The sequence below is a fragment of the Opisthocomus hoazin genome, chromosome 14 (genome assembly GCF_030867145.1).
Source record: "Opisthocomus hoazin isolate bOpiHoa1 chromosome 14, bOpiHoa1.hap1, whole genome shotgun sequence".
In the NCBI taxonomy this organism is placed as follows: domain Eukaryota; kingdom Metazoa; phylum Chordata; class Aves; order Opisthocomiformes; family Opisthocomidae; genus Opisthocomus; species Opisthocomus hoazin.
Genome location: NC_134427.1, coordinates 14,356,577 through 14,500,755, shown reverse-complemented (window position 1 = coordinate 14,500,755; position 144,179 = coordinate 14,356,577). Strand labels below are relative to the sequence as shown.

General features: G+C 40.1%; 2 protein-coding genes across 5 annotated transcripts; both read right to left on the bottom strand.

The window, feature by feature from the left end:
• Positions 1-56,311: 56,311 nt before the first annotated feature.
• LOC142363112 (fmr1 neighbor protein-like) lies at positions 56,312-70,246 on the bottom strand. 2 transcript variants are annotated; one of them, XM_075435510.1, is made up of 7 exons: positions 69,967-70,246; positions 68,818-68,889; positions 66,635-66,748; positions 64,942-65,079; positions 60,958-61,054; positions 57,611-57,753; positions 56,312-56,922 (listed from the first exon to the last, which is right to left on the bottom strand). In XM_075435510.1, exons 2-6 carry the CDS (start codon positions 68,885-68,887, stop codon positions 57,651-57,653), a joined length of 522 nt encoding a protein of 173 aa, XP_075291625.1. In that variant the 5' UTR covers positions 68,888-68,889; positions 69,967-70,246; the 3' UTR covers positions 56,312-56,922; positions 57,611-57,650. The 2 variants fall into 2 exon arrangements, with proteins under 2 accessions (XP_075291625.1, XP_075291624.1); XM_075435509.1 differs by having other exon boundaries at positions 56,313-56,922; positions 69,979-70,245.
• A 2,730-nt stretch (positions 70,247-72,976) lies between these two features.
• Positions 72,977-107,558, bottom strand: FMR1 (fragile X messenger ribonucleoprotein 1). Of its 3 annotated transcripts, none has more exons than XM_075435375.1 (15): positions 107,283-107,558; positions 98,893-98,945; positions 97,801-97,894; positions 96,718-96,789; positions 96,298-96,446; positions 95,084-95,177; positions 94,876-94,992; positions 90,259-90,429; positions 90,099-90,177; positions 87,216-87,325; positions 83,717-83,803; positions 80,408-80,603; positions 78,546-78,725; positions 77,139-77,221; positions 72,977-75,372 (listed from the first exon to the last, which is right to left on the bottom strand). In XM_075435375.1, exons 1-15 carry the CDS (start codon positions 107,331-107,333, stop codon positions 75,211-75,213), a joined length of 1,698 nt encoding a protein of 565 aa, XP_075291490.1. In that variant the 5' UTR covers positions 107,334-107,558; the 3' UTR covers positions 72,977-75,210. The 3 variants fall into 3 exon arrangements, with proteins under 3 accessions (XP_075291490.1, XP_075291487.1, XP_075291489.1); XM_075435372.1 differs by having other exon boundaries at positions 72,977-75,321; positions 107,283-107,431; XM_075435374.1 differs by having other exon boundaries at positions 75,284-75,367; positions 107,283-107,431.
• Between the last annotated feature and the right edge of the window lie 36,621 nt (positions 107,559-144,179).

Sequence of the window (144,179 nt, the reverse complement as noted above, 5' to 3'; positions counted from 1 at the left end):
GGCTCTTTTTGAAGATTTCAGTGCCCAGTGGAATACAGATACCATGGAAAATTATGACTATAGAGGAATAAACAGGCAGTCTTTCAGTCTACTCAGCGTTACTTACTTGTAAGACTAAACTAATTTGTCCTCTGTATCAACAAAGATGCAGTGAAAGGAGCACATGAAATTTGCTGGAATTCATTCAAGACATGCAGTTCCATTTCTAGGCCATATGCCCTGAAAATCACTTAGGTATTTTTCTCATATGTAAAAATCGTTGAATTAAACCTATCTTTCCCCCAAAGACATTGTGAGGTTAAACACAGTATTATTTTCATTTTAAAAATACATCATACATTGAGAAAATACTATACTTTTCCTGCAAAACATTGCATTTCTAATGTGACTAGGAGTCCCAGAAAAAAGGAAGAGCGCAGCAGGAATAATCTTCTATTGATAGTTGTGCTTATCCCATAAAATTTCATGAGTAACACTTTTCTCCTTGATTAATATAGCCCCAAAGGCCTTTGTTTCAAATACTATTCCTAATTATTCATGGTTTGTAAATGCAATCACAAATAAAGATGACAGAAAAGCAGGCTTACTGTTTAATGAATTGGATGGAAACATTGAACTTCAAACATGTAAAGAAATGGATGTGAACACTCATATCTCCAGTCTAAAAATTAGATTTTGTCAGAGGTAGGATTTTCTTTTGCTAAGTAATAAACTTGTGTAAATAGCTTTACACACATTGAGCAGAATACAAGATAAAAAAGAAAAATGCGGTGACAAATAGAAGTGAAGGTGTTTAGTTTTTATTGACTTTTCTTATTAACTCTGTACAGGATGAGCGCTCACCAGCAACCCCACTGAGATCTCCAAGGATGAAATCCAGGCTAGGTCTTGGATTACAACTACTATTGGGTATTTGCACCATCAGCAGAGCAGGTCCATCTTCCCTCTATGTGAAGAATTAAAGGCTAAATTCCTGGCCTTCCTTGTGTATAGATTGAAATGTGCCATTTTGGACATCCTGTGCCCAAATTCCATGATATAAGGAAAAGACAAAGTCAGGACAGAGCAACCTACAGTTGTCAAGATGGAGAAACACCAGATATTAATCACCCAAAACCCAACTGTTGTAAAACACAAAGGGACGGATATCCAAAACTAGGTAGACTCTTAACTCTATTGTTACGGCATCATTTTGCAGATATCTGATCAGGCTTTATAGAGTGAGGTACTCACAAGCAAGATAGTAGAAATTCAATCAACATATGAAAGCATTCACATTCTCACAGCCTGGTGATGTTCTTTATTTTACAGAAAAAATCCTGACACCTGGTGTTAGAGCGCAACACTATATTTCAGGCACAGTCCTCTGGAAGGTTATTGCTAAACCAGAAACATGGTATTGCACTCTAACCCCTGTCTCATTGGAGGATGGAACAGCATGGAGGATTTTCCTTAAGTGCATCCACAAAGCATGACAAAAGGAAAAGTTTGCGTGGAACATTTGTCGAGTTTTGCTGTATTGGAAGATTTAAAAAAATTTAAACATAAAGAAAGAGTTGTCTTCCTAAAAAGTTTGCCTTGGCTGTCCTTAGACTGTCATAAGTGCAATTTTACCAGATCTAGTAACCTTTTCTTTTTGATTATTATTTAATTGATGCAGGAGTGTTACTTTGTTTATAATATGCCCATGTTTCACATGTTCTTTAATGTAGACCAATTTCTGAAAGTATCTGTAATCTAGAACTCCCTGTGCAACTACTGGCTTGTCTGGATTTAGCCACACACTAACATCATCACACTTTACTCAGCTTTCAGTGTGTTGCAAAGAGAAAAACAGATACACAAAGTGAAGGCTTAAGGAAACGCCAGGCAGCCATCGTCATAGATACCGAAGTGAGATATGCTACATTAGGGTCCTGCCAACTGAGCGCTAAAGCAACAGACACATAAATTTACAACATGAAATACATTTCAGTTCTAAAACAGAACTAAAGCCTGAGCTCTTCTGTTACTCCAACAAATTTTACACCAGAGTAACTGCATCTGTTTCTGAATTACCGGCATTTTGTCAGAACATAATCCGGCCCTGAAATGCAGACAGAGGTTAAACAATGCGTGGTGGTAAGGAACACCCAGACGGCCAACACCTCCACAACTGCCTTTGAATACTAAACAATGCACAGCAGAAACTAGAATATTCCGTGTTTGTCTTTAATCACTGAGCACCACACTTTTTAAAATTTAAATTTGTGCCTTTGAGTCAGTTTTTGTTGCCAAAAGCAACAGGTCTTAACAGATATAGTGTGAAACCTATTGTTTAGAACTGGCACTAACTGTTCTTCCTCCCTCTGTAGCGGTAGGGAGTTTTTCCAGGTGTGTGGGAGGCAAGCTGCTTGGAGCCATTATATTGCTTGTTCTCTGCATGATCTCCTTCATTAAATAATCTTTTAATGCAACATTAATAGTAATTGCAAGATTACAGTTCAAAATATTTGATAACATCACACTATGCAGTTGAAAAGCTACCGATCTCCTCTCTAAAGCTGGCTGTGGGGGGCAAGCCTACTGTGAAACATCACCAGTCCCTTGAACTGAAAGCATTGCAATTCCCTTTATTATTTCCATTCCAGGTCTGGATGTATCACAGGTGATAAGCAGTACAACCTAGCAACGGAGGGCAGAAGGAAGGGAAACAACTGGTTAATTTGTTTTTTACTTTGAATTTTTTAAAGGACATGAACGTAGAAGGGTTTTTTAAGTGATTCACAAAGTGGAGGACTGTTGATCACCTATTAGGAGATTATATTTGTGCACCAGTACTTGCATATGCAGTGTTTGAATATCCACAGGTATTTCACAAAAGTAGATTTATTCCATTTTTACTTACGTTGAGCCATCTGCTTCTTCTGCATATTATTCATGTACATTAAAAAATGAGCGTTATGGAGTTTGCAACCTTAGATTCTGTAAAGCATTAATAAAAATGTGCTTAAGCCTACTATCCTGTCCAAGTCTAGCCTTTCTACTGTGATTAGTATTGACTCCTTTTGACTGGCAACTCCTTCAGAAGAAAGGATAAATTGTGAACCATTGCTTACACCAAATATTTAAGTGTAGTTAAACTCTACTCCTCCATTCTCTCCCATCCAAGTATGCATCAGTGTCCTCAAAATTGGTCACCTAAAGGTTAAGAACTGGGGGGGGGGGGGGGGGGGGGAAGTTCTTCTCTTTCTCCTGAATATTAATCTTCAATATGAAGATTTATGTTGATTCTAACTTTGAATATCAGACGTAGTACTGATAACAATAACATTTCCTACCTGCAGAGCTCATCTGGATCAAAGTTAAAATAAAATTACATCAGTTCATTGGTTATGATTTTTGCTGTATACAAATTCCTGAACACTAGACTCTCAACTGTCCTTAAGGTGAAACAATAAAAAATTTTGGACCAAGGAGCATGGCAAGATGGAAGAACACAGGAGGCACACAAAGCAAGCTGCAATTTTCACTCACACAAGGGTGTTGAGAAGGGCTCTTGCAAGAGCTTCACAACAGAGTTAACTGGTACTGAAGAAGGACCTAAAGCCAAGACCTTTTATGACTGATTACTAGGCCAGATGAACTGTTCAAAAGTCACCAGAAACACAGGTTGGGGATTACAGTATATCTTCTCTATAAATGGGCAGAAACATTCAGAAACTCCATAAAAAAACACTGCCTAAATTGGCTTAATTCAGCATAACTAGTTCAGCATAACTAATGCTTAGTTCAGCATAACAAACATATCTAGAATAACCTTTCAAGAGCAGCTTTATTTTGGAGTTAGGTAACCAAGCTCCTAAACTCAGAAGGCAAAAGTGAGGACAAGAACTCTCCAGAGACCATGGCTAAAGATCCGTCCTGGATGGACATCGTTGCTGCCTTCCATTTCTGTGAGGCGTTCAGTCTTAATTCCGAAAAAAATGTTTTTAGAAGCAATTTCACAATAGATTCTATTTGTGATCACTTTCTCTCAGCAGGACAAAGCTTCTGTTTCATCACTAAACCTACCATTTATCTGTAGCAGGCTTTTATAAAAATAGCTGAACTCTGGTTCTGTTTTCTGATTCCCTGTCTTGAAACAAAAACGTGAAAACAGGTCTGTCCCCAGTTTTCAGAAAGGTAGGATTTGGCAGTATAGCCAGACTCTCCTTGTGTCTATATATATATATGTGTGTATATATATATAAACTCAACAGTCATGGTTAGCATAAAGAAACATGCCATCTGCAACATGTGAGAACATACACACAGGGGATGACACTAGAGCTGTGCATGGCATTTTTCAACCAAACAAGCTTTTGGTGTTGGGAAGAATGCACAAAAGCCAAAAACATGGATATGGGTCCAGCATGGAATCATCAATTAAAGTTGTATCAGTGCAAGCTGTTCCATGAACCTAGAGGAAGTGCCATTCGTATTAGGAATCTGCTGATATGGAACAGATTTGTTAACCACAGGACAGAGGCTGCAAAGGAGCCCAACAGCAGTGCAACAAAGACATCTCAGTAAAGATACAGAGGTACAAATTCCAACCTTAGACCCATGCTGAAGCCTAACCCCAGTCAACGCAGCCATGTAAAGTACTTCATCACTCAGACCGTGAAGTGAAAGCCCCCATCACACTCGCTGAGCTATCATTGACCATGCCATGCCTAAGCCACATTTGCCCTACGAGGCCATAAACACCAAACCATTTGTAGGCATGGGCAGGCTGTTAACATTGCGTGGCAGGTGAAGACATTCCAATAATTGGCTTACTGAGTTGCAGGCATAGACAATAAGAATTCTTATCATTCCCATTAATAACAAATTGCTATCAAATGACATAATTTAAATAAAAATTAATTTAAAAATGAAGATCAAGATTCATCACTAAATGAAAAGAAATAATCAAATCTGAAGTACCCAACCACCCATAACCCAGGGAACTTGTAATAACAGTGTTTTCTGCAGGACGTATTATTTAGAAATTCAGAAAAAAAATGTAAAATATTTTATAATTTATATGGTATATACATACCGCTGAGTATTAGGAATTCTTTCTGCATGAAAAGCCAGCAAGTGGCACCTCATTAAAGAGGACCTAGACTTAATCTAACTTGGAACAGATAAAAAAGAAAGGATTCATATGAAGCTATCCTGCCTGGGGGTTTAATCTCAAAGCTTTCGAGTATAATGAATGAATTAAGTAGGGCAAGTGATTAACAACAAAGAAGCGATCACATAATAAAAACAGAAATAGTACTGAATTTAGAGCAAGGTTTCCATTGTTTATGGACAAGACCCTGCTGTGCTATTTTTATTGTTTTAACTCTTAAAGAATAGGTGAACCATATGACAGCACATGCTCTCCAGGTTCAGATGGAAAGATGTGGGAAAAGGCCGCAAGCGGAATACCTAATGGTGCATAAATAATGGACTGTTCGGATATCAATATTTGTATCATTATGAGAATAAAATTCAGTCTGTAGGACTCACCAATGTTTTTAAACATATTTCTCTTAATGATGTAAGCATGGAATAAACACCATCAAAATTATGATTCTTTATATTACTGGCGTGTGCTACAGCTGGTTTGCCCATCAGCTGCAGCGGCATGGGGCACAGTTGGAACGACGCAATGCCACTCTGAGCTCAGTGCCTGAACCTCCAGCGGGCCCCCCATGCTGCCTGTGCAGGCAGAGGGTGGGAGCCAGCGCTGCCTTTCCTTGCAAGCTTCCTGGCTGAACTAGGAACAAGCACATGCTGACAGATCACAGGGATTTGTTTGGGCTTGTGCTTTTATGGTGGCATAACTCAAATTAAGCTGACTGCTAATTAATTCAAACCAATTCCCATCAGGGTAAATATGAGGTGTAGACAGGTACAAAGCAGTGTCCCCCTCCGCTCAGCTACACCCTAAGGTAGATCATGAAACACTATGGAGAGTCCAGGCTGTCAGTCCTAATCATGTTATCTAGATAGCTCCACTCTAGACAGCTTCTTGCATTGCATTCTTCACCCTTACTCTATCATTACTCAGTGCTACTTAAATTGTTTTACTCATGTTAAATGACAAGCTCTAGTTTAGGGAGATCCTGAAGGAAACCCACTGAGCAGAATTCAAGATAGTTCAGGATCAACAGTGAGAAGACTCAGGAGATGCGCTCGTGGCATTGCAAACTCCCAAGTTAGCCTATGCAACATGAAGGGCAAATATCCTATAGACTACTGCAGGCACAGATAATTGCTCCTGAGTGAGCTAGGCAGCACTAAGTCACACTTTGCCACCTGTCTTTACCTACACAGGCTTTTCTTGAAGCAAGAGGGCTCAATAGTTCTTCCTGGGTCATCGGTTATTCTCATAGAGTGTGTTGAGCAATATAATCTCTTCAAGTCTCACACACAACAAAAGGTGACATAAAACAGGTACCACAGTGGCCAGCAGATTGAGGCTTGTGATCTCTTGGATGCCTAAGTGAAAGTATAGAACACATACCAACAAAACAGCGTATTTTCTTCTACTAAATGAAGGTACCAGTCCAAATAATGCTTCAGGATCTAACAGGTATCAAGTGAATTGCACATAATCCTCCTCTCGTGGTATTACATGACAAGAGTATCTTTTTCAGTGTCTTTTAATTTGTTGCCTTCACAAGCAAACCGAATGTATACTGAAGTACGTCTAATAGAGGCATATAAACACAAGCAGCTTGACATTTGAGATTTCAAGACAGAGATCACTCGGGAAAAACCCAGATTTTCTCAAGGCACTTGATTGGCTCATAAATTTTGCTTTCCATTCACTAAAGCTTTCAGGAAAGAGAGGATAAAGGCTGTAATTGATGGGTACAATGCCCACAAGCCTCAACAGATGTGATCCCTCATAATGAAGCATGTGGGCCTAATTTGGCATTACTTACTACCAGGAGGATCTTATGCAGGGTATCTTTCTAAATCTATGTTTGGTTGGCACCTGTGCCTTGTTGAAACTGGCATAGCACCTTCTGAGTGGGCATAATGCCATTCTAGCAGATGGGCATGAGAGCAGATAGGATGCCAGAGATCCAGTATTGCATTTGCAACAAACTTAAATTTGCAGGGTCTGAGGTCTCATCACAGGACAGCTGAGGTGGGAAGACACCTCTGGAGATCAGCCAGTCCCAGCCCCTGCTCAGAGCAGGATCAGGTAGAACAGGCTGCGTCCAGCTGGGTTTTGAGTATCTCCAAGGAAGGAGACTCTACAGCCTCTCTGAACAATCTGTTCTGTGTCTGACCACCCTCACAATAAGAACATTTTTTCGTATGCTTGAATGGAATCTCCTGTATTTCAGTTCACGCCCATTGCCTCATGTCCTCTTACTGGGCACTACTGACAAGAGTCTGGCTCCATCTTCTTTATTCCCCCATCAGGTATTCATACAGACTGTTGAGGTGCTCCTGAGCTTCCTCTTCTCCAAGCTGCAGTCCCAGTTCTCTCGCCCTCTCCTCCTATGACAGATGCTCCAATCCCTTAATCATATTCATGGTCCTTTGCTAGACTCTCTCCAGCAAGGCCATGTCTTGTAGTGGGGAGCCCAGACCTGGACACAGCATACCAGATATCACAGAATCACAGAATCACAGAATAGTAGGGGTTGGAAGGGACCTCTGTGGGTCATCTAGTCCAACCCCCCCGCCGAAGCAGGGTCACCTACAGCAGGCTGCACAGGACCTTGTCCAGGCGGGTCTTGAATATCTCCAGAGAAGGAGACTCCACAACCTCCCTGGGCAGCCTGTTCCAGTGCTCCGTCACCCTCAGAGGGAAGAAGTTCCTCCTCATGTTCAGACGGAACTTCCTGTGCCTCAGTTTGTGCCCATTGCCCCTTGTCCTGTCACTGGGCACTGCTGAAAAGAGCTTGGCCCCATCCTCCTGACACCCACCCTTCAGATATTTGTAGGCATTTATAAGGTCCCCTCGCAGCCTTCTCTTCTTCAGGCTGAACAAGCCCAGTTCCCTCAACCTCTCCTCGTAGTGGAGATGCTCCAGTCCCCTCACCATCCTTGTAGCCCTCCGCTGGACTCTCTCCAGTAGCTCTTCATCCTTCTTGAACTGGGGAGCCCAGAACTGGACACAGTACTCCAGATATGGCCTCACCAGTGCTGAACAGACGGGAAGATCACCTCCCTTGAGTTGCTGACATTGCTCTTCCTTGTGTAGTCCAGGAGACTGTTGGCCGCCTTTGCCGCAAGGGCCTGTTTCTGGGTCATCCCAGAGTAATGAACACAAAGTGCACACCTACGCAATTCTTAGGCCTAAAATAACTCTGAAACTATCTTCTGTGCTTGTAAGATCACTGTCCTACCAGGAGGGGAGATGATCCAGGAAAGAAGGGCAAGCCAGAGACACAGTACACCTAGCACAGTCACCAGAAGGATTTACCAAGAGGTGAGATGACAGAACTTAGCCTGCTTCTCAGCTAAATAATTTTCATATGAAAGCCATGAACTACACCTTGAATTGGGGGTGGGGGTGGGGAAAGCGCTAACTGGAACATTTCTAAACAGTAGAACTGCAACCTATGGATCAGACATCACTGAACAAAAAAATAACTTAGCTGATGCCAATTTACAACAGCTGACAACTAGGCCCAGTGCTTTGAAATAGCCTAATGCTTTCGTCTGGTCCTTCAGACCATTAACTGATTATCTGTCAGGTGCAATGGCATCTCCCTGTAGCGCCCATTAAGGCAATTTTGTCCATTTTGGAAAAGAAAGACCAGATATGAGCTAAATCCTATTTTGTTGGGAAAATTTAACAACTGAATTACTATAAAGTAATTTTTTTTTTTAACTAAAACCAGGACTCCTCGTTTAATTTTAAACTTCTGAATCTATGGGTTATGTATTTCCATGCTACCTATGCACTTGTATCAACTGACAGTAACTTCACTGTGTTAAGTAGAGTGATGCAAGTGACCTAGTCCTCATGCTATATATTACTGCTCAACTTCATGAATATGTGAGTAGAGAGCACTAGATTTTACTCTTTTTCCTTGCATCAGTGTTTGCTTTGGTCACAGTGCACCTGCTGAAGCAAATAGAAGAACACTGGAGCCCATAACTATTATCTTTGGGTTATTTGTTTTGCTTTTCTTTTTTACTAGTCCTTGGTAAAAAAGATGCTCCTCTGATTGATATTCATCACCTGAAAGAGGAAGCAATGCATCCTGGATGACAAAATGGTTTATGAATGGTATTCTAATAAAACACTGCACCAAACTCACAAATCACAGAAACTGCATAGATTGAAGTGACCCTGCATTTTGAAGTGTATGCATAATGAATTGCATGATATTCATTGTGTTAAGGTTGAAAACATTATTAACATCTTTGCTCTAAACCTAACAGACCAATTTATTCTAACTGCCACTAATAAAATGTATCATTAGCAAACAGGGGTCAGTGGAAACCACAGCACAGAAAACATGCAGAAGAATAACATATATTTCAAGAAAAAGGATTAAATCTACTTCAAGCTGGCACTGTACAAGTGGCTCATCAGAACATTATTCTAACAAATGTAATCTACAATATACCAAAAGTGTAGTCATCTATTCAGCTCAGTAGTAAAGCAAAATAGTACTTAAGGAAAGTGATGCAGAACAAAATTATATTAGCTTCTTGGATCATGTTTAACGATACCAAATTTGAAGTATGATATTTATGCACTCATCCTCTTATCTTCTAAAATATTCTTATACCGATTAAACTTCCAAATTTTAAATCTGTATTTTGATTTGCTAGGATTTTTGTATTCAAGATTCCAATTATTATCACTTTTTTTCCAGCATGATAAGCTAATTTTTCTGTCCTTGCCTGTATGTCTTTAGTTATTTGGTTTTAAAACTGACCTGCAATGTTGATAATTCCAGGAAGGTAGAAGCTGCAGTGCATTTTGTTATACTGCAAGCTTGATCTTTCCTGTTGGATTTAAGTCCTCCAGAACTTTCAGTGGTTTTTAAGCCTCTTATTTTTCCATAAAGAAAAATATAAAACATTTCCCAATTAAACACACACACAAAATCACAGAACACAAGGGGATAAAATCAAAGAGAAAATAAAGTCAAATATTCTGCAAGAAGTCCTTGGACAGCTGGGGAGCTGAACCCAAGTTTTTTTGTGTTTCAACACACAGCATCATTTCTTCGTCTAGACCACCATGAACGTCCCTACTCATCTTCCCATTTAACTTCAGTTTTCACATTGCAAAGACACAAATAATCTAAGCTGTCGTGATTTCTAGCCATACACAAAAATTTAAAACTATTTCATACAAAAAAACCCAAACTGTCTCCAAAGATATTATCAGCATTAATTTCATCAAATTAAGGTTTTTGTGTGCAGTATTGGGGAGGAAGCAAAGTTCTCGCAGATGGTATATTGAATAAATGAACATTCAAGCACAATAAAAAACATTGAATGAGCCAGATTTTCCTGTACAGGTGCAGTAGTAAAAAGTTAGATGCTGCTTTTCTCTCTCTAGCTCAAGTGTATTTATTCCATTCTTGCACACTAGTGGACTTCCAGTGTACTAATGTTTTCTACTGAACACAGTCATTAAGAGGGTTTGGTTTAAATACCCAAAACCATGAGATAGCATTTCATACTGATAAGGAAACAAATACAATGAAAACAATATGTAAGAGCTATAAGGCATCAGTAGTTTACAAGATGCACTACAAAACCAGAGAGACAGCAGAATTTTGAAAATAGCACTTCTCCATTAGGATAATCAATTTAAACTCAGTGATAATTGTACAAAATATGGTCATTTTAGTCTTTGTGTGTTTTAAGCACCCTTTTGAATACTATGAAATGGAGAGAAAGTCAGTGACTTAAATCTACTACAAGAAAAATGTTTGCTCTTACAATACTTGGCAAAAATCTGGTACTGGATGAAAGCATGTTAGACTGCAGTTCTGCATGGATAAGGCAGAGGTAATGCTGTTTGGCAGACGAAAGTGTTTGGAAGAATTGGCAAGGTCTAAGAGTACTCCCTTGGCTTAGAGCATCTGCTAACCCATGGTGAAAGCACTTTATAATCTCAGGGTTTCGCTCTTCCTCGCTTCTGGGCTTCAGGTAGCAAAAAGAATCAATCAAACACTGCTATATGTTTCCTTAATCAACAGGTTGTATCTCTGCCCCTCAGATTCAACCTCTGTCCAGTTTATCTGTTGACATTTTTGCCTCAAACTGGACTTCTAACTCTTGGCTATGGTTAAGTCCTAGCGATAGACTTTGGCAAGAGCGGGCTAGCGCTGCTCTCTGGGAGCAAGACAGCCTGCTGAATGCAAAGCTACACCTGCGTTCCCTCCTCCCCAGCCCTGCACCCAGCAAAGCAACATTTACACCACTGTTCACAACTGACAGACAAAAAGCAGAAGGAGCATAATAAAAATAAGCAGCTGCTTAGCATTGGATCCCTTTGCTTGAAGTTTACACCCAGCCATACACAGGCCTGTGGTGGGATGCTCTGGTGCCTGAGGGAGCCTGCTTCCTCTACTCTCTCCCAAATGCTGTTTTTCTCTTCTCAGTCTCCCTCTCACTGACCCACAGATCTGCTCTTTCTCTTTCCGAGAAAGCCTTGGACATAATTGTTTAGATTTTGTCAGGTCCATGCCTTTGAGGAGTAAGTGCTCCCCTTCACCCACTCCCACTGGGCCCCTCACACTCTCAACACACAGTGCAGACTGTGCAGAGGATACCGCATCACAGCAGGTATTTAATGAAAATATAGATATTTTAGGTGAAGTATGCATGCCTCAAATAATTTTGACCTAGATAGAAGCTGCTTTTATTAAGTTGCCACATCTATTACCAAGGAGAAAGAGTCAAGTAGGCTATAGTATTCCATGTGCTTCTTTTCACACGCTATGTGCTTAACGGGGAACTTTTGAAACATTGTTCTCTCTCATCAAAGAAGATGAGAAAAAGAATAGGATTAAGGTGAAAAGAAGGATTTCTTTGAATAGGGAAGATATAATTACACATTTTCCATGACACATGCTGGAAAATGTAATATTGGATAATGCAAGTAACCTCAAATTTTTCATTGTATTTTAATAGAGAGCTCTCTTTTAAGATTTTTATATTATATACTGTATATAGTTATATGTATAGACACTTCTCTCACATAAAAAAGATTGAAAAGGAATCAAACAAGAATAAACTCTTCCTCCCTAACCACTAAGGAAGCATGATAAAGAAGGACAATATCAAATTAGCTACAAATTTTCCATCTCATTGTTTCCTGAAAAATAAAATTTTATAATGAACATACTCCATACAAGCTGTGCAGAGCAAGTATCTCTTCCAAAAATGCACAGAGCAGTAGTAAAAATCAAGCATGGACTCAACGACATCTGTTGTGGCATTGTTATCAAATGCCATCTTTTTTACACAAATCTGTAACAGTCACTACTTTTTTGTGTGGAAATACTAGTTTGTCTGCAGCATCTAAAAGTTGGCACACAAGGACTGACAGATGCTTTGGTTTTACCTCATCTTCAGCTTACTTGGCTTCTCATTACACTAGCTACAGCTCGGCAAATTATTCCTCTGCTTTGGAAAGCCGACAAAATGCCATCTGTCTCTGCATGGTTATCAAAACTAATACTGTAACGTGAAAAAACTATGATCTGAAATTGTACCTGGCAACTACACGGTGTGGTTGAGTACCCTGTTAGATTACTCATATACACAAATTTCAGTTAGCGGACACCCACCTATCCCACTGTGCAGTCAGCCTAAGGAACAGTCAGTCTCTGACCTTTCTTGCACAGAACTGTTTCTCATGCCACTGACATTGACTGACACTAATTATGGTTTAGAATGCAAAATGAGGTAGCTCCTCACCAACTGAGACTCCAAGGTCACTATGATTACAGTATGAATAGCTTTTGGTTTTTCTTACAAAAATGAGAGGCTGAATGCATGGAGAAAAGAGGTGAAAAGGCCAAGAAAAGAGAAGGAACAAGATTACATCAGTGTGATTCAGCACGTAATCAGATTGGTCCAACACCTACAAGATTCATCACTAAGACTTTAGGGAAGAGAAAACATGAACGATGTGTCGTTAGATAAAACCAAAAAGGACAAAAAGGTATGAAAAGACTCTGACAGCCCTACCTTTAATCTGACATAGCAGAAGGTGACATCCTCAGAGCTTCTCTTCCTTTCTAAATACCATGGAAATTTCTCCACCAACTCATGAAGTGCAGCCCAGAATAAATACCTCATACAGACACTTATAACTAAGCTAGCTTTTCTACATTGCAGAAATACTTAAATGCCAACTCCAGAGCTAGCTCCAGCCAAATGCATTTTAGAGATAAAACTGAGGTGATGATCCTATGGTTCAGTGATGGAGAGGTGGTCAAAACCCAGGCTAGTAGACACTTCCCTCTCTTTCATGAAGCTTCCGAGCTGCACGCTGTTAAAAATGAGAGCATAGTGTGTAGTTGTTCATGTCTTTCTCCTAAGCATTCCCTTTTGCTTGTGGTCAGAGATAGGATAAAAGGTAAGCTGGTCTTTGGTCTGAAGCAAAACCATGTTATATTTTACTGCAAAGAAGTAAGCATGGCACAAACAACTCCGCTGCTCTGCGTCTTTATTCAGCAAAATGAGTATCAGATCCTGCCATAAACTAGGACCCACAGACTACACCAAGATACCCTCTGGTTAAGAAAACATCCCTTGGCCAACTTTATTCACAGAACTGAGCAATTAAGCCTATATTGCACACCGCACAGAGCATACAATACTAATTTTTATTTCATGTTTAAAACACTACAGTAAGAGCATCAATCTCCCTCTACCATCTGAGATATATTGAACTGAATATTAATTCTTTCCAAAATTTCATAAGCTTAGTAATATTTAATATGAGAAAGGCTGACCCCAGAATCTCCTGCGCCTGATGTATTTTCAGGCTGAAGTTACTCCTATCTTGCATTGATGTATGATAACAACGAAGTTCCCTGTTGACACAAATGTGAGTTTATTTAAAGCTATCTAAGGTCGGAGAACATTCATATGAGGCAAAAATGCTGTAGCTAAATGGCTTTTTTTTAGCTGTGGAAAGACTTAACAAAATCATCACCTGCCCCTGTGTTTCTACTGTTTACCTCTATTATTTCCATTCCTATTTATCATAATTATTTTTTTATTTCTGAAGAAAAAGTTTGTGTAAAATACATCCCACCTTCCATGCAGTTCTTACAGACATTCATTGTCTACTCTGGTGAGCAGTCCTATGGCATATGCCTTAAGAATGGTGTTACTTCAAGATGTGCTCTGCTACCTCTTTGAACTAGCACCATAACGTAGGACTAAGAAATCGTTGTATCCCACTGGAATCCCTTTCTGCAGAAGAGGCAGCGTGCATTGCCAATCAGTTATACTCACACCTTGACTAAATGAGTAGAAAAGAACAGAAAGACAGAGAAAGCTCAGAGCTTTCTCTCCTCCTTGAAGGCTCCCTTTTTTTGTTCCGTACAACATTCTCCCTTGTGTTCTTGGCTATGCTGTATTATCATGAGCTCCTTGGGAAAAGACTTCTCCCTATCTACAAAGAAATCATTAAAAAACAGCAATGTCTTGGTTTCACTATGTAGTTGGTTTCTCCTTGTATGTTCTTGCTCCCAGCAGTGTTAAGTCCATGTGTAGCTCTTATTCGCAGGAAATCCTTTTAGTCTTACAATGAAGTCTTTGTAGAGAGTCTTTGGTGTTATTCTTCCTTATTTGCAAGGACTCTTGAATACCGGGCTGTCTGGGACACGGTATCTAGGGGAATAACTAATATAGTCTAAACGTAAACAAATTTTGGGGGACAAAAGCAGCCTTCAAGCTATATGCAAAGTTACTACAGGCTGTTTTTTTCAATGAGGGCGAGTGGAAGTGACAATTCCTTTGCACTTAATGAGTCAGAGTAGCAGAGATTAGAGAAACCCTCTAAATTATTTGGCTGTTGAATAAAAATCCAATTTAAATCTTGTGGATAGTAAGAGCTTTCGTTCAGCTGTAGAATCAGGGTGCATAAACAAGGAAAATAAGCAGTCTTTTAGATCCAGTCCCTAAACTAGTAACAGTTTATTTATATAAAAGCCAAGCACAGATAATGAGAAAAAGAATACGTTAAGAATAAAAAAAAAAATAAATCCTTGGGAGACCAAGAGGTTTGCTCAATGTTACCAACTATTCCATGCAAAACAGTAGCCTTTCTAGAGAAACTGATATGCCTTCCTCTTACACTCCTTCGGGCCAGGGCCTCTGAGGAGAGAGCAGTTCACAGTGAAGCCACCATAGCAGCATCAAAAGACACTTCTGCTTACTCGTGTTGCTCAGCAGTGCCCATCATAAATTTTCAAGCACCTAAGAGGTACTCTGTGAGGACTTGGTAAAAAGACCTCACTGCAAGGGAGTGCAACCAGCAGAAGAGCAATAGAAGAGCTAAGAAAAGATTTACAGTATGGAGGACTTCAGTCAAGTATTCCCAGCCTTTTTCATCTTGGAAAGTCCCAATTCTGCACCAGCCAGGAAAAAAAATTTCATTTCTTGTTTTGTTCACAAGCAAAAACTGTAACTTGGCTGTGGTCCATTGCAAACAATAAACACCAGCAGAAATTTGCCAGTTACCACAGTGGTTATACATCTTGGAGCCTATCCTTTCCTCTTTACTTTGGCTGTCTGTCTCTGCAGTCTGCAAGCTATTCAGGTCAAGGATTGTCTACTACTTTGATGACCACCTATGCCACCTCAGTGAAAAGGAATGCAAAGCTGTGTGCACAAATAAATGTTGACTTTTGGCCTTCTTGAAAAGTATGATTCCCTAAATGAAAAACCAGTCTTAAAAAATGAAAATACACAAGTTCACCTCTTAACACAACAAAAATAACACACACACACAATCTTCCCAAATAGTGCTGTAACTGTTAGTTTAGCAGAGCTGACGAAGAATGATCTCCTGTGGATTTGTCATCCTTAGACAGATGTGGATTTTAACTAAAACTGTCTCGTTGAAGAATGGAATGTTCACATCCCTTTTCTTTCTGGAAAAGGTGTCATCAGAAACTCTGAATCCAGATCTTGTTTTAAGTGGGATAATCATCATGGTCTTCCACACCAGGTACTTTCATGAAACTTGTAACTATACCTCATGGAGGTCTTTGCTTTTCTATTCTGTTTTATTAAAATAATCAATACACCCAGCTAATAGGAGGGGGATAGAAGGGGGGTTCTATGACATGGTCACATCACCTCATTTTTAAAACAAATAAGGCTTAAAAATCCTTAAAAAAAACCCAAGATGGTGGTGTTAGTCTACAGCTGATGAGGTTTACCAAGACAGCTAAGCTATTCTAATACCCAGATGAGTCCACAACACCCTCTAGACCATTATTAAATACAAATCTATAGAGCACATCACTGTGTTCAGTCCTCAGAAGGTAAGTCTTTACGGTGACTGTAAAATTCTCATTAGGCTACTGGGATTATCTCTTCCCTTTATCTTATTTGTTTGGCTCTCTATAAATACTGAAGAAAGGACATGATGAATCAATGCGTGATTCAGATTTTGCTTTCAGTCTTTATCATCAAGCATTTATCTACTTTTTGTCTCTGGAGTTTTCTATCCTGCATTAAATTTATTGTAGTGCTTCTGAGTGATTTTTTTCCTTTTCCTTTCCCTCTCTTCCCCCAATACTCTATTGATTTTCTCATTTTTACAAATAAGCATAGCAATAAATAAAATTACAAAAGCTCAGGACAGAATCATAGCTGAATAAATACACTCATCAAGAATAAAAAATTGTTGGCTAGACTGGGGAAGTTACAGCTCCCTCATGTACATTCTTTATTATGAAGTGAAAATGCAATTAGTAAAGCAGAAGAATCTCAGAGTCAAGGCTTCTATTTCCCATTTTGCTACTGATGCACTTTGGTCACAGGTGGTGTATTTTAAAGTAACTGGGCAATATTACCTAAGATGGGGGTGAAATAGAGGTGTTCTAAACCCACTAGTACCACTGCTTGACAAGGAGGTCATTGCATCACCCATCTGTCACACTCACAACTCCATGCAAGATCAGTGTAACAAACAGCCATCTCTGAGGTTCGCTGAGAGATGTATATATGGAAAGTTGGCAAGCTGATTTTTAACTGCTTGGATTGAAAAGCCCAGTTATACAGCACATACAGGAATGATGGATCAATATTCCTCTGAATATTCAACATCCTTTAGGATGCTAAGTTCTTGTTCCAAAGTATTTCAGAATTGTGACCTTAAGCATTGACAAGATTGCAGCATTCTGCTTAGATGTGATGGCAGGACTATTTCACAGGGCAAGAGAAGATCCATCTTAGTAGTTTCTACTGTTATGTTTCTGCTTTCTACTGATAGATTTATATTAGTACAGATAGTCTCCCAATACTTGAAAAAAATAGGGCACCAAATGTATAATAAATGTTTTCTGAAAGCAACTGCTTAGATCCATTTCATTGGCAGTTAGGGTGCTGCATTTTTGGAATATCCCTCTATGCTTAGAAATTTTTTAAGATTTATCCTTTTTGAAAAAAAAAAAAAGCATCTGTGAATTCCTTAAGTCTGATAACTAGTTGTGAGAAATATTTTCAAATAAAACATGTAATACATGACCTGTTCTTTTTCTGCATAAAGAGTCTCTCTAAAGAGATTAAGAAAATACGACAAAGAAGCACGAATACCTTAATATCTGTAGTATCTCAGCTGCACATTTTCTGTGACATGGACTAATTTAACATTACAGTCAGGCAGTACAGCAAGAAACCTCGACTTGTACCCAAAAGAAAGATGTGGTGGCACAGTGACCCACGCACGCTCCCCACGGGTGCCCTGGAGGTACCCAGGGCTGCCCCAGGGCAGGAAGCCCGGTCGTGCTCCCTGGGACCCCGAGAGGCGGGCGCGCCCGCCGCGGGGCCCCGCTTCAGCACCTCGGCCAGCTCCCGCGGAGGGGGCCGGGCTGGGCACACGCGGGTGGGTGGGTGCGTGGGTGGGGTGTGTGTGCGGGGGATACACGGCTGTGTGCCAGTTATCAGCCCGGCGTACCGCCAGGAGCTCGCCAAAAGTCACGCTATGACCGTGACTACCTTGTATGTGTCGTCAGCCTTCCCCCCCCCCCCAAATTTCCCTGCAAGGGGCATGGAGCAAGTAGGGGGAGTGGGAGCAGGCTAGGTAACAATTTTGCTGTGCTCCTGTACATTCAGTGGTTGACGCAGTATCTGCACAGCTGGTTGCAGCTGTGGCCTTGCTCAGAAGACACATTTTTCATTCCTGTCGTGAGACACATTTGAAAAACTAAAATACCAAACAACACAGGTGAAAAATGAACAACAAAGAGAAAGAAACGTCAGGGAGACAAAACTGAAGGAAAACATATAATGAAAGGTGATACTTGCTTTTTTGCTTCTCATTCTGGCACGAGGAACACAGCACATTTTGCTTGTGCCTTTTTTAGAGGGAGGAACAATAGGGCATGGGGACAAACCACAAGACAGCTGGAGGGAAAATACAGTAGTACTTCATAGCAAGATGCACTTGCTGAAAAAAAAAAAATCTATAATCTCAGTTGAAAACAGCGTAGACTGTGGTTGAGAAATTAACTGTGCTGGACAGTAGTGCTAGTAAATGAAAGCTCCATCTGGATCAGGCTGACACTAAAATAAGCTGCAATAAAGCCTGGCAATTTGACTGAGCTAAGAAAAACTCCCAACAAAAAAAAAAAATCTGATAAAAACAAAATAGTAGAAGAATTAGAAAACTTGGAGAAAACACTTGATTTGCATCCCCGGTATAAGAAGCAGTACAGGAATTGCATAGACAGATGAAGATTTCATTGTGCATAAAAGTACCTGAAACCTAAATGTTGACAGAATTCCAAAGGAGATTAATATTGCAGAAGTTGCTCATGCGAAGCTGTGTGGGATGATGATATGAACAACATCATAAGTGACCTCATGTAGCATCAGAGAAGCTGCCTCTGGCATAGGAAATGAAGCAATTGCCTCTGAACACAGGCCTTATTTGGTTTTGATAAATCTTAATGAGATGGACAAAACAGGTGGACTTGCTTACGGGTATTTTCAAATCAGGATACCTACATCCACATCTACATTTCAAGAAAGTTAACAGACTTAGTATTTACTACTATATAAAACAGTCTTGAGTATGCATGGCCAGCAGGTCGAGAGAGGTGATTCTGCCCCTCTACTCTGCTCTGGTGAGACCTCACCTGGAGTACTGCGTTCAGCTCTGGAGCCCTCAGCACAGGAAGGACATGGAACTGTTGGAGCGGGTCCAAAGGAGGGCTACAAAAATGATCCGAGGGCTGGAGCACCTCTCCTATGAGGACAGGCTGAGAGAGTTGGGCTTGTTCAGCCTGGAGAAGAGAAGGCTGCGGGGAGACCTGATTGCAGCCTTTAAGTACTTAAAGGGAGCCTATAGGAAAGATGGGGACAATCTTTTTAGCAGAGACAGCAGTGACAGGACGAGGGGTAACGGTTTTAAACTAAAACAGGGTAGGTTTAGGCTAGATATAAGGAAGAAATTCTTTACAATGAGGGTGGTGAAACACTGGAACGGGTTGCCCAGAGAGGTAGTGGAGGCCCCATCCCTGGAAACATTCAAGATCAGGTTGGACAGGGCTCTGAGCAACCTGATCTAGTTAGCGGTGTCCCTGCTCGCTGCGGGGGGGTTGGACTAGATGACCTCTAGGGGTCCCTTCGGACCCAAAACTTTCTATGATTCTATGCTGCATCTGACAAGAAAACACTACTACTACTAGCGTAGTCATTTGTAGAGTCTAGAGAGCAAATGTTGCTTATTTTCTAAGCATAGAGAAATTTTACTTCTCTGTGATTGTTCATTTGCCAAGGAGGAATTGAACATTACATAACTAATTTCTAAATTCTGTATTTTAATTCAGCGAGGTCTTTAATTTGTTTGACAGACTTCTGTCTTTGCAAAGATGGCCGAGCGTATGTTATGGAAACCTACCACTCTACATCAAGAATTTCCAGGATGCCCCAGAAAAGAACAGTCACAAAAAGTGAGGAGCTAAGGACATTCAGAAGGTTAAAAAGCAAAAAAAAAAAAGTGCCAAGACAGAAGGAAGATGATCCCGCCCAAAGTTGATTAAGCTGTCAGCAAAGACTATTCAGCACATATTCCACCTTCAAGGCAAAAATAAAGTTCTTCACTTCAGTCAGTGATATAGGATAAGCTGAAATAAATTACATTAACTGGATGTATTTGAAGAGGTCATTTAAAAATCACCACAAAGTAGACTGCATCACCTGGGCCTAATCCTGCTTTCATGGAAAGCAATGGTGTTCCTGGTTTTTTTTTGAGTTGCCTCAGGTCTCAAAAAGAAAAAAATGTTTGTAAATAAGAAGCATCACAATATGTACTGACAGGTCAGAGCAGATTGTAACCAGAGATAAGTTTCAACCCCACATTCCGTTTCTGTATGGGGTACTAAATTGTGTTCGACACAGTGGTAGCTGAGAACTGATAAAACAGAGTCCCTTTCTGTGAAAAAATACTTCCAAATCAGCGAGAGTAAAACAGGCTCAGTAATGTCTGAATAATAACCAATCGGCTTCTCTGTATTCCTACAAGAATCTTTTTTGATTTACTTGAACTTCTACATGGGACAAAACTGGTGCACTGGGAGGGAGAGAAATCTCTCATTTTCTAGTAGCTCAAGGGCATGCAAGTGCACAGCAGATTGGGCTGTATCCTCAACATCAAAAAAAAATCATGATGGGGGTAATACACTTACATGTAACATTTGGTTCAGCGTATACAATACTGAACAAGGAACTAGTAAATCTGTAGTTTCCATGTAGGCAGCTCTCCATACTGTCAGGGCACCTGAGTATTTGTCCAGTCAGCTTGCAAGGTGAACTCACGGATTGCAGCTTTTTTGCCCGATCTTCTCTCCCTGGACACCCGTAAACATAAAGACATCTCTTCTTGTGTTCTGTATTTGCTATTGCCTTAAATTATCAATTTCTTTGAGATTGAATAGATAGTTTCTTATTTTCCTCTATAAGAATCCACATGGGCTACATTCCATGTGAAATAACAAACTTACTACTAAGAATAGAAACAGCAGCTTTTCCTGGCAAAATGACTCCTGAAGACGGGACTGTGAGCTAAGTCAGAGCTTGTCACCTCTGTGCCACTACCTCCCTTGTAATCTTTACCAAATCCATTAATGTCTCTAGATTCCCAGTTTCCTTTTTTGCGCAAAGCTTTCTTGTCTCTGGGGGACATTGAGAAGATGAATTCACTGTCCTGGGTTTGGCCAGAACAGGGTTAATTTTCACCGGACTCCAGGAAGGGGCACAGCCGGGGGGTGGGGGGCTGACCCCACCTGGCCATACAGAGCCGGGTATTCCATACCATGTGACGTCACGCTGGGTTCCGGTGGGGGGGAGCGGCGCGGCGGGAAGGCACTCGCGGCTTGGGCGGGCGCAGCGCCGGTCCGGTTTCGGGAGAGCGGCTGTTGTACGGTTCGTGGTTGTGTTTTCTCCTTATTTGTATCGTTGTTGTTCCTGTTTTCCCTCTGTTTGCTGTTCTGTTAAACTGCCCTTATCCCGACCCACCAGTTTCTGCCTCTTTCTTTCCATTCTCCTCCGCACGCCGGCGGGGGGAGGGGCGGCCGCGTGGCGCTTTTGTTGCCGGCGGCAGCCGAAACCAAAACATTTTATTGGCGCCCAGACGTGGAGCGGGGATAACGGCAGGGCTGAGCAGCGGGTGTTAAAACTGCTTTCATAGATTTTGTTAAAATTTATCATACGCATTTACTGTGTTAGTTAAAGTCGCCGGTAAAAATGTTTCTGTCTTTCATCAGATGGTTGTGGTTTTTGAATCCGTACTTGCTGTACTTGTTCCCTGTGGTGCTATTCATCGTCACGGGGAAAAAGATCAGGATGATAATTTTGCTCTACCTTACGATATCGACTTATGATGTGATAACATCACTGTGCATGAAATTAGTCTTGTATTTGCATGCGGCACTGCGGTCATTTCCGTACTTCGGATCCTATGTCTTAGAATTTGTGAATAATCAAACCCAGTCTGTGGGGAAAACCGAAGGGGATACCTCCCCCCACTCTTTCGCCCCCCCTCTCTCCCTCAGGCTGGTCCTAACTGCTTTTGAGAATTTCGAGTACCCGTGGGATGCTCAGGGCAGCACTCTCCTTTTGTTATGCCTCCTGAATGGGTTGCAGGTTTTGTTTAGGGTTAAGCAAGTCGTTAAGAACATCGTGCAGAGACCTGCCCCGGGGCCGGATAGCTGTGAGTGGCTGGGTGTGTGGGACAGCATGGGCAGGTGTCTAGAGCAGTGGGCACCACCGGTGTGTTTTAAACTCACCCCTGAACAAATACAGAAACCGGACAAACTAGTAAAATATCTGAAAAAAGTGTGCTGCCACCCTGGGAACTCCAGAGAGACACAGATCACCACAATGTGCTGGGGTCTGGCCCACGCCTACCGAGCTGCCCTGTTCAACACTGTTCAGAGCCCTAAAGGGGAAAGGGGGGGGAATGAAGCAGCAGGCACTGCAGCTGGCGCTGCCCCCCCAGCCGGCCCTGCAGCACCTCCAGCCCAGCAGGCAGTCACAGCCCCCCCAGCCAGCACCACCGCTGCCACAGCTGCAGGGTCTGCCTCGGTTTCCCCAGCGGGCACAGCAGCTGCTCCAGCCCCAGCTCCAGCCACAGGCACAGTGACTGAGCCCAATGACCAACCTGTGCAGGTAGCAGTCGCCCCCGTAAAACTAAAGAAAGACGCAAAGAGAGCAGATCGCTCTGGGAGGGATGATGATGAGCCAGGGTCATCACGGGAGATAGAGACAGAGATCATCACCCGGTCCCTGTCCCTGGGCGAGCTGCGAGACATGCGGAAAGATTTCAGCCGCCATCCAGGAGAGCACATTGCCACCTGGCTGCTGCGGTGCTGGGATAACGGGGCCAGCAGCTTGGAGTTAGAGGGCAAGGAAGCCAAGCAGCTGGGATCCCTGGCCAGGGATGGGGGCATTGACAAGGCCATTGGGAAAAAGGAACAAGTCCTCAGCCTCTGGAGGAGACTTCTGTCAGGCGTGAGGGAGAGGTACCCCTTCAGTGACGATTTTGTATGCTATCCTGGCAAGTGGACCAATATGGAAAGGGGTATTCAGTACTTGAGGGAATTGGCTGTGCGGGAGCTGGTTTACTGTGACACAGACGATGAGCAGGTACCTACAGACCCAGATGAACTCCAGTGCTCACAATCCATGTGGAGGAAGTTTGTGCGGAGCGCACCCTCCTCATATGCCAACTCACTGGCAGTTGTAAACTGGAAAGGTAAAGACGTACCAACAGTGGACGAGGTGGCTGTCAGACTCCGCCAATATGAGGAAAGTCTCTCTTCCTCCCTTGTCTCAGCTGTGGAGAAACTGGCCCGGGAGGTGCGGCAAATCAAAGAGAACATGTCCTACTCGCCACCTGTACGGGCCAGTGTCTCAGCTATTAGGGGCAAGCGTTTCCCTGCTCAGGAGAGGGAATACAGAGGCTACACACCACGGGGCACCCTGTGGTTTTACCTGCGTGACCACGGAGAGGACATGAGGAAGTGGGATGGAAAACCCACCTCAAGTCTAGAGGCACGAGTACGTGAGTTGCGAGGTAAAACAATCACAAAAGGGGATTCTGTTAGGAAAAGTGCCGCTCCAGTTTCCAAAAGCCAGCTCTCCAGACCAGGTAGACAGTTTGACCTTGATTCCGATCCTCTGGAGGGGACCTCCAAGTCATTTTTACAGCAGGTGAGCAGCAATTTCTCTGACGAGGATTAGAGGGGCCCTGCCTCCAGCCAGGTGGAGGAAAGGGACAACCGTGTCTATTGGACGGTGTGGATTCGGTGGCCTGGCACGTCAGATCCACAAGAGTATAAAGCTCTAGTGGACACTGGTGCACAGTGTACTTTAATGCCATCAGAGTTCAAAGGGTCAGAGTCCATTTGCATTTCGGGAGTGACAGGGGGGTCCCAAGAGCTGAGTCTACTGGAGGCTGAAGTGAGCCTCACTGGGCAGGACTGGCAGAAGCACCCCATTGTAACTGGCCCCGAGGCTCCGTGCATCCTTGGGATAGACTATCTTAGGAGAGGCTATTTCAAGGACCCAAAGGGGTATCGGTGGGCTTTTGGCATAGCTGCTGTGGAGACGGAAGAAATTAAACAGCTGTCCATTTTGCCTGGTCTCTCGGAGGATCCTTCCGTTGTGGGGTTGCTGAGGGTTGAAGAACAACAGGTGCCAATCGCGACCACAACGGTGCACCGGCGACAGTATCGTACCAACCGAGACTCCCTTCTCCCCATTCATCAGCTGATCCGCCAGCTGGAGAGTCAAGGAGTGATCACCAAAACTCGCTCACCCTTTAATAGTCCCATATGGCCAGTGAGAAAATCTACTGGAGAGTGGAGACTGACAATAGACTACCGTGGCCTGAATGAAGTCACACCACCACTGAGTGCTGCCGTGCCAGACATGCTAGAACTTCAATATCAGCTGGAGTCAAAGGCAGCCAAGTGGTATGCTACAATTGACATCGCTAATGCATTCTTCTCCATCCCTTTGGCAGCAGAGTGCAGGCCACAGTTTGCTTTCACCTGGAGGGGCATCCAGTACACCTGGAATCGACTGCCCCAGGGGTGGAAACACAGTCCCACCATTTGCCATGGACTAATCCAGACTTCACTGGAAAAGGGTGAAGCCCCAGAACATCTGCAGTACATCGACGACATCATTATATGGGGCGACACAGCGGAGGAGGTTTTCGAGAAAGGGGAGAAAATAGTTCAAATCCTTCTGAAAGCCGGTTTCGCCATTAAGCGAAGTAAAGTCAAGGGACCTGCGCAAGAGATCCAGTTTTTGGGAATAAAGTGGCAGGATGGGCGCCGTCAAATCCCAATGGATGTTATCAACAAAATAGCAGCTATGTCTCCACCCACCAGCAAAAAGGAAGCACAGGCCTTCCTGGGTGTTGTGGGTTTTTGGAGGATGCACATCCCAAATTACAGCCAGATTGTAAGTCCTCTGTACCACGTGACCCGGAAGAAGAATGATTTTGAATGGGGCCCTGAGCAACGACAGGCATTTGAACAGATTAAACGGGAGATAGTTCATGCCGTAGCCCTTGGTCCAGTCCGGTCAGGGCAAGATGTTAAAAACGTGCTCTACACCGCAGCCGGGGAGAATGGCCCAACCTGGAGTCTCTGGCAGAAAGCACCAGGGGAGACTCGAGGTCGACCCCTGGGGTTCTGGAGCCGGGGATACAAAGGATCCGAGGCCCGCTATACTCCCACTGAAAAAGAGATTCTGGCAGCATATGAAGGCGTTCGAGCTGCTTCAGAAGTGGTCGGCACTGAAGCACAGCTCCTCCTAGCTCCACGATTGCCGGTCCTGGGCTGGATGTTCAAAGAGAGGGTCGCCTCTACGCATCATGCCACCGATGCTACGTGGAGTAAGTGGGTCGCTCTGATCACCCAGCGCGCCCGAATGGGAAACCCCAGTCGCCCAGGAATTCTGGAGGTAATAATGGACTGGCCAGAAGGCAAAGATTTTGGAGCATCGCCAGAGGAGGAGGTGACACGTGCTGAAGAGGCCCCACTGTATAACCAGCTGCCAGAAGATAAGAAACAGTATGCCCTGTTCACGGATGGGTCCTGTCGCATTGTGGGGAAGCAGCGGAGGTGGAAGGCTGCTGTATGGAGCCCTACACGACAAGTCGCGGAAACTGCTGAGGGAGAAGGTGAGTCCAGCCAGTTTGCAGAGGTGAAAGCCATCCAGCTGGCTTTAGACATTGCCAGTCGAGAGAAGTGGCCAGTGCTCTATCTTTACACTGACTCTTGGATGGTGGCCAATGCCTTGTGGGGGTGGCTGCAGCAATGGAAGAAGAACAACTGGCAGCGCAGAGGCAAACCTATCTGGGCTGCCCCGTTGTGGCAAGATATTGCTGCCCGGCTAGAGCAGTTGGCTGTAAAAGTCCGTCACGTGGACGCCCACGTCCCTAAGAGTCGGGCCACTGAAGAACATCAAAACAACCACCAGGTAGATCAGGCTGCTAAGATTGAAGTGGCTCAGGTGGATCTGGACTGGCAACATAAGGGTGAACTCTTTATAGCTCGGTGGGCCCATGACACCTCGGGCCACCAAGGAAGAGACGCGACATACAGATGGGCTCGTGACCGAGGGGTGGACTTGACCATGGACACTATTGCACAGGTTATCCATGAATGTGAAACATGCGCTGCAATCAAGCAAGCCAAGCGGGTAAAGCCTCAGTGGTATGGAGGACGATGGCTAAAATATAAATACGGGGAGGCTTGGCAGATTGACTACATCACACTGCCACAAACCCGCCAAGGCAAGCGCTATGTGCTCACAATGGTGGAGGCCAGCACCGGATGGCTGGAAACCTACCCTGTGCCCCATGCCACTGCCCGGAATACCATCCTGGGCCTGGAAAAACAAGTCCTGTGGCGGCATGGCACTCCCGAAAGAATCGAGTCGGACAACGGGACTCACTTTCGCAACAGCCTCATAGACACCTGGGCCAAAGAACACGGTATTGAGTGGGTGTATCACATCCCCTACCATGCACCAGCCTCTGGAAAGATCGAACGTTACAATGGGCTGCTAAAAACCACTTTGAGGGCAATGGGGGGTGGGACTTTCAAAAATTGGGATACCCATTTAGCAAAGGCCACCTGGTTGGTTAACACCAGAGGGTCCACCAACCGGGCTGGTCCTGCCCAGTCAAAACCTCAGCGCCCAGTAGAAGGGGATAAAGTCCCTGTAGTGCACATGCGGAACATGTTAGGGAAGACAGTTTGGGTCAGTCCTGCCTCGGGCAAAGGCAAGCCCGTCCGCGGGATTGCTTTTGCTCAAGGACCTGGGTGTACCTGGTGGGTAATGCGGAAGGATGGGGAAGTCCGATGTGTACCTCATGGGGATATAATTTTGGGCGAGAATAGTCCATAAATAAATTGTATAAAGTTAGTTGTTAAATAACCCTGTCACTGTCTGTTATCACTGTTATAATTGTTATATTTTGTACCAGTAGTAGCATAGTAAGAATCGTCCAGATTAAAGAAGGATGGACTTTTTCGATGAAAACCTAGCAGAGCACAGCGATGATGGAACTGGACCTGGTTTTCAACAACTAGCATCCAGCAACTTCATCAAGATCAACATCTCCTGCAGACTGTGGGCACGGGCCGCACCAGATACATCAGCCGTAAGCTCCGGATGCAGCAAGTGACCGCCCATCACCACACATCACCTCCCCTGCCACGGAAGACCGTAACGACAGATGGAGCCCGAAGTCATGGATTAAATGAACTCAACGGACACTTTAGAGTGATGATCCATAGACTAAGGGAATGATATCTGGAGACAGGAGAAGTGGTGGTGATCGACCGGACAATGGGGGACCTGGGCATGACGTAGATGGTATGGAATAAGGGGTGGATAATGTCCTGGGTTTGGCCAGAACAGGGTTAATTTTCACCGGACTCCAGGAAGGGGCACAGCCGGGGGGTGGGGGGCTGACCCCACCTGGCCATACAGAGCAGGGTATTCCATACCATGTGACGTCACGCTGGGTTCCGGTGGGGGGGAGCGGCGCGGCGGGAAGGCACTCGCGGCTTGGGCGGGCGCAGCGCCGGTCCGGTTTCGGGAGAGCGGCTGTTGTACGGTTCGTGGTTGTGTTTTCTCCTTATTTGTATCGTTGTTGTTCCTGTTTTCCCTCTGTTTGCTGTTCTGTTAAACTGCCCTTATCCCGACCCACCAGTTTCTGCCTCTTTCTTTCCATTCTCCTCCGCACGCCGGCGGGGGGAGGGGCGGCCGCGTGGCGCTTTTGTTGCCGGCGGCAGCCGAAACCAAAACAATTCACTAATCTCTGTAAAATGCCGAGAGGTCGGCTCACCACTGGTTTCAGAAAAGCATCACCATGAGAGTGGATTGGCTAGAATGGAAAGAGCAAAAACCGTTTTGTTTGGATCCCACATAAGGAATCCGAATTCACAGGACTGATGAAGGATAAACATCTCTGGTGGAACTGGGAAAGCTGCAGGAGGGAAACACCTGCTGAACTGACCCAGAAAGAGTTAAGAGTCTAATGGGAAAATCCCTATGGGTTTGAACTTAATGTGCAGTGACAATGAGGAAATCCATCTGCATGTAAAGCTGCAAGAAATACAAGGCATCAAGAAAGGAGGCATTCATGCCTTTTATGAGTTAGGAGTTATTGTATCCAGCATTTGTCATGATACCTTAGATAACACATAATTGTTCTCCAATGGGTTCTCCATAGAGCACGCATAATGAAGCTGGTTTCAAAAATGTAAGCTTTAATGGGAAGAGAAGAGAGTGCCTCATGGCAAACATGAATGTTCCTTGCATTTCAAAAGGAGCCAGTTTCAGTGATTCAAATAAATTCTTCACACTGGTAACACGCATGTGAACAGCCCAGATTGCATTTAAGGTCAGGAAGATAATCTGAGCTCTTGTTCTGCATGCTTTTAAACCCAGGGTGCTGGTCTGAGACTTGCAGACAACCATTCTCAGCAAGAGCTTCGCAAGGTCAGCCATCGCTCCTTTATAGAAGAGCTAGGACAAGTGAATCAAGAATTCAGAGTAAACTAATAAAACCATTATGGAGTCAGGTCAAGAACAGCAAAGGCAAGAAGGAAGAATTAAAAGTATTTCACCTTACTTGCAAACTTTTTGGGGCAGTTGATTTTGTATCTCTGTGGTTCTGGGGGCAAAAAGGACCATTCCTTCCTTGCTTGCTTCCAGAATGCAGCTGTTTGCACGAAAGGAAATGGGAGCCATCACAGACCTAGCAAAGCACATTACTGTAGAACTGGAAAAAAAGAAATGAGCCCCACCACATAGCATCAGGAAAGTTCAAATGACATTGTTCGTAGGAAATCAAACAGACTATATTTGATTGATATTCATGCTAGGGTGACGCAGATTATGAGGCAAGCTCACAAGACAGTTCTGCCGGACACACCTGAGGACTTTGGCAAGTCATTTAATCAGCATTGTCCTCACCTGTCAAAGGGAAATATCTTTTAGTGTCTCAAAGACACAGCAAACTACCTGACTTCTGTGTTGATACTTGACATGCTCTGAAACTGTATAATGTGCTCATTACCATAACTTTTAAACAGGTATTTTATTAAACATGTTTTGAATAGTGCAGTCTAGAGAGTGGAATTAACAAGTAAATAAAGCAGAAAATCAAAGTCAAAATCACAATGAGCACAACACATTGGTTATTCCTTCAGGCTGCTCATGTTTTAAACACCTCCTCTTAGAGCTGCTCAGTACTTTCTGCTGAACACAACAGTGTCCACTGGTGATTGACACTCAGCCATTACACAGTGCAGTTTTGTCAGCAGGAACTCAACGAAAAAGTGAAGCTGAACACCTTTGGATAAGTGTGCACTCCTGAAAATGGCCATAATTTACTCAAGCCTCTTCCATTGATACTGATAGGAGTAACATTTTAAGATAAGCCTGTAGAAAAAAACTGTAATTTTCTGGTTTTAAAAAAAACTTGTTTCTTTCCCTACTGCTTTTGTGGGAAGAGGAAGCCCCAGGCATCCGACTGCAAGCTCTCAGTCACCCAGTGACTCTGACCTACAGAGCATAATACAGAGCAATCACATATCCATGGGGTAGCTATTCAGAGACATTCGAGCCTATACAGGTGAACTGGGTTCCTTGCTTTTTGGTGTTGGGTTTTTTGTTGTTTTCTTCTCTTTTTATCTCTGAATTCCTCCATGTGGGCCAGATTTTTTCTTCTCTTTATTTTATTTCATTTTTATTATTTCACCTCCTTTTTGCCTTTGGCCCCCTTTCAAAGGTTCATCAATCACCACTACCAGTCTGAGCTGGGAAAGGAAGGCTACTTCAAGGTCATTGTGTAAAAAGCCCTATGCTTTTCAGTGAAAGGGAAGGGAAAAGAGGCCGTAAGTGGCTTCCTGTTTCTATTTATTGTTTAGGGAAACTCCTTAGGAAGGAAGGAGAAAGCATGCATGGGGGGAAGGCTGTATGGCCGGAGGAAGGGCCATACGCAAAAAAGCAGTCCATAAAGATAATATCCCACAAAGAGAAAAAACTTAATGGCATGCTAACAGATGAGCATGAGTTGCAGAGAGATGAAGGAGACTGACATGATTCCCCAGAGACAAGTAGTTCTAGTTCCATTGAGGCCAATCGACCATGAAAGGGGCTGGGCATCTTTGACAAGGATGGATACCACGGCAGGGAAGTGGAGGAACTGCTACAATAAATCTGGCATGTGTTTCTTCCTGGATTTTCTCCATGATGCTGGCGGAGCAGGCTGTATGCCGCAGCTGCTCTTCAGCTCAGCTCTGACATGATGTCTTGAGCTAGCCAGTGCTCAGACTATTCATGGGGGTACACAGGGGTTAAGGAGCCATTGCCATGGAAGCAACTTTGTAACCTGCTTCCCATTCCTCCTCTGCTTTCCTCCAGGCTTGTATGTTAGGGATCTGCAACTGAGATGCTGACACCAAAGGAGCAAAGGCAGCAGAAGAGCTGGCTGCATTCAGTCACTAGGTGCAATATTTGCCTCCTAGTGAAGGCTTAAGAACCAAGTCCACTACCCCACCTCCAAAATGGTTCCTGTTACCCAGCCCACTGACCAGCAATTCCTGCCATTAACCTTGTTTTTATACGTGCTATTTATATTCCATATTTAAAATAAAACTATGCTAAACACAGTTCAATGCTGTTTTACAAGTGAGGAACTATCTTCTTCAGCCTTAACTGAAGGCTGGATGAAGATGTACATGCACAAGTGTAAAGCTAAGTTACCACATACTATTTCTTGTTAGCAGAGTATTTGGTAACACCGGTTCTCCTAGGTTTAGCGTTTTATGTTTTCTTTGACTATGTGGGCACAGGAGAGGCAAGGGAAGTGTTACATTTTTTATTTTTATATTGTTTACAAACTACAGACTTGCAATACAGCCTTTATATATATCATTTTTCAAAACACATTTTGAGTACTGTTGTTGTTGAAATATTAGGTTTCAATACCTATTCACCTACAGTCACTTACAATGACACTATTGTTCTAGGTACCCTACTAGCACAGAATAAAAGGCAATCTCTGTCTTCAAGAGTTTATAATCTACAGATTACACATAAAACTGAGGTGAATCTTTTCAAACAGATATACTTATTTTATTGCTGGAGAATTTAGATATAAATCTTTGTTCCTCAAGTGATATTCCTACAGGCATCTAGAGCACACCAGTGCCATTAAGAGGAAACTGTTAAAAGAATACACTGATTTATTAAAAAAAAAAATGTTCATGCAGAGCCATAGAAAATACAGATTAATTTTGTCACAGAGAGAAACAATGTGAGCGATTAATAATGCGGACATTCTTGAACTTTCATTTCCTCTTGAGTACTGTGATGTTTGCTTTCTGATTATAAAGCATTCCTACATTATGCTACAGCAACAAGCCTCTCATCTTTAGTTATCAATTCCCCCACAAAAACAGAGAGGCAAAACGCATCCGAGCCAAGATACAGAGTCAAACAATGCCCCCCAGCTGCCCTATTGCACTGTATTTCAGGGAGTCTATGGAGAGATTGCAACACAACAAGAGAGCTAAAAAAAGACAACCCTGGAACCTGAGATAAGGAAGCACTGAGAAAAACAGCGACCACAAGTTCTCATGGGATGAGGCTTGGCTGACGATAGAGCAAGAAATACATGAAAGAAACAAGTGAACCGCACCCATGAAGTGACAGCTTCTGTTCAGTGATAAAGACCCAGATAGGCTCCCGCAAGCTGGGTTTCTGCCTTGGTTATTTATATCATTCAAATAGGAAAACCTACTAATATATAAACAAGAAATCTGGAATGAAAGTGGTTGGCGATTACCTATTTAATCCTCTGTATAGATTTTAAAAATAGCATGCCAAGCTCATTCTGTAAGGAAAGTTTAAACTGTGATAAAACCAGTTTCTGACTAAAGGCTAATAAGCCTATTCGTGCAAGACAATGGACACAGTGAAGAGTGCGTAAAATTTTCAGTCTTGGTATCTCTGCCCCATGAGTACTTTTGGTGGTAAGGCAAAAACATCTTGCCATCTCAAGCTTATGTTTGTACACTATCAGTTTAACACAGGCCAAAAAAATAAAGCACAGTACATCCTTGGTGTGTGGCAACAAAGTACAATATGATGGTGGGGTCAAATGACGAATTTTGATCCAGCCTGAAACCAAAGCCTTGTTAGTTGCCTTAACATTTGGGTTTTCTTTTCATTATAGCTGTGCTCCTTCAGAACTTCACTTCATTGCCCCCTTAAAATTAAGCCATTTCCCAACTGTTTTTCCTAAAAGCATACACAAAAATTAAAATCAAAGAATACAATTCAACTTGTCTCTGATCTAGACTATTCCTCTAACTGGTGCACTGGGGTTCTACAGACAACCACTGCATGAACCAAATTCTCATTTCGGATTGATTTCCTTTACCATTTGAACATCACCAAGTACACGAATTAAACACCCCAATCTCCCTTTACCCCACCTGAGTCCTGTAAAGACAACTGTGCACTAGTGCTCGGTGGGCCACGCACACCTTCCATGGCTTTAAGGGCTGTATGATTCCATTTTAATGAAGTTGTCATTATCAGTAAGTTTTTATGCTTAGAAAGATTCCTGTAGACTCACATCAGTCTGTTGATGTCTAGTGAAGTTGAAAGTGAGCTAAACTTTGTTGGAGAGGTCTTAAAAGGCTCTTCAGTGATAAAGGAATTGACTTGGACTAGGCGTTCGGAGCGACGGGTCACACACTTATTTGTTCCTACACTAATGAGTATATACAGTACACACCTACTGTTTCATCTCTCCAGAGACAGGTGTTTGCACTCGAATCAGCTCTGTTCCTACATGCTTTTTTTTGCCTGAACCACCTGACCATCCATATGTAAACCTCTCAGCCATGCACTTATTTCTGTTTTTAACCTTTGTCAGGCATAGGGGAGTAAGGCTCAGCTGTGCTATAGCTTCATTTGATCTCTGCCCTGTGCAAGGAGGAGGTGAGTTAAGCAGAGCCCTGCAGTCCCCAGCCCACCATTTCATTGCAGAGAGCAGGAGAGTTCTTGCCCAGCTGGGACAGAATGACAGCATCCTGGCAAAGGGAACTGCATGGACGTCCAGCCACACAATCATAAGAAAAGTGCAAAAGAGGTGAGAGGCAGTCATAAGACAGCAGGAGCCAAAGAAAAATAAAATTTAAAAAATCTGTTTATATCCAGCTCCAGGCACTGAGGCTTACTGTACAGCATAAACATATCTTTCTTCGGGTATGTCCAGGTAAGATGCTGCTCTTACCTCCAGAAAAACCAAACTCAGGAGTTAACGGTAAATCTCCAGTATCTTTAACAGCCCCATCTGTCTGCTGGATCATGCAGTAAAATTAGAGCCTTGACTATGTTATAGGGTGAAACAAAAACAAAATAGCATTTGAAAACAAGCCCTTCAAGTACAAAAAGAGTAGTGTAATTAGAAGACACTGTACAAAAAATAATGAAAACTGCAAGATGGACAGAATTGTAATGATGACATGATTTAGTATGTAGATTAATGCTTTCTAAACAGGACAGGATTGAAAGTCAATACTTCAGTTTATCGATTTTGGCGATGCTTTGTATTTCTTACATCTTTCAACAGTATGAATGAAACACTGTATGAAGTTACTGATGAAAAACAGGCTTTATGTTTGTAATTTGAAAATTAATAAAAATAATTTAAGCGAACTGAAATGAAGGCAACAATGTAATGCTTTACTCACTGTTCATCAAAGCAAGTTTCAAGCTTAGAAATGAAGGAAAACCATGACCCATAAATACTATTTACAACAGATCTGCTTTTAAACAAGGTAAGGGAAAGACAGATATATGACCTCCAGCAGTCACACATTTAAAATTTAAACTGTAAAGAACACTACCATGTTTTCTTTCATTTTAGGCTATATTCAAAAGTTTCAAATGTTTACTTTTTAAAGACCCAACTGGCAAAAACTAAGCTATTTTTACAAGTACATATGATGTATGCTTAAAAGTTAATCAGTTTAATTCTGCACTATGTATTGCACGTATGGCTCAACCATGGTATTTTCCTCATGCAATGCCCAATATTAATTCTAATCTCAGACTGCTCTCTACTGGTAATAAATTATGTTAAAACTCATTAAATATCTGCAATATCAGAGACATGTAAAGGACTGCAACTGGCATACATCTATCTTCGAATCAGTGCAGGAATGAGAGCCTGAAGAAGGCAATATGAATTTGAAATGAAGAGTAAAATGGAAATGCTTAAGCCAAAAAATCATTTCACTTTATATTGACTCACCATGGCCCTATTCCTGCTCGCACCAAATTGAATACCAAAAAGTGCAGCTGTCCCAGATTACTTGGTAGGGGCCTTGTCTTTTGAACATAAATAATTCTTCCTGCACTCAGCCAGGATGAGACTTGCAAGAACTAAACATGCTGGTTACAGGTGGAGAACATGGACAGTTTGGTCCTTGTGCTACTTCAGCTTTTCTTGACAATCAGAGATGTCTTTGTGAAAGAACTCAAACTTGTTCTTATTTATGATTTTTTTTTTTTTTTAATTACAACTATTGGGTACAACATAATTCATCAGGTTCTTCTCACCATTTCATACCTTAACAAAGTGTTCCATAATACTGAAAAGCACCAGTTTAAGCCTGTAATGTAGGCTAAGTACCACACCCCGTAGCATTGGCGTGTTTCTTTTCTCTACATAAATATGTAGTACATTTGATAATAACAGTAAGAGAGACTGTTCATGATCTGATCTTGCTTCCACTGAAGGTAGTAGTGAAGCTCCTTTTAGGACCACCAGGACGTGTGCATGCTCTGAACCTCAGGGAAAAAAAATTAGACACTGGGTTTTGTTTTTCTCTTTCAGGTGACAGAGTAGTCAAACTTCAGGCCTTGCTGAGGTCCTAGCTTGGAACCTCAGTAGTTCCTGAGGGAAGATCTCTTAGAATAATAGAATCATTAAGATTGGAAAAGACCTCTAAGATCATCAAGTCCAATCATCAACCCATCACCACCATGCCTGCTAAACCATGTCCTGAAGTGCCATATCTACATGTTTTTTGAAGCCCTCCAGGGATGGCGACTCCACCACTTCCCTGGGCAGCCTGTTCCAATGCTTCACAACTCTTTCAGTAAAGAAATTTTTCCTAATATCCAATCTAAACCTCCCCTGGTGCAACTTGAGGCCATTTGTGCCTTGACATAGTCCAGGCACAAATGCCAGCCAATCTGGTTCTCATTTATCTCAGGCTAGCCTTCAAGAACAAAAAAAACCCAAAAAACCCAACCAAAACAAAATCCAACTAATTTTCTGAGACAAGTTGAAGTCCCTTCCCTTTGTCTCCCCTTCCTACTTACTTTAGTGTTCGACCACATCTTCCCATCACTCTTTGAAACATCTATTTCTGTCCTGGCACAGATTTGCACAGGGAGGGAAAGAAGTTAGTGGCAGGGATTATTCACTCTGTCCAGTGCAGCATGTGAGAGTGTTGGCCTGGATACCTCTGTTGTTCCTCTTAGTGTCTTATGCCACCTGTTGCTCATTTTATTTTCCACATGTTCTTCGATAACTGCCCAGACTTAGCTCTACTTCTTGATAGAGTCATAACTCATCTTCTGTATTGCTTCTCCCCACTCACACACTTTTTTTGTTAAGATGTTTAACTGATTTTTAATGCTGGTGCATATACTATATATTGTATTGTTCATCCTTAAAGTCTGAATCTATTGCAGTCATTAAAATAAACTGAAATGTAGGATTGAAGAAAAAAAAAAGAAAAAGAAAAAGCAGAGAAAGCAGGTCACAAAAAGTCCCACAAAATCTGGGTTACAGTAGAAGTACTGGCTGGTTTGTTGCCTCCTCCTGTGTCAAATTAATCCAGTGTGATGATTGTTTGCAAACATATGGATCACATGAAAAAAACTGAAAACTCTTGTAGGTCTGGAGAGTTCAAAAGAATCTCTCGTCATGGGATCTTGCTTCCATTGAATTGAATTGGATTCAATTAATTTCATAGTCTAGTAAGAATTTTAATGAACTAAATCTGAGTTGCTCCATGGTTGTAGAATAATTAGACAGTGTTTGGGACCTTCTTAAGCTGTGAGAGCCTGCTCCCAAACACTATAGCATTGCATGACACAACCCTTTCCAGCAATATTGTTAGAAGCATGATCCCGAAGGTGCCCCCCTATTGCTGACAGTCTCAATAGCTGTGCTAGAGGACCCCTTCTCAGGCAGACTCTTACCCCACAGTGGTACTCTTAGCTGTGCTCAGAGAATCAAAATTAAGGCAAGATCTTATTACAGAATTGAACTGCCCTCCTTAAAAGGGAAATGGCCTGCATCTTTCTGGCCACTGAATTTCAGAGGACTGATATACACCAGCTATCACCCTGTTGAAGCAGCTTGTCCCAAAACACTTCTTTCCTCTAGTGTCAATGTGAGAAATTTATGATTATTTCAAATTTCATAGACAATGCAACACTATATACTGAGCTGTTCGGGAAACATGGCAATGTAGACCACGCAGCTCAGCATTGAGTTACACAGCAGCCCATCACAATACCAATGAAAAAGAACACACTGATGGAAAATTTAAAATGTATATAGAAAAAAAAACCCCTTCAACCCAAAAAACCCCCACAAAACCAGGCATTGTTCCAACCATCAGCCAAACAACTCAGACTGGAGAATTTACTGCCCAGTTATTATGTGACCAGTTATTGGATAGAGTTGACAAATATTTCCTCTGCTTTCCTTTGCTTCAGAGTTGGCACTGCTCTTCTGCCTTTTGGAAGAACTGGAGCTTTTGCCAGACTGCTTGGCACTGCTCTAATTGACAATTTTAGGACAGTAAATTAGCAGGGTTTTTCATGTTGTTTTACTTCTAATTTTAATCAGACATACAGCCACTTGGCACACCAAGCCGCACACTCTTGTGTGCAAGTTCACAGTGCCTCCATAAAAATACCCTCATTGAAATGTAACTTAACTTTAAAAGAGTCACACAAAAGCAATGTGCTGACTAAATGCGCTAGTACGGTGCATTGAGAGACTGTGAATTCCAATTTCAGCCATGCCAGTCATTTGGCATTAAAATATGCACCAGCTGTGAGTGTTTGGATCTTGATAAGTCAGAGTGTGCTGGAAAGCTGACAAGATACTGCTGTGAAAATGTTTCCAGCCCCTAATCTCTGCTGTCTTCTCTTTTTCATATTTCGCTACCCATGTTGGTGTATCATGCTGGGAGAAATAAATGCAAAATCCAGGGAAGATGTGCATGGGGTGGCACCAAGTATTTATAGAACTTGTAAGATAGTGCTGCCACTGACACACCTCTGGACTCTTCTTTGATGAGTTGTCTCGGTCAGCCTTTCTAAACTGCTAATTTCTTTTCCTTACATGAGGAAGAGCTCTGTATTAGTAAAACTGGGGGATGTAACATTGCTGGGAAAGGGAGGAACAGTGGGAGTGAAATCCACAAAGAGCCCTTCAAATTGGGACACTAGCTGCTGTCAAAGGAGCTGAAAAATGAGTCTCGACAAGGAAGTATTTTTGGACTGATTTATCAGTAGAGCATATAATTCTGTAAACTCTGTTTTGAGCAAATATTTCTTTCCCTTCTCTCTATTATTTATTCACATCCACATTAAATCTCCCAAGCCGCCAGATTCTAACCTGCTGAGGAGGGCAAAGCTGTGTGCTTCCCATCTGTTCTACTTACCCAGCAAGATGCTCTGGATCTTATCCTGCCTTTCTAGAAGGAAAATCTTCCTCCCTTATCACAACCGTCTTCCCAGCCACACAACAGGGGCAAGCAAGGGCTGGAAAGGCTGCAACTTCACTTCAGAGCCTGAACCTTTTGTAGAAGAAAGCTTGAAAAAGGACTGCTTTAAAGCAATAAGCCACTGTTTGGTTTGCAGCTCAGCACTCTATAGCGGGTAACCACACCGTTACCCTCCTCACTTCTTTGCCAGTTTCAAGGGGTACAAGAAAGGACAACATGCAGAACCTGAGCAGGCTGGCAGAAGGCAGGAACCCTTCAGCCTACCGCCCAGTTTCCCTCCCCTACTGCTTTGCAAACATCAGGCACAGGGTAAAGGTGAGGGTGGCGAGCAGCAGGACTGGAACAGCGAGCCATGCTCTGGCTGCAGGCGAAAGACAACCCGCAGAAGGGCAGGGGGGCTAATGTAGGTGCTACAGGACTGCTCCACGCCAATGTAACACATTCATACTCTTTACTACCTAGACGAAATTCTCGGAAGCTGGCAGGATTTTAGCTTTAGCTCAAGGATGTTTTAGTAATGTAAAGACCTCATAAACCCTTTGGCCTGGGGAGAATTTCATTGATTAAAGTGAGGCAGAGAAGTATCAGAATCATGCATTTATCCAAAGGTGCAACTACGTCCCACCTCTGGAGCCATCCCCTGCTATTTCCATGAATGCAGCTTCAGCTAGGGAATGCCCTCCACACCCTACATACACATACACTCATGCTATTTAATACCAATTAATATTTTAACACAATTGTAAGTAGAAGGAGGATACTAATTACAGAACTTGGCATTAAAGAGGAACAGCTATACTAGATCCTTTTTCCCCAAATGAGGTCTGCGGGGGAATAATGTAAATTAAGGTATACACACAAAATTCTGAGTCAGCCAAAGCAGCGTTTTGTAACCAAAATACCATTCCACAAATGCAAAGGTCACCTTGTATAAAACTGAGCAAAACAAAAAAGAAGTCATTTGATAAACCAAATACAGAAGCAGATTTTTTTTTTCTCCTTCTTATGGAAATAAAAGAAAAAAAATGCTTTACATCCAATATCTGAAAGTGAAAAAGCAATCAGGTGCAACAGTTAAATCCAGAGGAGTTTCCCATTTCAAGTCAAGCTCACTGCAGGGAAAACGGAGCAAACTAATTATGATGTAAATCCACAATGAATGATGCAGAAATAGTATGCAATGTAAACAATAATTTTGAAATTCCCAGTTTATATCAGCACTGATCTGTTTTATACACATCAGAAGTATAACTCAGAAAAGATATTTTTGTACTAATGAGAGACTTCTACTTTTTAATCAAAGAATAAATTAAAGCTTTTTTAAAAGCACGCCAGCCTCATTAATTAGTTCCATTAAAATGTAAAAGATGAGCACATACATTTGCCTCGCTTTACACTTGCATCTCTTTACCTTAAATATCCTATCATGTATTATTACAGGCATGGCTTGAAAGAACACCTATTATTAATATTCCTTGACACCTCTCATTAGAAGATCCTGCATTCAATTGTTTACAATTTATCTCAATTATAAATATTTGGGCTGATGTTTTCACAGTAGGTATTTTAGAGGATTTCAGCCAAAGCATTACTGCCTTTTCCAAGGATGAGATAAGGGAAAATAAAGTATTTATCTGTGTGAAGGAATTCTAGCAATTGCTTCTTGAACATTAAAAAACCAAATTAATCCATTCCAGAAAACACATTTGGAAAAGGTTTGAAACCTAAGAGAAGGATACTTCATGCTGTCCCTACGAAAATCCATTGGCATTTAAGAAGTTAGAATCCATTCCATTTTTCACCAATCAATTTATTCATCAAAGGCGTACAAAGTCTTTCAGCTTCATTCCTTGATTTCACCAAGCTAAAAGTGAGAAGGAACCAGGATGGGGATACTGTTGACTGTCCCTCCAGGCACAACAACGTCTACTATAGGCTCCCTCTTCCACCAGGTTAGCAGCGCCGTGTGCTTGTGACAAAGCTCATATTTCCCCACGACGTTTCCCCACGCAGAGGGTGATAGAATACCATCTGGGCATCTTCTCTCAGCTGAAGCGAGGCAGATGATTGTGGATTTAGGCACTTCAGTACTTTCAATCAACTGATACCTCCATTACTTATTAGGACAATGCCTCAGGACAGAATTACTACATATTCAGTTCTCTTTTCAAAAGCTAGAAAACCACCAAAATCAAATACCCACACACTATTTTCTGAAATGTCTTTGGATGGCCACACTTACCACTCCAAATTGAGGAAATGCTAAATTTAAGCTTGTCTCTGCAACCATAAGTCATTCCTCTTTTTGTAAGAATTATCCTACTCTTTCTATTTTCTCTACTGGGCCAATTTCATCCAGCGCACAGTGGGAATCACGTTCACTAAATGAGCAATGATTCAATAATTTCTCCTTCTGTCACTGGTCTAGAGCCTTATTTTTCTCATAAGTTCCAAAACCAGCATCGTTTCTGTGTTTGCCAGTGTAGTATCAGACCATTTCCAATACGCTAATTGACTTCTTTTCACAATTTCCGTCTGAGCTAAGGGGGTTTATTATTCTCAGTTAGAAATTACAGACTAAGGCATTGAGTCCTATTGTGTGTGTAGCATAAGCTGAAGGAGAAGTTTTGAAGTAAATGCCAAGATAGTACAGGGGAGAAAAAAAGCCCTATGTGTTTAACTATTGATCACACTCACAAATTGGAGAACTGGATCCGTGTCTAACACTCCATTTCTACGCACAACTAACTGAACCTGCACGGGCTCCACTACCTGCAAACACAAGATGCCAATAACACTTGTGCACCAAGGGTAACAGTCTGGTTTTGCAAAGCTCTACCAGCTAGTGAGGACACATGCTCACTTGTAGCAAGGACATGTATTGATGTTACTAAGGGGCACCATACAGCAAGTTGTACCAGATCTATGACAGCCTGACAAACAGCTGAGCTTCCAACCAAACGGGCACCAGCGTGGTTTGGTCAAAATGCTCAGAAGCTTGCTCTAGTTGTAGATGCTCTAATTCAGGTCATTTCTGATGGCAGCGCTGGCTGCTTAGGAGAGGGCTCGCTGCAGCCCCAGCCCCCCTCGCGGCCCACGCAGCCGCGCGTGCTGCAGGCAGGGCTGGAGCAGCTGTGCTTTCATGAGAAAGGCAATTCCATTAAACTAACAGCTGCGAACGGAGCAAGAATTTACTGTGACTTTATTTTCTGTGATTTTATCTACTTATCTTTACTGAATAAAGCAATTTGAGTCTGATTCTATTGTCTCATCGGTCAGACTAACAGGTGTCCCAGTTGCAAGAGTCACCAGCAGATGCACATTTCCTCTGAAACTGAAGGCACAGCTTCAGACCTTTGGTTCTACATTAAACAAAGGAATTCTTTAGAGAAGAAGAATCAGCAAATGAATGTGTGCTTATTACAGTATTAGCACCAGACATTAATTTGTAAGACTAGCAAACCCAGCCTTTTGTTATTGTAAATGTAGAAAGAGTATAAAATCGAATTTCTCAGCATAAGCGCACAAAACACTCTTCTTGTGATACTAAGCCCTAGTCTGTGTGGGCTGACAGTACCACCACATTTACTGCATGCTGACAGCTGAGTTAAGAAGTGTAACACTATGATACAGAGGTGTCAAGATTGCTGAAATTAATATTGGGATGTGTGGCATTTAGCTTGTTGACTCAGCTGACTTAGGTGTGTTAGAGAAGCAGTATCATATAATAGTAGAGGCACTGCAATTTAGCATAAAGTGAAGCTATTTCTTTTTGGAAAGATTTCTGATGCTTTCTTAGAAAATGTATATTTTATACTAGACTTCTAGCTGAAGATATCAGTTTCCTGCACAGGCATATGTCTGTTATTACAGATGGGGAAAATGTAGCAGAGATGGAGCTACTCTGAAGGAGAGCGGCCAAGTGAATGATTAAGGATTCTGAATTACGATGCTCTACTCCCATCCCCCTCTCTAACCAAGAGGCACCACGCCTTCAAAGACAAAGGCTTTTCACTGTCACAATAAGTGGTATCCTTTCAGAGCTCAGTCGTTGTCGCGGAGCTGAACAACAAGATGACTCAGAACCAGGCTGTAAGGCGGGGGAACCTACTTTATCAAGAGAGCGTATGTCTACTGCTTGCTCAGGGGAGAAGCTGCTCAGCACAAACAGTAGAGGATATGGACTCAGGCTGAGCAGTCCCAACACCATCCAGCAGAAATAACAGTAGCTCTCTGCCATATGTGTTACCAAATCCCTTGCAGTAGCTTACATACTCTATAAAGATCAAGGATGAAAGGACCTTGATACTTCAAGAGAGATTAACAGAATATTTTCTCTTTTTTGCTTTTTATAAATTAGTCTGATGTGGGAGATTACGAGGGTATCCTGAAGTCAGTAAACACACTTTAATAACAAATCTGCTGTTCTGAACCATGTAGTGAAGAGAAAATTTTCTTCTATTGAAATTGCTCCAGCATAGGCAAATCAAAATTTGGCTCTAGAATTTCATATTCTTCTTTTTGAGGTGACAGGATGAGTGGAATCTCCTGTTTTACCCAGAGAACTGCTAAATTCTTTGCATTTGCTTTGCCTCAGGGACCTCTTGAGATCAGCCCAAAGCTTGGGAGGTTAACAGAAAGCCTCAGACATCCATGACAATGAGCATACTGAGCTACTGACACAAATACCACGGCTTCCTACATAGATACCATTTTCTTCACATCCAAGAACACTAAATTCTTACTGACTAAACTTTGGAGAAGGCTACATTTTAACAACACTAGCATGAACACTGACCCTACTGCAAGGAACTCCAGCATTTCCTCATCAAATTGTTAATACAGCTGTGCAGATGACGGATTTCCCCAGAACACCCATGTTTCAGAATAGCCTACTGGGGGCTGAATTACCGCAGACTGAGCAAGAAACTGAATACAAACCTCTCATAGTCTAGGTATGTGCTCCGACCACTGGCTGTTGTGTACAGCTCTCTCCTCAGAACATCTTCTGGATGGATTTTCAAACAGGAGAAGGGGGAAAACAACTTGATGTCAAACTTCACCACTACCCACTGGTCTCCATACAGCTCACTCAAAATTTATGGAGTAAATGGCAGTCTTTCCCCTAGTGCCAGTAGTATTAATTTAGCGACATTAAGTTTTTGCTTGTTCAGTAGGTGTCGTAAGCTCTGCAGCTCATTACCTCTTCAAAACATGGACCTTGTCACCTGATCTTGTATGCACTGGAGCTAATGACAGCACTCCCATTAGCCACTCAAGGACACACTCAGTTATTGTGCAAGTCCTGTATTTAGGATCTCTATGGAATACGATTCAGCTGGAATAACCCACAAAACGTTACACAAGTGCAAGCCGTAAGAGATGTGCCTTGCTACTGTCAACCAGGAGACTGTTGTACCACACTTACTAAACAGAAATCAGAAGAACTTTTGAAAAAGAACTGAAAGAACAGTTTTTGAAAAATTGCCACTCTTGTTTCTTACTCTATGGAGAAAACACATCCCACTGAGAAACTCTTAGAATTGCCTCCAGAAAAATGTACTTCTCTCATTCACATTTCTTAGGATAAGGTTGAATCAAGAATATAACCATCTAAGGAAAAGATAAGTAGGGCTCACTCCTACTAAAATTATGGGGTTATTTAGCCTGACCAGATACATCAGAAATTATAATACAGACTTGTTAAAAAAAAGACACATTAATACAGGACAGTTTTTAAGTTAATCTGATTTGAAGAAAATAAGTGATTAATTTCTTGTTTCTGCTCTATACAGATAAAGACATTCTACCTTTATATCTATCTATGCCCACATCAACAAATCCTTATCTATCTATATTTAGGTTCAGCTGGAATTTTTTTCTCAGTTTAAAAAAAATTTCACTGGGCTACCACTCACAGCAAAAGGAAAATTACCAAAATGTCTCAAACATCCTAGGCAGCCACACGCGTTAGCTGATTATAACATGCATAAGGATATTTATGTTCCAGACTCTACAACAGTCACATTATGGTTTTAAGTGCATATCTCCTACTCAAAAAGAAATCTGAGGTTGTCAGTCATTACATTCATGTTACCTGAACATCTTGCTTTTTACTAAAGTTTCCATGCACAAGCAATATTAACATCTGTTTCAAGGATCTCTGCTGGAAGTGTAGCTTCACACAGCCAAATTGCCTATGCTTCCACCGAGGAAACGGCTATTTATTTTATGCAGCCATCTGGGCTCTAAATAGCATGTTTTGTCATTTGTGGTCTTGTTTTCCAGGGTTTCTTGTACGAAATTTGATTCCTTCATAACTTATTTCTTCTGTAAATGATATTTTTTTTTTTTAGTAATCAAACTTGTGAATGAATGTTTCATAAAAGACTTACAACATCAGTATCAATTTATAAATATTTTGGATCTAGAGCCAAACCCTAATTGCAACAGCTTTGATGGTCTACTTTTTTTCTTTTCCCCCTGTGGAATCTTATGTAAAAATAGTCTTTACGAAACCCTCTCCCAGTTCGATGAATCACATATGTTGTTGTAGAATGTAATATTTCGGGATGATACTGGTCACGATGTTTGCATGGTTTGAACACAGACCCTTGCAGTTTCAGAGTCCAGGCCCCATCTTTTTAAACAAAGGGACCAATGGTAATGACTAACAGCAGAAATAGGTATTTACAAACCTATTTTTGCTTGGATTATGACAAAAATGCAAACACTTCTTCCCTTCCTCATATCATACCTTCTCAGATTTCCCCTTAATTGATTTTAGTCTCAGAGTTACATGTCACAATCCAGAAAGTTCCAGTATCTTGGAAGGCCACTTACAGAAAAGGTAAGAAATATTGAATCACAGATAAGAACAGCTGACTCTCCCAATCCCTGTTTGCTGTAGTCACAAACTGCTTTGTGTTACCCCACAGAGCTCACAAACTGACACAAGGGAACCAAGAACATGACTCTAAGCACCCTCAGATCTGCTCACTGCTCTCTGGATACACAATCAGCATTCCCTGTTTACCCATGAGAAAGAGTGCTCTCTGACATAGACCTAACACTCCACTTTTCCACACACAAGCAAGCCAAGAGATCTCTTCTCCTGGAGATCTGCCCCACACAGGGCCAACACCACGACAGTCTGTCCTCTGCATTTCCTGGCACACCCCTTCCCTGGCCACATCCTCCACCAAGGGGGGTTCTCTCGCTCTTCTTACCAAGGGTTAGTTTTCTTCACACTGTTACTCTCGGGGAGGCCAGCCACACAAACTAGCTAATACTAACCACACTGCCCTTTCCTCTCTGTGAAAGGGTGAAGCAAGTAACAAACTACACCACAACAAAGCACAGAGAGACACTAGGGAAGCATATGGCTAAACTGGGCAATATAAACTCATTCAGTTTACTCTCCTCCTCCTCACAGTCTAACCACCAAGCAGAAGAAACAGCCCTATTCTCTCCCCTCTTCATCAACTATACTACATCGACTCCTACAGACTCTAAACATACATATCAAACTTTAGGAGATACAGAAGAACATATTGCTATCAAGTCTCTAGACCAATTTCTTTTTTTCTCCTTACCTTGACCATCACATTCTATCCCTTGTCTTCCTTCTCAGCTCTACACAATCCATCCTTTTTCCCCTCTCCTACCTTGTTCTTTACCTTCTTTTCACTCAGGTGCTGTGGCCTAATCATCAGGTTCATCATCTTCACCTGGATCAGCCACGAAGTGGTAAATGGCTGCTGGCAAATGTTTTCCATGTAGCAATCTCAATCTCTTCCTCCAAGCTATTTCTTAAAAGTTCTTCTTTCAAGAACACTTTTACATAATCAACTTATCTTCAAAGACAAGGTACCAAGGATTAATACAGAAAACCCAAAGCCTGTTGTATTCAAACAGAATGCAAAAAGGGAGAATATACTGAGTAACCTAAGACTGTACATAGTATCCAGAAATTGCACAAAATTGCATAAAGCCTTAATTCAATACTGGCCTTTTCTGGAGCTGGCATGTGCTTTCTTTTCCTCCAAAGCATCACTCAGTTTCAAACCGTACTCTTCCAATCTATCAAACTGTGACTGGGACAGGAGGAGGCTATCATAGACCCAGAGAAATTTATTAATAGTAGGTTTGCCTGCACTGCTGTCAAGAGGTCCACAGCATTTGTAAGGAGACAAACAAATCTGAAAGGAGACAAAACCCTTTTCAGCTAGTTGCCTGAATGAATCAAGAAATAATTACTCTTTTCTCTGAGGCTAAACTCAGACAGGTTGGCAAAATTCTTCCCTTGCTCAGCAGAAGTAAATATGAGTAAAACAGGTCTAAGCAGCTTTGCCACTTCAGGAGCCGTGGCTGTAGAGGAAGCTCTACCTCTCTCACTTTAACTTGCAACATAAACCACTGGCGTCTTCAGTGCCTGAATATTTTCCTTTAGCTGGAGTCACTGAACTCAGGAAGACAACAGCTAGGAGGAGGCTAACATTCAGTGATCATCTGTGTAGATGATCTAGTTCATGCACCACAATTAACAGCCAGGTGTGGATGTGAAAGGCAATGGTTGGAGGGATGTATGGTGCCTGCCAGCATGCTACCTGGTTCAGGCAAGAGCTGTTGGCATTGACTGGGAATCATGAGCAAATTCTCCCTAAAATAAAGAAGTGGAGGAACAAACAGTGCGACTCTGCAGCTGACTGCATACGTAACTTCAGGCCAGGACTAGCGAACACCTTCCCTATCCTGTAATCACGAATAAAATAGGTTATAGGAGCTTACTAAAGCAGTCTGACCACATGATGTACTAAGAATAATTATGATCTACCCACCTTATTCATAGTAGTCATTAAGTTGCTATATCTGTAACAGGCTTAATAACAATGTGAAGAGTGAACAGGAAAGAAAAAGTCATATACCTGTCTCGTTGGTCATTGTTTCCTGTATGCCTAGGATGTCTGTGTGGGGAGAACAGAATAATGGAGAGAGAATTTAAGCACAGAAGATTATATTCAGAGAAGGGGGGAATCAGGTCTCTCCTTGCACTATACTAAAGCAGTGATCTCCTAAGTGGGGTGAGTGTACTCAAGGGGGTACACAAGACAATTTATTGGAAGGAAGAAAGTGTTTTTCTTACCATTAATAAAATGAAAAATAATTAAAAACCATGTTTATTCCATCTTTATCTCATCCTTTCTTAATTTTTATTTTCATGTATGTTTTATAAAGTACATAAAATATTAGTACAGTAGTAGGTGTACATGCTCAATAATATTTTACTGATAGTGGTATCATAAAGTTGGGGTGATCAAAAAGTTCAGAAACCTAAACATCTGATCTTGCAGGTAGCACCAGGTCAGCTTTAAAACTAGAAGTAGTGATGAAACAGCAAAAGAGCTGGAGCAGGTAAGTGTTAGAGTAGCTATTCCACTCACAAAACAAGTGCTAGGACCTGAACATCATGCCCTGAACACCAGCCCGTGTGGAGATCTCAGTAAAGCAAATGATCCTCTGGATGGTAGGGACAGACCCATAAAACAAGGAAAATTCGGTTACTTGTTATGCCTCTCGCTGCTGTTCCAAATAATTGCACAAATGTGAGATTCATGCTGTAACAACTCTAAGCTGTCAAGATGAGCTACAGATGATGTTTTAAACTTACAATAGTATTTTGTGCAGACTTCGCAAATTCTAAGCATGTCATTCAGGACTGGCTGTATGCTTCTTATTAACGGCATTAAGCTAATAGAAAAGCAATTCTTCTAAGAAAAAAAGTTTGTTGAAGTATGAGAATATGAAAATTGCTGCACCAGATAATAATTCCTTTGGGTTTATCCTCGCATTCTTAACAACATATATGACTTAATTGATAGATCATCACAGTTCTTTTAGAGCTATTAGGTCTATTGCACAAATATGTAGCCAAGAGCTCTTTAATGCACACCACTGTTACTGTAGACCATAACAACTGCTTTGGAGCTGTCAGCCTAGTTTGTCACAATCTATTTTAATCTAAAAAGAATCTCAATTACTTTGCAGTTGCCAAAGCGCAATTGAAGCTGATTGTTTGGTGCCATAGCTGAGCATTGTTTGAGCATAAGAGACGAAATACTAAAGCAACTATGAAGAACAGACATCTCTATCATCAGACAAATCACAGGGGACTCAAATTCAAAGTTAATAACGGAGATGCTTGCCCTGTGTTTACAGAGAACAAACAATAAGAAAAGATAGGATGGGAGACATTATTTCTCTGTTTAACTCTGTACTTGGCTACTTTAAAAACCTATGAGGAACCATTAATGCTATGTTTATAGTTCAAAACCAGTATCTGCTTGCTACTCTCACTTCCCAGCTGAACTGTCTGCTGCCAGCCAGCTGAGAAAGCTCTGCTGGGAAGGGGGTGCAGCCCAGCTCATCCATTGTAGCAAGAAGTTTGGATCTAACCAGCAGATGGAGAGCTTCCAGCACGGGGACTCAATGGAAAGGGTGATGCCACCTTTCCCGTCTTTTGGCCCTTTCGCGCATTACTTCCCCTCTGCTCTGCCCCGTCAGTACACACAAGTGGTTGAGAAGGTCAGATACAGGTGCATAACTTTGCAGGTAAGAAATGTGTGGAGTTCAGGAAGTAGATTTCAGCTGTTAAGTGCAGGCAAAAGCTAATATAAATGCTCCGAAACCCCAGCTGTCTGTCTCTACCAGTCTCTCTGCTCAGGATGTGATTCTCTGTAATCATGTCATTCAAAGAGACTTTTGCTAAGTACTGAGGGAAAAGTGGCTTCCTTTGGTGAGGGGAGGAAAATGCCTGTTGCTGCAAGCTATCCATCATCTTAAAAAAGTCCAAGATGTACTACAGCTCCCTAAATTTTTATTCCCAACAGAGCCAGATAAGACCAATGTTTTCTTGACAGGCATTCCCCTCCCACGTCAGAAATCTACTTCCCAGTACAGTTTTGCAAACATCCACCTGCCTGCTAGGTTAGATAATAAATAAATGCCCATCATGTCTATATTTGAGAAAGATTTTCTTCTTGCTGCTTTTTTCTTTTTCTTTTTTCTTGCACATTCAGGGAAAGATACCCTTCCCCCCGGCCAGGAAATAGCCATTTTGAGGTAAGACCTTAAAACTGATGATTTTGAAAGTTTTCCCTATTGCCATGCTGTTCTGCTCCTGCATTCCTGTGGTGCCAACAGATGAAGTTGTAAGCCTGCTCGCCTCCCTGCATCTAATCCTGATACTACTCAGCAGCAGGGAAGGTGGGCAAATGTTCACTAGCAGTTGTTGGCAAAGAAACACAGCAGGATTTAAACTGGATGACGCCACTGCATGTGTAAAACAACCATTTGAGCAAGTGCTGCTATAGTAGCATCTTTAACCAGTAAACGAGAATTTGCTGTTAATCTTTTGCTTCCTAGCTAGCTGCACTGATGAATTATGCTTAATTGCAGTTATGCTTTTTCTTAAAAAAAAACAAGATTATTGATAAAAAAAATAAGATAAATGCTTGTAGCAGTTCCTGTGACAGACTTTTATATGTGACCATAGTGACAAAAAAAAATTGCAAAAGCTAAATGGGAATAAGATTCTGTTGCATTCTGATAAAATGTTCCATGTCATTTTTCACAAGGTCATTTTTCCCATGGTCTTCCTTCTCCTTTCCAGCTTGCACAACCTGGTCTTTAGTCGATGTGCCCCAAGCCCAGATGTTTCACGGTTTAACCATAGTCATTTTATAGCATTCTAGGACTGCTATGAATGAGGAGGACCAGAACAGTAATTTGCCATGCTTATCCACTGTTCAAAACCTAGATCTCAGTGACCTACTATGTCATCAAAATAACTGGTCAACACCATCCCAATAACGGTTTTTCCCCAGGCTCTCAGGTTTCCTTGCTTCTGATAGTTGTTAGTACAGACCATAAGAGTTCCCTCTCCTTCAAACTGAGCTCCATCACTCTTTAAAGTTATCAGTTTGGTATCTGAGAAATATAATTTGAAATGACTTGAAATATCAGCCAACAACACATTCAGTGTTAGGAATGGGAACGCGCTTTTTCCTGCCCTTCCTTGAAGATGATGGGAAGGGACGCATCACATAGCCAACTACAATTCTTCTATGCTTAATTGAAGAAACTGATTTTCAGTAATGCTGCTGCCTACCTGGTGCATTTAACTGAACCAAGCTCTCCTATTAGTAAATGTATGCAAGAGCATTTTACACATCTATATTATCTCCCTAGTTCTCCTGCCTGTGCAGTGAGTCCTAAGCACAGGATGTTATCTGTCCTTTTAGTTGGCTTAGTTCCTTCATCCCACATTTAGATTGTGCATGTTAGCGCTGGATCAAGTACCTTGAATAGGAAAAAGGTAGAAGCTTGAAGAGTCAATAAAAATCTTAACAAGAGCCTGGGTGAGAGTGCAGTGCTAAATGGTAAGCCAAGCAGATGCATCAGAAAATTCCTTTTCTAAAGGCAAGTTGCTTTAATAATTTCATTTCCACTCTGCCGATGATCTGCACTAGGTGGAATATTGAACAGCTCTAGCCTTAGAGGCTGAAAAATCACATACTTGAAAATCAGGGAGATAGGATGCAGCAGGTCTGTAACATCCATAACCATGCTTCCTTTTAGAGAGCAGCTCTTTGTAGAAGTGCCATCATCTTTCCCACGTTGCCTCAATGTCAGCTGACACTACCAAACCTGCAAAGCTGCCAGGATAGTGATGCGGGTCGATACTACAGAGAAACAGCTGTTGCAGAGTGAAGCTCTGTTCCACTTACCTGTACACAGAATAGAACACACACACACACTCAAAGATTTATCCACTTGGACGGGAGATACATGTAGGATAGTGGATTCTGCAAGGAAGCTGTGCAGTAAGAAACATGCCTTTTGTGAAGGGACTTGGAAGCACTACAATGAAACTTAGAAGGCTAGAATAGCACAGCTGTGGACAGTTTTTCACTTTCATCTGGCAGAAAACATTTTTTTATTTTTTCCAGTGTTTTGTGAGAACAAAAAAGTTTTGGAGCAGCAACATCAGAAGCAAAACTGAGTTGGACAGAGCCAGTCGCTCCACTGGGACCTTGCAGGAGAACATGAAACACTTTTTCCAGGAGACCTTTGCACTTCATTTTAGCTGTGCATCCAAGCCTAGGTCGGCAAAGGATCAGAAGAACTGTAACATTTCAAAATTGCATCCTTTACATGGAGACAAGCTGGGAAAATATTTGTTGAGCAATGAAGTACATTCTTCTGCTATATCTGCACTAGCTGGCATTGCATGAATCTCAGCTGGGTAAAATGGCCTCAGAACTGAACCTCAAGCCTTCAAAAATATGAGACCAGTTCCCCAACCACAGGGATTTTGCTTAGAGATTTGCATTTGGCTTTGGATTTTTGAGTTTTATGGTTCAAATCTGTTCTCTCACTATAAATCTGAGAAGCTTGGGTTTCACTCCATTGTATTTATTTTTTAAGTTCAATTCTCATGACTTTGAAAGCTTTCTAAAGGTCAGATGGAGAGAAGTACCAGATATTGCCACAATTACCTGCAGCATAGTGCAGTCATTCCATACTGCTCTAAAGCTTTCCAAAAATCACCTCAACTGTTTCTCTTCATCTTACAGAATGTGGTTAAAGGTGTGGGGATTAGGTTTCAGAGAGAGCAGAAAGTGAGACAATCCCTTTGCCATTAGACATGGTGCAGGCTCCAGGTGATGTGATGGAAGAGCTGTACGCTTGTCGAAGCCCCTGTCTCTAGGGTAGCAGCATCCACTCTCGGACACAGCTATTGCGCATTGGGGCAGGTTGTTTAGCCTTGTATTTATTTAAGCTTTGTGAAGATAAAGAGGATGCTCCACTGAGAGCTCTTTTGTTTCACTCTGTATCAGTTCAATAGGAGAGAGAGCAGATCTAAAGCCACAAGCAATGGTTTGTGTATCTTGTAAGTCTGCTAAAGCCTTGTCATCATATGCTGTATTATGTTGTCTTTTTTACTGAGTGACCATTGCTCTATTGTACACTATCTGCCTTTTTGTGACTTGAAGAACCATATTGTAAAAGGCAGAAATCAATATAAGTTCTCCAGAAACCAAAACCACCGAGGGGAAAAATGTTTTCCTGCAGCACCATCTTGTGGTCCCTGATTTTAGCACTGAAGGTGTCTCTCCCTTGGCCTGGAAGGTCTGCTCTGCAGACTTGGGAACTGTACCCAACCCGAACAGCTTCTTCCACTAACCACAAAGGCACTGTGAAGAGCCTTGTAAGCGTGCTTCTGCCTTCTTCTAGCTGACCTGGGCCCTAATCCATATCTTTGAAGGGACAGAAAGGACAAAGGACAACTGAGTTTGGCTCAGCAACATGCAGCTTGGTATACAAGATACACACCAGCAGTACAGGCTCTGGGGTAGATCTGGGGTAGCTCATGTTGAAATTGTTCTGTAGCATGCTAAGGTCCAGGAGTACAAAAAAAACCAAACAAAAAATTATTATCAAAGGGATCTGAATATTTACTAGTGGAAGTAAACAGCCGATCAGCTGATCAAAATATCTACATTTATATGACAGTCATAAAATAGTTTCACTTGGAGGAGACCTTCAAGATCATAGAGTCCAATCATTAACCTGTCAATTCCACCACTAAATCATGTCCCTAAGCTCCGCATCTATACATCTTTTAAATACCTCCAGGGATGGCAACTCAATCACTTCCCTGGACAGCCTGTTCCAATGCTTTACAAATGTTTCAGTAAATAAAGTTTTCCTAATATTCAACCTAAACCTTCCCTGATGCAACTTGAGGCCATTTCGCCTTGTCCTATTGCCTGTTACTTGGGAGAAGAGATTGACACCCACCTCACTACAACCTCCTTTCAGGTAGTTGTAGAGAGTGATAAGGTCTCCTCTCAGCCTCCTTTTTGCCAGACTGAACAAACCCAGTTCCCTCAGCTGCTCCTCATAAGATTTGTGTTCTAGGCACTTCACCAGCCTTATTGCCCTTCTCTGGACACACTCCAGCAACTCAATGTCCCTCTTGTCCCAGGGGCCCAGAACTGAACACAGTATTTGAGGTGCAGCCTCACCAGTGCCGAGTACAGGGGCATGATCACCTCCCTGCTCCCGCAGGCCACGCTATTCCTGATAGAAGCCAGGATGCCATTGGCCTTCTTGGCCACCTGGGCCCACTGCTGGTTCATGTTCAGCCGGCTGTCGACCAGCACCCCCAGGTCCTTTTCTGCCAGGCAGCTTTCCAGCCACTCTTCCCCAAGCCCGTAGCATTGCATGGGGTTGTTGTGACCCAAGTGCAGGACCCGGCATTTGGCCTTGTTGAACCTCATATGACTGACCTCAGCCCATCAATCCAGCCTGTCCAGATCCCTCTGCAGATCCTTCCTGCCCTCAAGCAGATCAACACTCCCACCCAGCTTGGTGTCATCTGCAAATTTACTGAGAGTGAACTCGATCCTCTCATCCAGATCATTGATAAAGATGTTAAACAGAACTGGCCCCAAAACTCAGCTCTGGGGAACACCGGTTGTGAGCGGCCACCAGATGGATTTAACTCCATGCACCACGACTCTCTGGGCTTGGCCATCCAGCCAGTTTTTTACCCAGCAAAGTGCACATCCATTGAAGCCATTAGCAGCCAGTTTCTCCAGGAGGGTGCTGTGGGCAAGTGTTAAAGCTTTGCTAACGTATAGGTAGACAATATCCACAGTCCTTCCCGCATTCACTACGCGTGCCACCTTGTCATAGAAGGAGATCGGGTTAGTCAAGCAGGACCTGCCTTTCGTAAACCCATACTCTGACTGGGCCTGATCACCTTGTTGTCCTGTGTGTGTCACATGACAGCACTCAGGATAATCTGCTCCATAACCTTTCCCGGCACTGAGGTCAGACTGACAGGCTTGTAGTTCCCGAGATCGATCCTCCTTCTGTCCCTTCTTGTAGATTGGCGTCACATTAGCTAAACTCCAGTCAACTGGGACCTCGCCAGTTAGCCAGGACTGCTGACAGATGATGGAATATGGCTTGGCGAGCACATCTGCCAGCTCCTTCAGCACCACTGGGTGGATCCCATCCAGTCCCATAGACTTGTGTGTGTCTATGTGGTATAGCAGGTCACTGACCATTTCCCCTTGGATTTTGGGGCTTTCCTTCTGCTCTCCATCCCGGTCTTCTTGCTCAGGGGGCTGCGTGTGCAGAGAACAACTTCCATCACTGTTAAAGACTGAGGCAATGCAGGCAAACTCAGCCTTTTCCTCACCCTTTGTCACTAAGTTTCCCCCTGCATCTAACAGAGGATGGAGATTCTCCTTAGTCCTCCTTTTGTTGCTAATGGATTTACAGAAACATTTTTTTATTGTCTTTTATGGCTGTAGCCAGGCTAAGTTCTAGCTGGGCTTTGGCTATTCTAACTTTCTCCCTGCATAACCTCACGATATCCTTGTAGTCCTCCTGAGTGGCCTGCCCCTTCTTCTGAAGGACATAAACTATCCTTTTCTTCCTGAGTTCCAGATCAAGCTCTCTGTTCAGCCAGGCTGGTCATCTTCCCTGCCAGCTCGTCTTTCAGCACATAGGGACAGCCTGCTCCTGCACCTTTAAAACTTCCTCCTTGAAGAGTATCCAGCTTTTCTGGACCCTTCTGCCCTTCAGGATTGCCTCCCAAGGGACTCTCTAAACCAGCATCCTGAACAGGGCAAAATCTACCCTCCGGAAGTCCAAGGTGGCGGTTCTGCTAACCCCTCTCCTTACTTCTCCGAGAATCGAAAACTCCATCATTTTGTGATCACTGTGCCCAGTGTCAGTACAGTTAGCATCACACACAGGCCTGTGAATGAACATCTGTGATTTGACCCTAAGGTGACAATCTTGACCTTCAATAATAATGAAATAGCTATTATGACATTTTAGGCATTTAGATGGCAGTTATTCATGTAATACCCATGCTTGACAGTTATTGATTCAATGAACTGTCAAGCTACTATAGAAATTAAAATTTTAAATCAGAGCTTTTGTCTTCTCCAACTGAAAAGCAAAACTTCCAGCTTTTTGGAACATCTTTAAAATTAAGCTGCTACATGGAAAAGGGACAGGGCCCAAATCCAAGCACTACGCTCTTGACCACTGTCCCACTAGGTGGAATATAACGATTGCTGTGTCTTTTTCATCTCACCTCCTCCTCTTACAGCGCATGTATTTTGCTTGTGCTCATTTTGTTCTGGTACTGCCACATACAGGTACTGCAGATGCATTGATTGCTTACTGTTAAATACAGTTGTTTTATCAGTAGATGTCCCTTTGTCAGAACGTTATGTGACATTGAAAGCAGTTGTGCTGTCAATGACATGGAAACAGAAGGAATTTATTACCCTTCAAATCCAAATCATGAAGCACCATATGAAAGCCTTACTTTCTCCAGAGCACAGCTTGCTCTCCATAATCACGATCAGCCATGAGGTTCTATGTGTGGTTTGTCTATTGCACATTTCAGCTGTGACAGTGCCCCTAAATTCACGTGGCAGGAAACTGTTTTTATCTTTGTCAAAATGCCTATATACATACTTCACCATTCAGAAACATTCTATCAAGAAACAGCAATTACACATCAGATTTGGAAGGCAAACAGAGCCTTATTCAGTCTCCACCATTCTGCTGCTCCACATCAAAAGCATCATAATGACTTGCTTACAAAATTATAACCAAATGATCTGTAATACAATGCCACTGGCAATGACTGCAATATCAGGCTTTAAAGCTCCTGCATATGGTTATGTCTGACCATCAGTAAGTACTCTGGCAGTTTCATGAGATGGCCTATGTGCATATTCCATCTCTATTATAGTTGGATTTTACGTGATGCCTTTCTAAGGACTGATCAAACTAAAAAAATTTATTAAATGGGGAATCCTGAAAGTACACAGAGTTTCTAAGAACAACTCACAACATTTACTCTCTTTCCAGCTTAGGAGCAAAGCTCCATTCCTCCCACTTGTAGCTCTTGGAAATTCTGCTACATGGATTTCACAGACCCAAAGAAAAATGACCAGTGATTGCATTATTATGGGTGATACTGATTTCTACTGACATTCTTTTAGGTGCTTACTTTTACTTTGCACTCAGCTGCTGAAAACCGGTACATGTATGTTTGGGTTTTTTTTTTTTTTACACTACAGGGATATGCAAAGAAATTGCATTTCGAAATCACCTGCTTTGGGAGACAGGTCACCCAAAGATCAAAGTTCTGTGGTGCAGTGATACATCATGGAGAGAAATAACGCCAGAGAAAACGCTACCACAGTTTCCTCAAGTACTTTGTATTTTTGCCAAGCGTATCTTTAAAGCAACAGCCCAACAACAGATTTCCCAAGTCCTCTGCAGCCTAGTAAGGAATTAGCCATTCTCCCCAGTAAGACTAGCACTGCTGTGCTATAGTGCCATTCAATACTGAAACAGAGTAAGCTTGCCACTCGCTACCAATTTAATTAATGACAACACTCTCTTCTTAATCCAGATAATATTCTAAGACTGACCTCTAAACTGACTGGCACTTAACAGGTATCTTTGTATCCCTCCACAGGGATGCTACGTTGATAAAAGAAGACTGGCTTTATTAATCAGGATTTCCATAAGCAGTTCTGCCTTTCAGTGTTACAGGAGATATGGAAAGAGCATGAAGAATTAGAAATGAAGACCTTCTATTACAAAATCAATAGCATTATCAAGGGTTGACAACACTGTATTACTTTGATACCAAAACAAAACATCTCATTTTCTAGGGCATACTCAAGTGCTCCTGGTGTCCTTCTGCTTGAGGTCTTCAAGTTCTTGTGGATGTTACTCCACACTAAAGGGAAAAAAAACCACTGAACATCAGTATAACTAGATTCAGAGACATCTTTACATTTTTGCCAATCAGCACTCTCCCCAAAGTATTTCCTTCTTGTCTATGACTTCATTGACTCTTCTTTTTATCTCATTGTCAGCATTAGTAGGTGATAATTTGGCGTGCTCATCTGAAGTAAAATAGCATTTCACTCTCACATCACAATTTCAGTAGTCAACTGCTCTTCAGCATTGAGGAAGAAGGTCAAGATATAGAGCTATGTGACCACGTCAGCTATAAAACACCCCTGTCCATACAGAAGGATAGATTTCTCATTGCCTGTAAATGATCTGCGTCTCCTGAAAATAGTGAAATCTTACTTTGCTTTTCCACTTCCCCATGCAACACAGTTTGCACATGGGATAAGCAACACTGAAATGGCAGAGGACTTAAACCTAGGACTGTAATATTGTCCATGGCTTGCTCTGCTATCATTTAGCATCCCAGGATGGCTATCAGATTCTTGCAGACTTGTTACTTTTCTCACAACAGAAACTGAAGGTGATCCCTGATAGACAGTGCCTTTTGACGAAGTTTATTGGACTGGGAATAAACAGGCATTTAGTACTGCATATGTTTAGTATTCTACACAGAATTGGATAACAACCCTAAAATGAAAGAACAAAAGAATACTCCAAGGTTAGTTTACCTTTTTCTTTGTTCTTATGGTCCTTAGAGTTGTTCTTAAGTCAATCCTGTAAAAGGCCACAAACATCTTCTCTGCATGCTCTTTTCTTCCACACAATTTTCTGTACTTCCTTGTTTGCCCTTCGTAAAGGATTGAAACATTGACTGCAACATATTAAAACAATAGCTGAAATTGGTTGACTTCCAAAGAAGGAATTTGGAGAAGATCACCTAGACTTTAGCTGTGAAATTCTAGCTCCAGTGACAAAAAATGCAAAGCTACAGTTGATTTCAGGGGCCACCATGAGATTTCACCACTAGAACATAGACAGCTTAAGGCTAGGAAAAGGATTTCAATAAGCTTTCCCCATCTCTTACATTTTCTTCATGAATTTCAGGTCACGTTCTGATTCATACAATGCAACCATGATCAGAAATTTCTCCAGTAATCAGTCAACCAAGTTCTATGGCTTGCTTCCCACAGCTATACTAGGAATTCAGTCGAAGAAAATGAAGACTTTTCTAATTCTTACTCTATTTTAAAAAATCTACACAGTATTACTCAAATACAGCACTAGTTAAGTGCACCTGCATTTTCCTAACCTTTGGTGTGTTAACCTACCCATCATTGCATGTGGTTGTTAATGAAGACTAACAAAATTGAGAGAAATAAGACAGCATAGCACAGTTACGGACATGGCAAAAGCATCAGAGAACACAGCTCAAGAAGATAGACATTATATTGATAGCACACAAGAGAAACTGCCGATTACCAGCAAACAGGCACGTGTAGATTGTGCTTCCGGCGTGGAAGGAAGCAAATACACAGTTCAACAGCGGGGATGCGGAAGTAACAAAGCCTCTTGGCTTGAGAAATGACTAGTGCTGATCAAGGGTGGCAAAGGGAGGAGTACTCAGCTCCCTCATCAATGTTACAGGAATTTCTTGCTCCTACATGTTCTTAGTCTGGCCACAGTATGGAATTTCCTCTGCTCTCCTAGTCCTGGGCATCTCTTGACAAACAGCCACCCCTAAGCTACATAGCACAAGTGGCTGTGAAAGCTTTCCAGAGCCAATCACCCAGGTTTGGTGTCTGTTTCTCACTCACTCTTCTTTTTTTTTTTTTTTTTTTTAATATAAATACGGACTTGTATGGGAAACCTTGGAATTTGCTCTAGAAGAGGCACAGTGGAACTAATCAATTACACCAAATATCATCAGCAAAAGCCCTCTTATTTTTTGACAGCTCTAGAGAACAATTTTTACTTGTGTGCACGTCCACTGCAGTACCATTTTGGCATTGTACGTAGGACCCTCTCAACAGTGACCGTACAATGCTGAGAACAAAAGAATTTCCACCCAGAGAGAAGGTTTTAGGCTCATTAAAGGAATGCTTTTCAAAGTCATATCCTCTATCAACTGTCTCTAAAACTGGTAAAATTCAAAGTTACAACATTATAGGATTGCTCCTTCCCTAGAACTCAAATATATGATGTTGGAAATTAAAACCATTTAGCATCTGGTTAATCACTGCATTAAAAGCCAAAGCAAAACCCCAGTCATAGCTGAACAGCAATATTCCTAGTGTCATTGGCTATGAAAAAACACAGAAATGATCATTTAGACATTAATGTGAATTGTCTCAAAACGAACACATATATTAATTCATTTTCCAGAAAATTTATGATCATTTCATGTTAATTCTTTGCCTCCTGTTTTCAGAGTCATGATGACTCAGTGCAGCTATCTGTATGCTGAACATCAGCTGTCGAGCACAGCGTAAGATGTAATGTGGAGATTTTCACAGCAGGTTTTGTCTAAACGTGGAACTCCATAGCAAATAGCCATCTGCCAAGCAGCTGCATTAGTAAAGTCTATGTGTGTGTGTACGTGCACATATATGATCCCACACAGACTACTAATATCTTAGTAAAGTGAAAGTTTAACACTTGGGGGGGGGGAAAGATCTTCACAAAAAAGACATTTCTGTCATATTAATTAAGCTATAGCATAAGCCATTCAATAAAATCTACCACCTTTGAAAAATAAAGCACAGTTATGCTATTACATTCCACCTTTGTTTAATGATTTTGATTTTGTGGAGCTTACATTTTCCCATTATCATAAGAATATATACACATGCCGAAACTCTTCACAAAATCAAACGCTAAACTGCTTGCATAGCACTCACAGGCTGTAATGTGCCCTATACATTCAAAAAACCCACACTGCACATTAGCAGCATTAGAGCATCAATTTGCTTTTCTCCCAAGCACGGTCCCAGATCATCTCTCTTACTCTATTCAGGCTACTACTTTGTTCTTTCCTTCTCTGTCTTACAGCATAACTCTAGGTCTATCCCACACAGACACATTTCTACCTGTTCTTCTTTATAAACTGCTTTTTCTCATTCATTTCTTCCTTATTATCTCTCAGATAATTGATTGCTGCTTGCACACGTCATTTCCCGTGCAGCAGTCCATTGTTTACCATAGGCAATGTCACTCTTGTAGAAGTGCCTTCGAGGACAGTGATAAAAGAACCATTTTTGTCTCCCTTCTCCCCATGATTTTTAAGAGCTAAGGCTAACACTTGTTTGTGCTTACATTACAGAGTGAAATTTACTTTTCCGCAAAACTTTGCTTTTTTACTGACATTCTGTGTTTTCTTTGCACTCAGGACACTGTCTCCCAAAAACCTGCTCTGGGTTGAACTGGATGGGCTGTCTGCAGTGTTGCAGGCTGCCTGACAGCTTGGTTTGCTCCAAGTCTCACTCGCAACCTTTTTTGCTCATAACCGGCAGTTGTTGGTGTTGCCTCGCTGCCAAACAGGAAAAGAGTGGAAACCAAATTCCTTTGACATGTATGGATATACTAGCCTTTGGTGGGGAACAGGGGCAGAAAATGGGGGAAGTTAAGTGGAGAGTCAAGGGAGCAAAGCCTGGTCTTCCATATCTCAGCATATTGGCCCAGGAGAGGATCTGCCTCCTGCAGAGCTGAACTCAAGTTCGGGCACCACTGTTCAAGCTCCATTCAGGGCTTTAGGTACAGACTTCTTTTCTAACTTGCAAGCAGTGTACCTTCATGTTTTACAGGCAACTTCCCAAGCAAGGCAAGCAAGATCAAGTCCAAGTCCTTTCTAACTGGGTCTTTAGAAAGAGTACTAGGGCACTAACAAATTTTTTTTCTTTAAGCCAAATTGACTCTGTTTTATGTAGCTTGAAAATAGCAGGGTTCATTTATGTTTGCACACGAGTTTCGTGCCTTTTTTCCCAGTCTTTTCTCCCCTCACTGACTTCAAACATATCAGTTGTCCGTATTTTCTACGTTTAGAAGCAGTACATCATCAGTTTGGTCTGGTCATGCTTACCTTCTCTGCAAACAGGCACAGCAACAGAATGGTAGACACCCCAAAATCAAAAATCCTCCTGCCACAAGCACAAGCAGTCGAAATGTCAGTTGCACATCTGTAGAGTCAGCAGAAGTTTGCATTAGTTATGAATCATTCTAAGATATATATACTGAGGTATAGGTGACAGATTAGCCTCTAAGACGGACATGTATGTATCTCAGCCAGGAACACAATGGAAAAAAGTAGGTGTTAGAAATGACCTCAGATGAGTAAACTCAAAATCTCCATTTTGACCCGAGTTTGAATAGCCCAAGTGTTTAGTTAGTTTCAGCAGCAACTGGGGTTTGAGTGAGCCCAGGGCATGGGGGAGAATTAAAAAAAAAAAAAAAAAAAAAAAAAAAAAAAAAAAAATCAAACTCCTTTAGAAACTTCTGTAAAAATGAAGACAAAATCATGCAAATGAATGCTATTTATCTATTTCAGTTTGTAACTTATTCAGCATTTTCTTAAAGCCTCATTTTGTTCCAAGTGAAATTGAAGACAAAACTCCCAGATAAGAACCACTCAAGTATGCAGCCTGTGACCGCCTTATGCCTTAGGCTCATAGCAACGCCAGTGCCATGAGCCTAATATCTGCTAAGTGCTTCTATTTTGTCAACAGATTGCTATGAGGCAAACAGCATGTGCTCCCAGGGCAGTAAGTGTTCGTATTTTCTTTGGACATATGTTGTACATCCAGGAGCATTCAAGTAGCTAATTCATCTATGAACAAATAATTCTGTAAAATAGTCAGCCCTCAATATTTATGTCCAAACAATAAAAGCTTAACTGGAATTAGGAATCAAGCAGTCACAGCTGAATAGGCATATTTAAAACATTTTCTTGAGTGTGTGTCCTAAAAAAGAGCAGAAGAGCTGTAACTGTCACTGCATAGCTTTTCTTCTTTCTGTAGCAAAGTGTCTTTTACACATAATGGGGTTCCCAAGTGGGGAATGAATATTATTAAAACATTCTATTTCTGCAGTTTCTGATAGCCTCACACTGAATGGTACTTTCTTCTATAAAAAGTTGACTAGCTAGTAGTAGTTACAGCTGCCCTAGCACTGCAGTCTGGAGCTGCTCAACTGCAAGAAAAATTTCAAAGTTTGATCCTGACCTCTGCTTGCTTCTGAGCAAGCACAAACAAGCAGAAAGTGAATTCATGTTATCTTACAAGTATTCCCTAGAGGTTTTGTATCTGTATTAAGTGAAGATTAAGTCAACTCTTCCTGAAAATTGGATATCATCTCTGAAATCAATGGAAGCATGCTGAATTATATCAGGAATCACAGAATGGTAAGGGTTGGAAGGGACCTTAAAGATCATCTGGTTCCAACCCCCCTGCCATGAGCAGGGACATCTTCCACCAGACCAGGTTGCTCAGAGCTCCATCCAACCTGGCCTTGAACACCTCCAGGGAGGGAGCAGCCACAGCTTCTCTGGGCAACCTGTGCCAGGGCCTCACCACCCTCACACTAAAGAATTTCTTCCTAATATCTAATCTAAATCTACCCTCTTTTAGTTTACAGCCATTCCCCCTTGTCCTATCATTACACATTCTTGTGAAAAGTCCCTCTCCATCCTTCCTGTAGGCCCCTTCAGGTACTGGAAGGCTGCTCTAAGGTCACCCCGAAGCCTTCTCTTCTCCAGGCTGAACAGCCCCAACTCCCCCAGCCTGTCCTCATAGAAGAGATACTCCAGCCCTCTGATCATCTTTGTGGCCCTCCTCTGGACCTGCTCCAACACATCCACATTCTTCCTCTGTTGGGGGCTCCAGAGCTGGACACAGTACTCTGGGTGGGGTCTTACAAGAGCGGAGTAAAGGGGCAGAATCCCCTCGCTTGACCTGCTGGCCACGCTTCTCTTGATGCAGCCCAGGACATGGTCTGCTTTCTGGGCTGCAAGCGCACTTTGCCGGCTCATGTCCAGCTTCTCATCCACCAGTACCCCCAAGTGCTTCTCATCAGGGCTGCTTTTGAGCCACTCTCCGCCCAGCCTGTACTTGTGTCCAACCCACATGCAAGACCTTGCACTTGGCCTTGTTGAACTTCATGCAGTTCATGCAGGCCCACCTCTCCAGCCTGTTAAGGTCCCTCTGAATGGCATCCCTTCCCTCCAGTGTGTCAACCACACCACACAGCTTGGTGTCGTCGGCAAACCTGCTGAGGGTGCACTCAGTCCCACTGTCCATGTCGCCGACAAAGATATTGAACAGCACCAGCCCCAGTACAGACCCCTGAGGCACACCACTTGTCACTGGTCTCCACCTGGATATCAAGTTGTTGACTGTAACTCTTTGTGTGTGTCCATCGAGCCAGTGCCTTATCCAACGAGTGGTCCATCTGTCAAATCCATGTCCTTCCAATTTAGAGACAAGGACATCATGCGGGACAGTGTTGAATGCCCATTAAGTTCTGGATTATGGTTTCTTTTTACTAACTTCACATCCACTTTTGGCAAGATTATCTGTGTCTGAGAACATTTCCCACTTAATTGTTGGTGAAAAAAAGGATACAATATAACAGAAATTGCTGTGTTAGAAAAAAACTGGTAATATTTGGCTCTGTTCCTATTTAAGTCTATGATGAATCTCCAAATATCACTCTAATATCTTGACATTGTTCTTGACGGAAAGCTATGAGATATGTCTACTGTCAGGGCATGAGGCAAAGGACACAAATTAAGACGCAAAATTCCATGTGAACATTAGAATTTTCAGTATGTGGGGTTTTCTTTTTTGTGGTGGTTTTGTTTTTTTTCTGTGAGGGTTCAAACAGTAAACACTGGAACAGGTTTCCTGGAGAGATTGTGCAGTCTCTGTCCTTTGACAAAGTCAAAACTTGACTGGACACAGCCCCGGGAAACCTGTTGTAGCTGACCCTGATTGAGCAAGGAGGACTGGACTACATGCTCTTGAGACGTCCCTTCCAAACCAAATAATTCTGTGTCTAATAAAAAGCCTCTATGCTTTTTGCATTTTTCAATTTGCTGAAGCAACTTCACTATGAAAAGCAACAACTGTTTCTACAAAGCTGTACAAAGAGGAAAAAAGCTATGACAAAAATTAAGATTTGATTCAACCCTTTTGGTAAAGCAGAGATTACCATGGAATTATGTGCAAACGTAGGACATAAAAATAGTTTGCTGCATTCTTTCATAGAGAGAGAGAAGCACCCATGCGCACAAAGTCTATGCTCAAAGAAAAAAGGAAGGTAAAATATTAAGGCTAGAATTTGAGAACACAGAACCACAGAAATTTTGGTTCTAATAAACTTCTGCACATCATGCAGACCAACCTTCTTCCTGAAACAAGGCTACCACCAACATGAGATCAAGTTGTGTCTGTCCAGCCAAAATCTCCAAGGATAGTGACTCCACGAACTTTCTGGTGACTTGTTTTAGAGTTGCACTACCTTCCTAACGATTTTTTCCCCCCTAATATCTGAGCTAAATTTCCAAAGCATCATTTAGTGGCAGTTCCCACTTGTTATATCATCTGGTTCTACCAAGAAGAATTTGTGGCTTGCACATCTCAGAAACTGCCCTTCTAAACAGGCTTCAGTAGCTATCAAATAACCAATCAGCCTCCTTGTCACCAGATTAAATACACCCAGTTCCTTCACCTTTTCTTCACAGCACTTTCAGAGAGTCACTACTACTTTGGATTAAACACCTTTCCACAAATAAAGCCTTCACTCCATTCTTTGTACTAACATACATGACTACGTTTATTTTTATCATCTCATTTGTTCTTTGCTTGTGCTAGGGTTGACAAGATATCCATACAATTCTTACATCAATGAATTGTTTTCTGTATTAATATATATGCAGAAATAAATGCAAGCTTACACTTACTTTGAAGAGAGTGGTGACCTGAAAAACTAAAGGACCAGAAATGAAAATCACATTATCTGACCGAAGCAACATTTGCCTATGAGGCAGTAACCTACAGAGTATACTTACTGTCTTTAAATGGCATGTAACATATCAGTTCATGGGCGGTTTCAGAAGGACAACATTTATTTTCCAAGCATTCAGTTGTGTTAAGGCCCTCTCCTACATGACAAGGAATTAAGGTCTGTTCATGTTTGCGACGGCATGCTTTAAAAAAAGAAATGACATGTAAGATCGCTATTCTAGGAGCAATGCTCAAGTAGAGGGACGTTATCATTTTGGTGTCCCTACTATGTTTTAACAGGGTAAGTCTGCCAGAAAACAGTATCATTGACTTTCATGTATGTTCTTTCCCAAAAAGTAAACAATCTTTATATTAAAATTAACAGTAAAGCTAAAAATCAGATCATACAAAATCTTAAGTTATTTACTTTGTTTCAGTAAGAAACATTTACAGAAGCGAATCTAAACACAATTACACCACATTTTTATACTTAGGTTTGTAAAGTAAGTGGAAAAGACAAACAATTTTCTGACTGGAGTGTTTCTCATAAAAAATAGGAAAACAGAAATTTAAAAGATTTTTTTTTTTTTTTTTTTTGAAGGGCCCAGCGTAGAATATATTGCAACTAGCCACCTCTCTGTTTGGCATTAATTGCATGTTTCTACAAGCAGCTGAACATCAACTGATAGGAATAAAAATCCAAGATATCCAATCCGGTTCTTGAAAAAATATTTAAGCAATTTAAAAAATTTAGTAACAGTTTTATTGATAATCATGAGATCCTCTTTGGGAAGGGCTTAAATGTATAAGATAGCTACAAATAGTACATATGTCTCTAATTCCTGTAAAACTTGGTATCACATCCTTTACACTACACTTTTGCAGCAGCTGCAAAGCATCATTTGGTTCCAACAACACTCCCAAGACTGGCTGCATTGTCAGTCTCATGTTTATCCTAGGCATTACTGGTATCCAAATTCAGTTTATTAAATGGGAGATCAGGCACTTCACAAGACCTCTGTGTTTACTTAGGGCTATGGGTAGTAATAGGAGTGGAGGTACGCCGATGTTCAGGTAATGCAGAAACACACAAAGTGAGAAGTGGCATTTCTCCTTGTCCTTTCTCTTCGTCTATGATCCAGTTATGGAACCAGGTTTATAATTTTTGTACATGCCAAGCCCCTTCTGTATTCATAGATATTATCTTTCTTCTTGATATTAGAGAATTAACATTGAGATTTCCTTTCACTGATTTTATGAAGTAATGTAGTTCTTGTCATTTAACTTCAGCAGTCCAGAAGGTGAGTGGTTCAGTCTACGCAAATAGCCCCAGAGCCTTCCTTTGCCAGCAGAAGTGGGAGACACACAACTCTGATGGACAATGCTTCTCTCACTTGGGACATTCCAAATTGCTCCTTTCTTCCTATGTGTACATGAGAAGACTAGAAAACTAGTTCAGATCAGACAGAACAATGCTAGGCAAGGTGGATCCTACGCCAAACTGTCCAGCATTTCTAGCACAATCACATCACTGATGCTGAAGGGTTTTGCAGGAGGGTAGTAATGCAGTGGAAGCAAATTGTTCCAAAGGGACATTTAAAAATACAATTTTGAGGAAATCTAGTGAGTTTTACAGTATCAGACTGCGGGTTTTAAATACAGTAAACGCTGACAGGCAGGGTGGGAGGGTGGACTGGAAGTGAGGCAGAAGGGGAAGCGAAGAGAGAAACAAAGCTGCAGTGATGAAGTGACACTTACTCACTGGCCTGAAGAAGCTTAACAGATGTTCACGTGCATCTTTCAGCTTCATGTTAACTTTGCTCAGTGCCACTTCACTCTTCTCTAAAACATGCTGTGTTGGTGATGCAAAACCTGAAAGCTCATGACGATTAGCTCATTACCATCAAAACATCCATAATTTAATACAATGACATTTTCATACTGATTATCTTTTATTATGAAGGCATTTATAGTCATTATGAATTGTGACTACTGTTGGCTAGCAAGGTTAAGCACAGATGTCTTTCAGTTGTATTCCATTATATTACTGCAAATTGCTTCACGAACCACAATGAGTAAAGAACTAAAGCTGTGAAATTTAAGAATCCATTCAGGTGGAAACTGGCAAAATAAAAAGCCCTACTGTTCACCTATAAGGTGCGGGTTACATGGAAACTCTATATTATATCTACAGATGGATTTCTCTTATGTATGCAAGCAGAACTTTTGGGCTCTGTTCTAGATAAAGATCAGACCCCAGCTGAAACACAGAAACATGGTGAAAGGCAGCTTTCTCAGATACAGCCAAACATGCATCTACCCCAACACCTTGTTTGAGACAGTGACCTACATCAGTGGTGTAGAAAAGAGCAAAACATCCCTGAAGACAGAGGTATTGGAGTATTTTTCCGAACCCGAGTAATTTATGTGTGTCTGACTTCTTGATCACCTTTCACTTACACTACTCCAAAAAAATGTGGCAAGTAAACCTTGTTGCCTCACTACATCTCTTTTTCATTAAACCAAAAGTGCAAATCACAGTGGGACTCCACTGGCAATCAACCACTCCACAATAAAAAAAGAAACCCAGTATTCCTATTTGCTTGCCTTTTTTCTCTCTCTCTGTATGAGAAACTCATGCATTCACAACTTTAATAGCTTTCAGTGACGGAGTTTATTGAAAGCCATTTCATGGTTTTGTAGTTCCTTGTGAGCAGAAGTGAGACCATGGCCTAACCAAAAACTAAAGGTATTGAACACCTTCAGTCATTTGGATGACTCTCTAGCCAGCAGGATCAGGAGCCCCAGGTCTATAAATTCTCTATTTGTCCTGGGGCACAACTTGCCCCTTCTGTGCCATACATAACTTCCTTGGGAAGAAGCAGCACCAGAGTAGGGAGAATTGAATGTCTGTCAAAATAAAGAATCTGAAACTAACGTGTAACAGAAGCGTGACCAGTAAAGTTCACACCAACAGTTCTGTCACGGTCCCCCTCCCTGTCACTAATCAAGACAAAAGAACAGAAAATGTTCAAGATTTTGTAATGATTTCACAGGAAGTTCATGAGATGAGGTGTCCGATGACCAGTTTGCTAAGAATTACCTGAAAATATGACCACAGCTGTCCTACACATTACTCTCGTATGAGAGTTTAAAGAGACACAAGCCATGTACATAGGTTTAATGGGCACTGCCAATTGATATAAGCTGCACCACATACTTATGAATCACATTTATAGCTACACTAGAGCTCACACACATGCATACCCCAGAAAAATGTTTTTGCTGTTTTTGTCCTTTTTTTTTTAAAAAAAAAAACAACCCAGAATGACTTCCTCATCTAGGCAGTGCAGAAGCATTTTACAATGATGCTTGCAGCAACTGACAGCCTTTCACCAAGATCTGGAAAGGCAGTCTCTGAAGTCTGGTTTCTTGATGCATGAAGGATCAAATGCAAGCTCAATGTGTGGGCTGATCCTTTACACACACGTCAGATGACCAAGTTTAACTTCGGGTGTGAGTGCAAGTTATCAGCCAAAAATCTTTGCTAACTATTTTGAGCCACCTCCTGTAGCAAGCAAATACATGAAGTCTCAACAGATTACAGGAACACCTTTAACTGTATGCTGGGGAAAAAAAAAAACATCACAGTGGGGAAAAAAGGAAGAATCAATAGTCAAAGGTAAAATAAAAGTAAGGTACACTGCCAGGGACAAAACAAGCAGCATTTGTTTCTCAGACAAACAGGGAAATGGGAACTATAGTTGGGAGAAAAAACATATTTTGCTGTATTTAAGTGTCAGGGCTGATCAGTCCCATCTGGAGTAATTAACTGTTTGTAGTATTTTTCAATCATTACCAAGACAAAATTGTAAACTTAACCTTGCTAGTAAAAGTACTCGCTGCTTCTATGAAAATGCTTTTCTCTTTGCAATACTCACTTGAATCGATGCTACAAAGCAGTATCAGTACCACATAGTTCCAGACTAGATGGGTGCCAATTAGCAGCATGACTACAAGAAAGCCAACAATAATAGGTATGTGGTTATGCATAAAAATATTACTGATCTTAACTTCATATTTATGGATTAGAACAAACCTGACAGCAGACTGCTGCACAAAGCAGGGCTGCCTTTTTTTGCAACAAGACGACCAAGCCCAGGAAAAATATATATATTTTTTTTTTCCACATTAAGTGATTTGGAAGAAATTACTCATTGAAAGAGAGCTTAAAGGGAGGCACCTTATTAACAGAGACTAGGCAAAATATGATCTCTCTCAAGTTCCCCAGAGCTGGGACACTTAACACCTTAAAAAAAAAACAAAACCACTTTTGGATAAAAATTTTAATCCCTGTTTAACGAACAGGATCGGGACTGAAGAACTAAAAATTGTTAGAAGCTTACAACTGAATTCTAGGTTAGCTCATTGAATTCTTCAGTCTTGTAAAAATCAGACTGTTACAAGATGCTTTGGATAAAAACATTTTAAAAAGGTGGTTCAAAATGACATTATGGATAAAAATATTTAGAAGTCCCCAAGTCATTCATAGTAATTTAACAGCATGTTTAAACTGGGTTTTTTACCTCCAACCAACCCCTATAGATTGCTTTGCCATATGCTATACTGCACTTTGCCTGCTGCTCCTGTTGTTACCCTAAAAAGGTCTTTTTCAATTTCAATTATTACCACATATATGTAGTTGTTAAGATGGCTTAAACCTAAAGATTTTGTTAGTATTGGTAAGTGAGGAGAACCCCATTTTCTCAAGTGCTGTTCAGGGAAAAGAAAGATTGCATTTTACACAGCCTTTTTGAAGGGTCTGTTCTGTCTGCACTCCTGCTGCTAGACAAGCAAACCTTCCCCGCTGTTAGAATGTACCTGTTCTGTAAAGTAATACACAAACACATTCTGTCCCACAGAGAAACTTGGCTTTGATAGTTAAATGTGGAATTATTTCTTAAGAGGACAGGAATCATGTTTTCCAGGATACCTATTAAAATCTAATACCCTCCGGGACAAAACGAGAAGAGGAAAACATTTCCTGGGAGAAGGAAAACACGGCAGACAAAGAACCAGTTCCAGTTTACCCCATTACATACTACTTTTGCTGTCTTCACTCCTGTTGGAACAGCAAGATCACAGCCATCCAGAGTACAGCCGCTAGACTGGTTTGATTCCACGACGACATGGAATCCAACCTCATCACAATGGGCTCCCTGCCACTGTGATGCAGCTCAGAGTAAACAGCACTGATGTAACACATGCACCAACAGAGGGGCCAGGAAAAAGCTGCACACGCAGTTTGGAAAAAATCAGCCCCCTCAAAAGACTCTTAAAAAGCCTCATAGGTCTTCCAATTCTCTAAGATAAAACCAGGTTCATGCTATTACCAATCACAGTTCAGTGTGCAACAAACCACCACCTAACTGCGTAGACCAGTTAACAGATACCTCAGGACATCAAAATACACTCCTCTGAAAACAGCCACAGTTTGGTCAGAGTGCATAAGTTACAGCTTCCCAATAATCCCTTAAATGCAGACCAATTCGGTAACAGGATCATCCTTCAGGTTCACCAAATATCTGCACACTTGAAGCACAAGCACAGTCTTGACACATTTTAAACATTTCCATTCCTTTTATTAAGGAAAGGCTCTTTTGAATAGACTTGAAGTGTGTTTTAAAGAACACAGAAACCTGAAGTAAATGCAGATGCACCAAAATCAGCAGTTCTCCAAACAGCTGAGCTGCCTAAAGCAGTTTGTTACATTTTAGAAAAAAAACATAGGCTGCAACAGCCATCTGAACAGATAAGTGATCCTGAAAAAAGTTTTGTATTTGCATGCAAATGTTGTGGGGTTTTCTCATTTCAGTTAATTGAGTAATGAGTTTAAAGGGTGACTCTTTAATCTAATTTGTATGCAGCATTACCTTGCTAATACAAGCAGCAATATAAATTATCCCCAGTTTTGTTGTTTCATTCTACACACAGACTAGACACAGCTACTCTCAACAGCACCAATGAGGAGATACTTAGAAATGTCTAATACAGAACAAACATTCCTCATTTTCTGAAGCGTATGATTTCACATGCAATTAAGATTTTCCATGCTGATTACTCTCATGGAAGACCACGTATACCATGATGCATTTCTGATGTACAAGTATGGGACTTCTCAGACTGCTGAGAATCTGGGAGAATTGCCCCCACATTTTATGTTGGCCACTTAATTCATTTTCTTTTTAATAAATTAAGAACTGTTGACTCTTTGCTGTAACTGTAGTCTATACCTAAGGCTCAACCTGAGTCCACTAGCCAAAAAAGCACATCCAATACCCCAAACAATTCTTTGTTCTACTATCTCTGCAACAGTTGAGTTCTTAGTCATTTACAAAGACTGCACCCATGGGATTTTTTTTATTTAAAGTAACTGCTTTTATTGGAAATAGGTTTCTTATATTCAGTGCAAAAATTTAAGAACAAGTCTTGTCCTACTGAACCCTCCGCAAAACAATCATCTATGATTGTTGCTCTTTTTTATTATTCACTTCCACACAGCACTCCAAACACACAAAAATCACTACTTTGAAGCTTACTGTAAGGAAATTTTTAAAACAATGTAAAGAAGTAATAGTGGTAACTAATTCATATTCATGGTTTAGTAGCAACTATTTATCTCCATCACAAATTGCTCAAGATGGATGGTCTTCGTGAAAGCAGGAGTGACAGATGTGGGATGCACCTAAAAAACTTGTTAGGAGTAGAAAAAAATATTCACCCCCTGAAGCAGACAAAAGACCCATAGGCTGTTGGGAGAGACTCACAGTGCAGAAAAGTGAAGAGCTGTTGCAGCAAATAACCCTTTCAATGATGAAACCAGCATAAAAATGTGATGTGAAAGCTACACTGCACTTAAGCCTAGTGAAACTCTGGCAAGAACCACCCTGCAGATCAAATTGGAATCTGTTCAGAACACTTAACTCAGAAGAACTAACCTCACTTTTCATAACACATATAAAGCTGTCTTAGTCAAGGTATTCAAAGTTCTTCTAGTCACCCTGATTCTCATGGATGTGAATACAGCTGGAAAAGACTTTGACTAGCGTCTTTTAGGATGAAAACCTAAGTACTGTGAAGTTCAGGTGGACAATGAACAAGCTTATTACAGGCTACTACAGCAACTACTTCAAGCTAAGCCTTGTCACTTCTTACTAAATTCTTTAAAGTAGCAACCAGAACCAATACCACACCTCTCAATACAGGTATTTCACCATAAGTCCTGCCATTTCTGGAAATACACTACATCTTTAACAATACACAAGCTAAAAAAATGTGAAAGCTGCCTTTCCTATTGCAGATTAATACAGAATGCCACTTACCAGAACCACACAGCAGGGCTCCTGAAGTGACTGAGGAATAGTCACTGGAAGCTAATTCATCTACTCTCTTTTAATATCCAATACTGAAGGGTTTTCTGGAGGAACATAGTGCAGTTCAGGAAAATAAGTTCTTTCACAATAAGTGCTCCTACAATGACCACAGTCTACGCTCAGTAACATCGTCGCGGTACTCAATTTTGTTTCTGGTTTGTTGGCAGAAAGCATGGTACACAATATTTGATATAAGAGACAGAAAGGGCTGAAAAATGTCATCTACACCTAAGTAATTTAAATAATTTCTGTATTCAAGGAAAACCTATTTGCTTCTTGAACTCATGAACGCTCATAAAGACAGAGTTTTATTTATGTTTCAAAAAAGCCATATAAAAATACTATTTTCCCTTGATAAGGTTTTATACAAACTCTGAAAATCTTAACTTCCCACCATTATTAACAAAAATGCATTTAGTCAAGAAAGGAAACACAAGCTTTCTATTTTCATAAGGATTTGTTAATTCGTAGGCTCTGAGCTTAACCCTATTGAATTTAGACTTTGGCATCACTCACAAAGAACTTTATTTAAAAAATAATTTTAATTCATCAGACCATACTTTATAAGTTACCAATAGGACAGACCTGAACTCAAGCATTGGACATTTGTTGCACTCCTAAGTTTTGTAACAACATGACTTTTCAAAATAAAAATTGTACATTTAGGTTCACAGTTTAATTTGTTGAAATTTAATAACATTTTAAAACATTGGAATTTGAATTGAAAGGGATACATGTTAAGCACACAAATAATGAAAAAGGTCATAACCCCAAAATGCACTCCAAAATGGAATGCATCTAATTAGTCAGACTGCAGTTTAGTAATTTCACATTTAACCTGGTTAGCACCTTAGTGAACTCAACCACTGAATGTGAGAAATATAGTGCACGTAGTGTGACAACTCAACAGGTATCATTTCATAATTAGATTGCGTTTTCTTGAGCATTATGTGCCATATTTTTGAGAACTGGTAGTATTTAGAAGTCTTCTAAAACGTGTAAATAAACAATGGCTACAGTTAAAGTCTAAACAAAGAAATACTTCCTTTCTACTTTTTTTCTGAGATTTTTAAAAGCAATCATTTATAAGGATTGCATCAACATCAGTTAGCAGAGGAAGATCAAACTTTATTGAAACTGCTTGCATACAAAATATATTGCACTATAACCAAACAAATGTCAACATAAAATCCAATCTGTTGTAGCTAGTATGTACAGAGAATATTGCCCAAGAGCAGTTACATTACAAGGTCAGTCTACCTTGGTTAATTATCTACAGTATTTTAAACCAAACAGCTTACAGATGATGTGTGCAAGGTACCAATTTCTGTTTTCAAATACTATACATTCCCAAAATAAATAACTAGAAATCAACATTAATGTTTGGCAATACTTTTTAAGACATTTTTATATTTGTTAAATCATGTGCAGTTCGTTGCCATTTTTAGTATGCTCACCTGTATGCAAGGAAAAAAAAGAATGAAAAAAGCAAAGAAACAAAAGTCACAAAACACATCAGAGGCAAGGTCAAGTTTGTACAATTCTGTACATAAGCAATGGCTCTCCTTCTGGAGCAATCTGAATAAAAATGGATTAAAATGAAGGTCCTTGTAAAGTTTTGCCCAGTAAGTTTAATGTGTGATCAGAAATAAAAGAAAGCACAGCTCCTCCCACTACTTCCCACCCTTCCCTGGTGTATGACTGTACTTCGGATCAAATTCTGTGACATCTTCAAATTGGCTGGGAATTCAGACCTTGTACCTCAAAATAGGATCAATTTTTGTTCTGCCTCCAATATCTCCGACTACTATATCTGTACTTTCCAGGACATTACACATGGCGATTTTCTTCCTACCTCTCCTGAGACAGTCCCCAAATTAAAATAAACAATTCAAAAAATTTTGGGAGGATGAAAAACATCAGCGCTTTAAACTGGTCATCTGGCCAAACAGCAGGCACACATTACCAGCTTGTGAACACGTTACACTTGTTCCCTCAGTAACAATGAGTTTTTTAGTTTTCCACAATGGAAAGGGTTTTTTTCAGTTTTTTTTTTTTAAAAAAAAAGCTTCTGTACTGCCTACAAATAAAGAAATTACACCCCCTTTTCAATAACACTATTTGCCAAATCTTCAGTGCAAAATAAATTTCCTATTCTTATAACTGCCTAACTCAATGTTTATGTAAGGAAAAAATTATGGAAAGCATGCACTTGTCTATAAAGTACTAACGTCTGACAAGGATTGCTACATATATTTTACATTTAGTGTTACCAACTCATCTTCCCTGATTTCTGCATCCAAATATAATATTCCTACCTGCCAAGATATAAAAAAGGCACAGATCATACAACTTTTTTGCTAATGAAAATGACAATTGTTACATCACACATATTTCAGAGTCCACTAAAATATTGAAAAAGGTGGACCAGAATGTGAACTGACACAGGACATAAAACGACATAGCACTTCATGAAGAACTTGTTAGATTGAAAACAGAAGCCAATTTGATTACTGCAAACACTATTTATTCTGAAAATCGAAATTGAGCAGTGAATTTGACCCGATGTGTTAAAATGGTACAACTGAACAGAAAGTTTACCAATGCACAGCTCAGTATTTTTAAAACAAACAAAAAAGAATCTTCCATTGTTTGAACTGCAATATGTACTTGACAGCAATTTTCAGAAATTCAGATATTTTTCTGCAAATATTTGAATAACTTCTTATTCTGAAAACAACTGCATACTGTTGATGTTAAAAAAGGCTAACAGAGAACATATGTTCATTTCATGCCCTGCGCCATCTTGCCTACTATTTGTCTTTGGCCTAACAAGTTTCTCTAACATGGAATAGGAATTACTGAAACAGTATAGGAAATATGACTTTAGAATTATGCAGTTTAGGGTACTCCATTCACCAGCGGCTGTTGACCATCTGCGCTGTCCGCTTTCTCTTTCTTCTGATTACGTTCTTTACCCGTGCGCAGCCGACTACCTTCATTGGAGGTATTCTGTAATGTTTTAGTGTGGACACTCCTTTCATTATTGCAGTCAATTCTGATCTGGAACAAGTCAGAGTTATATAAAGCATTCTCCTCCTTTTATCCACCCCTCATGTATTTGCTACCTCAGCCGCCTGGGAGTAGCACTATTTATTAAACAGTCAGAAGACACAAATAGTACCACACCCTTATGGCTTTGTTAAACATATCCAGCTGAAACAGAGAGCGTGTGAATTCTTATCTGTTCAAAAATGCCACATACTTGTGACTTAAAAACAACAAAAAACCAAAAATCTCCTGTCTACCTAGCCTTAGAACCTAAAAATTTTTTTCCAGTGCTTTTGCACAACAGAAAGTTAAAGAATTAATAGCAGATGGAACTTTGAAACACCATTTCACTATTAATAATTCAACTTCCTACTTGTTGCATACAAATGTTCTTTTGAAAAAAAAAAGAACATAGAAAAGCTGTCATGAAATGACACTAACACTCAAAAAAATCTACTCAGCCACCCTTTGAATCTGAAAAACATTTCATTTAATCCACCAAAAAGACTTCTGCGGCAAAGGTTTTATGCCTGTAAAGGGAATAAGGCCTTATTCCTTTAAATATTACAAATTTTTTTACAACTTGATCAGTCAAATCTAAATGATATCCAAGTACTTATTTTCATATAGAACATCATCTCATTCAAATCTCAGAGAAACAGAAAAAAACCCCATGACTTCTTGGTAAGTGCCTTAGTTTCTTTTTCAGCACCACAATTCTCCACTTCAAACTTTATAAGTTAATTACTGATTAACTATAAAATTTGTGTGGCCATAAAATTTTTTTTTGTGGAGCTTGTTAATTGTTTGCATTTCAGATGTGCATCCAGGTACTACACCTTCAAGTTCAGCACTGCCACTTGGAAAACTAAGCACTGGTCGCTTGTTCCACTTTTTTTCATCCTCCTTTCTTAAACAGGCTTTCTAAAACCAAACTAAGAGTCATCTCAATCTCCCATTGGAACTATGACTCCCGGTAACACCATTCAAGGCAGCAGCAGCTTGCAGCCGCTCATTATTTCTTCCTCCCAACATAACTCACCCTACATGGTAAGAGATGCTAGCAGGTTTGCATGTTATCATTTGAAGCAAGAACAGTTTCCATGTGGGGAAACTTCACATATATACATAAAATACCAGCCTGGATAACTTTACACAACAAAACATATTTGAAAAAAATTGTAGAAATATCTTTATAAAATGCTATAAAATATTTAAGGTCACAAAATGTTTCAATATACGACTTGAACAGTTTCTTAATGCGCATTTTTAACTCACTTACTAGATTGCATAGCCTTCAATTGCAAATGTTTCATTTAGTAGTGAAGGTTCTGAAGTTTAATCTTTCTTACTCTGAAGATTCTGGCTACAACACACTCTCTTTATATAAAGCATTAAGGATTCTCCTCCCTCAGATACATAGGTGAAAGACAACAATACACAACACAGCAAGAAAGAAAAGCTAAAAACAAAAAGCTAGTAAGAACAAAGACTGAAATCAAGGTGGTTAGTAAATCCTTCAGACTCGTGATCAGAGTTCTAACCAAAGGGAGAGCTTAGCTAACATTATGAAGTTGCATCTTTACACAACTCGATAGTTTGAGATGACTGCACATGTTACAAAATGACACAGAACTCTTGTAAATCTGATTAGCGAATTAATGAATAAGGAACCACAAGGCTATTGTGTCACTTGTGGCTTTGAATACTCTAATGTCAGTATATATGACACTTAGTCAATTTTAAACAGTACAGAATTCCAATAAGAGAAAAATTACCTCAAGAGATCCATCCGCTGTTCTCCCTTTTGCATCTCTGGAGTTACGCTGACGATTATCTGTTCGTGACTGTTCGTCATTTCCTGTAAGAAGAATTAACCAAGTTGTTTGACAAGGCCATATGATATTCTTTTTCTCTATTATACTTGCATAAATTTTAAGTGTTACTTCAAAATTTTCATGCTGAAGAACATTACAGAAATTTTCTTAATAACATGTAACAACAGTTCTTGAAGTACAGGACAAGAATCACTAAAGAAAATGTTCTCAGTTGTTAATCAAAGTAGACAAAACCAGTGTTTAAAACCACCAGTTTAAAAGATACTGTCTACTGACTGAAGAAAAAAGGCCTATCACAAAATGCTGAACCATAGGAGAGAAGTACATAGTCAGCTTTCGGCTTTAACATGTTCACACTTTGTCTAATGGCTTACGAGCTTTCTAAATTCTGCATTACCTTTTTTCAAAAACTCTTATTAAATTAAGCAATACCCATACTTTGAAAAAAAACATATTTCAAGAAATAAGCAGAGCTGTAGACAAAAATATTTAAACAAATATAATGAAATATCACATTATAAACTATATGAATTTAAGTTCTCCCATCTTACTTTTGCCTTTCCACTGAACACAAACTACAACCTTATATAATCCTGTTGCATGAAAATCAAATACAAGAAGATGGTAATACAGATAGCTGAATGGAGTAAGGCAAATTCTGAAAGATTTTTCTGTATTCATTGGCAAACTAGAACTTGACTCGACCTCCATGTACAATGGCACAGCCCACAAATTAGTCAAAATGTGCATTAGGAAAGCAAATAATTTAGAATTAATTTATATAAGGACGAGAGGCTTTATACAATGTATAAAGAGACAGTGGATGGAATGCCTCCTCAGCAATTCTGCAAATGACACCAAACTGTGGGAAGTAGTTCGATACTCTGGAGGTCAGGGCTGCTAATCACAAAGACCTCAACAAGCTCGAAGGAATGGGCTGACAGAAAACTGATTAGCTTTAAAGATGAATACCACAGCTTCAACAGGATAACCCCAAGGAACAGCACTGTGGACTGACTGTGTATGCAGCAGCTCCACACAAAAGGAGCTCTCCTAGTGGACAACAACTTAATACACAAGTGTGCTCTTCCAACTATGACAGCCAATGGAACAATGGGTTGTGTTAGTAGGAGTGTGGCCAGCAGGTCAAAAGAAGGAATTATTCCCCTCCAGTCAACATTCATCACATCTGAAATAAAATACTCAATTTAAGAGATTGACAAAGTGGAGAGAGCCACCAGGATGGCTAGAAGACTGGAGCAGACGATAAAACAAGAGGCTGACAGAGGCGAGTTCGCTTAAGGATCCCAACACTGACCTCTTTTTCAAACTTCAGCATATATTTACCTTTAAATCCTCCGCGACCCCTCCCTCCTTGCCCTCTTGCACCACCTCCACGTCTTCGCCCATCTCCTCTACGAAGGTAGCTGTCTCGCTCCTCTTCTGCTGGGGCTGCTGACCAATCACTAAGTTCATCTCTGTGATCAGATTCTGTTTCAGAAGCATTTGATGCTTCAGAATTAGTTCCTATCAAGAGGATAAAAAAAATCCAAACATACCAGTGTAGCTTAGCATGAAAACACTACAATAGAATGAAAAACGAACAGATTTAAAAATTTTCTTTTTTTTAATAAACAGTTCTGGGATTTTTTGCCTCTCAACCTCTATAACATACGTAATACAGAAATGTGTATAATGTGCATTACTACTTCAAAAAGTCAAGACAGACATAAATAAGTGTGTTTAAGGTTAAATAATTAAGTGTGCCTCACATTTATAGTTACTTGGTGTTATCAGCCTACCAATATATTTAAGCTACTATGCAAATGTAGTAAGACTAGTAAAACGTAAGAAGTCTAATAGACTAGACTTTCATATTTCTAAAACTGAAAGTTCTGATTATAACCTGTTCTGTCTTCCCTCACCATCGCAACTCCTCTAAGAAAAAAATTCCATCGTGAAGCAGCCTGCAACACACACTACGAAAGCAGAGAACAAAGTTAAAATACTAGAAATGTATTGAATCTAAAATAACTGGCCATTACTTTCCAGTTAACAGATCACTTTCACCGATAAAAGCTGGTTCTTTTTTCTATTATTTTCCCCTTATGACCCTGTTATTAGCCAGGTGAGCTCACACCTTCTAAATAGTAAAAAGGCTTCAGCACAGAGTCACAGAATGGTAGGGGTTGGAAGGGACCTCCGTGGGTCATCTAGTCCAACCCTCCTGCCGAAGCGGGGTGCACAGGACCTTGTCCAGGCGGGTCTTGAATATCTCCAGAGAAGGAGACTCCACAACCTCCCTGGGCAGCCTGTTCCAGTGCTCCGGCACCCTCAGAGGGAAGAAGTTCTTCCTCATGTTCAGATGGAACTTCCTGTGCTTCAGTTTGTGCCCATTGCCCCTTGTCCTGTCACTGGGCACCACTGAAATGAGTCTGGCCCCATCCTCCTGACACCCACCCTTGAGATATTTATAAACATTTCTAAGGTCCCCTCTCAGCCTTCTCTTCTTCAGGCTAAACAAGCCCAGCTCCCTCAGCCTTTCCTCATACAAGAGATGCTCCAGTCCCCTAATCATCTTTGTAGCCCTCCACTGGACTCTCTCCAGTAGCTCCTCATCTTTCTTGAACTGAAGACCCACTGATTTTGTGTTATGTAGAATGTAAGCTAACACTGTCTTACCAAGCTCATACTACAGGCCTTTCAGTCAGGACAAACATCAGCTGGCCTACATTATGGATAATGAAGTAACAGATTGCTCCGAAGCACCACAATTCTGAAAACTATTCATTAATGAATTATACAAGGTTTTCAAGAGGAACACTGTATTTTGGTGACTATGCTCTTAGTAAAAACATAAAAGTTCAATTTAATATGAGGAAAATAGCTTTTCAGTGAATTGAGCCACATGGTATTTTCAGTTATAAATATTTATATTAAGATAGCTTCTTACAGGCTCTAATTAAAAAACTGAGGCTTTATTATTAGGAATTGTTCAAGATACAGATAAAATAACAATCCTTGCCCTAAAGAATTCATAATGTAGGAGACACAACCATGCTGTAAGAGACAGGAACTGCATGGAAAGAAGTTTAGATTATACATAAGCACTATATTTTACTTCAGAATATTTTCTTCAGCATAAAGCTCTATACAATCTTCAAATATTAATACTCAACTGAAATTCTTGTTTACTTCTAGTTACCTACCTGAGGCATAGCCTGGACCACGTCTGCTATGCCCTCTGTTTCTGTAAGGTCGACTGCCACGTCCAAGTCCTGGACCGTCATCAGTCATGTACCCTTTTTCCTTATCTGTACGATTTGGTGGTGGCCTAGAAGTAGCTCCAATCTGCCGAAGTTGCTCATCAATTTGCAATCTTTCCAAACGCAGCTGGTCCACTTCCTACACAAACACAAGCACAGCAAGTTATACGTAACCACTATTTAATCATTTGAATGTACAGACACAATTCTGAAAGAAAGAGCACTTAAGTATTGCAACTAATAATCTTTTTAATACTTAACTAGTAACTTAGCTTTGAGAATAATTTGTTTATAAAAAAAAAACCACCTTTCAAATGTTCAAATCTGTTACCAATACAATTCTCCCGTAGCACAGTTGGCAAGTTTATGTTTGTTTAAAATAGATGTATCAAGAAAAAGCACTCAGATCAACTGTTTTCAGGAGTTACCATTAACTACACTTCAGTATTAAATTTATGGGATTTTTACCCTTAAGGAAGTTAAACATTCTTTAAACTGAGAAATTAACATTCTTTTATTTCTGAACACAGTAATATCATCCATTTTATTTCTGAACACAGTAATATCATCCATTATAGCATTCCAGCAATGGCATAATTTACACTTTTTAGATTCCAACACAAGCTTCTTACACTGTTGCACATAACAAACATCAAACTTAAACAACTCTAATGTAATAGTACTGTTTCATAAAAAGGGTTAGAGGTTACACTGCTGTTAAATTCTACTTAATTATAATGAATAATTCCAGGGAAGCAAGGAAGCATAAAAGCACAGAGAGCCAAGTGCTCTAACTCAGGCACAGAAAGACAGTCAGCACATAGAATTCCTAGTACACAGAACTACTGAAAGAGATAAACACAAACAATTATCTACAGTGACACATATTCAGAGAGTACATTTGTCAGATGTTGTCTAGCTAACACCAGAAAGCGGCAATCACTTTAAAAAAAATCAGGGAGAAAGCTATTTATGAAAGTTTCAATGTGATATTGGAAGGGACCTCTGAAGTCACCTAGTCCAGCTACGACTTTGACAAGATCCCTTGGCACTCAGGGATGCATCCTATCAGGTCCCACTTACTTTTGTATACCTCCCCCCCATGTTCCCTAACTCCATCTTTCTTTAGGATGGGTAGTCTTCATTGCTCCAGACTTTCCCATTGGTTTCAGGGGCCTGGTATTCCTCAGGACAAATCTTACCACTAAAAAAAACCAAAGTGAAGATGACATTCAGTACCTCATCCTTTTCCTTTGTGACCAAGTTCCCTACTCCATTCAGCAGCAGGCCTGTATTTTCCGTAGTATTCCTTTTGCTGCCAATATACCTGTAGCAGCCTTTCTTGTTGCCCCTCACATCCCTTGCCATATTCAACTCCAGATAGACTTTGGCTTTCCCAAACTCATCCCTCCACTCTCAGATTGTGTCTTTATATTCCTTCTGGGTCACCTGTGCTTACTTCCACCCCTTGTATGCTTCCTTTTTGTATTTGAATTTTGCTAGAAGCTCCTTGTTTCACCCATGCAAGCCTCCTGTTACTTTTGTGTGACTGCCTGTAAATCAAGATGGACTGTTGCTCAGCTTGGAAAACGTGATTCTTTAAACATCAGCCAGCTCTCCTGGATCTGTTTTCTTTCCAGGAATGCATCCCATGGGATTCTTCCAAGTAGAGGCCAAAGTCTCCTGAAGTCTGGGGCTGTGATCCTGGTGTTAGTCTTCCTCCTTCCTCTCAGGATCCTGAAACTTCACTTAGTAACAGTCACTCCAGCCAAGTCTGCTTTCTTCTTTTATAGAGAAATTAACTACTGTGGGTTTATAGTACATTTGATGTTGATGCCCTGTTGTGTATCTTTTATAAAAACTATCCTCAGTAAACTTTGCCTGGAAGCATAGAAACTCAGAAAATCTTAAAGCAACAAGTCAGTTCCACTTTTTGTCAGTGCACTGGAGGACATTATTCTGAAACCGAACCATAAGGTAACAGGACACTAAGATGAACGTTCTTTGTGTCTATGTTAAATGGCATGAGAAGGTTGAGACCAAAACCTCCACAACAAAAATCTATCCTCTGGTTGTTATACAGACTGATTGACACTGCTGTATGTGCCCTTCTGTTCAGAAAGGTTAGAAGGGAGATTACTAAGAGCAAGTGATCCTAAATGACAATGAACTAAAGAATCTAAAAAACTGCTGGGCTAATTAACACTTTCCACTTGCATGTCAGTACCCATTTAAGTACTGACTCACATGCAAGTATCCACTGAAGGCGGCCAAAAAAGTTAAAACCAGAAGTATCTTCTGAAATCATAGTGAGTATGCAAGCAAGGAGTTTGATTTTTAATGCTAGTTTTCACGTAGTCCTTCTCTGCCTCTAGCACCTGATAGCTGCAGAGCTGCTGTATCTCTGCTTCAAAACACTGATAAATCCAAGTAATCCACAAGCATGATTAAAAGGTACCGTTATTGAGTAGGTAAGGGAACAAAACTAATTTCTTCTAAGTCCCCTGATACCTGTACTAAGGAGTATCTTTCAGCTATATACAGAAGTTTTATTTTTCTAGAAGATTCAATGATAACTACTGCACAGACTAGACATGTATCAAATTATGAATGGTCTGGAGGTTTCAAGAGATGCAAGAATATATCTAATTAAATGAACTCAAAACAGTCCCTACTGTTATCACCTGGCCATAATAACTATAAGCAAAAGTAACTATAAGCAATAATTTGGGATGTTTTTTGGTCCCTATACAGAAGGTAGCAAGCACTGCAGACTACGCGAGAAGTTATGGAGCCAAGAGGCAAACACAACATAGAGAGCTGAACTGCCTACAAAACAACCTCAAGTATGAAATGTCAATTAACTGCAGAAAAAGTAGTTCAGGGTTTTAGAATGAAATGCCTACTGTATAGAAAATCTCTGCATAGAATGTTGCTTCCTTTGCAGTTGCACGAGAGACTGACTATACCTTGCATATAAAGTTGTCAGCATTTTTTGAGATTTTTTAACATTTTTTCTTATTTTTTTGTATTTTGCCTGTTAAAAAAAATTGTTTTTCACTCCATCCTTCAGATAAATTATTCTTTTAATAAAACATGGCTTTTACAAGAAGCCTTTTTAGACTGAAAACCTGTTACAACACCAATTTTTCGACAGCTTTTGGGTTCCGAACAGATTTTGATCATCATCTTGTTACCATCTTAAGTATTGATAGAAAAATTTCAGGGGTAAAGCAGCATCATTTTCCTCACCTTTAAATAATTCAGATGATAATCCAGAAGAACAGTTGCATTAGTGATGCTATCCTTGGTTCCCACAAACACAAATGGTACCATTCCCTAAAACACAGTAACAGTAGTCCTACGGTTATTGATTGGGCATCAAACACTGAAGAGAACCAAACATATTATTGTAAAACTTGAAAACAATTTTTACAACATGGATAAGCATAAATTAAAAAATGAGACAACAGTATATTTAAATTTTGATGTTGACTACATCATGTAGACTAATTCCCTTTACGCATATAGCTTTTTTTTAGTATGAAAATTTAGACTGTATGCATCACAGTGCCAACATTTATTTTTCTGAACAAGAGTCAATCCAAAACACTTCAGGTTTCCTCCCTTCAAAATTAATACCACCTTTGCGGATCACATCTACTCTCTCATACCAGGTTCTTTTAGGCTACACATCAGTAAAGAAACCTTTGATCTTCTCAACAAGTAAATCAAATTAACACTGTATCATAAAACAAAATTTGATTCTTCTTGAGGACCTCCCAATTTGTAAAAGGGAAACAATAAATATTCAAGAAATAGTACTTCAGGTAACAATTGCTAACTTACATTTCTTTTACCTTTCAAGCATTTTGTTCAAGCTATTCAACAAATACCTGAAAAAATGTAAAGCTGGAAATTCTAATGCCTGAAATTATGACACTTGGAGATAAAATATCTGAAGACTAATTTATGCAGCCAAAGCAGGCTAAGAAATCTACCTAAGACGGCCCCCCTGAATGCTGAAAACAACTAACCTTTAGCAGATACATGGATAATTTCTACACCAAAACTCTCAACACTAAAATAGGTCTATGCAGCATTTCAGAGGTGTGATTGCAGCCCACACAGACCCAACGAGCTAGCTTTAAACTATTTGACTCTTGTACCAGCCGCAGTCTCATCATGGTGGTACATGCTTCACTGTGGACTGCAGAAGCCAACCTAAAAGTCTCAAATGCTCAGCTGCTGAAACCTATGCCATTGCAGACTGAGGGGTTACTACACGTACTGAATTAATTCAAATTTTGTTTTGGAATCTCATTATGACCTCTAAAGACACCTTTAAGTTTCACTGTACACATAGCCTTTACAGGACTGCATTTCAAAGGAGGGTTTTTTTTGCAAAAGTGAAGCAATTTGAGACAAATGTCTTAAAAAAATACATGCACTGTACACCAAGGTTCCCTAAGAATAGCAAAGTCTATAATTTTTCTCTGCTTTTTGGTTTTGTTCACTTGTTGCTTGTTTTTTATTTCACATACAAACAAATTTTGCTAGGTCTTACGCATTTGCATAAAATAACAAGCAAAAAAAGAATTACACAGTCCTCTAATGCTAAGAAACCTCAACACTAACCTTAACGAGTATTAGCAATCCTTTAGCCACAGGCATCATTGACTGAAATGTTTTATCCAGGGTATTTTAAGTGTCATAAATATTTAATAAAAACCTGATAAAGAGCAATGAAATTTCTACTAAACTGGCATTAACTAGCACATAGTATCAATCATTAAAAGATCACAAGACAATTGCCTTAAAAATGCATTTAAGGAAATGGCTTGCTGTTGCTTTTAGCAGTGGATTCCAGGTACAGCAATGCCAACTATTAAGAATATGTGTGTCAAGCAATTTTAGCCATACAAAAGCATCAAAGTGCTTATCTACTGAATCTGATTTCTGTCTTCAAAGCAAAGGTGCCAATCTTCAACTTAGTTTCACTGGTGAATACTAAGCAGACCCTAAGTGGATAAGAAATTTAGAGATAAACATAATGTATACTACTATAACCAACAGTACCTGTCTCATTTTAAAAATATGAAAAGCCTGAAGATCCTGTTATAAAATTATGGGAGGCACAAAATTGCACCTGAAATTTACGGGCAGTATTCTAACATCTCAGTTGTAAGAAAGAGAGCCCAATCCTGTATTAAAATTTAAAACTGAACTACTGTTCTTTACAAAAAGAAGGGCTGTAATATCCAAGCTGACATATGGGAAGATTAATGCACATTTATTTCAAATACAAATAAATTTACAAGAACTAACTAACACGCCAAGATTTGATGGCAGGTTTCTGTGGTACTCCTGGTATGACACAACTAACACGTGAAGCAGTGTCAGCAATGTCATTAACAGGTAAAACTGGGAAGTATGATTGCAGAGCCTGGCAGGCAAAAAAAGCTTTGAAGTTAATATTTAAAAGCTGCATTTTCGATTGAAGAACATCAACAAATAAGCTTTTTCAGGCCAGAAGGAAAAAAGAAAACCTGACATACTAATTGCAGCCATGACTACTTCCTTTTTTACCTTTCTATTATTCTGTACACCAACACACGAAAAATGTTGAAAGTTTTAGCCTGCAGCAATGGCACCCTCTTGCTTATTAAGACAGTTCAAGAATTTTATGCTGCAAGAGTTTATCATTAGAATTGAAATATAACATAGTAGTGAATCCTTTATATCTAAATATTGACTATTTTACCTTTTCAGATAGATGTAAAACTAGTAAAGTAGTAAAAAAAAAAAAAAAAACCCACAACACAACTTAATGGCTTGGCTCCATCTACAGAAAGATTGGATTGTGGATCTTCAGTAATAGTTTTACAGTGATAATACAAAAAGACGAAATAACTACTCAAGCAAGAAAATAAGGGTTCCAGAAATGTATTTCATATCCTATTCAAAGTCGCAAAGGTTCCTTACCTGGTACATATTCAGATTTCCAGGTAAATTAAAGACTGCTCAGTTTTCTTTAAGCACACTTCCCATTTGAAATTGCAGGGAATCTTTCTGCACCAAGATGTTAAAAGCTGCATGCCTGAAGCTTTCCTTGCAAACCTGCACCCTTTCCCCTCAACACAGCCCCACATAAAAGCACCTCAAATCACAAAGCTCAAGACTTCATTAAGCCTCTTTACAAGGCTTATAGCCTTCCTGTGCAAACCAGGAGTATCACATTGTCCATGCTTGTTTTCAATTCAGGTTACAATTTACAGGCTATTGTGAATTTAGGTAATATTTAAAAAAAAAAAAAGGAGGGGTTTATAAACAAAGCATAAGCTTATCATTACTATGTAAGAAATTACTACTAAAAATTTCAACCAGATAAAACCCTAAGAGATCAAACTCAAGGCAAGTTAATGAATGAAAACAGTAAGTTTCACATACGCTGATTTACAGCTTAGCAAGTGCTGAGAAAACACTGTCACTGCTTCTGACAGGAATAAAATTAAATTTCTAAGAAGGTGCATCACAAAAAAATTCACAAAGCATTTTTCAAACAGAGATAAGCCAAATTTTATAAAAATGCCCTTTTAGCATTAATAAGGAAATACAGATTCCATCAGAAAAACACACATTAAAACTTTATCTTACTACAACAAATATATAAGGAAGAATTTATTTTATCACTGGGTATAATATAACCATCAATTAACACATACAGAAATTATATTAACTGAAAACATACCTCTTCCTGTGGAATATTTTTATCATTTTCAGCCTCAATTCTCACTCTTACAACACCAGATTTGTCCACTATCTCCTGAATCAGTTTTCCATTTTTTCCTATTACTTTTCCTGTAGAAAGAACATACAAAACATTCCACCGTTAGGGTCTTCCCCCAAACCTGAGAGTATTACTATACTCTAATTAAACGAGTATTTAGTATCAGTGCAAGAACTTGTCAAAAATGACTTAATACTCCACAACAAAGATTTAGTTAATGAGCCATGGACTAAAATGTCTAAGTAGGCCTGGGGCTTTAACTTTGGTAATGTTCCAAAGCAACCACTGCAGGATACAGGGAGAGAGGTAATTTATTACAAAAGTTTGTTACCGAGTATAGTGTCCTGCCTTTTGAAAGCTCCTGTAGGAGAACAAAGGAAATTCAATCACAAATGCCTTACCTTTGTGAAAAATTATTTGAAATTACATATCTCAACTACAGAAATATTCGGTATCTTCAATGCTTATTTGGCTTTGCTTTGGTAGGTTTAAAATAACTTCATTGCTGGTTGCATTTAGAAAAAAAAAAGCAGAAAACCCTTTTACAGTGCTCTAACATCTGCTGTAACTACCTCTTGGGTAGTTACAAAGCAAAACTCTTTGTTCACAAAAATTTCAGTTGATTAAGTATTCTGATACTACAGAAAATACTGTTTGAGCCAGATGTAAAATTCTCTTCTCTGAAACTGAGCTTTTTTAGGGATATTTGAAAATAGTATATTGTTTATTAAAAAGTCAAAGACAAAAATGGAAATAAGTTCTACTCTAACACCAGTAATGCATACATTTATCTTAGAAACTACACATTTTGATTTCAGACAATGAAAATGAAAACTTTCATTCTCTCCAACCTCAGCAAAATAACTTGCTGTCTGAATACCGACAGGAAAACTGAGCTGCTTGGCAGTTAATCAGGAAAGGCCATAGCCTTCAACCATAGCATTAAAGGAAAGCTTAAGAGTGATGTAAAATATGTTTTCTGCATGTTACAAAGATTTATTTTCTAAACAGAACTACTGGAAAACTTGCAACATAACCTTTTTCACAAACACATTACTGAAATGAAGGCAAAAAATACAGAGCGTATGACAGCTATCGTTTTGCTGATACAATTCATCCACGAAGAACAAATTAAAAGCCACTTGTAACCACACAGGACACTGTTCCTACTGTTCAAAGCTAAATATATTTTCATTTCTGTGTATCAATTTTTCTGCCATGATTTTACAAATCCTACATATTTGGAGAAAGCATGATAAAAGATGACCAGTAAGTTTGTCCTTGATGACAAAGGCTGCTCGTACAGTCAAAAGCTTCTTCAGAGAACTTTATTCCATTACACATCACTGGCAAATGCAACAGCAGCTTACTAATAAATGTAAAAAAGCTTTGGTAGTGATTTCAAAAAAGTCAAGGAAATCAAACAAAAAAAAGAAAAAAAAAGAGAAAGAACTTTACACTGTTTGTCCCAATGAAAGAAATGTGTCTTTTTAAAGATTTGTTTTTAGTTAGAGTTCAGTGACATACATAAAAATCTTTAAAAATAATTAGGGACTGTATGCACATATTTTTAACCTGTGTTTCAGGTCACAGATTTCCATACAGCCTTTAAAAAAGCAACATCTTGGTTAGTTTTTTCTTTGTTGTTGGTTTTTTTGTTCAGTTTGAATTTTACATAGGAATAAAAAAATTCAACATAATGTAGTAAAAGGAAAAAAGCCTTCTGCCTTTTCAAAGCAAATTATTTAGTTTTCTGGGAAATTATTAGACATTTAAAAAGCAAATTATCAAACATAGCTTATTTTTGATATAACATATGGTTTAGTCAATTTTGTATTCTAAAGGAACCAGGCTGAGAAGCAGAGCAGATACAAAAAACTGCCAAACTAGAAATAACTGCAAAGTTCTAAACAGAAACAAAGAAATTAAAACATGAAGTTAAAATAATGATGGCAGGTTGTAATTCTTACTTATCACCAGCAGAATCAGGAGGGAGTGGGGAAGGGAAAGCTAGTGTTTTAAAATCAATTCCATAGCTGAGGTGCCACATTTCTAAGTACTTGTCCCATTGCAGAACTTCGTACTGCTTCAACACGAGCTTTCAGACACTGCTTGACAACCTATTAAAAGTGCTCACTTTTAAAGGTATGTTACACTGTATAGTATTTGTCCTGTTCTTTTCTTCTCTGCCGAATTAAGTGATGTATTTTAATGTTGCTTGGTAGCATCAAAAGTTCACAAAAAGATTCCTCCTCCCCCCCCCCCCCCAAGGGCTACATGCATTCTTCAGGACTTTTTTTAGGGTGTTACATAATGGAAATCTATTAGATGGTCTTTGGGGTATTTTCTTGATCACTGGGTACCTTATCTAGGCATTCAGTTCATCCCACAGTGCTGCTTCTAAACAAACTGTATTTCAAATGTAAAAGGACAGCAAAAAAAGTCAAAGATGTAATTCGAAATATACTATGAGAATACCAGACTGCAGATTCACCTGTTGTATAGCTGAGCTCTGGACATCTTTGGAGGAAGTCAATTAATTCTTTGGCTCATTCCAGAAGCTATTCTATTTTATATTTAAATATCAGCACATTGCTTTAGTTTAAGATAACCTTGAACAGCAAACCAGGAGGTAATTTCTTACTATTTACTGAAGGTAAATGTGTCTAAAAATTCTGTATTGGGGTGGGAAACAAAACAAAAAAGCCCCAAACCCCCAAATCTTGTACCACCTAGAACCCTTTCACAAAGAGTTCTTCAAACTTTTACCCTGCCACCCCTCTTACAGTAAAAAAGTTCTCACAAGGCATTCTTCCTATCACACAGCCCCTAGAATTTACATACCTACTAAATTTCTTGGTACTTGTATGACATCTTCAGCAAACTCTAGGTAACTTCTTGCCTTTTTCACTGCATCTTGATCCTAAAATAGATCGATGCATGAGAGAAATGAGCTCCGTTTTCCGAAGTTTATTTTTTTGAAAAGCTAAAGAAGCCAACCTACCTCTCCATAAATATGGAATGTGCAAGTATCTTCATCAAGATCAATAGCAGTCACTCCAGGGACTTTTCTGGCTTGCTGAATATTAGCACCATGAGTGCCAATGGCCAAACCCATTAGGTCTTCACGTACAACAAACTGTTCATGGAATCGTGATGCAAGCTGTCTCGAACTCTAAAGAAAAATATAGTGTTAGCTTACTTCAATTTTTAGTACACCAGAGAGACAAAACAACATAAATTTAGAGCTGATTCTTTAATCAGGTACTTAGCCTACTTTTTATTTTAATCAATCCTTTTAATGAACTTATTTTCACTTCCAAAACACTGAAGATTCTTCAGAAGTCTTAATATCGCCTCTTAAACACTGACATAGGGCCAGCCTCTAGCTGTGTTGACACCTCTATATTATGGATTACCACAGAATATCTACAGCTATTAAGTGTTACTAGGTAAGACAGCATTCGTGTAAGTTAGCAGAATAGGAGTTGTGTTGGTTATTAAAGCAATCCCTATGATCTCTGAAAAAAAAAACCTGCACTCATTTCAACAGGTGGGGGAAACAGCAATAACTCAATCACTGGACACAAAAATTATATAAAAGACAGAGTGACTATGGGTATCTACTGCACTTTAAAAAAAAAAAATTAAGAACGTGTGCCTATGCAAGACAACACAAAATTAAGGTACAACTGCAATACTTTGCTTGAATTCAGAGAACAAGCATGTTAAGAATTTCATCCAGGACTCACATTTCTACTAAGACAGAAGGGTAGGTCTGAAAACTTGAGATTGTCACACGCTATCAAGACAAAATTCCTCACTTCAGCAGGGCAGTGACTAAAGACGATACCATTAAAATGACTTTCAATCACATATTTGAGGCTCACTTACTCTTGAATTCAACACCTGGTTACTGTTTTGCAACTCTCATCACATTTGCATGCAACTGCTACAGTGTAACAAAACCATACAAAATGACTTACAGAATCTTAATGAGGATCTACTATATGAAAACAGATATCAAGAAAGAACAACAAAAACCAACAAAAAACTAGCCGAATTTTTGATCTGGAAGAGGATCTTGAAAATAACTGAAAAAGTATCGGTAGAAACGTGGATAAAACTTGCAAAAAGTATATTAAACAAAAAACCCCCAAATCGTCATTCCAATGACCACAGTAAACAATATCCTAAAGCAGTCCAAGCTTCCAAGAGAAATGAGCTCTGATTCCAAGCCACCAAGCTCTGATTTGATGCACAAGTATGCATATACATGCCCATATGTAAAATACAGTTTCAATATTTTCTTAATTGTCTAAAGCTTCCATCACACACCAAACACGCAGAAGAGCTGGGAACAGAAGGAAGCTTTTGAGAAATATCTTGTAGCGCACTGTGGAGTTGGGTAGTGCTGAAAATACTCAAACATGCAGGAAACCTAGGTTTTACCAACACACATACAATCCTGCGCTGACATCAACAGCCTCCATCAACCCCAGGTGGCTCAGACTATCAGCATGAACAGATCTCAGGAGTACAAGTAAAATCACCTGGCAAATGCTGAAGTGCATGCAGTTCAGAACCTACCAATCAAGTGGGGAAACTGTTAAAGGTAAGTGGACACATTTTGTTCAAAACCAAACCCACACGTTTAAAAAGACTAAAACAATGACTGATAAATTGCTCCTACACAGCCTCTTCATGCTTTCAAAAAACCACAGCTTTCTTATAGGATGCTTGTGCTATATAAAGCAAGGAGATCACTAAGTCTGGTCACCCTGAGAACTAAAAGAAACGTATGGAGAGAAATCAGTAAGATATAAACAATGTATATTTTGTCCTGTATGTTTGTTATAATGTAATTGTCATACATTTTAAAGGAAGTTGTAGTACTTAAATCTACAGAGAAGAGCAAATATAAAACGTGTAAAAAACGTCATTATTTACCATAGCAAGTAAAATTCCTATGTAAAAATGTGGACGCTATCTACAGGTGTCTGAGCATAACAGAGCACAGGAAATGAACAATAGCTTAATGCATTGAGGGAAGACAGAGAACTTCCAGCTTTGATAATCTATTATGGAAAGAGTGTTTTGCAAATAAGAAAAAAGACAAAGCTGTATATTGTCTTTCCAGAGCCAAGATACATAATGCTATGCATGTTTCTGCATTGCAATCAAAGCTGTAACTACTGTGAGGATATACACAAGCAACCTTTAAATTAGCAGTTTAACCTCAGCAACATGAGATCTTACAGAAGTTGATAAAACATCAAGAAAGTGCCCACAGTAAGCCCTACTCTGTCCCAGCTAAACTGCTACTGTTATCTGACCTGCTCCTGCTTAAAGCAGTTAATAAATATCCTGTGCTAAACCACTGTCACAGAGAATTGGCTGCAGTAAGTAGTAGTACAAGTATCCGAGTGTCATGAAATACTTCATACACTGAGGGGGCTCTGTCGAGCACTTAATATTATCATTAGTTTGTCTGTACATTATGTACTACAAGATGTATTTTATTTAAATAGAGGAAATTCTGTATTCTATTTCCCTCCCAATAAATTAGTAAGAAACAATCATGCAAATACCTGCTTAGAGGCCATGACTGAAATGCATTTAGATAGAATAAAGTACAGACCAGAATGCAAAAGTACACTTCTAAATTCAGGCTTTTTAGTATAGCAAAATAACAACTAAGCCCCAACTAATGGGAAAGACACAAACAAAAAATGATTGATTACTTTACTTGATGCTCTAAAAGCCACATTTGAGAAGTAGAGCCATGCAAGTCAAGAAGTTGATGTGCAGAAAAGAAAGAACATATAAGATACAACAAATGGAAAGGAAACAAAAGAAGCTGATCAGGTGATTATGACTCAGAAAGAAGGAAAGGTAAAAATGCTCGAAGAAAAAAAGTGGCAGACATTTAACGTTCAGAGAGTATAAGATACAGAAAACAGTTAATTTGATGGAAACAATGAACTATTACTAATAATGCAGTAAAGCCCAAAGCATTCACTAAATATTTCTTCTGCACACGGACATGCGCAGTCTATTCGTATGTCAGTGTCTCAATAGAAATCATGACTATGAATTTTTACTATCTGAAGCTTTTCAGGTTTGGTTGAAACTTATTTTATGTTTGTTCTAAGTACAGGAAACAAATGTCAGCATGAAAAATACCAGCGAACTTCTGTCACACAAACTATAAACTATAACCATATGTATTTATCTCACCACCTTCACTTAAGTACTGTTCAGGTAGAAACTAAAGTCCAATAATGGTTTTCTAGTGAGAACCAAATAAAGTTCTTGAGTCCTTCACAGCAGCAAAAAGTTCAGCCTTACAATGACAGCAAGAATCCAAGATTAGTTTGGGAAAGGAATCAATGACAACAGCTGTTGCTGCATGCATTTGTGGGGACACGTAAAGAGAATTAGCTCTAAAGAGGCTGTTGTTCTTCCCACCTCCAAAATAATACTTTGCACTTCAAGAGGTAAACTGCCCACACAATTGTCAGTTCTGGAGGAAGACTGAGAAGAATGGATTACTGAAGAGCTCCAGTGGGGCACTCAAGGAGGAACACCAATGAGAAGAAACTGGTCCTTTCTTGGTCTTGAGAAAATCAAGACCCAAACAAACACGGATTACAGCTCTGAAATACAGAAATCGAGACTAGAAAGAGAATAACAGAAGAGAGAATTTCTTGTAACAGTGAGTACACCTACTGGATACAAAAGGCCTAAACTACTACACCACATCACACTTCTAGCTAAACCCAAATAGATGTAACCCTTGGGGTACGGTGGAACGAAACCCGGCTCTAAACTAACAGAGCTGGTATGCGCTCGCGTAAAACTGAACTACAATAGTTCAAGTGGTACTTCTAGTTCTTGACAGTGAATCTAAAAAGAAGATTCCTGATTTGTAGATGGAATAAAAACCATGAAGAATTGTTAATTCTGCTGTATAAAGATTCCCTTATTTCCTAGCCTACTGTCTTTTTTCTCCCATGGCCAAGCATGAGTCAAGCATCTTGCCAGTCAACACCCACTCTCCAGTCACAGGAATATCAGAAGCTGTATCTGCTGTAAGATGATTTCCTAACATTTTATCCATAGACAAACCCATCCCTTCGTACATCCCACCAATGTCAGTCTCACCCCTTTCATCTCTCATTTTCACTGTGTTGTTTTGCAAGATCCAGTTCTAGTCCATGTCAGTACCATGCCATATCCACTCCCATCTATTTTTAAAAGCAGTAATTCCAAGCTATTGAATATGTGGCACTATTCTTGCAACAATGACTAATTATTTTTTGCTTCAAACTACGAAAGAAGTATCTGTGTATGTGTGTGTACATATATATTTGTATTTAATCCCACACAAAATCCTGCTGAATAAAATGGGACAGGATAAAAATGAGTCTTTGCAAGAACAGGCCCTTTAACCATAAATTTCTTTGTTGGGTTACATCTCCATCTATCTCTTTTTAACACCAAGAATCGTAACAGTACATAATAATTATTTTTACCCCAGTGTAAGTCCTACCAGCTAAAAACTGCATGAGTATTTCCCCCCCCCCTCAAACTACTTCAGGGAAAACAAACAACGTACCTCCAGCTGTTTGCTAGCTTCTTCATTTCTCAGTATCAGAGACAACTTGGTACGAAGACTTCGAAAGTGCATATCAATCAGCATATTTGCCCGCTTTGTTGTTACATCATTGATTGACTAAATTAATAATAAAGAAAACACAGTGGTTTACACATGAACTTTTGAAATAAACCACTGCCAATGGTATGGTTAGATTGTTTGTACTTACCAAAATAATAAGCTGGTGGTTTTCAGAATCATATGTTACAGAAAAAGCTCCAACAGCCTTTTTGAAGTCCTTATGTGCAGATTCTTTGGCACACCTAGGAACAAAAATGCTATAACGTTAAAAATAATCACTGCTGCATTTATGGTTCACAGCAAAAAATACTCATTTCTTACTACAAAGACTCTAAATAAATATATCCAAGTTCTCCCTTTTAATGCAGGTCTTATTTTATTGTGTTATAATTCATTTTACTCATTTTTCTTTCATTTGTCTTCATGAGTAGGATTAGAAATGTTTCAGAAATTTTCTGTATGTACATCTATGAAATGTCAAGCCAGTTAGGCAAAACTACATTAAAAAGCTATAATTGTTACAATCGGCAAGTCAAAAATATCAAATGCACCATGAAACAGTATGATGTGTGACTTCACTGTAACCAGTGCAGCATTCTAATTACCTTTTGCTCATTTCATGCTGTATTTTACTTCTCCATGCTTCTTCTGTCAACTTGCTACTTAGTGAACTTGCGTACTACAACATTAACTTCAGAAATTCTTAGTATAACCTGAATTTATAGCTTATTCCACATTGAGGCAATAACATTCACCACAAAAAAGCAGAAAGTGATCTGAAGCTAAAAGAGGGGAGTCAGTATTAATCTGCATTTTAGAGCTGCATTTACAAGAGAATGACACCTCCGTGTTCTAGGCGAAAACTAGATGTTTCTGTATCATATTGCGAAAGGTTTGATTATTGCACATCTATTCCCACCGCCATCAAAACGCCTTATGCCCTACAATATAAGACAGCATTCTCTTTTGTCATTAAATACCAGCCTGCACAGATTGTCAGATACTATATCAATGAAAGAGCGACCACGTGAAACTTATCAACAAGTTGACAAAGAATGGATTCACATTAATCTGTGCACATCATGACACAGCTGTAAGAATAGAAAAATCTTAATCTATACTGCACACAAACCTTAAAACCTTGAAGGAAGTATTTCCTCCTCCAGGACTAAACTGCACCTCAAAAATCATCTTTCCTATTTCTGAAGTATGAGCATGTCCACATCTGCATTTTCTACGTTACTACATGAAAATTTTAAAAGTTAATTTAGAGCAGTAAAAAGCATTTTTACTCCTTCTTGTCTCAGGCTTCAGAAGCTACCCACGTTTTAAAACAAGTTATAAAGAAACACTTGTACTTACATTTGCCTTAGATCTTCTGGAACTGCCAGTTTGATTTTATGAAAAGTATCTTTTGTTGCGGGTTTATTGGGGTTCACAGATCTCAAACGCTCAATTGTGACAATTTCGTTGTATGTAGCATCACAGGCTGCATATTCTATTACATAGAACTGATATAAAAATAATAAAATCATCCAAGCCACACATTTTATGACAACAGTGAGCATTACACTATTAAGTGAAAGACACTTTTGTTAACTGTACAAGTGAAAGTTGAACTTTTCAAGTCAAGGTTAACAGTAATTGCAATAGTCCTCACGAAGAAACTCTTTGAAAACAAAAAGCAACACGTTAAAATACTGTGCACACCAATACAAAAAAATAAAACCAGAAAAATAAACTATAAATAAATATAAAAAAAATATATATGCATATTCCTACCTCACCCTTTATCATTCTCACTTTAGCCAACCACCAACAGCAGGGTTCTTTCTCATTTGCCCGGGAATAAACCTAAACAAAATACATACATTACATTAATACTCTTAAAAGACATCACAAAAGCTGACACTAATATGATCAGGAACTCTGCCATATGAACGAAATCCAGCAAAATACATTGGTACATAAAGTCTCTAATTTAAGAATAGAGTACATAGTAAGCATGTAGCACCTGAAATGTCTATTGCAAATAGAGGTAGGATATAAAAATTATGTATATAGGATTGCATGTAATAAAAAATATTATATCCAATCTACTGGCATTAGTTGCTTCAGTCTTGCATACCGTCCAAAGAGAGACAAATCAGCCTTTTATACCTGTTAACATTTAATCAACAATATTTCTAACTGTGTGTATGTCTGATGAGGTTCTCCCAGTGGGCAGAAGGGAGAGAACACACATGTATGTGCTAAAGAAGTGTAGATATTGGCCACACTGACACCAAAGAAGTTTTGCCATTTTCTTGTCTTTCAAATCAAAATAAACTTAAATAGCATGCAAGCAAAATGTAAATCTTGAAAGTTCTCTTTCTTAAAATTATAAAAATCAATTTTAGGAATATGCTATAATAAAGTCAGTCTCTCTAAATATAAGTATTTACATGTACACGTATATTTTCATATTTTACGTACACATACATATAATGCAAATTAACTCATTTAACTTGAAATTTTGGTAATACACATGTTATTAACTTACTGCTGAAGAACTACAGTCCAGCATCTATTTCTAGATTAATTCAGTTCTGATAAAGAACTGATCTGTAATCAAAGAAATGCTGATCATATTTGTAAATCAGCATGGAGGTCATGGTACGTGAAATTCCAAAATAGCTGTATGGTTTACAACTGTCAAAATCTCTTCTTGATTACACGCTTGACATTGTGTTTTATGCATCACTTGGAATCAAAAATAGTAACAGCATATAACATGGAAGCAAACCTTCCACTGGTGCGGCTGATATCTTTCACCCCGAGTTCTCTCACTTCTCAAAATAAATGTTGTTAATGGAGCATACATACCTCTACTTCATCGCTTTCATTTATATCTTTATTATAGCCTGCAGGTGGCGGAAACCTTACATCATGGAATGGTATTTGTCTCTCTGGTTGCCAGCTACAAATGAAAATACAGTGAATGTCCTAAACTTATTCACCTTCTTTGTAAATAGAAATCAGGAACATTTTCAATCCATTAATTTTACATTTTCAAAATCTGTGGAGCTTTTGTGCATATGTATTATAGGTAATGCGATCCAATGTCTATGTAATAAGAAGAAACACCTAAGTGACCATTAAGCATCTTCAGTGAACCCCTGCTGCTATCTGCACTATTTTGAAATCTTCCAGCAGCAGTTTTTACTCTATTTACAGTTACAGGTTTTACCCCCAACATTAGAAACACAGGTTAAAAGACATTTCATAACAAGTTTGGACACACTTCCTTTAAAATAAGCCTGCTCCTTCTTTTTCACTACTTCTACTATAGATTATGAAAACTTGATCAGGGATAAAATGAGCATGACAAGAAAAGAGTATTTTTAAAGAAACTAGAAAACAATTTCCAAAATACAACAGATGATGCCATAACAAAGAGTCATGGGAAAAAAGTATACAGCCATGTGTTATTTTCTTCCTGAAGGAAATGAAACCTTAACTAAATGGTATAGTGGAAAGGTAGCTTTTTATGCCCTTAAATAAGGGGAAAGGAACATCACTTCATTTCTAGCTTAGAAAACTGGTATTTATCACTTAGCTATAAAATGAATTCTGTTATAACAATATCTGCTAAACCTAAAATAAGACATTCACATGAGAAAGAGGCAGCCATGATACCACTGCTGTCTTATTCAAACATGCGTTGTCATCATGTAAATTCAGTAATAACATGCTTATCTTCCCCAAAAAAACGATGTTACTATAGTTTTTACTTAAAAAAATTAAACATTTAAAAGCATTTATACAGAAATGTTACAACATGTTAAATATCAAACGTAATTCTAAAAAATGCTAGCAGCAAGCTTACCTTTACATTATTAAGTTTTATTTAGGTTCATCAGATGCAAGGTTGATACACTGTATCATTTTTACGCATAATATCAGCAATACACTTACTTGTTTTCAAATGCAACTGTTATAGAATCTTCATGCACATCCTTTACAAATGCCTGCATAGAAAAAAGGCATATTTATGGTCTGCTTATGGATATTTAAAAAAATGTCAAACTCATACAATGCCTGCCTTTTACAGATTTTGATGAAACTCAAAACTAAAGTATGCTTTCAAGTCAGCCTTTTTAATTTTGCAATAGACTTATATAAAACGCATACTGAAAGCTGATAACCTCCTTGAGTTCATGACTGCCAGCGTACTGATACACAGACAGACCATCCAAGCTACATTTGCATCCTTCCTATGCTTCACAAGCAATGGGAGAGGTTACTAACAAATGACAAGATCACTCCAAATAGTTTTTTAAATAAAGCTTAAAATGTTTGACTTTATAACCACATTTTGTGTATTTTGACAGATGTCAAAATTAACCCACCTCAGTACTCCTTTAAAAAAAAAAAAACACAAAACCAAAATCCCGTGTGTTCTGTTTTACCTCAAGGTAAGTTTGAATATCGCACTAGCCTAATTCATCCATATCCATTTCAGCACAGTCTTCCTCTTATTTACTTCGTCACACTTAATGTCCATAGTGTACAAACTTAATACAAATGCCCTGCAGCCTTCCTTCAGTTTTATTCTGGGGGTTCGACAGCAGTTGTGCTAAGTGTCCCATGCAAGCACAGAGTACAGATCTAAAATACAGCACCAAGAGGGCTTTTCCTGCCTTATGCTACTTAACTGACTAATGTTTGATCAATTTTCAACTTTAAGCCCCAACATCCCTCCCCCCATCTACAAAACAGCAAGATCAATACTCAAAAAACTTTGGGATCTACCAATGAAAATATTTTTCGTAGCCTCAAATGACTGAGGCCACACTGCAACCAGGGATGAAAAGATAGGGGGTTTTTTTTGCTTGTTTTTCTTTTTAAAAATATCTCTATGAACTTCTGAAACAGATAAACATTGGAGAAGTGCTCAGTATTCCACTAATACTTGTCCATATATAGTACATGCTTGCAAGATACGTAGATAAAAGCCAATGAGCAAGACTGAGTATAAAAGTTTGTTCTACCAATGGAGATCTGTCTTAGTAGATTGAAAAATTCTCACTAAACTGAAAACAATTTAGCAGTAATCACAGCTTCTGAAGAAGAATTAGTTAATGAACCGTGGAACTTTCTATTCTCCTCGCATTTCAAGTTTCCAAGACAAGAACAGCTCTTATGTCTTACCAGAAGGTAAGAGTTTCTTCCTCATATGGAATCTAAATGGTTTTAAAAAATGCTTCTGGTATTTTTCCTTTATAAAGTATTCCAAAGTATGTCCTGAGTTGCAGCAGTATCGCAGGATCAAAGAAGAGCAATACCTGACGACTGATACAGAGCTTCAAGAACTGGTTATAACAAAATTAAGCAGCACATAGGCACAAGTGTCATTACTTGGAGACATTCAGTGCAAGACAGAAGTGCAATGCTCATTAATAATCTGAAAATAACTAATGCCACCTTGAATAAAAGTCAAAGCAAAGCTGCAATGACAATAGCAAGAAATGGTTTTATACCTTGCTCATCTCAATACCGTATGAATGAGGTTACCAGGAAGTTTATTATTGCTAGCATAAAAAGGAGATTTCAGAGTCTCTAATAGTATTTACATAATTACATACATCAAAATTCCAAGATATTCCTTCCAAGGGGACTGCATGAATAGTTGATATTTTTTAATGATGTGACACAAAACAGATTTAAGACCACATCTCAGAATGATGTTGATAGTAGTACAGCAATGCTATTTACATAAAGAGGCAACAGAACCTTCAGTTGATCATTACAGTTAGTGAACATTCATCTCATGTTTCATATTGCCATGTCTTCTGTAAGAAAATTCCAGAACTGGATATGCATTTGACAAATACTATGGTAGTCCTGACTCATTTTGCAACATCACTCACATCACCTTCAAAGGCTCCATCCACATTTCTTCCAATGTTTGTCATATGCAGCTCTGAAGCCCCTATTCTTACAGATGTAGCAAAAATGGATGCCTTTAATACCTGAAAAATGCTGTAATTACTACCAAGTAGTTGGTACCACTCCTTCATGTCACAGACTGGAAAAGGACAGGACTTCGTATTATTAGTAACACTTGAGTATGCAAAAGCAGAGTTTATTTTATAAAGCAAATCCAACTGAAATTACACCAAGAACACTTAATAGCCTTGAGGAAAACAGGTAAGAGCAGCACAAGACAATGCCCTGAGAAACAATCTGTTGATACTTAAATTTTCTCATATTCATAAAATACCAAAAAATGTCTTCTCCTGCTATGAAAGTCACTTTTGGTGAAGATTAAATAATAAGTTAATAAGTAAACCAGGTGACACAAATAAATGTAAGTCATCAAGCTGAAGACTAGCCTAAGACCTTCAAATAGTCTAGTACTTATGTTATCTGGAAAAAGTAAAACTTGGGACACATAACTAGTTGAAAAGAGTACTGAACTATGGGCAACCCTTGTTTTCAATTTACTTCATGTACTAGTTCAAAGACTGAAGATCTAACGCAGGGGATGCAGCGCTCTTGTAACTGTTACTGCGTCTGTCACCATAAAAAAAAGCAATGAACTTCACTAGACTGAAGATGATTACAACAACGTACAAAGGTTTTCAAGTCAATTACTTTAGGATCTGATTGCTTTCCAGTTACTACAAAAGCTCTCCTTCAACAGGTCTTCAACACTGCTTTGGTCGCAACCCAGAAAGCTCAGAGAACCTGAACTAGTAACATTAAGGATAAGTGTTGACCATACACAGGTAGCAATACAGACACTGCTAGTGAAAATTATAAGCATGACAATTTCTTTAGTTCATACCAAGTTCAGAAGTCTCAATCACAGAAACAGATTAAATACCTGATTTTCACTCCAGCCTGGACAAAAAAAGCTGATGTCATAACACTGTTTGCCTTTTAATTTCCAATTTTGCAAAACTGCAAAAATTCATAGTTATTAATTTTTAACTAATTACAAAGTGAATGATGCCTTGCCAAATACCTAATTTCAAATATGCAATACATACAACACTTCTGCCTTCCTCCATGTGAGATTTGTGCTTATAAAACAATTAACCAGACAAAATATATTAATAGCCTAAATATTTGGTTGTCTAATTCCATCCACCCACAATGGTGGTTTTCCTTGTTCTGCAGTTTCTTGTGACACAGAATAATGTCAGAGATACTTATCACATCAGTTTTTCATAGTCTGTATCATCCCATTATATCAATTTTCCTCTGGTATAAATATTTAAACAGATTTGTAGTAAGTAAAATGTATTTGAACTCTACAGTGCTATGTATTTGTACACTTCTATGTACCAACAGAAGTGTCTGGAAACATTTTACGCTTTTCTCAAAAAAAATCAATACTTAACTATTAATGTCTTTTGAAAACCAAAATGAAAGGTTATCAGAACTGTTTGGCTTTCTTTATTCTGTGATATGTGTAAAATTACATATAATGCTAAAAAGAAATGAGTTTTAACACCATAAGCCAAATTCATAGACACAGGACAAGGCAGCCCCAGATGTCAGTAAAGGCAGAGAAGCAGTACTGACTTTATACGAAGTATTATGAGAAGTACAACAAGCACTCATCATTTTTTGCAATAAGGAGTGTAAGTTGGGCATGGAAATTCAAACATAAAGGTGAATGTATGTGAGTTTGAAATGCACACCCGAGAAGGGACAGAACACTGCCTATAAAGAATGTGAACACACAGGTGAAAAGTATTAAAAACATAGTGAAACTAGATGGAAACAAAATGAGGGAACAGGACAGTGAAACACTACAGCGGCTGGGATATCACCATCGCTAATAGCAGATATACCAAATAAGAACCAGGACCAGTGAAACAGGTGTGCTTCTACTTCTGGGAACAGAAGCACATTTTACAATGGCTAGGTTGATTCTTCCTCTCTAATGTGGAGAAAAAAAAAAGTCAAATGTGGTAAGTTCTCTACACCAAATACGACTTTCAGACACACAAACCATTAACTTTTCTCTCCATGATTTAGTCATAATTAAGTAAAAAAGTTTACAATCCAACACTGACATGTCATGCCATTTCTCACACATATGAAGACATGGTCTAAAATTTACAAATTATTTGATACACCATAACAATTATTGGAAACACCAGTATATTTGTTATTTTTGTGCTAAATGGAATGACAGACACTTCAAAGGAACAAATAAAGGCTCCAGCTGCCATGAAGTTTTGCTGCTTTTTTTAAAGTTTGTTTACATCATCAGATGTGACCACTGTCAACCATTTCAATAAGGCAGGATAATTAACTGTAAGGAGTGAAAGTAGGAATAATACACTTTTGAATATAAAAACTGTTATGTTGATACAAATGTACATCTACTGTTCGCATAACAGTTCTGTAACATTTCATACCTGTTGGAAGGAGAAAGTCAAAATGGAATTCACATGGCTAATCAAATCTGAGAAAGGCAGGCCGTACAAGGAAACAGAGCAGGAAAAGAATAATCACACAAATGGTAACCGAATGAGGGTACAGGCTACCACCCTCAGAAGCACTGAGTAGATAGGCTTGTGAATGCACAAGTACTGGAGATATCTGCTGAGAGTACATCTGTGTTGAACAGTAAAAGAAAAGAAGAAATGATACGGAACGCAACAGGAGGCCAAAGGAACAGTTGCTCATAGTGAGACCTAAAGTGATAAAGAACTAAGAAAGATGAATGATTTTGCCAATTGTAGCTTCAATAAAAAAATGTGAAGTATCTATAAAACAAAGGAAACAATGGCAAAGTGCTGAAACTATAGGGATCAAAAATAGAAGACTTTTAACAAGGTTACAGAGCAGGAAGTAGCAGAAACTGGTTACAAACATGTAGATGTTAACAGCATTCCAAAACTATTTGCCTCAAATAGAATGCTTTATATCTTTAGCAGAGGATACAAGAAAGAACCACTCCCAAACTGGAAAAAAAAAAAAAAAAAATCAATCCTAAACTGTATATGCATGTCCCCTTCCAGAAGTAAATAATATCTAAAGCTAGTCCCAGAAAGCTCAGACAAAGGACTGTCTATCAGTCTTCTGAGATTAAGAACTTCAAAACCCAATTTACTACACCTATACAAGAAAAGACATGAAAAGATACGTCCTAATAGCACACATCTTCAATATTTAGTTACTTAGCTGTGGGCTGCAAAAAAGCAGCTCCCTGTCCTCACGATTTACAGTCCTGGTGCTTTGTTGGACCAGTCTTCTTAAAATAAATAAGGGAATCTAGTATTTTATTTCCAAGGATTCTGGGCCCAGCAACATACCAAGTAATGACTAAGCATCTCTAGGTACCAGATTGTAAATTATCCCTGAATCATGCTCTTTGATTGCACTGCACTTTCCATAGAATAATTCACCTTGGCCAAGGAGGAAAAAAGTCATGAAAGTACAAAGCACTCACCAAGCAATATTTTAATCCCATTCAGAAAGAACTAGTTTCAACTACAGCGATCACACCAACACACTCCAGTACTCTGTGAAACACAGTGCACCTGACCAGTATGAAATTTTAATTCAGATCTTCCAGTTGAATATGAACACATCCTCAAACGATCTCCAATGTTCTGCATGGAACATGATCCCTCTAGATGTATCTCTGAATGCATTCTGGATCAAGTCCACAGGTAACACAAGCAGAGAAAAGACTGTTTTGTTACTTTCAGTAGGGCTTAGGTGACAACTGGGCACCAGTTTTGTACTGTTGAGATCAAGATGCTGCTGGGTACACTAAAAAATGAAACTAAGTGCTTAGGGACTTGAATTTGTAAGGTCCTCAAAGAGAGCTACAAGGAGGATATGAAAACCCGAAGTGGCAATTAGGTGCCTGCTTGCGTCACTTACACCCTTCATGATTCCAGCAGCCTCCTATTCCTCCCCTCCAGGTTTCAAAATCAAGACAGAGGTGTATTTTTCCCAAAACATTTACATAATCTGATGAAGACCTTCAGAATGATTCAAAGCCAAAGAAATTATCACAAATCATCAGTAAACCATGAGACTGAATAAAAGAATTGTTTTCCTTTTGATTTGTTCGCAGTGTTACTGTTGTAAAGCATTTCTCAGGAGGCTGCTTAAAGTAACTTTTTAAATGAAAAAAATAAAGTCATCTTGCAATTAAATCTGCACTTCATACCATCACACACTTCTTGTTACGCTGGGTCAATCAATTCATTTTACAATCAAATTCCCCATCTGCAAGACAGGCATAAAACTCACAAGTAAACATCTACATAAATTACTTAATAACAGAGTGTAACTCTGACATTATGATGAAAGTAAAAATTGTACCTAAAATTCAACAAATTCAAGCTAGAGTAAAATTCCTGATTTACATTGAGATTTTTTTTAAAAAACACTTTTTTTTAAATTAAAAAAAAAAATTGTTGCATTTATCTTAAGTGTGATACTCCATCTACACAGGTAATACAGATGAAGACCAGTAAATCTGTGTGCCCTGTCTGTCCCCTTAGATAATTTAACCAAGCCCTCTTAGTTACAGATTAAGAAGAGACAAACAAATTCCAAAGTTTAAATTTCCAAAAGTTAAAAGGCAAATATAATATGCAACTTGGATGCAACATCTGTATTAAAACTTGGATACACTACATCGTATTTAATGAATAAGCTCCCATGAACATATGCTCAAATGAAATTTTCACCTAAACTACAACCACCAATGTCAGTATGTTATAGACAAAAGGGGAACAGGACCCCATGATGTCAAAATTCAATGTAACAAACAAAAAGTTACAAAAGCTTTTAATTCTCCCAGCTTTCTTTGATAATATTTGTCACTAAAGAATGCAAAGTCATTTTTATCATCATGTATTTCACGATTGTGTAAATACTCTCACACAATTTGATAAAAGCCTCATTAAAAGTTCTCTTATGCAACATATTTATGCCTTCTGTTTCTTTCTGAGTGAATACTGTATCTTTAAAAATATAAAACTAATTTTTGAAAGTGCTAAATAATTTAATTCCAAAAAGCAGTATACAGATCTAGGATGCTGGTTACAACACTGCAAACCCACAGGATGCTTATTTACCACATTTATGTACTTGTTTCATGTACACTTTTTGAAAAAAAAAAAAATCAGAGTAATTTAAAAAATAAGCTTTAAAGAGGTCTTTTTCTCTTAGAAACACTCAGAGCTGTTGGAACTATACCATTTGGATACCAACCTGCGCTACCACACTAACATCAGAGCATGAAATTCTACCTGTTCCTTCATTGCTAACATAAATATTGGATGTTGCACAATAACTAGGCCCAATTTTTAAAGTACTAGGAACATTTAAATGACAGAAAACTTGCAGAAACCGATCCATGACTGTTTCTGCTAGGTTGATAACATGTCAATGACAGTAGGCCCAAACCCACGGCATCCAAATTTTATTTTTCTGTGAACAGAGTAAACCCACAAATTATAACCCATAAATATCCTGATTAATACAACCCATCTGATGCAAAGCCACAGTAATATGATGCACTATTAATAAAAATATTAGGCACTCAGCACAGATGTTCAAGGCTCAGTGACAGCTTTATTCAGCACCAGCACAAGGGCTTGGAAACAAACATGGAATGCCATTAAGTAGTTTCAGTAAGAAGTGCATTTGATAATTAAACGTATTTAGCAACTCAGCACATACGTATCTGGTCAAGCAACGCTCTCTTTAATATCAATAGGCAGTGCCCCTGCCATGGCGTTAAGAGCAGGAATCCACGACAGCATTTCATCACGAACGAGTATTTAACGCACACCCCCCCCCTCCTTAAACGCTGTGCACTAGCAGTGCCGCTCTCCTGCAAACCCAGAGAGCGAGAAAGACTTTCCTTAAGCAGCGACAAAAGCTGGGGATTTAGCCATTAACGCCCCATCGCCAGCCCTGATCCTCGCCGTAGAGCCAAGGGCCCAGGGCTCTCCTCGTCTCCTCTCGCACACCGGCAGCGCGAGGGCCTTCCCTCTCCACCGCAGGGGAAGGCCCGAGGCCTCCGCAGACGCCGGGGCCCTCGCTCCCTTCTCGTCAGGCCTCCAGTTCCCCCGGCCCCGTGGCGGCGGCGGCCCCCGGCTCCCTCTCCCCCGGACACCGAGAGGGACGCGCCGAGGCCTCCACCCCTGCCCCACTCTTCCTCCTCCTCTCCTTCCTGCCCCGGAGCCCCCGCTTTCCCTCAGCGCGGGGAGGAGGAGCCGGCGCCGCCGCCGCCGCCTCCTCCTCCTCCTCCCGTCCCAGGCCCCACTCCCTCCCCTGAGACCCAGCCCGACCCAGCCGCGAGCACCCGGTACCTTGTAGAAGGCCCCGTTGGAGCCCCGCACCTCCACCACCAGCTCCTCCATGTTGTGCCGCGGCGGCTCGGCGCGGGAGACCCGGGCCCGGCGCCTCCTCCCTTCCCTTTCTCTGTCGCGGCGCCGGAGGGGGCAGGAGAGGGGGGGAGGGGACTCTCGGTTCACTCCGCGCCCGCGGGCGAGGGGAGGGGCCGGGCGGGGGGCAGGGCCGCGGGCCGGGCGCTGCGGGGAGGCTCCGCGGCTCCGCTCCTCGCCCTCGGCCGCCCGGAAATGAAACCGAAACGGTCACCGCCGGGCGGCGCGAGCGCGCGGGGGGGGGTGGGGGGGACGGGAGGGGGGCGCGTGGGGGCGCCCGTTTCGAATGTAAACGCTAAATCCGCGTCACGTGACGGGCCAGGGCGAGGGGGGCGGGGCGGGGAGCTGGCCCCAGCCAGCGCGCGCCGCTCGCCCACCACCTAACGGCCGCGCCGCGCGCCGCCCCGCGCCCCTCCCGCGCGCGCAGCCGCGAGGGGCAATCGAACCCGGCAGTTGTGGCTGGGAGTCCGCCTCATCCCCCCTCGGCGCGCACCTGAGTGACTGGCCCGCTGGCCAATCAGATTGCGTGCTGCACCGCGCGTTCTGACCGGGGGGGGCGGGGTGCGCGGCCTGCTCCGGCGGGGCGTGGGGGCGGTGCGGCAGTGTCTGTGTGCCTGCGCCGGGCTGAGGGAGGGTGAGGGGGCCTGCTGGGGCCCTGGGTGAACAAAGGGGCCGGGCGGTGGCTCTCGGGAGCGGGGATGCCGCGGGGGTCCAGGGAGAGGCGATGGGAATGATGGGGCCGAGAGAGCGCGGGGGCTGCTGGGATGGGTGGGGGAAGGAGGAGGCCTGGGCTTACGGGGCCTGGGCTGTGGCTCTAGAGGGACGCTGGGAGAGATGGCGGCCAGGAAGGGGGAAGGAGGCTGAGCCGTGCAGCGGGCTCCGCCTCTCTGCTTATGGTCAGCAGTGAAGAGTAAGATGTGGGTTGTTGCGGCAGTTTATAACGAGTTCTGCGCTAACGAATGGTCTGGCTGTTAGGGCTGTGGTGAACACCTGGGCACCTCGTAGGGGGTGCAATGCAAAATGCGCAGAGCAGTCGGTCTCGAGGGCTGGCGTGCCGGTCCCTCTGCCTCTCCATGTGAGAGGTAAGCGTCGTTCCACAGACAGCATGTAACACGTAACTATTACTTAAGTCACATTTAAAGATTCGTGGACATTCCGACTCCTAAACTTCTATGGCAGCAGCATGTAACACTGTGTACAGTTCACCATAGAATTTGCTGGTGAATAAAGACCTGCTGTATCCATGATGAGCATTTACAGCTGAAAGTACACTGGCACAAAAGCCGCTTGTTCAGCCTTTCATTAGAACTTTTCCTTTGTGTATATTAATGTGCAAGAGACTGAGAATTGGCTGTAGCAATCCCTGTATACTATGTCTTCACCTGCTTATGGTGATGTTTATTGTATGCGTACACAGTATTGAACTAAATCTAGTAGTATGATTGCTATGCAATCTACCTTGAAGGGAAGGTGTTTGATTCTCTTTCCATCAGATTTGGATAGTCTTTTCAGAAAGTTATTGAGTACGATGAAGGGTCACTTCAGTCTAATGATTCAGTTCGACAGTGTGCTGCACTCATTAAGCAGGCAGTCATAAGACTGAGTTGCTTGGGGGTGGCAGGGGGTCCGAGAGGACTGAAGGAGGGAAAATTTAAAGACGAGGAGCAATGACGCAAGATTTGTATATGAATAAAAACACATCGGAGATTAGATCTTATTACAGAGTCTCCATACAGATATTTAGGTAAAATAAACCACTCTTGTGACAAGTTCATGTTACAAATACTTTTTTAAAAACTAGAAACCGTATAAATGGTTCAACTCAAAATTTCAACAGTCTCCTTGGAGAGATGATGCCCAGCTCTAAACTAAAGTTAGCTGAAGTTGTTTTTGCATTCATCATTTGTCATAATTATTCTCTTGTTAATGAAAAAAATTGCTGTCACGCAGGCAGATTATCTCTGAGGAGACAGACCATAAAGATGTCTAATTTAGCTCTGACTTCCAGTGGTGATTTCACCACTTTCCCTAAGCTAAAAGCTGCTGTACTGTGTAATTTTCCCTAATGCATAACTCCAATTTTCCTTGCCATTGCTTAAATTTAACATTTTTTATTTTGTCCTGACTAGTGAATGTTCTAATCCTTGTCTGCTTAATGAGAGAATTTAGGTATTTCCAGAGCGCACTCTGTAGTTTTTCTGCTGATAGACTCTTAACCTTTCCTCTTTTAAATTTCTAAATTACTTGTTTTTGCTATTTTACTTTGCACTATCTTTAGAATGAACTGTCCATCCCTTCTAAAATGTATTCACAAATTAAGTAGTTCTTATGTAGACTTAAACTAGATCCTTTTACATGTGTCTGTATTTCAAACACAGTGACACTATGGAAATACAGCTCAGTAATTCCATTAAAGTCTTTTAATATTAAAGATAAAACGTAATTTTGTCCAAACATTAGACTTCATATATATAATTGTAGCACTCAGTTCCACTATGCAATGGCTATGGGATTATAATTCAACCAAAATTCCCCACTTCTCTACCTGCCTGAATTCTTTCATAGTCTTTAATAACCTCAGCTCACTTGTTCCAGGTCTTGGGTTTGGTCCTACAGATGTTCAGTACTTCTGTTTCTTATTCGGATCTACACTACTTGGTGTTTTCAGGCTGATCTGCTAACTGGAAGGTGTTTCAGCCACTCAGCATTTGGAATACCTCTTTTCATCACCAAAATAATTTAAAAAACCCTCAACTCTGACTTTTGTTCACTAATGGATTTACTCAAATGCTTGCTTAAATATTTGTAGAGAATATAAGAAAAAAGTCTCCCATCTTGTCCTCCGTAGGAAAGTTGAAGGACAGAAAGCTAAGGTAAATGGCACTCCTCAAGGCATCGCAGAGTCCTGTATCCTTGATCATATTTCCCTAGGATTTGTATCTTAGGTGTTCCAGTTCTTTGTTGTGGTGTTCGCTGCTGTGGAGCAGGGCTTGTAGGCCTTGCTTGACCAAAGTCAGTGAGCAAAGGATGTCCTGATAAAAGATTCAAGGACTGTGGAAAAGTACAGAAAGAAGTAAACAAGAACGGAAGCAAAGATTCATAAAGAAATGAGACTGAATGGTCTGCCAAAAAATGCAATTGCCAAGTAAAGATGTTACTGTGAGGAAGTTATATCCTGTACTAATGAGAAACTAGATATTGAATATAGTCAGTAGTTGTCACCATACATATCAGGTATAATCTGTAGCTGTCACTAGAGAATTGCATGTTCCGATGAGACAATCTTAAAAATAGTATATAAGGTACTGAATCTATGAATAAAGTTTGACATTTGCAGCATTCATATTGTCTGCGTATGCTTTGTTCATCTTCTCCATGGACATGTCGCAACACTTTGGCTATTGCTCTTCACCAGGAAATGCTAGCTTTGATTCAGTACATTGAAGGAGTTAAACATTTAAAATGTAGCCATGAACACCAGTCTTTCAGAACAATAGCAACAATCAGAGCCTTTCCTTGGCATCATGAATTGCTCATGAATTGATTTGTGAAAGACCCTTCATACACACACACTGGGGTAAGAGTGACAGGAACAATGGAGTATTTTTCCCACCTTGTGCTATTTACCTTAAGGCTTGCTCAGGGAGTACAAATAAGAGTTACTTGGGAGACGTTCTTTTTAAAAGGTGCTAATCTGATTAACTATTAAAATCTCTTAATGGAATTTTATACAATTCTTCTTATTTACACACCAATTTTGGGCTTCAGCTTAATCTTGCCGAGGTTCATAGAGATTTTAATTCAACCTTTCAAATTTTTATCTGCCATTTTTCCTTGTGCGTGACTTCAGACAGGAGCCTCTCCTGGGTGACTTCTTTTCCCCTACATTATGGTTTTCAGCATGCCATACAGCTGATATTTAGACTTCTGTATTTCCATCTGAGCCCGGTAGTTGTTAAAGAGTTTCTCGTACAATTTTTGGGTTACTCTAGGCTTACTTCTTTATTCACAACTCAGAGTTCGGCTGTCACCTCAGTGAGTGGCAACTCTGTACTGCATCTTAACACCTTATATACCCTTTTTAACACAATTAAACAACAGGTAAAGCCCACCATAAATTCCCACCATGTCGTCAGTTCTCAGTTTCTTCTAGTCTATTAATCTTCTCCATCAGCATGTTCAATATATGTATCTTATTTTTGACAGTGTATTTGATACTGAGAAAGAAAGACTTTGCTTTCATTGGACATACGTAGTATTTTGAGTTGTTTCGATTAGACCAAACAGTTTAGACTGTTGTCAGTTTATAGCTGTAGCCAAAAGTTTCAGAGGGCAGGAGAATATCACACTGGTTTAAAGGTGGTCAGGTGCTCTTTTCTTGTTGGTTTACAATGTAGTCTCAGTAAAGTGCCTTTAAGTAATCTAAGTGAAATGGTGATAATAACCAGATCGGCAACTGGAAGAAGAACTTACAATCAATAGAGATACAAAGATGAAAAACTTCTTAGCAAGGTTGCTTTACGATTAATGAACAATAGCTGAAGGTTGAGTATAACCAAAGTATTGCAGTTTTGTTAGCTTGTCCTTGACTAAAGCAATACCCAGAAATGACGTAGATCCAAACCAGGGTATAGAACAGCGGGTATTCCCAGAACTTGTGAAGAGAAGCTGAACTAAACAAGGGAAGATATACAAGTGTTACTGTATGTACAAGAAATCAGTTCATGCTTTGTCTGTTCATTCAGTTCTTTGAATAGTTAACGTAAACTTTATCTAAGAGTTCCAATAAATTACTCTAAAAGGTAGTGTTCACATGGAGAGGCAATGAAAGTATAACCATTACAAAAAGACAAAACCGAATATTGTAAAATGTTTTAAACCAAAAATCCTTCATTACGTGCATTTGAGTGGTGGGTAATCTTCTGTGATGTTGTAAAAGTGTATTAGTGAGAAGAGCCAACTAATCTCTATTGATTTTCTATCAGAATTACTTAAACTGGCCTTCAATTAAACTTGCTTGTTTCTTTGTTTATTTTAAAAGTCATTACTCCACTGCCTCTTCCTCCGAATGTATAGTTTTCTGCATAGTAAGTTCGGAATAGATAGGCATCCAAGGTTCATTTTGTCACAGATTCTACTTTGGTGTAGATATATGTTTTCACTAGTGGTTTCCAGTTTCTGGAGTATACTGTATCTTCCTGACCTGAATGTGGAAGGACGCCTGAGGGATTTAAGTCTACTTTGCGTTTGCAGTACAGAAACTTCCCAGTTTCACAGAGAAGAGTCAAAGAAGTAAACACTGGAATCTAAACTTCAGAAAGTTATTAAACTTCGTAACTTAAAATAACATAATCTTCTAAAATTATGTATTTTTAAAATACTACCTACTAACTACTGAGCTCTAGCTCAGTTTGGTCATCCAAAAACCAACTGTCATTGTCATGCAACTCACCTGTGAAATAATTGTCTTGGTGGGTAATCAGTTTCTTATTTGCTCCATGTTATGTTATTTGTTGGAATAATAGGTTTCATTGAAAATTAATAGTAATTTCTGCATTATTCCAGAGCAGTATCTATATATCCTGTTGTTGGTCTACAACTGTCAGTAACACATTTGCTTTCTTCCTTTTAAATACCAGTAGTGAATTTGAAAACATACCATGTAGGATTTTGCTGCTTAATTACTCATTTTCATCTCCCACTCATGCATTTCTATCCATTTCTCTTGTAACCTCACAAATGCATTTATTAGTGTATATTAAGCCTGCATGTTATTTCATTTGCAGAAGTATATTCGTATTGTAAACAGTCCATCTTAGTAGATGACATTTGCATTCATATGTAAAACTGCACGTTAGTTTATTCTGCAAATTTTTTTTATTAATCATTAACCAAATAGCATTTGAGATGAAAGTGAAAAAATTCCCTGAATGATGTGGGCCATGTAAATGAATTAATTAGGACAGAAAAAAATGACAGAAAACTTGGAGTACAACTGGTCAGAATGCAAGAGAAATGTTCTGTTCTTTTCATGTGGTCGGACACCATTGGTAGCCATAAACATACTGATGCTCCCCTACAATATGCATGCTGGATGACTGTGTATGAATACTGTATGGTAATCCATACAGTAGTCCTCGTTGCAGTTAAGTGAGTTTTGGTATGAACATATAGCACTTAAATAATAGTTTATATCTCTGGAAGCTATAAACCTTAATATTTTATGATCTTCATGAGTATAGGCATTAATGTTATGATTTAGAAAAGATTGGTGAATTAGGGGTTAACTCACCAGGGGTGTCTTTGGGTCATAGAATTAAGAATCATATCCGAACGTTACTGGTGTCAAAACAGCTGTTTCGCTTGACCATCTTGAGAGGGAGGCAAGCACAGCCCTACATTTCAGTGGCCATAAGCAAAAACTTAGATAACAGTTCAGATGAAGACAGGTACATTGTAGACATCTGCACTTGGTTAGATGAATTCCACAATATGAGCCTTTACTGAGTTTTCAGCCAATCCTGTATGTTTGTTAAAGAGCAGTCTTCATCAGCATCAATGTCAAATATAGACCTTGTGAGCTTGTAGTGTCTACATTTCTAGAACATAAAAAAAGTGATTTGTACAATAGATAGACATTTCTAGAATATTTCACATCTAATTCTATAACACAGAGTGCAAGCATGTTTTTCTAGCACTCATAGTAAATGAGCTGAGTGATCACCAGGTAGTGATTTTAGCAATGCATTCATTTCATTGTGCGTGCGAGCAGGATGCTTCAGTACTGAAGCTAGTATAGGGATTTGTGAAGGTTGATGATTGCCTCTTTTGAACATACTTCGGATTTTGCTGAGATTAATCTGAAAAGATTACAAGTCTCTTCCCGATGTGTAGCAGAATTCCCAGTGATGGTGGGCAGTAATAGGTCTATATTTCAAAGGCTATCTATGTTAGTACATTTATATGGCCTTAACACTATTTGTATAGCCCCTGATGGGGAGTGCTATGGAAGTACTATATAAAATGTCATAATCCTGACAGACTGTGATATTTAACTTCTATTACACGCATATATAACTTAGAAGATTTGTATTTTTCCACTAAATTGTTGTAGAAAACAATGCTGTAATCTTATACTGTAGCAACAGATGAATAGTGTGAAAAAAAATGAAAAGCAAAGGAAGCAATCAACCTGTAATAACAGTCTTTTAGTCGAGCTTTTTTTTTTTCCATCTAACATAGCTGATGTGTTTGTCTCAATAGCTAACTTTTTATCTTTTACTAGTTTGAAAAACAGTCTTTAACATACCATTTAGAGGCTTATATCCTGGACATATTTGGCATAGCTATACTTTTACCTTTCTTTTTTTTCCCTGTGGGTTTCAAAAATCACTTAATATTAACTTGCCTTTTCTTTAGCTTCATAAATACAGAAGGTAATGTTTGAAGACAGATCAGTGTAAAGATTGCCTAAACACCATGAAGATTTTAAGTGCAATAATTAAGTTTTACCACAAGAGGACCCCCAAAGACAATTTGTCTTGTAGTGTGGAAAACTAGATGATACAAATTTGTCTTCAGAATACTGATGTATGCCATAAATTGAATTATACTTTAAGATAATTTATACATTTCTCTGTAATTTGGAAAGAAGACATGATATTAGCTCCTTAAATACTGACTACAGAGTATGTTGGGACTGATAATATTTCACATAAACCCAGCAACCGTATTTGAACAAAATTAAACAGTAAGAACACATAATGCCTTTTGTTATTTTTGTTAGTAGTATATTTAAATGCTTATAAAGGATTATTTTTTATTATTGCTAAATGTATTTCAGTTTTGAGAACTGTCATGTATACCATGATCTAGCTTGTTTTTCCTTTACTTTCATCCTGTCAGAAGACTATGAAACACTTATGCAGTATATGCGTTAAGTCCTGAAGTTCCCTTATGAACCCTTCAACTAGACAATTCTTATTGTACTTTAATGATCCTGTCCCTTTCAGCTTAGAGTTCTTTTTCATCTTCACAGATTTTCAAAGAAAATCGTATGTACTGAAAGTGGAGCGTGAGGTTATGCTCTCTTGGATTATAATGAAAAGTCAACTAAATGTTCTCATTCTACATGAAGGACTTTGGTGCTGTACTCTTTACTCTTGAAAAAGCTCCACTTCAATAATGTATTGCTGAACCAAATAAAATGAGATTTTCAGCAAAACCATCATAATATTAAATGGAAGGCTGCTAAAGGAACATCCCCTCTAATTTAATCTCAAAAAAAATGGGAGCATCAAGCAAGGAACAGAAACTTATTCAAAACTTTTAAACTGCCTTTTAATGGCAAGTTAGAAAAGTCTATCTTGACAAAACAACAGAAAAATGAAAGTAATAATAACGTTAGAAAGATCATCTACTTAGTGTTCAGAAAATTTTAATTCAGGACACTTAGGGGAGTAAATATACATGTAAAAATTAGCTTCAGTAACCCATAGAATAGTCTAATTTTGACTAGAGAAGAGGTGAATCTCGATTCTAAAAGTATATGGTATAAAGCCAGGGCCCTGGCTTTGTAGATAGACAAAACAAGGACATTTTCCCATTACTTTTTAGAAAAAACAGGAAGTACGAATAGTTTATGATGGTTCAACCAAATATAGTTCCACAGAAAGTAAGACACATTTTGATACTATGAGAGAATATGATATTCTACTTACAATGATAATCAAACTAAATAGCAATTAATTATCATGAATATTCCTACCATTCTGTATCAAGTTATACAGTCACTTTAGCTCATGTAACAATTGAAGGCTCTAGGCCCGTGTTCAGAACAAGCAACAGTTAGGTATTTTTAAAACCAGTAAGAACTAGTTTCACTGAAGTGTCATAAAGAACGTTTTCCTCAGATCTCTAAATCTGGGTATGAAGATATTGGTGGCATACCTTTGAGCTCAGACTTGAATAAGCTTGAGTTGAGATAAATCATTACTGTATAATATTATACTAATACTCAATAATCAGTCTGCTTTTATTCACAATGATACATCTAGTTAGATTATCCAGTATTAATCAGTACTTCCTCAATAGCAAAGCACCTGAAAGACTAACATAAATCTCATGCAGATGTATCATCACATTAGTAGGAAGCCAAGTTCTTGTATGTGTAAATATGAATAAAGTATTTGAATCCATTGATTGGTCTTTTCTCTGCCACTATGGAAAATACCAGACAACAAGCAGAAATACTACTGGACCTAATTAAATTTAATTAAAATTACTTCCTTTATAAATGATGGTATTGTACTTGAAGGGAACTCAGCCCCAAAAGTATATGGTATATTCACCAGTTAGAAAATATAAATTAACTTCACTGCTAATTAGTTCCTAAATTTATGTCTTCTACTGTAGGCAAGAGCCTGTGAGTGTATGTTCTGTTTTTGAAAATACAGTTTGAAAGGTTCTTGCTTCACACCTTGTGTGACAGCGATTCAATGCCATGGACACAACATGGTGTCTGTTCCCCCACCCACCCCTCGCCCTGGAAAAAAAAAGAGATCATGAGACTAAATAGATGATTTTCTGGTCTTCTAGCTTGTGATTGCCGTATGTTTTAGCAAAACTCCTTTGTTTCCGTGCTTTATACATCTTCTGCTTTTGTTAATGTTATTGTCAAAACATCTAGTGCTGTACTAAGTTAGATTAGCAGTTCACACCTTCATAAAAGATTTGGCAGAACTCCAGTGTTTTGATGTCAGACATGATTATTGATTTGCATTTTAAAGAGCTGCCATTCACGCTGCATCATTTTTCCTTTTGTACGTGTAACATTTTTCAGAAGAGATGGAAAAAAGAAGTGTAAATTTATTTTACGAGTGCTCTCTGAATCTCTTGGAATGACAGACATCGCTGAATCTGGGAGCTGGTGGAAGAAATGTTTCAGCTGTGGAAGGAAAGTTGCAGATCTCAGTGTGTGAAAGATGTGGTTATTCTTGCAGAGATGTTGTGCCTCTGCACCAGCTGCACGTGGCTGTTTTTCTGTTGGCTGCCTGAGAGCGTAGGCTACTTGGCATTGTCTAGTCTGCTTGCAAAATGACAGCTTGGGTTGGTGATGTGCAAAAAGTCATCAGTAGGAATCACAAGTTACTTTCTCGCTCTGTGTCACAAACTAAACCACACCACAAATATTGAGGTCCTGTGGTAAGATTCATTTTGGTGAAATGCTCTGCTGAGCAGGACTACCCTGACGTGCGGAAAGCAGACTCCACAATCTGTAAGATTGTAAAGTAGGGATGTTTATTCGGCGCCGGGCAGCACGGGGGGTAGTCCCACCAAAGTCGTGCGCGCCGAGCAGCAACGTGTCTCTTCAATTTATACAATCAAATATTACATATGCATTAGATTTCCCAATACACCTATACATATGCATCTATCCTCATTGCATATCAAAATTAGTTCTGAGAAATAATTTCCATATACTCCTCCCAGTTGCACTTGCGCAGTGCCTCCTAGTGGTGGTCGTCGGGGGTCCCAAGATGAAAGCCCATCCTCTTCATCACAGTGTCCGCTGATTGACCTTTGTTTCTGCGCAAACTCAGTTCTCTCCTGGCTCCCATCCATTCAGCAGGGTCAGTCTTGACCGGTTGTAGGCGACTCCCAGCCCCTATCAGGAACTAACCCCTTTGTATGGAGATGCAAGACTCTCTGCTTCAGTTAATTTAGGCAATAGATAAGCACTATCAGTTTTTTAAATGCACAGCAACTATTAGGTAATGCCACTTCTATTAAAATCCCTTTTAACCCCTTCCTTCAGTCCCCCCTTTTCAAAAAAGTTAGTAAATTCTTTTACTACTCTTAATTCTATTATAGTACATCATTATTCAGCATCTTCTCAAAATACTTATTGGACTCCAGCTTTCATCGTAATTGGTTCCTTTTCCATTCACTATAAGAATGTCCCGTACTCTTGCAACACTAAAGGCTACACGTCTCGAGCTTTAGCCATCCTCGTTGGGAATGCTTGCGGCCGACCTGAAAAGGTATCGGTTAATATCAATAGATATCGGTACCCCCCTTTTCTTGGGAGTTCAGTGAAATCAATTTGCCATTGCTGCCCAAGCCCATTGCTTTTTCCAATCTGACCCATTTCTGGTTTAGGGTTATTTTTTGGATTAGTCTGGAGGCAAAGATCGCACTGCTGAGTCACCTGTCTCACCGTGGTGTATAAGTTTCTGGCCACAATTTCTCTAATTAAATGTTTGTACAGAGCCTTTTTTCCCCAATGCCTTTTTATGTTCTTTCTTTATCAAATGTCATATCAGACAGAAGGGAATGATTAGTTTTCCCTGTGGGGTTTGAGCCCACCCTTCCTCATTATGTGACTCTTCTAGATCTGTGAGAAGTTTCTGGTGTTCCTCAGTACATTCTGGCTTCCTTCAACCCAAGAGCTTTGCTACTGGTTTCAGCAAGGTCAAGATTCCTCCTGTCATCTACCATTTCAGCCTTCAGGACCCAAGTTGCCCAGCTGTGAACAGAGTTGCACTGCATGACCTTCCGATATGCTTTCCAATCTAAATGATTCTAAGATTCTGTAATGGTGCAATTATTCTGCATTTCAAGCATGTTCAGATATTCATGTTATTTGATGGAACAAGAAGTGATGTCCATGTGGGCAGTTTTCATTAAATATTAAAATGCCACATCTGTGGTAAAAAATAAAGCTTAGGAGACAATATTTTTCTTCTTTATTGACTCTTCCAGTGCCTTGTTAAAGCTCACCTGCTACAGACTGCTTTACAGCCGATCTCTGAGTTGGAAACTATACCACAGAAGGATTGTAATGTGGACACAAGATCTGCCCCACAGACTTTACAGGGATGTCAGGTATTGCCAAAAGGTAGCTGATGAACATGGAAGACACTGTTAACCAACAGCTGAGAAAAAGCATCTCTGAATGGAAGGAAAATGTCTCTGAAATGACAGTCTTAACATTTCCCAGGAAGAGACAAGCATTATCAGTCAGAATCACAAGAGACCAATTGTTGTAATAAGACATCATGATGATAGGCATTTTAAACCCTGAAGGAATTTGTCTTAATGAAGTAGTGTGGCAGTTTCATGTAAAGCAGCTTCCAAATGGTATAAACACAAATTGTTGTATCAATTCATATGAATGGAAATGTTTCTATAGTAAACTGTAAAGGCTATCAATGGCTTCAGTTGTGTCGCTTATGAAAGAGAAAAAAATAAAGCTAATCAAAGGTTTAGGCTCGTTAGAAACCCATTATGCTTTTACAACAGCCTAAGGAGCAACAGCAGGACTGTGGTTACTTGAAGAGAGGATATGAAACAATATTGCTCATTAGGTAATTTCTCAACTATTTGTTATTGATAGTATGAAGAATAAATAAATCTCAACCTCTGGGCTAAAGCATTAGGGAAGATAATTTTATGAAAATGATAATAAGAGTTTTGTAGAGAAGACAGGAAGAAAAATTAAGAACTCCCGCTCTGGATGGTGCAATTGAGAGGAGATTGAAAGGCCAAGGAGGAGATGTCACTGAAGCAGATGAAAATGTGGTCCTGGATATGAAGAGAATTGCTGGTGAGCAAGCAGCTTTATGAGCTAACAGCATGTTCATGGTGAAGCTCTATGAGCTGAAAAATCCAAGATACACACTGAAAAGAGCAATGGCATACAGCCTGCTTCCACATTCTCCATGCCCTCTGTCCTGCAAGAGCGTGGGGGAGGACAGGAGGAAGAGCCACCCAGTGTGATCCTGATGGAGAGCAGGAAGGGCTTGTGCAGGCTGTGTGGCACAGCATCTTTCTCCTTGTCTCTGAGGGGTATCATAATAGGCCAGCAATCTTAATGAAGCACTTCAGTAAGACTAATACCAAGTAAGAATTATGCCTATTAAAGTCAAGAAAAATTTTGTTACCTGAGTAGTAGCAGGGTAGACCCAACAAATGCATGAAACAGGTCTATCAAATCTCAGCAATGTTTGGATATAATGGTAATTAGCTATTGCCGATGTGTCCTCTTGATTTGATTTTAGCTTTGACAGCTTCCCGACATGAAAAAGAGTGATTAAAATAAGTCATTCAGAGATACTACTTAATGAGAAAAAGGTGATTGAGAGAATCTGTGTGCCCCTGTGGATAACAAAATTGTACATCAGAACAGAGGAAGAATTCTCCGAGGAGAAAAGTGAGGATCTGTATTGAAATAAAAAATATTTAGGGCATTAGGAAAACAAACAAGGAACTACAACTGAGATATCTCTTTTCAAGTCTGTTTTCAGTCTAAATTAAGTAAACCGTGAGGGGAGTAGCATCTTTCTTGGTCTGTCCACCAGTAAGACACATTTCCCAACTGTCTTTGAGCCTGAAGCACATGCTGTGCAAGCCGTTCAAGGCGCTCAAGAATTAAAGGTCTTATCTGGTTTCCACAGATATGAAGGCAAACTTCCCAGTGATTTCAATGGAAACTATAAAGACTCTGAGAAAACAGGTAGAAAAATGCTCAAACTTTACCACATAAAAGAACAGAACTTAGCCTATTGGGTTTTTTTGGGGAATATTTTTTTTTAGGATCTTAATGTATGCAGATAGAAGAAAATCAGTATGGTGTTCTTCAGCAGCTATTGTTAGTGAAATATATGTTAATAAAAATCTGAGCTCCCTGAAAACTTTATTTGATCTATGTCAAATTAGTCACTGTTAAGATTCTATCCAAGCTCAGTAAATACAACAGTGTGTCTGTCAAATTCCTAACCAGTATTCTTGGTCTCTTGAAAAACAAGTTCTTATCCGATGACAGTCTTAATGAAAGAATAATAGGTAGCTGTTTTTAACTCTCCAGTTACTGTATGGAAGACTATGAAATGGCTTTCTGGGAAATTTACATTTTGTTATAGTTGTTTGCTGTCTCCTAAAACTGCTTGCTTGACCAGCTATTCTTGTGCAAAGCTAAAAAGAAAAGCTTTTTCAGCTAGAAAACAAGATTAAATTTTCTTTTTCGTTGGTACCATTAAATAGAGCAGCTTGCATTAGTTCCCGTTTTCGCTTATCACTCCATAATTTCAGATGCACTGTAGTGCAAAAACATTGGTTTTCCTATCTTGGTGTGAAAGCCTGTCATTAACAAGTGATTATTCAATTTATTTTTCATTTTTCCCTAAAATATGGCATGAGCCTTCTAATCTTTCACTCACATGAAACAGAATAATTGTAACTTCTTTAGAAGCAATGCTGAAGATATTTTGTCCGCTTTGATAGGCTAGGGGTGATTGATGCTTGGAGTTTTGGGGATTTTTTTTAGAAATTGGATTAATTTATGGATTTTTGGTCACTTTCTGCTGTGAGCTTTGATAATAGAAGCTAAACACAGGAAGGTTTTACACCTGTTAGGACTAAGAAACATAAAACAGAATTTTTCTTTTTATTAGAGTTTGGCTTCTGAACCAGAGGCTGTAACAATAAGTGAGATAATTTTGTAAGTATTATCTGTAGGAAATGTAATAAAATAGCTACCAGAGGAAACGTGTTTGGAATTATCTTATTGAATGTATTATTCAGTATGTTGGAGATTATAAACAATAATGTCTTGCTTCCTGTGGTAAACATGTGCTAAATAGAATGGTTATATTAATAGCATCATTGCAGTCAGCCTGTATTGTTAGGGTTTAACATACACTAAAAAAGCCCAGCTTTTTCAGACTACTTGTGTTTAGATTTTGCCATTAAAAAAAAAATAGTCAAGATTCCTTCCTTTTGATGCTAAATTTGAATTGTGGGTACTTTTGAGTGTCATGAAGTTTGAGATTTCACTTCACGTCCATATCTGAGATTGTTTTGTTTTAAGGGCAGTATTGGTTGATTTATTTGATCCTACCTGAAGGCTTGAGTCTGCTACCATTCCTGTGAATTACATAGGAGACTGGGTTGGAAAAGAGTTATACGGTATGGGTGGTGGTCCTTTGCAGTGCTGGTAACACCAAGGATCTGTTTTATTGTACCAGATACCTACTTGGTTTTCTGAGTGCATGGTTGAGGTAGCGGCTTAGGAAAGAGAAAGATGACCTCACAATAAAACAAGTCCTGCTTCATAGAAAGAGTATAAGAGCCAAAGAAATAAAATAATCAGAAGACTCAGAGAAATAGAAATAATCAGTACAGGACTGAGTCTAGAATATCTGCTAGAGTATGAAATTTTCAGCAAAGACAAAGTTTAAAATACTGACTTCCCTTGATCTCTTTGTTAGTTTCTTGTCTGCTGCTTTCATAGGTCTACCATTCCATTTTTACTTTTTGATTAGAGAAATCTATTTCAGACTTCTTTGAACTTTACCTGCAAATACATTGCCTTTATTTTCTCTTTTGTTCTTTCAGTTGTCTAGCAACCAGCTTTTCAGTGACTTTCACTGCTGTTTCCTTTTAACTACCTTTGCTGCATTACTGCATTGGATAGAGCCTAGAGTGAGAGCTCCCTTGGTTGGCATGGTATAGTTAGAGTAGTAGGTTTGTCCTTGCTCCAAACCATGGACAATACGAGTAGGCAAAATGGTTTTAGAGAAAGGGTATAAGGCATAAGCAGTGTAAGCTACACGTTTTTGACATTTATCAAATTTATGCCATAACTTGAAAAGAAGGAGTTCTGAGTCAGAGTAAGACTGTTGAAGTGGAAAAAAAGGAGCTGTTAAAGGAGGCACATAATAAAAAAGCTATTTATCACTTTTCACAGTTGTAGAACGTAAAGTCTTTCACAGAACAAGGCATGCATGGAGAGACCTTGAGGCTGAGTATGGTGCTTGTGGAAATCATTGAGTAGAAGCAGGGTATTTCATCAGAAAGACAAATGAAAAACAACCAAAACTACAGACCACCTTAATGCTTTCCACATAGTTTTCAGCATTCACTAAGATGGTATTCAGTGTTTTCTGAACAGAAGGACATAGGTAGGCAGAGACACTGGTAGGCTGATGTTTGTGTCTTGAAGTTTGTAACCAATACTGAAGCCAAGTTTGAGACACATGGCATCAAAGTTTCAAGGTGCTCTCAGTACCTCAGGCTCCAACTTCAGATAATTATTGGCAATGTCTCAAAGATTACAGCACAGGCATGTGAATTTGAGCAGTCCAAGACTGAAGGAGCTCATTTTGACTGTAATAGAGAGTTTCTCACAGGTTATCCAAGAAATATACTGGAAAGTGAGGGCTACAACTCATCTACTGTTACCGTTTTACCACATGGCTGTAAGACCTTCCCCCCCGTATTAGAGATGTAGGACTTCATGTTTGTGTGTTATCATATTAGAGTGATGTAAAAGCATGAGAACTCTTCAGCTCATATGTGGTAGGTGGCAAAATGTATGTGCTGTAAGCATGCTAATCCACTATACCAAAATAAACTGAGTTTGCTTAAACTGTAATTGAAGCTGCTTCTAGGTAAAACATACAGACTGTCACAAAGTGCTGCAGGATGCAAGTAGTAGAGTAGCACAACACAGCAGGTACCAAGAGTGACAGCAAAGCTGGTCTTGTTGCTAAATGGTGCTATAGATTTGAAGCCAATGAGTGGCATAACAAATTAAAAAGTCTGTTAGATATTCTCTTTGTGAAGACCCAAATTTAAAAATAACTAGTCAGAGCATCAGCTTGTTTCTTGGACTGAGTGACATGTTTTGAAATTTTCTCTGTACACCGAGAAGGGAAAAAGCTGACTAAGGAGTTCGTGTTGACCTATAATGCAGAGATGTTGCAGGCACTAAACGACTTGCTTATCTGCAAATCCAGAGTATCTTCTACTGCATGAAATGCTGAGCATGTCCTAGAAGGCAGAAAGTAGCAATCTATTCAGAAGCATGAAGTTAAATAGGTCTTACTGACTGACTGCCACACCACGTGTCACCAACCTGCAGCTCTGTTTCCAAGGCGGGTAGGGGCGTTGTGGACTTCAGGGTGAGCCAAGCTAAGGACATTTATCCAGCCTTTATGTCCATGGTTTCATCCATACAAATTGCATATAATCCTGAATTTCCTGCTGGGTTTTGTTCTGCTCCAAGGAAAGAGAGCTAAAGCTATTAATTTTAAACACGGTGCATTGCTTCTTACTGATTATTCACTGAAGGGCTCGGTGATCATTGAAAAGAACTTCTTCCTAATTCCGTTCCTAATACCAGCAGACTTTGGTATTCAGACAGCCCTAGAATTCAGAGAGACTCTTAGTTTCATAGCATTAATCCTTATAGTCATTACAACAGTTATTTACATGAATTTTAATCTTCTCGTAACATGACTACACACACAGATGTGTGAAGAGAGCACCCGAAATCACTGTACTGTTTTATTGCACACTTTACTTTGCTTCCAAAGCCACGATTATTCACAGCAAATTGATTTTTGTGTAAACACGTGCCAGAAGCAAGCAGCAATTCCCTTCTATATGCTCTTTATGTCGTCCCCCCCAGATTTTTGACGTCTGTCAATTCAAAATTGTGCCTCATGGGGGTGCTGTCCCACCTGAAATAAATCGCATTGCCCGGCTCTGAGAAAGGCCTCTATAGATCAGAATAATATAGTGACACCTATTTGAAGACATTTCCTTCCCCCGCTCCTTCAACATATTCTGTTACTTTATTTCCCACAGGATCCTAAGAGCAGCTCTACAACTGTGTGTCTCTTCTGCCAAAGAAATCTTCATACAAAAAATAGATTTTCTTTCCAGAATAAAGTAACACCTTTCTACGTGTAGGTGAAAAGCTTCCTCAGGTGAAAGAAAGAAAAATGCGTACTTCCAAGACACAGTCTTTTCTAAATCATACCAGGATAAATAGTTTTAGCAGATTTCAGAGGAGTCACTGAAGATTTACACCTGCTTGTGTGATTAGCATCCAGCTTCACAAGCTAGAAAGCCAAAAGCTAGCTTTGACGGTACCTGTTTAGGACATTATTTGAAGTATTTTCCCATCTTTTTCCAAGTAAGCTATAGTGTTCTTCTGGGTTTGTGATAACTCATAAGCAATAAGACACAGTAACAATTCTTATGACACTTTACATCTTCTGAGCACCAGAAAGAATCTCAGAATATTTGTGGAAGTTACAGGTTTTCCTCCCATTACTGAGGAAAAGTTGCAAGTGTGCTATGGACCTTAAACCCATGAGTAGATACATCAATGACAATATTTATCCCTTTTTATATGTGTGCTAGTCATGAGTGTCTCCATGCTCAAAGCTGAAGAGCTCTGTTGAATTAGGAACTAAATTTTTTGCTTCAAGAAATCTGCAGTGAAGACTTCGTCTATTCTGTCATTTGAATCCTTCTAATTTTCTTAAAATTGTACCATTTGAAGCTGAACTTTCAATGCCCAGGATGAATTCATTAGAAGGTTCAGAAAAGTAATTTAGATGCTTTGGAACAACAAAACAGAAAGCAAGTTTTGTGGTTAGAGGGAAATGAGGTTGTATAAAGCTTTATACAACTGTTGCTCATTTTTTTGTTTGCTGCTAATCTCAGACTGACTGAGGAAAAAAAGTTCCAGGGTTGATATGTAGTTAAGAATTTATTTTTGAAGTTAGGAAGAGAAATTTATGCTTCATTCACAGCATAATCAGTAATGCTTCTTAATATATTAAACAGAAAATAGTATTTTACTGCTTCTATCTTGTCACAAGTGCTTCCTTTATATTGTCCCTCAGCAGCCCGAGAGAGAAAAGCTGCTGGTTCCAGGCTGCTCCTGTGACAAGAAGAAAATGTCTTATTCAAAGCAACATCACAAAGTCCTGAAGAAATTCCTCAACTTCACTGAGAAAGCATGCAAATAGGGAAAAAAAGAAAAATATATATCTCTGAGAGTGCACCAAGATGCACATTGGCAATGGAAAAGCATTATTAAATCAAATAAAAAGTGAAAATAAAACCAGTCAGATCTAAGCAGTAGACACATGGAAATAGGATTCACAGGGAAAACCAGAGGAACTTGGGAATCTTTGATGGCAGGACAGAGATCCTAAACTCGCATTTGCCTAAATCTGTTGGTGCAATCTAGCACATCACTGGGTAGGTATAATGTCTCGGCTTGAGAGCAGAAAAGCCGCATGTGAACTGAGAGTCCACTTCCAAGTCAGGTTCACATGGTACTTTGCTTTTCTCAGCACCTGCTTCAGAGGTCTGCACGCATAAAACCAGTATCAAGGTATCTTAAAACACACTCAGAGTCTAACTTGGATGAAACACTAGTATTTTTTCAAAATCTCACCCCTGGCTGTAAGTTCCTCTCTTTCTCTAGAGAGACAAAGCTTTCATTATCAAACTGCTGAAGCTCTTTCTGCAGTGACCCACCGCAGTGAAGCACCTTTTCCCTGGGGACATTGCTATCAGCTTCCCTTGGCAGAGCCAAGCTAACGGCCAAGGATAGGGGTCTGGAAGGAGCCCTGAGCAAGCTGGCAGCAAAGCTTACAGGAACTGTAATTGTGGCAAAGGCATTTCTTTATAGTTTACTGTTTATAACCTGTAATAATAAGTCTGACTTGCTGGCAGTTAAATTTTATTATATATATGTAGTTACAGAATTCAAACTAAGAGAAAGGACAAATGTGGCAAAAGTAGTCTGAAAATTTAAATATTCTTGGGAATTCATTATATATATATATTTGGTTGTGTCCAATGCCCTTCAGGGCTTCTTAACTTCTAGATTATTCCCCTAGTACCTTCCTCTATTTCAGGTTCAGTTTTAAATGAAAAATGATGTTTAGTAATGAAAACTTTAATTTAGAAAATATGAGTGAAACAATTTGGGTTTTTCAAATAAATAATTTTGAAAATGTGATATTAACATACACTCGAAAATGCTTTTGTCCATGTTCCAGGCAGAATTATTTACTGAGTTTAATTGGAATTCATAAATCATTTCAATCCCTCACAACGCAACATAGGATCACAAGGTGTTTCAAGTTGGAAGGGATCTCTAGAAGTCATCTAGTCCAACCTCTTGCTTAAAGCAGGGTCAGTTGTAAGATCAGACCATGCTGCTCAGGGCAAACTGAAACCGAGCAAACCTGAGATCAGGTGGCTCAACTGCAATATATTTACTGTTTGTCAAGAAAAACCTAAGTGAATCTCAATCTACATGATACCACTGAACTTTGAATCTATATTCTCAACACAGATGAGCTAAAGAGCATCTGTAGATGGGGAGTTGTGTCAAAGAGTAATTCTGTGGCAGAATTTAACCCATGCTGTGCAACAAGTGCCTAACCTTTCAAAGTGTCTTTTCACTGAGCTGGGTTACAGGCTCTGCGCTAGAGACCAGGCCAGTCCGTGGCCTGTGATAGCTTGGGTGCTTTTATTATTTCTAGCATATGATATGTAGCTATCAGCACATACTGAAAAGTCTTGTTACTTTCATAACCACCAAAATATTATTGAGAAATTTTATACTTGTAGGTACACTTTCACTTCATTTTTAATGAAAATAGGCATTCACACTAAAAATAAGGATTTATCTTTCTCAGCAGAGACAGGTACAATGACTGGTCACAGGGTGGAAATTAAATAATCATACATTAGCCCACCTGGAGTTTGGAGAGACCTTTCTGTCAGAGGTGGGATGACCCAACCCACAGCTATGGCTGCCCACCTCAGCCCAGTTGAGGCTCAAAGGCTGGCAATCAGATGACATTTTGAAGATCATTTTTGAACGCTGAGAAGAAGCTAAAAGAAGCAATGGGAAAAAGGTAGACTATCATAACAGGCCTTGATCAAGCAACCTGGAAAATAAGAGCAAGACTAAACAAGACTCATATGGAAGAACCTTGGTTAGGGCAAGGACTTGAAGCGGTTGATGTAGACGTGGAACAAACAGCTAGCAGCTCCATGCTTGAAAAAAAGACACTTTTTTTTTTTGTGATCTGTCTAGGGGCTTGGGTTATCCAGTACCTTTCGTCTGAAAACGCTGGGGCTTGACACGGTCTCTGGGTTGCTGTGAGCCCTTACACTGCAGTGGGGTGCTGCAGGTCATTGCGCAGGAGCCACAGAAGCAGGATGTATCTTGGGGTATCAAAGAGCAAGTCTTAGCCTCTGTAGTGCTTTACCTGTGAACTAGAAGTAGCAACAGAGCAAACACAACCCCACTAAGGGCCTTCCAATTATTTCTGCTGTGTGCAGAAGCCCAGGTAGCCAGCACAATATAAATTATGTTTGCTCTTCTCACTGCAAATCACAGGCCAACTGAGCAGTCAAACAAAGTTTCGACACTTAGGCGGAAAAGCAGATTTTACTTAGGCAGGTATTACCTGTACCCTCTCAAACTCAAACTCATGTCTCCTTCTTAGGCCTTAAACTTTCTGGATTTTGAGTGCTTGTTGTAACTCTCTGCAATGCACTTTATGGGAGGAGATAATTCCTGTGCTTTGTTGAACTCTTCAGGAGTTATATGCCCTGCAAGACCTGCGCTTTTTTTTTTTTTTGGACAATGGGTGTTACATGTACTATGGAACAGCAGATTTATTAGAAACACCACTGGAATGGCAAACAGCTTGCAAAAGCCACAAAATTCATGGCTTTTAGGAATCAGTTTTCTTCTTCCATGGTCTGTCTTCAGTTGAGCCTGGGCCCCTTGAAGGCATCACACTATATATCATTTTACCCCAGATCCTAATCCTTTTTTTCTCCAAATAATTTGTTTGGCCACATCTTCTAGTGTGGCATTTCCTTGGTAGTTTCAAATGCGTGTTGCTTTGGACTATAACTTTGTGCATTAGGAAGTGTTACAACAGCAACTATTAGTTTCTAGCTTAAAATTCAGTTTCTCAGTCTGCTACAGCATTTTGCCATGCCTGAACTTCACATTACCTGGAAGCCTAGCTACCTGCATTTGTTTAGCTACAGATGGCAACACCTCCACAAACGCCTTTCATAAAGGCATTTTACTTTGAGAAGAACTAATTATCATCACCATATGATCCTTCTTCTTCTTTCTTGTTATGTGAAAGAGCTTGTAATGGGCACATTCAGCAAAATCACTGTATGGAATTAACCCTCGTAAATGGAGCAGTCTAGATTCAGGCTTCTAGCAAGGATGAGATACACTGCTTGTTTGCTATTCCCTCCTCCAATCCCAAACCATGCTAATTCAACTTGTATAAATTAATGCAGTGCATGATTTAGTGGTGCAACAGAAGCTCAGTTCAGGGATCAGCCCTCATGTACTTTGAAATTAATTCTACAGGAAGTTTGATTGGTGCAGAACACCACAGAGAAGCAATTAAGTAGCCCAGGAAACAAGATAGTTAGAGCAGGGATGAAAGGTAGGGGAATCCATATCACCCGATGCTCTGATTTTTCATTTTGGGCCTCAGTGGTCCTCCTACCAAAGTGAAAAACATTTTTGCATAGCAGAATTCAAATAGAGGGGTTGTGGAAGTAGGTAAAGGGTGCCCTGAAAACAAAATGAATGCAAGGAGTATTAAGAAGTCTAGATCAGTGACTGCTGGTCTCTCAAAAAAGCAGAAGAGTGAACAGAATTATGAAGAGTCACACACAAGACCACAGAAGCACTGAAGAATTCCCCTGGAGGCACGTGGATTTTACCCTGGGAAAAATCTGCGACCTTTTTGAGAAACACTGCTATAAATTAAGGATGTTTTTTTCCTAGAAATGAAAAATCTCCCTTTGCTCCATTGCATTACAGCTGATAAAGTCTGGGGAAATGTGTCAGTGTTTCTTTACATCTCAAACGGCAATGTTAACAAGCTTCTCAGATTCAGTTATTTTCTGATCATGATTCATCATAAAACAATATCTTGTGGTTCTTTCAAACACTAGTATAAGCATCAAAGACTCTGAATTTAGTTTTTTTTTAAATAGCCCATAGAAAATATGTATCACTGAAAGCCTTTAGATGTTTATCTTTGCAAAAGGTCAACATTGGGATTTTGTTTTTTACTTGCTTCATTCCTTATCTTCTATTCTTTTTCTTAATCCACTATCTCTTCTTTCACTGAAAAATATAATCATGTTTTTTGTGGTGTGCCTGCATAGAATGAGAAATATTTTGCACTTTAGTATTTAGTGTTCCAACCATTCCTTCTCTTCAGAGACAAGTTTCATTAACAGAAGCCACACAGCTTCTCTCAGCTGCTCTGCATGCTCATAAGAAGTTCCTATTCTGCCTGTGGAAAAGTTTGCTTTGGAGGGGCTGTAGCAGATAGGATGAGCTGTTCAGTATTTTATTCCTTTCTACATGCCTGTTAGGAACAGAGTGTTCATCATACTAAGATAGATAAAACATTCAGTAAGCCTCTTGCCCTTCCTTCAGCAATGACAGATGCAGACTTCTACCCCATCAGCCATGCAGCTGTCACGGTGGAGGTAGAGTAAGGATGTTTCTTGCTTCTGGCTGCCTGTGTGACCAGCCTGTTTCTGGAGCACCAGGAAGAGACTTTGTGTAGAATGAATATCTACTCTCATCCCAAATATTTACTAGTCAGACTGGATTTTGTTGGCATGATTCTCCAGGTTTCTAAAGGACTGCAACACTACTACAAAAAGTTTCAGCGACAATATGAGTTCTGTTTCCCAGTTTGAGTTTCCCCTAAAAGCAAGGCACTGTGCTCCACAACCTTGGTGAGGGATCAAGTAGCACAGTGCAAAGTCAGACATCGGAACAGCAGAGGTGCAATGCTGGGGGTGGGCTGTATTGGTTAGCGATTGTTGCCACTTCTGCTTATTACCAAACCAACTCAAGCCAAATAGTTGCACCATGAATTCCGCTTTTAAGGGTATTGACAACCAGCAACTTGATATAGCCTATTATGGCAGCGTGCCTTTGAAAGTTTCCAAAACCAGGTAATCAACTGTCAATCAGAAACAGCAGGCAGGCTTTCACACACTAACCACTCCTTAGGACTTTCTAAAAGATGAACTAGTGAATTTTATTAACTTTCCCCACAATGACTGTCTCATATCCCTGCTATATGTGGATATAGCAAAGTTGGAGTACTCTCAGATCAAGAGATTTGAGTTGCCTGCCTCTGTTGTAAGTCACCACTTCAGCAAAAGGACAAAGTAGAAGAGGAGAGATTCTGTAAGTAGCAGCTATTCATATGGCAGGTCTCTCAGTCTGAGAAGTTATTTTCCTCCAGAGAAAGTGTTCAATACAGGACTTGCATTTTAAGTACCACATATTCCACCAAGCGTACATGATTTCTGAGTAGTTTTATGGGTAAAAAGATCAGGCTTCATTTCTTCCTCTTCTGCATTGCTGAGCTTTAGTTCTGCAAACACATCCTTGACTTTGCAACCCTGGACAATCCCAAAACAAGCAAGAAAATAAGCCACAGGAAGAGAGCTCAGGAGTTGTAGAACTGTTGCTAGGCTGAGGCCTGAAGTCCAAGTTTTCATATGACCAAACAAGTCTCATACTTGCTCTTGGGTGCTGAGCAAACAGGAGATTCTTGAGGCCCAGGTGAGGTGTGCAGCATGGTATGTCACTTCTGAAACCGTTCTCTAGCTCAGCATATATCAACTGCGCTCGGTCAGTTTTTACACTCTGGAAAATATACAAGGTTGTTCTGCAACTGTCATTGAGGGTGAGGTAAGACAATGCTTGCCTTCCTCCAAATAGTGTGTGTCGGTGTCAGCTAGACTTCTGTTTGGGACTAAATCACATCTTCCCTGCCCTATTCTTTCTGCACTGACTCCCAGTTCATTTGCACATCGCAGTGCAAGTCCTCCGCCTTTCTGGTTAGAGTGAGATGCACTGAGCTCACCATATTCCACCTCTCATTACTGCAGCAAGTTGTTTTCCCGTAAATGAGTGAAGTGCCAGATCAAATAAATGGTTTTTAAGGAGGAAGAAAAGAAACATTAAAATTCACAGAATCACAGAATGGTAGGGGTTGGAAGGGACCTCTGTGGGTCATCCAGTCCAACCCTCCTGCCGAAGCAGGGTCACCTACAGCAGGCTGCACAGGACCTTGTCCAGGCGGGTCTTGAATATCTCCAGACAGGGAGACTCCACAACCTCCCTGGGCAGCCTGTTCCAGTGCTCCGTCACCCTCAGAGGGAAGAAGTTCTTCCTCATGTTCAGACGGAACTTCCTGTGCCTCGGTTTGTGCCCATTGCCCCTTGTCCTGTCCCTGGGCACCACTGAAAAGAGCTTGGCCCCATCTTCCTGACACCCACCCTTCAGATATTTGTAAGTATATATTAGGTCCCCTTGCAGCCTTCTCTTCTTCAGGCTGAACAAGCCCAGCTCCCTCAGCCTCTCCTCGTAGGGGAGATGTTCCAGTCCCCTCACCATCCTTGTAGCCCTCCGCTGGACTCTCTCCAGTAGCTCTTCATCCTTCTTGAACTGGGGAGCCCAGAACTGGACACAGTACTCCAGATGAGGCCTCATTAGGGCAGTGTAAAGGGGAAGGAGAACCTCCCTCGTCCTGCTGGCCACACTCTTCTTGATGCACCCAAGGATCCCATTGGCTTTCTTGGCAGCCAGGGCACACTGCTGGCTCATGGCTAAACTGTCGTCCACCAGCACACCCAGATCCCTCTCCACAGAACTGCTTTCCAGCAGGTCCACCTCAAGCCTGTAGAAGAAAGAGGGTGGCAAGCTCCTGTCTCTTGGAGATGTCAGGATGGGCCAATGCAAGACTGCTCAGCAGGATGAAACCAGCCGGGAGTTGTGCTGATTCTGTTGGTGACAATGCTTGCAGGATCCGAGCAGTATCTCCAAGTCTCCTCCTATCTGGGACTGAGTCCTTTGTCCTCTGCAGCAGCCCCTGACGTGAAGAGAAATTCAAATTGTATCATGCTGCACCCTGGCTTGTAGATATGGCCCAGAACACAAGCTTTGAAAAACATAGCTTATCTTCCTTTAGTGTTAGCGTTAAAAGGTATTTAACTTATTTAACCCCACTTAAAGTCAAAGAACGTGCCAAGAAGTTGCAATGGTACATAATAGGCAGGTAGCAAAACTTCTGATCATTAATGTAAAATGTTCTGACATGCCAGAACAATTAGATCGGCTCAGCTCTGCAGGTAGGCTGGCAGAACAGACTCACCTCGGACAATGTTAATGCTGTTAGGCAGAAGCTCTAGTTTAAGAAGGGATGACATGAGATATTAAGTTCATCTTTATATTTGTCATTGTGTTTTGAAACTATAAAGCATCAGCAAGAGACAATCTTTATAAAAAGTACTTACAACGTTCAAGCTTAATAATTCACAAGGAATCCATTTACTTTACAAAGGTGCTTTAACAGCATCAAGGAACCATTCCTAAAATACAATAGATTAAGAATTGCACATAAAAAAAAAATCACTGTTATGATATCACAGTAAAGTATGAGTATCCAAAGGTTTTTTAGTTATGTTTTAATATTTTCGGCCCTGTTACAACTGCATTAAAACTTGCATGAAAATATCACATTGTTAAGCACTGGGTGAAAGAGATGCTGTGGAAGCAGAGAAACAGAAAGCTTTAGCTGATGCTGGTCCGAGTATTGCATTTAGTTTTGTGAGTTTTGATAGCTTTTTTAGTAATAAGAAGCTTTTATTATTGGTTGAAATACTGTGTGTGTGGGTGTATGTGTGTATAGTCATAAATTCCCAGTGTATGATGCAGAATTTCTAAAGCAAAATGCTTCAATGGCTATGCAAGAGCTCCATTCTAAAGCAACAGAACACAAGATTTTACACTGTCATTTTATCCTTGTAACCCAGCTTCAAGATAAAAATCAACCTTCAGATTCCCCTAGATCTACACACAGAACTTTATTCACATTGCTCACCTCAGCGAAGAAATGAATCTAAACCAGAAAATTTGAGACTTCTGGGGTCACTGAGCATGTGTAAACAGGTATCATCAGGTTTAAGAGATGGGAAAAGAGGCTGAAGGGGCAAAGACCAGAGTGACACAGAATATTAGCATTTACTTTTGTAAGACCCATGTTCTCACATTCCAGTTAAGCAGAGAAGGAGCTACTGCTCTAAGATTTTCCCCTCAGTAGACAATTTCTGCATAGTTGCACCATTGTACAGGGTGTTGGCTATGCATGCTAATTCTGCCCTGATGAGCCCTACATAGGTGCTGGTGGCAGAGGTGCTGAGGGTCAGGAATGAGACACGCTACCAGAGCTGCACTCACAGCTCTCCGTATTCAGGGCATGTGCTTGTGTTATGTCTCCCTCCTGCCAGGGCACTTTGATTTTATTAAGTAAAGCAGCACGTTCAGTTATCAGAGGGAAAGGGTGAAGGCAAAGAAAAGGCCAGGAAGTCCCAATGTTTAATGACCCTTTCATTCTGTTGTGGTTTAACCTGGCAGTTGGCAACCAGGACACGCAGCTGCTCACTGACTCCTCCCTCCCCCAGTGGGATGGGAGGAGAATGGACAAAAAGTGAAAACCAGGTGAATGATACCCAGCCTGTCCCCTAGCAGCAGTTGCTGTCCCCTGGGCAACTCCCCCAGCTTATACACTGAGCATGACATCGTATGGAGTAGAATACCCCTTTGGCCAATTTGGATTAGCTGTCCTAGCTGTGTCCCCTCCCAGCTTCCCATGCACCTGGCAGGCCAGGCCAGTGTGAGAAGCTGCAAAATCCTTGACTGACTAGCAACAACTAAAAACACCAGTATGTATCCAGACCAGAAGGCCAACCATATCCCGGGCTGCATCACCAGCAGCATGGCCAGCAGGTCAAGGGAGGTGATTCTGCCCCTCTACTCTGCTCTGGTGAGACTCGACCTGGAGTCCTGCATCAAGCTCTGGAGCCCTCAGCACAGGAAAGATGGACCTGTTGGAGAGGGTCCAGAGGAGGGCTACAAAAGTGGTCAGAGGGACGGAACACTGCTGCTATGAGGAAAGGCTGAGAGAGTTGGGGCTGTTCAGCCTGGAGAAGAGGTGGCTCCGGGGAGACCTATAGCAGCTTTCTGAAGGGGCCTACAAGAAAGCTGGGGAGGGACTTTTTACAAGTGTATGTAGTGACAGGACAAGGGGTAATGGCTTTAAACTAAAAGAGGGTAGATTTAGACTGGAGAGAAGAAAGAAATTCTTTACTATGAGTATGGTGAGGCAGTGGCAGAGGTTGCCCAGAGAAGTTGTGCATGCCGCCTGCCTGGCAGTGTTCAAGGCCAGGTTAGATGGGGTTTTGAGCAGCCTGGGCTAGTTGGAAGGTGTCCCTACCCATGGCAGGAGGGTTGGCACTAGGTGACCTTTAAGCTCCCTTCCAACCCAAACCATTCTATGATTCTGTGATTCTGTCAACATTATTTTCATCCCAAATCCAGAACACAGCACTACACCAGCTACCAGAAAGAAAATTAATTCTATCCCAGCTGAAACCAGGACAATACGATTGATAGTTTTACTTTTACGTGTAACATATGTAGGTGTTTTTGCTTTGTATTTCCTAACAGTGTAGACAAAGTACTGCATGCACTACATGTTCTGTATTAGTATGTAACTAATGCAGCAGCCTCCCTGCAAGAGGCAAATACCATCCAGAGACTAGACTTGACATACGTTTGGACAAACCTCACTTGCCTAAAATGTGAGCTTTTCTATCCTGTGCTATCATATCTCCTTAATGACCTACTGTAATAAAAGCTAATAATGAAGCACATTAAGATGAAACTAACTCGTGAACAAATGAAAATGTGGAATTGCTGTGAATCCCAAACAGTAAATTCAAGTGTGGGTATTAACAGTTGACACCCCACCCTCTAACCTGTGCATGGGCTCTTGATCTTCAGATCTGGGAAGCAGGTTGGCCTTATGCCACTCCTTAGTACTCCAGTGGCTGGGCACGAGGATGGTTAAAACAAGCCCTTCACAGAACCACAGAAAATTAGTTTGCTGGGCTGCCTGAAGGCTTAGATTAACAACCTGTGTCTAAGCGACAAACTTTGGATCTTCAAAGGCTGTGGAATCCTCCCCATAGAAGGCTCCGCAGCTCCGCTGTTTTGATCAGTTTTATCAGTCTGAGAAAATCACCGTGTCTAGACTGTGGGTTAGATTGAGTTTTTATCCAGAAATGAACTGATATGGCCTGTAACATTTAAAATGAATAATGAAAATATCTTCTTGGTTAAAAAGAAAAGCAATAGGTTTTGTTTCTCATAAATGCATACTATGCTGATCATTAGCTTCATCCTTCTCTGAGGTATGCCAATTTTGTGTGGACAGATCCATGAGAATGCCCAATAACTGGCAGATGATTTTTGGCTGCTGTTACAGGCATATGTCAATGAAATTCAAAGTCTGTTTTGTAATACCAAGGCACTAATCCTACTCACTTTACTAATTAAATGGAATTATACAAGTCAAAAATTAAGCAAGATTTGGCTGTTGCAAAGAAGTTATTCTTGTTGCCTACATGAGAACTCCCTGTGGGAGTCATTTCCTGTTTTCATTACACTTACAGTATCAGACTGATTTCTATTACAAAAGTGTGCCTGTGGCTAGAGTACTTTCCCATGTTGGACACAGGTCTTTTCTCTGATTACTGACCCTATGTCTTGGACCTCATATGTGGAGTAAAACCAAAGTAAACTGATGCAAGGGCTTAACATGTTGACCTTTGGCAACCTTTGTCCTTGCTGTTGTGAGCAGCTGTTAAAGAATTCTTCAAGGAGACAGTGATTCATTGTGGCAGTGTCTGCAGTCATCACCAGGGTCAATGATGGCTGCGTTACAGCTTGACGGGGAAGCGAACAGAGTCCAAGCCTTGAGCCGAACCTTTGCAAAAAACAGTGCCAGAGGAACCAGGCCCAAACTGGTGGGTAGTCCTCCCAGGTGAGCGGATGTGATGAGAATCACCCATGCTCAAAGGGAAATGAAGACTTCCCTTTTTCCAGTATCTGACTTGCCAAATTAAAGTGTTTGTGAAGTATCAGCCTCTGTTTGTTTACACAAACTCTTACATACATCCCCAACATTACTTATCTGAACAGTCCCCTGCCGTTAGTGCTTTCAGGGCTGTGATCAAGCTGGGAGCAGATAACAATCATGAACAAGGGAGCAAAAGTGCTTATGGCGTCCAGATGTTCCTTCCCTAGGCTCAAGCATTAGGTACTGAGTGAGCTAGCCATATGTTATAATAAGATTTCTCAGTTTTAGATTTGGCAGCTTTCACTGTTTATTTCTCTCTTACATTCTCTTGTAGCATTTAAACTAAGCAGTGTTTCCAGGTAATTGGGACACTTGGGAAAAGTGGTATTAACAAAATCTATTTTTCTGTGTAAAGAATTTGGCAGAAAATTACAAGCTTTCAAGTGCTTTTTTCTTTTTTAAATGCTTTTGGCTATTATGACTGAGGGTTAAAAAAATCTCTAGTGTGAACAATTGGCTGCTCACCCAGCATAAAATGACTATGGCTGTATTAGCTCCTGCCTTTAGGGAGTACTGTAAAGTCTTGGTAGCAATATCACAGGCATTTTGGCAAGTACAAATAAAAAGAGAAGGCCAAAATTATAAAGAAGGCTTCTGCCCAAAGATAAGCTTGAAACTACTGTAACTACTATAACAGGAGCTACTTTGGAGTGCTTCCCCAAACTGCTGACAGGAAGGATATTGAATCACCGAGGACTTCATGCTCTCTCTGCTGTGAGTCTGGGGACAATCCAGCAAAGTTTCAGTTCCATCTTCTTTTTTTCAGCTAAGTGTAATCTGACAATTTTCTGTCTTGTTTAGGAAGTATTTGTGTTTGGATAAAAAACAGAAAACTCAAATGATAAATGGCTATGGAATAAATACATCCTGGAAGTAGAGCAAGGGTGGTTGCCTGGAGGATTGAAAAGGATCTGGAAGGAAGTCTGACAGGACTGACCAGATTCCAGCCTGGCTTCTGCCACACTGGGCCTGCAGACTGGATCCCCAAACTTCGGTATTTGGGCCTTTTAGCACTGCCCTCCCCACATTCGGTGCCCTGCTCCACCAGGGAGTTCACAGTGCTAATTTAGCTGAATAGAGACCTGGGGGTGGTGGTTGTCCTCCACAGGGTTTCATAGCAGATGGAGTAGGTCTCAGGCAATAGGAAGTATCAGAGGGAGAGATGTATGGAAAAGCCTGTATTTAGCTTCCATGTCTATTTAGAGCTGCAGCAGAGCTCAAATGTTGAACTTTATGTGTCGGCAATGATTTTGTTCTCCTTTTGTCTGAAAATGTGGTTGTTTAGTGGGACACTTCTATCAGGTACTGATCTGGTTAAGGGTGTCTGCAGTGGCAGCTCCCACATCCAGAAGAACATCCTTGCCTCAAGGTGATATTTTGGGTGAAAGCCTCCATTCTTATTGAAGCGAGGCCAAGAAAGAAAGAATTACAGCTCAAAAAACCCCTAGAGGGAGCCAAGTTCCCTGCTGTTCAGGAAATGTCTCTGGGACAGTTTCTTAGAAGACCTAACATGCAGATGGCCCAATGATGAGGGAGCAAAGCCCAAATCTTTCAGCTCATGTTCATCAGATCATTTCTCCTCCCCAATCTATGACTCTCTTGTTCTCTGAGTTGCCTCCAATTCTGCTGCTCAGCCTGCAAGTAGCAGCAGACTGTGCAGAGCAGCTGTGGGACTCACCAGCCAAACACTTTTCCACTTCAGTGGCCAAAAGGGTCAGAGTCCTGTTCAATGTAAACTTACTAAAGGAAGCCACCTTAAAAAAACAAGAAATTCGAAGGACAACTCACGTCCTCGCTTTTATTTGATGTCTGGAACATTCAGTAGGATTTGGGAACTCATCATGACATGAGCTCCTGTCTGTTTAAAGCGATTTTCATCAAGTCTGTCTCTGATCTTTTTCATCAGAGCATGTACATTGCTTTCTTAATACACCATACTGCACCTCTTCCACTAACAAGCAGTGCCTACTGCTGGGCAATCAAATGCAGACAGAATAACCTTTTCACCCATCTGTCCTGAAGACATCTCTTTGTGTATTTTATTAACTGGATGCATTTATTAACATTGTGGGATATTTCATTAGTATAAACAAAATAAAAGCATAACCATCGGTTACTGAAGACATTATGAGGCATGGTGTATGAGTCTTCCATGGATCTGACTTAATACGTAGCAGGAATTAGGTGAAACAGTCCAGCTTCTTTCAAGAACTACTTCATGGCACACTTTGATTACATATTCCAGCTCTTCCGTTTATTTGTTCAATATACTGAAACAATTGTTTCTAGAACAGCTGAAAACATGCCATTGAGTCAATTCAGTGAGATGAATGGGCTAAAAGGTGGTTGTTGTGGGTTAAACCATCCAGTGGGCAGCTCAGCCCCACACAGCTGCTTGCTTACCACTCCCCCCCCCCCCCCCCCCCCCCCCCCCCCCCCGGCCCCAGGATGGGGGAGAGAATTGGAAGTGCAAAAGTGAGAAAACTTGTGGATGAAGATAAAAACAGTTCAATAGATAAAGGAAAAGCTGCACATGCAAGCAAAGCAAAACAAGAAATTAATTCACTACTTCCCATTGGCAGGCAGATGTTTAGCCATTTCCAGGAAAGCAGGGCTCCACGTGTGTGACTTGGGAAGACAAACACCGTAACTCCAAATGTTGCCCCTTCTTCCTTCTTCCCCCAGCTTTTTTTATTGCTGAGCATGACATCATACGGTATGGAATATCCCTTCGGTCAGCTGGGATCAGCTGTCCCAGCTGTGTCCCCTCCCAAGATCTTGCACACCCCCAGCCTGCTCGCTGACGGGGCAGTGTGAGAAACAGAAAAGGCCTTGATGCTGTTCGGCAATAGCCAAAACATTGGTGTGTTATCAGGACTGTTTTGGTCACAAATACAAAACATGGCACCCTATAGACTGCTATGAAGAAAATTAACTCCATCCCAGCCAAAACCAGTGCTGTGTTACACTGCTGAGAAGTTTTTGTTAACATTTCTTTGCTAATTCAGAAAAACAAAATAATTTCTCAACTTGCAGAATTACTTCTGTGCATGGGTAATTTCTAATCTGTTGCTTATAGGATGTTTTAATAACTATATGACAGCTGTTCAAACCCAATTTTAACAGGGGAAAGAAATCATTATACATTACCTGAAGATATTTTGTAGATTAATATGTTCTATAAATGGTGACAGATGTAAATAGCTGCTGTATTTCACTGCAGGAAGCAGTGACCCAGGCAGACTGGTATAGACTGATGCTCCCTTTGTGCTATTTCCAGTTGGCAAATGATTCCCGTTCTGTGCTTCTTTCTGTATTTACCCTTCATTTTTCTAGACTGTGTTTTTTTAAAAGCTACAGTTGAATTTCAAGAGACACATGTTCTTAGCATATTTCACAGAGTACTTTCCTGTGTGGGAAAGTGCTCAGGAGCATTGACTCCACTTGTAAGATTTTAGAGGAATACATTTTCATGCTTCAAGCACTTAGACCAATTCCCATGGTATATTGGTTGACATTAGTCTGGTATATCACTAGTTCTAAAGCTTGTCTTCAGGAGGAAAGAAGATGTAAGCAACTGGGCCATCTGTGTATCTATTTGTGTTTCCTCTCCCTCTCAGTAATTTTTTTAACCATGAGCGAATTTCAGCTAAATTTGGCAGAGGGATACAGGACCATCTAATGATATTGCCACAGGTTTTGCCAAAGTAGAGGACTAAATAGGGAAGATAGATCACAGTATTGGCCAAAGAGAGCCTGCAGTATGATTATTATGATTATTATTAGACACCAGAGAATCAACATAAATGGCTGCTAATGCCCCCATTGCATAAAAATGTTTCAAAGCAAATATTGGTGTTGGTTTCTAAGAAGCTGCAATGAAGTGTATGATAGTGTATGTCGATAGGATACCACATCTCATTATTTCAAATATTTCTTTATTTTGTAAATAAATAACAGACAGAAAGCAAAGGAGAGTTGTCTGACTTAATGACCAGTCTGCATGATCACGATGTCTTTATTTCTGAATGATACGGAGGCAATAACATGACTATTCACAAGTCCAGATTCTGTAACTGGCATTGAGCAAGTTAAAACTGGAGAGCTGTCTGGTGGGTTTGATTTCTGACTCATGGAGTATTCACATTTTTTAGGATTAGACTTGGTATCAGATTGCAATATTGATGTTTTCAGTTCCCCATGAATCAGAAAACTTTCAAATAATTTTTTTCTGAAACACTGACACCTGGTGATTTGTAAATGACACTGAGTTTCTAGTTCTTGCCCTTTCTGACTGAAAATTATGTTGTTTCTAGTTTCCCTGCTGTTTTTTTGGTAGTGGTCACAAAAGCCATCTGATCCGGGAATGATCAGTAGTAGAGATCTTAGCAGTCAGCACTAGGGTTGGCCCACACAACTGGGCTGTCTGTCCTGGAGCCGTGTGTCTCCTCTCAGATGGACCTTACATGAAAAACATGGTTAGAGCAGCAGTGGAGCTTGGGGAACACTTGCCCACAGACAGGTGCAACAGCTAGGACTGGGTGTAAACTACAGAAGAGCAGGAGTTAGTGCAGTCCCTGAACACGCTGGCAGAGTTATGAGATCTCTTCAGAGCCAATGCTTAGGTTTACTGCAGTAAAGATTCTGTGATTCTATGATTCTATGATTCACTATCCATCACTTTCTGGTACCTGAACTAAAGTCCTGAATACTGGCAGATGGACCACAACTTGAAAACTTGAATATCAGAAAGAAAACCTTGATGAACGTTGGAGCATGACTAATTCAACAAAAAAGCTCACCCAATTTTTGGTACCCATTGGCTTTCTGCCTACGTGCATACTGCCAATGTTGCCACTAATAAAATTCCTGTTAGCACTCTAAGTCTGCTTTGCTCTCTACTGCATATGCTTTGGGAATATCTGATAACCCAAAGCATCAAGGAAAAATGTTGATTATTGAGTACAAACTGAGGTGCTACACTGCCATGAGACCTCATTTCCCAGATTTCTCTATTAATTATAGGCCTCTTGTATCCGTAAGTGAGCAACAAGGAGGTGGGTGGGTATTTTGCAACTTACTCTTGGCCAAGATATTCGTCCTTACCAACAGAAATAATTCTGTTCTCTCCTAATCTCTAATTTGAGAAGCTAGAAGGAAGTGCACCTCTTTACGAGCTTTTTTTATTCACATAAAGTCTAGCAAAGCCCACAAAGCTTTGTGTAAACTACAGGAGATTACCAAGCACACCAGTGGGCTCTTAATTAGTTGAGTTTCAGCACATGATCAAGAACTTTGCTGGATGACTGTCTGTATTTCAGAGCCAGCGCTGTTCTGGGTAGAGGTTCTGGGGCAATTAGTCTTTCTTTACTCTCTGTAGTGATCTTCACAGAACGAAGAAATCTATCACACAAGCAAGGTCACTAGGATGAAATTCTTAGCGGTTAGAACGTTGCCTACAATTTAAAGAAAATAATATTTGTTTTCACTTGGAAGCGTTCACAGGTGAATCTCTTCCAAAACACCTGATGCTAAGCCAGGTGCTGTCTGCAAGGAGCTGCATACAGTGCTGCTACATTCTGCTGCACTGAGCTCCTTCCCTTGCTCACTGGCTGTCAGCCTGTTTCACAGGGCTGTGCACATCTTATCAAAGGGCCTTACAGGCTGACAAGTTAGGAGTGCAATGGTGGGCCCATCTATAACTATGCATGATTACACGGGGAATCTGTTTTCATTCACATCACTGTAACTTTGCCCATGATGACTAGAACACTTGTTTACCTGGAGAAATTGTATTGTGAAAGGAACTTATTAAATACTTCCAGCTGTCTCTGAGCTTTATGTTTTTGTCATTACTGTGAAATGCCAATTTTCTCTCAGATTTTGAGTCTCGAGTTTGGAAAAAAAAGCTGTCGCTGTAACCAGATACATGAGCAAGAACCGTTGTCCAGAAGCATCTGGCCAAGGACCAGGAGAGACTTCCAAATCTTGTGTTGTCACAGCCATATACCTGCACAATTTACTGTCTCTCCTCACTTCTCGCACAGTTTCTCATTATCTCTTATGTGCCCATCAATGTAGAACAATGTTTTCAGTCCAGTCAGTTAGAAACAGCGCTGTTGGAAGCAAAGCAATGGTTTGTAAGAAAGAATTAAACACTTGCAAATACCCCTCTAGAATACGGTCACTGATGCTTGTGGACAGTATTTACAAGAAATGTTAGCCCAAGACAGTGCAATAAAACAAAAGATAGTCTAAAATCCTGGTAAGGGATTCCAATAATACATTCAAGTGCAGAAATCCTGTTTTCCTGCTGCATAGTCACTGTGCCTCTCATTATTCTTGTTGTGTATATATATAAGCAGACTTTTGCCACCCCGGAAATCGCATATATGTGCTGTCAAACAGCATTTGATCTTTCAGATGAAAAGTTGGGCCAGAAGTGACACGTTACTCATTGAAATGAAGGACATGTCACACACGATTTCCTCTTCATGTCAGGCTGAATCACTTTGCCCCACTGTCTGGCATGTAAGATGTGTCAATGGCAGCGGTTCCTATTTCATGCACAACATCTGTTTGTAGCTCACTGGTTAGATGAGCAAGTCCCAATATCATCCCTGCCAGCTGTCTTATGTAGTATTTCAAACTGCTATGAAACGTGAGGATAACTATAATATGGGATGTGTCACGGGCTATGCTCATTTGGCTTTGCTCATCTGAACCTTTGACATTGTGTGGGGTTCCTCATCACGGCTTGCTCTGGTTCTGCTGTGGAGTAGGCTGTGTCTCAAGTAGGTTATTTTCAGAATAAGGGAAGGACGTGTTAGTAGTCTTGCTGTCTTAACATGAACAGATGTGAAAATTGGCATGATGCTGAGATGGGGCATGCATATAAAAAACAGAAATAGAAATTTGCATCAAACTTTGG

Coding starts and splice junctions, on each gene's coding strand:
- LOC142363112 (XM_075435510.1), bottom strand. CDS start 68,887: ATGCTGCTAATTGGCACCCATCTAGTCTGGAACTATGTGGTACTGATA. Junction 66,749..68,817: donor GCTTTGTAGCATCGATTCAA/GTGAGTATTGCA, acceptor ATGAGCTTTCAG/GTTTTGCATCACCAACACAG. Junction 57,754..60,957: donor TGTGCCTGTTTGCAGAGAAG/GTAAGCATGACC, acceptor AATATGTTGCAG/TCAATGTTTCAATCCTTTAC.
- FMR1 (XM_075435375.1), bottom strand. CDS start 107,333: ATGGAGGAGCTGGTGGTGGAGGTGCGGGGCTCCAACGGGGCCTTCTAC. Junction 83,804..87,215: donor AAAATATTCCACAGGAAGAG/GTATGTTTTCAG, acceptor ACTGTGTTTTAG/GGAATGGTACCATTTGTGTT. Junction 80,604..83,716: donor ATCATCTGAATTATTTAAAG/GTGAGGAAAATG, acceptor GTGTTTGTGTAG/GAAGTGGACCAGCTGCGTTT.